We start from the raw sequence: 140,212 nt of genomic DNA on the forward strand, positions 1-140,212 counted from the left end.
TTAATGAGTCTTTACAAACAGCTTCTTTTCAGGAACTCTCATGGGAAAGTATATACCCAAAGAAAAGGAAACAGCAAGCCAAAGAGACAGCTGCAATCCCACGTTTACCACAGTGAAGAAGCTTTGTATTTCTTTGTTACTTAGCTAAATATCTAAAATCTACCACAATGAAAATGTTATTACCTGAAAAATAATGTTATTACTTTTAAAAATTGAGAGAAGGCTGGAAAGATGGCCCAGCTGGCAAAGTCACTTCCCACCAAGCGTGAAGATAGGAGTTTGGTCTCTACACACAGTAGAAGGAGAGAACCAAATCCCTAAAGTCTTCCTCTGACCTCGCACACACACTCTATGGCACTTGTACCACCCCCAACATGCAAAATAGAAAATTAAATATAATAAAAGCTAAAAAATGAGAGTCTGCAAAAAGCTACATGCTGTGTGATTGTGTTTCTATGGCATTCTGGAAAAGGCCAGAGCTACAGAGACAAAACAGGTCATGCTGGCAGACCCATGAGGCCAGGGAGAGGGAGTTAACGTACAAAGGAGCACGGTGGACTGTTCTGGAGAGTTGCAAACCCTCCAGAACACTGGTGACCGTGACATGTCTGCATACACCTTTCAAAACTCCCAGGACTGTGCGTTAGAGAGGATTAACTCCGTCATTTGTCAGCCGCACTTCAATAAGCCAGAGTTTTGTTGTGAATGAGTTTTTCTGCCTCCTATGTCCAGTTTGGCGTAGGAAGATGAGACTTTAGGAGGAGGTGTTCTCGCAAAGCAAGTGAAAAAATCGTTTCGAGAACATCTCATACTCCTGTCAGGCTCTTGAGGTTGGACAGCTAGGACTTGAGTTCTGGTTTTTGTTCTTTGTTTCTTTTTTTCTAAGTCCCTGGAGACCAACGTTTATGTAAAAAACATAGCTCCCCTTGTTATTTAATGAGGTGACTTGAGTATGAATTTAAGAACATGATTTACAACTCAAGTGATATCTTTAGGAAACATTTACATCTGTAATAACACCTCATAAAACTTTTTATTGGAATCATTGCTTATATGGTTAAAACAGACTGTCAAAATATTCCCCCTTGGACTAGAACCAACACTAATTGATAATTTATCATTACTCTTTGACGGTCCTGTATCTGAAGTCAATCTGATGAGGAGAAGGCAAAGGGGAAAACTCATTGTCATTATAGTCTTTACAGATGCTGGAGTTTTCACTTCCAAGAAAAACAGCCTAAAGACTTGTTAGCCTTGGTCTTTTCAGTACCCAGAGTGGACAGGCACTAAGTCTGTTAAAGAAATAAAGGAGGAAGAGAAGGGAGAGACAGAGAGTGCTAATCAAGCCATTGATCGCCTATGAAAGACAGTGAGGTTCGAATCCAGTCACTGCCATCCCTGCTAATAATGGGGCAGGAAGAGTAGAGCTCAAGTGGGTAGAGCATAGTGTAATAACAGAAAATGGATGCTCTCATCATTACACAGAAAAGCCAGTTTTGTCATGGTCTGTAAGCTCTGGCCTACTGTCAACTTGAGGCAGCCATCTTGAAAATGAGATGTGGACGAGCCGAGAATAAAACATGGCTATACCATACTGTGGTAGAGTTCAGGCTCAGGAAGAAAACACTTGAATCTTCTTGATTTCTCATCCTGATAGCCTTTATCAGGTTAGGATTGCTAGCAGTCCAAGAACATCTTGAGTGGAGAGATGGGGAATGGCCCGATTCCTTGGCATCTCTAGAGGATACATATCCAACTGCCATCTATTGGGAAAGGCTAAAGGGAGCCATCAAAGTTATCTTCCTAGGTAAAGGGCTGTGTTTATGAGGTGATGAGTTTATATATAGATCAGAATGACTTTATATATCATACATACATGCTCAACCTAGCAGTCCTCAACTTCACCTGAAGAAATAAAATCTTGCCTAGAAAGGAATGTGATCATGGTTTAACATAGAAGCAATTTGAAGAAGTATCACTCAAGACAAACATTATACATGTGTGTGTGGGGGGGTACATGTATGCATGAACACATGCACACACACACACACACACACACACACCTACCTCTTTGTAGAACATCTTTTCCTCAAGGTAGTTTTAAAGTGAAATTTCCCAACTGCTCTGGAGGCAACAAAGTTTGGAAACATTGGCTGACTGAGCTGGTGACTCACACCTCAGATGAATTAATAAAATCTGAGAAAACAAAAACCAGATGTTTCCTTCATCTTCATATATGCCTCTATGTTTTTTTTTAAATAAGCTATACTGTCGTTTACTGGTTTTCTTCTATTGAGAAACACAAATCAATTTTTAAAGCATTTGAATCCAGGCACGTTCGATGAAATCTCTCCCACCAGTTGCTATTTGGCTCCAACTTCCCTAACATGTCAGCTTCAATTCTGATGACGAAAGCTGATGAATGGCACAGGGTACCAGAGCACAGCACACCCCAGGACTTTGGTCACCCCACCGATGTGCCAGAAACTGTTCCAATAGTCTTCGGGGAAGGTGAAAAAGGAAAAGACTAAGCTTGCGTGTAAATCTCCCCAGAAGCAGAGAGGGTCTGGCCAGCCAGCTGTGGCTTCCACTTCACATCCAATATTCATTCCTTGGCCCTTGACCCTCATGGAAAATACTAAGAACTGCATTCAACGGAGCCCGCCACATATATTTTGTTCTCCCAGCCAAGACCAGTGATGGATGCACTAAGGTCCAGAGTGACACACTTTGAAACATTTCCTAGTAACACCACCCATCGTTCCTGAGAACTGCTGAAGCTCTGTTTCTTCTAAGGAGGAGAAATGACTTTTTCCCTCCATCCATTGTACTTTGGTTAAATCAATTATTTTTCCCAGGCACCACCCAGAGGAAAAGCTCCAGATGTTCCTAGGTTATAATGGAGACGAGCTTACAAATTCTGGTGGTATTCGAGCCTGCATTCTTTCCCAGCCTCATTTGGGGCCCTTGTCCCTTTTTCTTCTTTCATTTATGTTCCTATTTTTATTTTAATTAACATAATAATTGTACATATTTCTGGGGTATTGTGATATTTCAATACATGAAAACAGCATATTGTGATAAAATCAGGGCAAATCATACTGCCATCTCCTTATCATTTTCTGTGTTGGAGCCTTTAACCTCTTCCCTTGTGTATTTGTGAAAAACACATAATGGACTATTATAAATTACAGTCACCCTATTGTGCTGCAGAACACTAAAATGCTTTCTTCCTATTTGTGTTTACTATTAGCCGACTTCCTTCTATGTTCCCTTCTCCCATCCTTCTTTGTTTGGTCTCTAATAATCACTATTCTATTCTATTCTACTTTGAAATTGATGTTTTAAGCCTCCACAATGAGACACAGCATGCAGCATTTGTGTGTGTGCGCGCGCACACGCATGTGACTCAGAAGCAAATTTGGTTTTTTTTTTTGGACACATCTCACAATCTCTTGGCCTACATAATTTTTAAAGATTCTAGTTACTGCCTTGTCTTGCATCCATTGTGCCCAATCTGATTGTTCAGATCATAGGAATATCCCCCCATTTAATCATCACATTTGGAAATTGTCTATTTTTATGTATGCTTTGCCTGAACGTATGTGTGTCATGTGTGTACCCTCAGAGATCAGAGGAAAGCATAAGAAACCCAGGTATTGGACTTATGGACAGTTGTAAGAGCCATGTGGGTACTGGGAACTGAACCAGGGTTCTCTGCAAGAGCAACAAGTGCTCTTAATCACTGACCCATCTCTCCGTAACTACCGACACATCTCTCCAGCCCAACTCTCTTTTGTCTATAACTACTGCCGAGTCTACATACTAAATGATCTCCTCTTTGTCCTCAGTGACATTTCTCTAGTCCAAACTACTATACACTCTCTCCCTAGCCAACCTTTTGAATCATTACTTCTATGTCCATTCTTGCCCCTATCCAAGTAGCCCTAGCTATAAGAAGAGTGATCGTTCTAAAACCAGGTTTTGTTTTGTCTCCTGTGTACCGCCATTTTCAAGGGATACATTGGACATGGTGGCTTAGGGAACTCCCTTACACCAGCCTGTGACATGGACAAGGTAGTGACAGCTAGATTAACGTCCTAGAAATGACAGGCCTTCTCCAGTACACACCCCCATCCTTCCCCAGCCTAGGAGTCCATCGCCTGGACTCTTCTCAATCATGGCCTTATTGTGCTATATCCCAGCTGTCTGTACGGCTCCTAGTCTCCTCTACCCAACTGTCTATGACCAGTTCCGTTCTTTCTGTGCCCTAGTCCCATGCACAATGCCTGGCACGACTTAGCCATTCTGAGCAAGAAGTAACAGAAACAATGTTCCTTCCCTCCCAGGGAGTCTGTTAACTTCCTATTGCTGCCATAAAAAATTCCCACAAGCTTAATGGCTTAAAACAACACCCACTTGTCACCTCACAGCTTGGTAGGTCAACAGTCTGACAAGGCTCTCACTGGGCTAACTCCACTGTGTCAGTAGGCTGCTGCAGGCTCTGGCTTCCAGAGACCCGCTTCCTTGCTCTTCAAAGCCAGCCTGGTGGCGTGTGTCTGAGTTTGTGTCTGCGCTCAGTTCTTCTGCTCTGACCATGGCCAGGAACAGCTCATGAATTTTAAGGACCTGTGTGAGTCAGTTGGCCCCCATTTGTACAGCCCAGAGTTAACCTCCTACCCCACGATCATTCCATTGGCAACCTTAAGCCCTTTGCCATGTGAGACACGTACACACTCACAGCTTCCAGGGATGTTGGTGTGGGCCTTTCTGGTGGGTAATATTCCGCAGCAATGTGAAGGACCACAATCCCACCTCACCACCTCATTCTCATGCTTAGCCCACCACCGTGAAGCGCTTATTTAGTCTGCTGCATTCTCCTTTAGGCTCAAACCATGGCTTAAGCAACTCTGTGTTGTGCTTCCCCTGCCCCTAGCCTGGCTCAAATCTCAGCGCAGATGAGACACTAATGGTCTGTTGACTGCAAGTTAGAATTTAAAACACTGGTTGGCCAAGGTTGTTAAATATCAAACTCCTGCCTCCTCTTAGAAAATGGAACTTTGTTGAGTTTTTCAAAGTGTTAAAAAAAAAAGCCAATTTTGTAGCACCCCCAGGGGGTCTAATTGCCATTATCTTCCCTTCTCACACAAAAACAGCACTGAAATGGGGCGGGGGAGGGCGACTTTCATTAGCTGACTGAAGTCTTTCAGATTTTTCAGATGGAAAAACAGTTCATATAATTTTTGCCTGAGCCACGTGGGAACACAGCTGCATAGGAGAGTCAAGTAAACAACAAAAGCAAGCAGCACAGCCGTGACTCCCAGAGCACCCGAGAATTGACTACCTCTTAAGCGATTTTTGTAGGTTTAGTATCTAAATGCACAGTGAACCGCTTCAGTTCCAACAGAACAGGTGAATTTAAACCTCATTTCCAAGAAGTACTCGTACTGCCTTCAGTATATCTTTTCCCGTCACGACAAAAGAAATGACTTCCACGGTTAAGCTCTGTCCCTGAAGAGGAACCCAGTACCTACTCGACAGCACTGGCAGCTGAACGTGGAGGGCAGGATTTTTTAAGCTACAACCATAATGTGGGTTCATAGTTTAAAAAGACACTATTTGGGTTACCAAAATTAACCAGAAAATAGACTCATGGACTTGAGGCTTCAGCCGTGACAGCAGCGGCTAAGGCAACTGTGGCAGGCACTTGGGACCCTTCCAGTGTGCCGAAGAAAGCAGCCTGGAGGAGGTGCAGTCTATGAAGTGTTTTCCATATCATAATCAAATAGCGCCTCATCAGCAAAACCATACAGAAGGTCCAACCTCAGTCAGCCTTCTTTAACGTACATCACTTCATCTGAGCCTTCTAATAGGGCTGGCGAGTCTCTGCAGCTGAAATCACAGTCCACCACCTACCACAGTGCCTGGCATACGGTAATAGCTCCCCAAATGCTCCGAGCCTCTCAGCTGGCATCATTTTACAAAGAAGCAGGCTCAGAGATTGACGCAGCTTTCTGAAAGTGGCAAGCAGGGCTAGGGCTCTGCCTTCCTATTACTTACTGCTTCTTCTATTGTACTATATCAATCTGCCAGCTGAATCAAGGACAAGAAGACAGTTTTTCCTGTCAACGAACTTGCACTGAGCATGCGCCCTGAAGCAGCCCTCTACCTCACTCTCATTCTCTACCTGCATCAGGGCTTTGCTTGTTGGTCTGAGACAGGAGGGTCTTACATATCCCAAGCTGGCCTTAAAAGTGCTGTGTAGCTAAGGCTGGAGTTTGGTTTATGAACCCACAGACTGCTGACTGTTTCAACTTCTCCCTGCCTCTTCCTCTCTTGCCCCCTCTCCTCACACCGCTTAGCCTCTGTCCCATTTCTTGCTGGCCAGTTCTCCACCCTTTCATTATTTCATGTATGTGCATTTATGGTTTGCTTTCCCTGAAGAGAATGTAGACTTCCCTGGAGCAGGGCGCCTTTGGTCCAGTCTGCCTGCTGATTGTTAGGAGGGGTTGATGCAGCCACAGAAACTAAGCAAGCCAGGGTGGTCTCGGCTGGAGGAAGGATAGTAAGAGAATAGGGTTGTTTAGCCGGGGCACACAAAAGCTCAGAAAAGACATTATCAGTTGTTTTCAAAGGCTCTAAAGGTGACATACAGGAGGGGGTCCTCTTACCCTGGGTGGGAAGGAGGAGGTGGCAGGGGGCACATTTTGGTTCAGGGAACTCATTATGACTAACACTGGAACTAGGATTCTGTCCTCCACGGCGGCTTTGGAAGGGCTGCGAGAGGAGCTCTATTTTGTTCCGTGCTGAATTGTAGAGCACAGTGCCTGTTTTGTCACTCAACAGACACCCGACTAAAGGAATGTCACTTCACTCTGCTTGGAATGGTCCTCATCACGTCACTCAGTTGGCCCTCGACTAACTCTTGAGATCTAAACTTAAACATCCCTTTATCAGAAAAGTCAGCCTCAGCCCCTGTATCACCAGATTACAGGGCCCTGCTAGCACCCCAGGGAGGGTTCTTACATGTCGGTCATGGCTTTCATGACTACTGTGTTTGAAGTTATTACTTGAAATCAATATGCCCCCACTAGAAATCAAGCAGTCCTTCTTCCATGAGTGATTCCCAAGGCCCCCCAAGAGATGATTGACAATGTCTCCCATAGAGTATGTGAAGCAGAGCTGAGACTGCAGTACAGTTGTCTGCTGCTAGCCCCACTGTATGTGGCTCAAAGGATGAGCTCAGATCCCTTGAACAGCAAGGAGAGAGAATGAAAAGGCTCGGTTAAGTCACGTAACTGGTCAACGTCACACTCAGTAGCAGGGCCTGAGATCAAAACTGTATAACCCTAAAGCCTGGGCTTTTAAAACACTAGCCCACCTTCTGTGACTCCAAAGCCATTGTTCACAATCACATACTCTGGCATGAAAGATAGGCCCTTGGAAAAGGCTAAGAGATAGTGGAAAGGAGTGGAAGGCAAAGCTGCTAATCAGCCAGCCTCCCTCACACAGGACAAGACACAGGAGGGGCCCTCGGCGATGGGTGTCAGGATGCTCCCATCACAGAGACTCATGTAAGGCAGCCAACAGGGCAGGAAATGCAGGATGCAGCTGAGACTTCATCTCTTACCCTGGTCTGATGGCCAGCCAGCAGGTGGTGGGCAGCAGGCTTGATGTCTACAACTCCCTGTCTCATCTTCAGGTTGTACTTAGTTTAGTATGGAGTCCGTGCCTAGAGTCAGTAGTGGTTAACAAACTGGACTTTTGATGTTAGGTGTGGTGGTACATGCCTGTAATCACATCTCTCAGGAGGCTGAGATAGGACATTCATTTGTTTCAAAGGCAGCCTGACCTTTACGGTTAGATTTTGTCTCAAAAACAAAACAACAGAATCTGGACCTTTGGAATCAGGCTGAGGATTTGAGTCATAGCTCTATGGGTTACCAGTCATATCAACTTTGCATTTCTGTCTCAACTGAAAAAAGAGGGTATGCTACGTGATAAAATTAAAACAATCAAAATATCTTGTAAACACATTATGTGTACCCAGGAGGGACTCAAAAAACACAACTATTATTAACATTTCCGGTTTATTTACAAGCCTCATCCTGGACCATCTTGATAAGTATTTCCTGTTGAGAATTTTCCAATTAATTCAAGAACATCTATTATACTCTAGCACTAAATGGAACGAAGGTACCTAGTACTCAAATCTAGTAAAGGGTTTTGTGTGGTGAGAAAAACGAATTGATTCAAGGCATGGGCCTTGGGTGTGGGTGTCTCACCTGTGCCTTTAGTGAGTGAGCAATAAGTAAGGAAGCTGGAGTGTAGCAATAGCAATGTAGCTGAACTGAGAGCATGATTTGTACAATTAGCAAGACAGGCAAGCTTGCTGTTAGCAAACTCTGTGATGGCTATTCTTGCTTGTCAACTTGACCATATCTGGTATTAACTAAAACCCAAGAGGGATTTTTTTCTTAAATCATTTGAAGTGATTTCTACTTCAGATTTTTGAGGTGGGAAGATCTACCTTTAACCTGGGCCACACCTTCTGTTGGCAGCCTATATAATGGACATGAAGAAGGAAGCGCTCTCTTCTTGGCTGCTTGTTCTCGCCGGCAAGTCCATTCCTTCAGTGGCAATAGAGCCCACTTCTTCAGGATACCAGTGTATACTGAAGACCAGCTGAACCATCCAGCTTCATGGACTGAACAACTACTGGACTCTTGGACCTTCCACGGGCAGACAGCCATTGTTGGAATAGCTGGACCACAGCCTTACAGCAATCTAATAAATCCCATATACATACACATATATGCATATATATATAAATAAAGCCATTCCAACAAATCTCACATATATTACTATATACATGGGATTTATTAGAATGTATATGTGTGTGTATATATGTATAGTAAAGTTGTTGTCAGATGGCTATTCTTGGTTGCCAACCTGACTACATCTGGAATTAATTGACTAAAACCACAGGCTAAGCATTACCTGTGAAGGGTTTTTTTCTTAATTAAATCGTATGAATTCTCTAAGTTTTGTTTCTCTAGGGAACCCTGACTAATCCAAATGCTAACCCACACAACAACTCCTGTACAAAGAAAGACGTACCTTTCATGTGAAGGACGACTGATGTGGCTGTGCTCTGCTCTGCAGGCAAACTTGGAATTGCCTTTCCGCAACTGCCCCACCTGCAGTACAATGCAACTATTTTCACCACATTCTGCTATTGCACTAACAGCCTACAAATCAATATAATGGAACTTGATGGTTTTGAGCAGTATTTCTTAAATGGTCCGATTGTGACCACGAGCAAACACATTCACCCTTATAGTCTGCCACCTCATAAGTTAGGTACTGTCAAGTTGCTTTTTAAAACTCCAATCCTCCCCCTTTTCCAGTATGTATATAGGTAGAAAAAGAAATGAAGTCAGCATTCCTTATGTCTCTCTAGAATAAGCTGGGACTCAAATAACAGTGAGTGGTTATTTGCAAGGCTATAATTTTTTTAATGACAGATTTTCCTAAAAGAAACCACTATAACATCTTTCCAAGTACTCCAAGGGAAAACAAAAAGCACATAAAGATTAGAAGTCTAGTACTTTAACAGCACACTGCCAAACACAGACCAGGATAAATGCCAAGAGATCTTAAAAAATAACTCTGAAAGATGCAATGTTCAAGTCAATCAAACATGTAGGTTTCACAAACAACAGAAAAACAGGTCCAAGAGAGCAATTCACTCATGCATGATGGTTCCTCAGACTGTACTTCATCAAAGTTCATTCAGGTCTGTAATTCCAACGGGCATCTTAACAGAGGTGCTTTTCTTGTTGCATGGAGATGTGTGCACAGACGAGAGAGGGAAAAATCTTCCAGATGAAGACGGAAGCACAAGCTTGGTTCCCCTTTGATAAAGTACTGAAGGCAGATTTAGTGGACTCGAGCGTTATCAGTTTCCTTAATGAGAAGTCTTATGCATGCGGAAAGAGACAGGTTACATAAGTTTTCATGCTCAGTATTTATAGCCATTTTTATAATGTGAGCTCAGTAACCTGAGAGAATAAAAAGATAGTAGTTAAATTACTGTATACCCTTTTACAACTTGAATAACTGTGTGGGTCAATGATGCTGACATTCAACCCCCCCAAACATACATTAACAAGAAATTATTTACTGCATGGAGAGCCACACACCATATAAAATGTACACGTCACAGGAGTCCTGCATAGCAGGAAAGTCACTACCACTACATAACACATGGCCACGAGTCAAGGCTGCCACGAAGAGTACAGCATTAGAATTCCTTTAAAAGCTCCAGGAGTGTTTACAATGGCACAGAACCCTTATAGGGAGTAAGTGCATGTTTTGTTTGGAAGGGCATTTTTCAGTGGAAAATTTGAATGTCATAGAAGTAATTAATTTTCTAATTGGATTAGATTTAAGGCAATGCTACTCAGACCTGGGGGGGTGGGGATCCACAAAATTTGTATTTTTTTTTTCTCCTGAATCACAAACAGGTCCGAATCAGCATCAAGAAGTATTCCCCTTCCAAGTGTTCAATGTACCTTTAGGTATTTGCAGCATTATAAAATAGAAACCATTTTCATACTATGAATATGAAATAAACAGCTGTTCTGTGCTCTTCCTTGAAAACCATCAAAAAATAACACATGGCAGCTTAGGCATCTAATATTAAAAAGTCACATGACAATGAAGACAACTACACCCACTTTACACAAAGGCACTGCAGAGTACCATGTTCCTCTTACAGCTGCCTCTGGTGTAGTACAGAACATGAATTAACTTCTAACACCAACTACCGACTAACAAGTGACCACTACACATCGTAAGTTTAAAAATTTTTCCATTTTGCTCCTGATTGGCTGCTGAAGAGCAGCGTTTTAAGTTGATATAAAAAACTTGTGATGACAAGGCTTACTATACACACAACATTGAAGCAGCAATTACATTTTCTATTTCGACTTATCTGGTATAGAATATTTACATATTTGGGAAGAGAGACCTCCAACACCATCTTATGCCCCGTGTCCACTTGCTCCAGCGCCCCCAAATCTGAAACAAGTACCCTGAACTATATACACCTATACTTTGGCTAAGCCAGCTGGACGCAATTCCTATGGTCTTGGTGTGAAAGAAAAGAAATAAGGTCTTGGAGGTCATTTGTAGCCTTCTTTCTCAGAGCATCAATGTACTGTAGTGAAGAAATCTGTTCTTTTACATCAATTGGGGAAAAACAGCCCCCACACTTCAGTCCCCAACCTTGAATGGGGTGAGATCAAAATGCCATCAGCTCCTTGCACCACAAAGGGCCACCAGAGAAAAGGGAAAGAAAGAAGTCATGACAAAGGCAGCAGCAATCAACAAAAGTTCTCCAACAAAGGAACCTCTCCTCCTTAGGTTCCCGAGGGAATAAGAGCTCCCCCCTTCCCTCCCCCTCCCCTCCCCCTTCCCTGCCACACACAAATTAATTCACATCACAAGAACTTAGTACTCCAGTTAAGTGTCAGATAAATATAAGAAAGGGTCAATCTGTCACTTTTTATACTTTAACTGAAACATAAAACTAACAGAACACACAACATTACTGTGGAAATAACTTTCTAAAACAGATCCGGCCAATGTAGTGCAGCCAGTAAAACTTAAAGAGAACAGACAATCTGCCTTCTACAGGGTATTTATATTCTTCTATGCCATATAAATAGCATTTATATAGCTTACACATTCGGAGACATGCACTAGGACTTGTAGGTAGTACACATTTCTTCACAATCACATGTGCAAAGTTTATAAACCACTAAGTGAGTATTAGAAAGTTTAGGCTGGACTGTGTCTTGTATCATCTAATGAATTTAACGCAGGTTCAGAATCATCCATCGGAAGAACCAGGCGTGTTCCACGAATGACTAGTTCGTGGTCCCCAAATGTAAGCTCCTGATCCAAGGCATCTTCAGAATTGTTGCCCATAAATCTCCTTGGAGCACTGGCTGTTGCAGAGTCAGTGTTCACAGTAGAATCCCCATATGTCAAACTGATATCACCATCATTGAGAATAAGGTCGGAGTCATCATCTTTCAATTGTTCCTGGTTCTAAATACAAACAATATAAAGTTTAAGAGTAGTTAAACAATGCAAGAATCAAAGCCAGGCAAGGTGGTAAGATAAGCCCGCTCTTCAGAGACTCATTTCCAAAAGGAGACAATCTGACAACCCTCTACCTAAAATGCCTCGGTGGTAGCCCAGCGCACTCTGTATAAAATTCTAAGTCCTACCCTTGACTAAAAGACAATGTTACTTGTTGCTCTCGGCTTCTTCTCCCATAACCAGCTGCGCCCCCACTCCAGCAGCCTCTTGCCATGCAGGGTGGACTGAAGCACTGACAAGCTATCCCACTGTCTTTCTCTTACCTCCCGGCCATCAGGCACGCTGTCCCCTCTGTCCCCTCCGAGTCACCAGTCCCCTCTCCTGACTTTCCCCTGGCAGTCTCCTGTGATTTTTCTGCTCTAGACTAGCTGTCCATCCCATGTGCTCCCACAGTGTCTGGGTCTTGGCCCTTTGTTTGCAAGTAGCACTCGCTTTTGCACATTATCAGCTTGCCCTCATGGATCTTAAAAGTCTGGGACCTGGGAGCAGGGGAAGAGACAAATAAGGCTAGGATACAAGACTAAGCACTTCTTATTCCAGCCACACAACACATTATGGCACATGGGGACACATGGAAACTTGCACTGCATAGCTGTTTTCCGGGTTCATTAGCTTTTGTTCTAATGGAAAAAAAGTTTCCAAAACAGTATACCTAATACAATTCTATAAAATGGGGGAGGTCAATAATATATAGTCCATTTGGCAAAGAAAAGAACATGTATGCAGGTATAGAAACATCTAGAATGTCATTCAACATAAGCACTCCATAATGGAGCTACTGGCAAATTTGTTTCTCTGTGTTTCTGGTTATCAGAAATTTACTATTGCTAGAAATTTCCTTAAATGCTCAGAGATTAAAATAAAAAAGGTCAATTGAAAAAACAAGTCTATAGACACCCATCAGCTGAAATCACTTCCTGTCTAATATTTAACTAGTAACAATAAACCTAACTAGTGTCTGCCATTTGGTTAAAACAGTTTTGTGGCTCCTTTGCAGGTCAGTGGGGGCTCTTTAGCACTTTCTAATCAATGTTTTCTTTGAGTTTGAGGTCTTGAAGAAATGTAAAAGGCACATTCTTTTTGATCTAGTAATATCCCCTTAAATCAATTCTACATACTTAGAATTTATAACATTGAATAAACTTATATGCAAAAGCTTATTGAAAAACACCGTCACCATAAGTGCTGTTTGTAATAGCATAAATAGCACAGGGACACACTCACAGAGAAATGACACCAAGAGGTGATGAAGGCACAGATCAGGGTTAAGCATCTAAACGTCAAGGAATGTCAGAGATTGACAGCAAAGCATCAGATGCCAAGAAAGAGGCCTGCAGGGAAGCAGTCCTGTCTCTATCTTAACCTCAGACTTCTAGCCTCAGAACTGTAAACTACATCACTTTGTCTGTCACAGCAGCCCCAGGAAACTCATACAATCTGTCAAATGTGTTGTATTGGCATATACCACAGGGCACATACTTGTTTCCTTTTTGTTTGTGGGTTTTTAATGGTGGTTGGAGGCAGGTTTTGTTTGTTGACTTATTTGTTATTGTTGAGACGGAGTCTCAATTTAGCCCAAGCTAACGACTAACTTGCTATGTATCTGAGGATGAGCTTGGACTCTTGGTTCTAGAAACTGCCTCCACCTCCCAAGAGATGGGATCATGGATATGTGCCATCACACCTGGGACACCACACACACACGCACACGCACACATACACCACACAGAGTTGTGGACCTTTGGGCTGTAGATAATGTAAGTTATTGAGTCTCTGGAGTCTGAGAGCCAAGCCTCTGCCTGAACCAACACCACTACTATGGAGAGTCATGTGATACAATGGAAAAGACCCATACTTGGGCTGCACAGGAGGGAGTCACAGCAGTATGGAGTGTTCTCCCTACACTACTAGCACTATCTGTCAAATGTACAGTGACTCCAAACAAAGCTACCGGCCCAGGTGCCGCCCTTACACTGCCTACTATTCCTCAACGCCCCATGGAATCTGCTCTGAGAAACACAATCAGCTGCAAGGTCTGTACTGCTGCACGGCAGCTTCCCACTAACGCAGGGTTCTGAGTGTTAACATTAACGCAGCCCAAACTGGTGGGCATTGTAATAGGGAAGACCAGTCAATGTCATTAAGTGTTTACATTTTAGAATCCAGACTAGTTAGCATGACTTTCACTTTCTTCTTGGTTTAAAATTTACCAAATCATCAATCATGTTAGTAGATAAAGGGAAAATATATGGAATCTAGATTCTGTCTAGCTGTGTCTATACCTTCCAGCTACATGGACCAGACAAGGATACACTCCCCTAAAACCCCAAAGTTATAGATACTAAATCACAGAGCATCTTTTGTATTTAACAGATATGAAAACTGTCCAGCAAAGCACAGTGTGGTATGGCATACCATTTCACTACAATTTTCTTTCTGTGGGAGGAAAAGCTCCATATTACATATTTTTTAGTTTAAATAAATGTAATGAAATCTAAAAAAAATTGTTTGAGAATCCTTTCAACTGAACTGTGACGAGCCTAATGAAGACATAGAAACATACACACCCATGGCTGAAGTCAGGCCACATACTGCAAATAAATTAAAATAATGAGAACAGGATGACCTACTAAAATCATCTGCTGTAAGATAAGGAATTAGTCTATTTTCAAAAGGTGTTAGTGCTATTTACACATTTCAGTGTATTTTCTACTTGAAAAAAATATACTTAAATTCCCTCTCATAGATTTTATACCTCAAAGACCAAGAAATCCAACCAAAATAAAATAAAAACCAGAAGTTTAACTCACAGAACGGCCAAACTGAACTTGCTAAAGAATTTGATTAGTGCATAAAAAGCACTTACTCTGGAGCAAGGTAGGGCATGCCTGTAATCCCAGTTTGAGTCCAGCCTGGCCTGTATAGCAAGAACCTGCCTCAAGACAACAGCAGAAAGTAGGTAAGAGAAATGCCACTTACTTCATATGCTTGGGGGCTGGTGAGGCACCTGGCGATGGGTCCACAGCAGGCTGGGAGAGTGGTAGTGAGAGGAGGCCCACTGTGGGTCAGCAGGGGCTTCAGATAGCTGCGCAGGCACGGTTAAGGGATGGGTGCATTCATTTCTTTACGTATTGAAGAGAATGAGGAACTTGTTACAAAGGTGTTGGGGAGCGAACCCAGGGCCTTGCAGGGCTACGCAAGTGCTCTATTTGCTCCTAAACTACACCTCAGCCCCAAACAGTCCCCTTTAAAATGAGCACTGCCACAGCACACCGACCTCTTCAGAGGCCGACAAAGGGCTTTCCACGTGCAAGCTCATCTTACTGCCATACTACAGCAGTGACAGCAAAGCGAGACCTTTTCACTATCTTCATTTCACAGACAGGGACACTGACACAGAAGAGAGCTCACACAATTAAGGAAATGGGGACATATCTGCTAGCTGATACTAGTCTGACTTTTACTCGTGAGCCTGTTGTATGACATCCCATTGCTTTTCTGCTTTTAGGGGCTGAAGAAACAAAAATTCATCCTGAGTTTGGTACTAAAGAAAATTAAAGTGAAAGTAAAGAACGATGGTGTTCAGAGGGAAGAATAAAAACTGCAGCAGCATATACTGATAAACTGGCTTGGATCATTTATTATGGATTCTGATGAATCTGAATGCTCTAGGTTGAACTTCTGTATCATGCTGCTTCGCTTCCTATGAAGCTCAAAGGAGGTGAAAGAGGAAAGAAAACAAAATCCCAAGACTTACAAAACAACAACAAACTATGTGTAATAAACTCCTATAGCATAGATCCTCATTTCATCAGATTTGGTAATTCAAGGTAATTGTTAGAAAAAAGAGGAAAACACAGGGAAAAGAATGGAGAAAGGACATTATCAAGTGAGATCCTGGGGCACGTAGCTTAGAGGTGGAGTACTTGCCTAGCATGCTTTAGGCCCTGGGGGAAATCTTCAGACCACACAAAAGTTATTAGCTATACACAGTGGTGCACACCTGTGATCCCAACGCTTGGAGGAATATGAACTCAAGGACACACACGGCTACACAGCAAGTTCACCTCAAAAACAATTTTAAAGACCAAGGTTTGAAGCTAGCAAGATGGCTCAGAGGGTGAAGGCACTGCGGAGTCTTCAAGCTGAGTCCCAGCCCCAGGCTCCACAGGGTAAGAGAGAACCGACTCCTGCAGTTTGTTCACTATCTCCAGAGAACATTCCTTCTCCTGACAGCCATATACACACGATACATATAAAAATAAATCCTTAAAGGACACCATTCAAACGTGCCTATATTAATAACGTCTGTGTAAAGATTAAAGCTCCCTCTATAAACACACTCTGCCTACACAAAGCCACTAACAACAGAAATGATCTATTATTTGAATGCTGATATAAAAATGACCAAGGCTCTGTTACTTAGTAGTAAGTACTGAACAGGGACTTGTTAAATCAAATTACCAAACAATCTGCCAAAAGAAAATTCCAAAGAGCCCTGTGTCTATTAGAGAAATAAAGAAAAGGCTGGGCATGAGGAAACATGCTTGTATGCCCAGCACTCAGGAGGCAGACACAGGAAGATCATAAATTTGAGGCTAGGCAGGCACAGGAGGATCCTAAGTTTAAGGCTAGCCTGGGATACTAGGGAGGCTTTGACCATAACAACAAAACAAGGACTGAGGCAGAATGCTTCTCTAGTATGCACAATGCCCTTAACCTGAACCCCACCTCACTGAATTATGGTTATGCAGAGCCTTCTGGATAAATTACACAGATGTCAGTGAAGGAACAAAGACACAAAAAGAATAAATGTGATCTATTTCAATAAAAATCAAAACCAGCTATACCTAATTCAAGCTGATGGCACTCGAAATCAGGGTTACTCCCCTGTAGGACATTCTAGGGAAGGTGGCACTGACCCAAGAGAGCACAGGGCACCTTCTACTATGCTATAAACACACAAATATTTACATGGATAGTAGGTACACAGGGATAGATGGCCAAAATTCATTAAACTGTATTCTTAAGATTCACATGTCATTGCATTTAAATTATAACTCTATTGTAACAATTTGGCCAAATAAAGGAACTAAGATCTAGACTGATGGATAATTAATTCTATCAGGGCTCTGGGCATTAAAATGACTAGAGTTTAGTTTTTGGTGTTTACTCCTACAAGATTATACAGGAAACTAAGTTCTTTTTATAAACTGGAATCATTGAAATTATTTTGTGAATGTAGAAAATGTACGTTTTATTCTAGAAAACTAAAAAATGTTAAATAGGAGGAATGAAAAACCCCCAAGAGATATGGGAATGGCATACATCCAAGATGCTGGTAATGGAGCCAAAAGTAATGACATAATCTTTAAGCAATTTAAAAATCCCCGGCCTTCACTCCCTAATGGGAGCCTTAATGCCACAGATATGCTTGGATTTTTGTATGCACATGGTAATTTAATTTCAAGTACTTACAGAAATGGAGGTGAAAATCTAGTAAACAGAATATAGTAAGCAGTGGCTTCTAATCATGAGGGCAAGAATATTTTTCCTAAACATACAAGGTTTTTGATCACAAAGGCATTCTGAAAAGAGAATATTTGGTCTTGAGAAAGGCTGAGGAAGAAAAGACATTCTGCCCTTAACTCAGAGGGGAAAGGCAGCTTCTAGAGAAGTGCAGTATCAAACACATTGCATTTCATCTTGTGCTTTCCCCTAAGGCTTCCTTCCACCCTAGCAAGTACAGTGACAAGCAAGGAATATCTCCCACAGAATTCTCCAAATTATCTCCAGGACACCAAATACTAAAGTTTACTCAATAAATATACCAATATCTAAAAAATTAGCTATGTCATTTAGGCTCTGGATTTCTCTCCGTACAGTCAGTTGTTACTGTAACCAGTGGCTACTGGTTCCCTGGGTTTGCAAAGGAATTCATTGGTGGGAATGTATTTCTACACTTACGGAGAGAGCCAGGTTTTATATTATGCTTCAGGAAGGCAAAACAGCTGTTCCGGGGCTGCAGCTGTAGCTCAGTAGTGAAGTACATGCTTAGCATGTATAAGTTGCTGGGTTTGTCCCTAGCATTTCCCCACTCACAGGTGCACCCACGCACACACTGAATCATTTCACTAAGCTGTGCTTATCCACGCCTGGACCAGCATCTTTTATCATTAAGGATACTTATGATCAAAGTTGTACCACATCCGAAAGAGCCAGGCACTCTCTGCTTTGGTAGTTCTCCTTTCATTTTCAGGAACACCCTGCAGACAGATGATACATAAATCAATACCACAGATGCAGACAGGTTTAGAGCCATTCCTTCGTAGAACCAGAAATAGAGCCTTCACCAAAGATAGGGTCCAACACGGGTAACATTAGCCATTCGGTGGCTTGTATAGGAAACTGCAATGTTTTTCTAAGCATCTCTGACTCAGGCAGCTTACTAATTGATGATTATATTGCCACTTAAAAATCAACATGGAGTCAATTCAAGAAAAGGAGGCCATGAATTTGAAAAGGAGAACAAGGACGGGATATATGGGAGAGGCCGGAGGGAGAATGAAACAGGGAAACAATATGTAATTATAATTTCAAAAAATATAAAAAAATCAATGTGGGGGCCTAAGGAGATGTCTCTGTGACAAAAGTACTTGCCATGTAAGCATGAAGACCCAAGTTCGAATTCTCAAAACCTACATGAGGCCAGGCACAGCAACACTTCTCTGTAACCCCAATGCTAATAGTGAGATAGAATGTGAAGACAGGAAAATTTCTGGAAGCTCATGGACCAGTAAGCCTGGTGTGCATAGCAATCAATGTCAAAGAGATCCTATTTTACTATACCCAAGGCTGGACTCTGACCTCATGTACTGTGGCACGTGCATACATACCCATATGTGAACACACACACAAACATACATACAGCTTAAAGAAAAGTCGGTGCAGACTAATTCCCCTCCTCAATCTGAAAGACTTGCACTGCCGACGCAGTGGTACCTGCAGAAGAAAACATCTCACCCTATATTTGGAGAGCTGTGCCATGGACTTCAAAAATAACTGGCCTTTTCAAGTTGCTACTATGCTCAGAACACAGTGGCAAAATGAAAACAAGGAAATGCTATGGCAGAACTCACTGACTAGGAGGGAGACTAACCCAGCAAAAAGACAGCTTCTAAAACAGCTTACAAAAATATGAAATGCCCTCATTTTAATATGGGATGATCATAGTCAGTTAGGCTATCCAGCTCCAGTCCTGGCTCACTGACATTAATTATTGGGGCAAACCTCCTTCCTTCTCTGGGCCTGAGTTTCTTCACATATAAAACACAAGCAATACAGATTCACTAAGGCCCTTTCCAGAACTAATGTTCCATGGTTCTGTGACTTTTTTTAAGGGCATAGAGTTTAAAGTCTAGGTTTTGTTTCTTTCTTGCCCTTTCAATCTCCAGACAGTTTATTTTGCCCCTCAACTTGAATCCACACATACATAAATACTATAAAAATATCTGAGAATATTGCATGTGCTCACAAGCGGGCAAAAATTTCTGAACTTGCTTTTATATCATTAAGTTTCTCATGACTTCACTTCTTATTTTCTTCTTTAACTTTTGCTGCTGGGGAGGGAATCCAGGACCTTGTGCAAACTAATTACACGTTCGATCAGTGAGTTATACTTCTAATCCATGGAACTGCCTCATTTTCAAAGTTTTGCCTTCACTTCTTTTTAAATTTATTGTTATTACTATTACTACTTTTACTACTACTGTATTATTATTTATTTATTTATTCATTTCTTTGTTCATTTCTTTATTTATTTGGTGTATTAGAGACTGTTGTCTTTCAGCATCTGTTCCAGGGACTGAACTGAGGACTTCCAGACTTGCTCAGCAAGCACTTTCACTCACTGAGTCATCTCGTTGGCCCTGCCTTCATGTCTTGTAAAGCAAATCATCTACAGTTACCATATAACTACTGTGTACCCCTAAGCTTCATACTCACTAGAATGTTCCTCAAGCCTCATAATGGACATAACTAATTACTGGTAAACAATGCAACTGAGATGCCCATGGGGTTTCCATTTCTCAATTATATCTCTTTTCATCTGGGTGGGGGGACGCACACGCACAGTATGCATGCGGAGGTCTGAGAACAGCTTTGTGGAGTCACTTCTTTCATTCCACCTTTACAAGCTCTCCAGGAATCAGTCAGGCTGTCAGGCTTTTCAGCAAGCACCTTTACCCACTGGGCCATCTTGCTAACGTCTGCCCATGGGGTTCTGAAAACAATGGAAAACTATTCTTTCTGTTTGCCACAACTGCTAGTCACCTATCTGGCTCTTTCCCTTCTTTCTCCTTCATGGTGAAGGGTAACAGGGCTGTGCAAATGTAATAATGTTTTATCACTACTGAGTCGCAAGCAGCCCTTGGAACTATCTCAAAAGCCTGGCAGGATGAAAAAGTATATAATCTGGTTTGTCCAGGGAATTCTACTTTAAGATTCTGACCATAAAATTAGCAAGAACTTACTATATCACATGCACGCACGCACACAGTCATCACTCAAAATTAGCACTTGGGAAATGAATCAAGTAAATGCTTTCTTTTAAAGCATACCCTGCAGAAAAACATACCACGGCTTCTTTCAGAAAATAATAGGAATTAAGTTTCAAAAGATATTTTCCATCTTCAAAAACCTCATGTAATGTGTACTAGATAATCACTTACTCAGTGGTGCTCAGAAACCATTACAAAAGAGGGTGGAAAATATCAGAAAGGGTGGTCAGTCTCATGAGGGCAGACAGTTCTGCTGTGTTCGGTCTACAAGTCTGCAGATCATAGGGGCGGCTGAGAAACTGACACACTGAAGGAAGGAAGTGAGGCGTTGTATTGGAAAAGTTGAGGCTTATGCTAAGAGAGTGTAACCCCCAAAACATGCAGCTGGACATTCAGAAGATTCTAGACAGTTCTCAAGGGCAGCTGCTGGTCATCCAATTTGAAAGCTACACAGGAAGAGCAGCTGGAGTGGGGCTGACATCAGAGACAAGCCTTCATGCGCAACCAGAGTGGAAAAAGGCTACCCGTGCCAGAGCAGTCACTGGAACACCCAGGCACACTGAAGAGCCTATTCTCCTCCATGGCAAAGCCCCAGGATGGCCACAGATAGGAAAGCTGGTACCCTTGATAGCCACTTGCTGTCTAAACTATGGTTCTGTTTCATGGAGTAGTGAGAAGTCAGACATGTCAGTTAAGAGCAAACAAAACAGGATCTAAAAAGCGGCATGAAGTCTAAGAGAGACAGTTTTCTTTCCAAACGACTGAACACTGGACAGAAATGCCAGGGACAACACAAGCACATATTTACCAAATGTTCTTGGTCTGAATCAACACCAACCCTAAAGGAAAAACACAAAGAGCAAATGAGATTTTGGAAGCCAACAGAAGATCTACTCACATATGTACACTGTCAGGCAAATATTTTTCTCAACACAGAAGCTCCAAAATGGTTAATGTTCCCTCTTCTCTACAGGTTGTGGGGGACATTTCTGACGGCCTTCCACTTTCTTTAGAAACAGCCCTGGGTCTAAGGCAAGCAGGGCAAATGTTCTATTCCTAAAATCCCACTTACCAGTTTCAGTAAAATAGCATTTCTTCTCTGAATGTCAGTCCACTCTAAGTAGTGAGGGAGAGAAACTGCCCCAATTACTCAGTAAGAATGACTAGAAAGATTCCAACCACAGCTGGAGCACGGCTCTCGTGGAAATATTGTTAAGAGGACAGAAGGGGGTCCAGTCGCAGGGGACTGCAGGGTAATTGATGGACATCAACCTTGGTTCCTCATAATTCCTATGTAGCTACATCAAATTCCTTCTTTGGGCATCCCAGGGAACAACTTCATTGGCCTGTTCTGAGTCTCCTCTCTAGTCTCGGAACTTGCCAACTCTGTTCTTTCTCCTGCCCTGCCTGTCAGCCCTCCTCTCCTTGCCATCCCCGCTGTTTCAGCCCTCATTCTGACTCATGGATTCTGTTGAGTAAGCTTTTCCAGCTGCCAGGCTCTCCCCGAGAGTTAACTCTGGATAGCATGGAACTCTCTAGGTCACTGCTTTCACAGAAGCTTCTGAAAACAACTTACAACCCTGGGTGTTACGTCTAAAGTACTTTGTAGGACATCTGAAACTTTCTCCCCACTAGTGGCCACCCTTTACTCCAACCTACTTTTCCACACCCCCCCCCGCATTGCCAGTCATTTTCTTCCACATGCCCTATCATACCCTAACCCTCCTCTCCCAGACCCTTGTCAGCTCCTAGAGTCAATACTTTTGTTCGCCCATGCCCCTCCTTCCCTCAGTACCCACAGTTTTCTAATCATTTGTCAAGTGCCAAAGTAGCTGCTCTATGAGCTGTTTACACAGAACCACCTCCCCTTTGTGCTTCTGTAGCATGGAGTTCTTATTCTAAACACACTTCACAGCACAGTAGAGTTATTTACCTGTCCGTCTCCCCAAAAAGACTGTGAGCTCCTTGAGGGTAAAGGCCATGTCTCAATTCATCTCTGTATCCCCAGAGTCTAGCATAGTACCTGACATACAATAGGTGCTCAAATGTTTATTAATTCGGTTACCAACTACAGACAGCACAGACAACACAGCAGTACAAGAAGCTGTAGCAACATCTGCAAAGACAACACTCAGAGGAGGAAAATGATACAAAACTCTATCTGGAATGCAAGGGAGTCATGGTCAAGTATTTGAAAACAGATGACCATGACCAGATTGAAAATTCAAACAAAGACTCATTTTTACTTTGTTAAAAATGGCCAGACACTGTTTAACAGCTTCCCAGGCACAGTGGATTCTCACCACATTTATGCATCTCAAGTGACATCTAGTGGTCTAGAGGATAGAACATTTAAACATTCAAATGGCACATTATCCACAACCAATGTAATAAACATTTATAGAGCACTTATTATTTGCCAGGCACTGCGTTAGGCACAGGGCATAGACATGAATCAAACATGGTCCTGTCCTCAAGGAGCTCACAGACTAGTGGGGAAACAGATTCAACTACAGCAGACTCAGAGTTTGCTGTTGAGACAGGATGAGTTCAGGACTAATCCAGGGTAATTTCTAGCTATGTGAGCTCAATCAGGCTAAGTGGCCCTAAGGACTGCAATTATGTCACCCAGAAAATGGAGCTAGTATCACCACCAAGTGTTGCTGCAAGGATTAAATGAGAAAATGTACTGAGAAACTTTTAAAGTGCTTGATGCATCACTAGTGCTAAGTAGTGGGTAGCTCTTCTAGCAATACTGTATCACAAGGATGAATGGGATAATCGCTGTGATAGATGGACCCAATGCTACACAGCAACTCCAAGAAAAAAGAATGGGGGAAGGGGAGGGTGGTTCTGTCAGTTCCTAAGAATGAAAGAGAATCCCAGGCCAAGCAAAGGCTCAGAGACAAAGAAATGCAGAGCATGTGTGCTTGCTAAATGACAGGGTGCCAACTGTGACTGTCAGAAATTAGGTGGAAGGGTACAAGCTGATTCATTCACTGAGGAGCCACTGCTCCTGAAAGAGAGGACATAATCTTTTTACACTGGAAATTAGATCATGTCCCTCCCTTGCTTTAATATCCTCAAGATGTCCACTGTATTTTCAAATCCAAAGTCCTCACTATATACTACAAGACCCTACAGGCCAAACTACAGCCCTCATGTATATCCAGTGGCAAATAAGGTCCTGTTGGAACACAGCCATACTATGTGATTCCTATCACCTGTGGCTGCTTGTGACACCAGATCTGCGTGGCTGAGGCACATCACATGACCTAGGGAGTCTAAAAGCTTTGCTTCTGGCCCTTCACGGGTAGTTTTCAGAATCCTGACCCTTTAGGGTCTTGTCCACCTTTTTTTTCTACTTACCATTTGATCACTCTCTTCATGTAAGCTTTTCTCTGTGTCAAACAGGCCACATCTGTTCCTGCCTTGCGGCCTTTGCTGCTGGACTGCTCTGTCTGGACTGCTCTTCCTGGTCGTCTTGAACTGGCCAGACTGAGCTCAAATATAACCTTCCCAAGAAGCCTTCCCTGGCTTCTTCGTATCATATATACCACATTCCCAGTCACAATCACAACATCTTAATTTCCATCACATTTAGTATCATCTAAAACTGTCACGGTCATTTATTTATTTACTGCATTTTTCTTTTATCACTTTTCTAACAAAATGGAAACATAGGACTTTTCTATCATTTTATTGTCACTGTCCTTTTGAATAAGGTTACTTCATTTTAGCACTACTGATATTTGGGGTCAGATAATTCTTTAATTGCAAATCTAGACAGTAGCCAAGTCTGTGCCCTGTAGGATGCTAAACAGAGTGCTGACCTACTAGATAGCAATGGCAGTCCCTTCTCCTAGTTGTGACTGTTAGCAATGTCTCCAAATATTGTTAGTTATCCTCCAAGGAGAAAAAATAATCTGCTAAGAACTAGTGAGTTGGAAGTTGAAACAAGGAGTGTCCACCAAACTGTGAGTGCTCAGTAAATACTTAGTGAGTGACTGCATAGAAGTCACTTGATATGTTGTGCAGAGCTGTGCAGATTCTAGTTCGCCAAATCCTCAAAACTCCAGGGAATGGGAGTCACACTACAGATGTAGAAACTGAGGCTCTGAACAGTCAAAGGCCTTGCCCAAAATTAAGAAGGAAGGACCAAGAATGCAAAGGTTAAGTTGGTGGGTACACAAATCTTCAACAGTCCCAACTCAGCAACTTCAAAATTATACCACTAAATAGGTGGAAGAGAAGAGGTGCTTAAAACATAGCCTTCACCTTTACTCCCTAATATTGCTGGGAAGGAAAAAACTTTCTAGGCTTTAAATGCTAATAAAAAGATAAACTAATAATAATTACAGAATAGTAAATGCTATAAAAGTACTAACATTTTCTATTTATGCTAATTATTAAGAATTTACTAATAGTTAAAATAGAGAAAATGAAAGATGTGATATAACTATTAAGTAAATGTGATAAATAACATTTTAAGTCAATACATGTTTAAAAATTAAAGCAACAATGTGAATTAAAATATAAAAATTAAGACTGTATGTTTCATAACTACTTGACATGCTAGGGGCTGGAGAGATGGCTCAGTGGTTAAGAGCATTGCCTGCTTTTCCAAAGGTCCTGAGTTCAACTCCCAGCAACCACATGGTGGCTCACAACCATCTGTAATAAGGTCTGGTGCCCTCTTCTGGCCTGCAGGCATACACACAGACAGAACATTGTATGCATAATAAATAAATAAATATTTTTTAAAAAACTACTTGACATGCTAGTCTGATTCACTGCATTCAATAAAGTACCCAGTAAGGACTATAAAAATATATAGCCTCACTTGAGAGTGGAGGCACATGGGAGGGGTTTAAGGAAGGTACCTGAGAGGGATTAGAGGGAGGGAAGTGATATACTTCTATTTCAATTAATTAAAACATTTAAAAATTAACATATGATCTCTGTTCACAAGCAGGCCCAAACACTGTAATAAAACAAGAAACTAAGGAGTAGTCTAAAACTACAGGGCAGTGGATATGATTAAGCCTCCAACTGTGCTGTAGGCAAGATGGGGCCAGGCAAGGAGCTTTCAAATCTAGTGATGGAGGTGGGATTTCTTTTCTCTCTGGAGGAGGATGGTAAGGATGGGGCTTTTGTTTGCTGCGAGTAGAGGGCAGTGAGGGGAACAAACTGACACTCCACTGATGAGTTCTAGTTCTAAGCTAGCTCACATTGGTTTGACTCTCCCAGCAAGAGTCTTCAGTTCCAAGCTTTTGAGAAAAGAAAGCAATTTACTCCTTTCAAAATTTACCACTCATTTCTTGATGAATCATGTCTGAAGGAGCAAGGAACAGAGGTTCCTCTGCCTACCACTTAATTATTTATAGAATATTGGACAATTAACAACCCTTTAAAGCCTGTATTTTTTAGAAAACAGTTACTATGGTTACTAAACACACTTAACAGAATGCCTGGCACATAGTAGGTGCTTAATAAATGTCAAGTCCTCTTACAAGTGGTAAGTAGGATTATAAGAACATTACTGGATGTATAAAAGCATATGCTGTACTATATTATCTACTATACACAGAAATAACACAAAAATTAGAAGGGATTTGAATAGTAAAGAGAGATTAAGACATTAACAACATTTACTGTGTAATTAAGGGTTAGCTTGTCTTTGCATAAAAGGCATAATAGAAAGTAAAAAGAAGCAAATGACAGATTCTCTTATTAGGTGAAACATTGTTTTTTTCAAATGAGGCCCATATATCCTGGAAGCTTGGTAGCTCTTAACATCTCTGACATTTCAGCGAAACACAGACTTCAGACACAAGCTGCTGTATCCATGGAAACAAATGCAGAACTCGAGATACAAAAGAGCTTTCAAACTGAATACATTAAGCAGTACACACTGAAGACCATGACTACAGCACTTTGGCCTTGGCAGGTTTGTGAGGTTAGAAATGGTGCTGATTGGAAAGATAAAAGGAATGATAATGTCTAGTACTGATTAGAGTTTGGTGAACTGGACTCAATGCCGATGGATTGAATTTGGTAATCTGACCAAAAGCCTTAAATATATGTGTATCTTATGGCTTAATCAATCCCCCTTCTGAAAATGCATCCTAAAGAAATAATTAAACAAGAGCACGGTGGCACACTGGCTTCAGAGCATTCATTTGTTAGTAGTAACAGCAAAACCCTCAGATGGAAATAGCTAAAGCCTAAAAACAATATAAAATTATAACAGGAATTTGGTTAAATCAACCAGGATATATTCTATTATTCAAATAATATGATATTTATAAGGGCAAATGCCCATGCTGTAACACATTTTCTTTTGTCATCACATTTCAAAACCAGTTTGAAGAGCACTTCAGTGTTGCCCATTTGCAGAAATGCAGAGCAAAGGTCTGGACTGCTAACCTTCAGAGTAGTAATAATGCTTTTCATGTGTATTTTAATAACTAAAGCTTGCCTGAAGATCAGAAAGTAAAACAGCTGCACTGGTCAGCCTTATAGACCAGGCATTGGTGGCACACACCTTTAACCCCAGTAACCACAGTGGTTTGCCATAGAAACCGGGAGGTTGTGGTGCATGCATTTAATTCCAGCCATAGAGAGGATTACAAGATGGGAGGAGACAGCTCTCAGACAGTCTCATTCCGAGATTCCTGGATACAGCATCTCCATTTCAGACTGAGGTACAGATAAGAGTCAGTGGCTGGCTGTTTCGCTTTTCTGACCTTCAGGTCGAACCCCTTTCTGCCCTGGGTTCTCTATTAAGCATGTTACATTTCTATATAATGCTATGTACTTTTTAAGAAGGAAAAGAAAAGATCTGACAAAGCTTAAAATCTTCTAATGACTAAAAATAAAAGTAAACTGAATTAACATGGAATATGAAAATGAGGTCCTCAGTTCCGACTTACCTTATATGCAAGCATGACAACATGGCAGTAGTGCCACCACCAAATACCCACACAGTAAAAAACACAATCAGAAGTGTGGTGCTGAACATCATTTGGCGTGCATAAGTGGCAGTATCGCGAATGGCCAAGGCAAAGGCCATTGCACCACGAAGGCCTATAGGAAACAACGGAAGAATTTCTTCAATAACTCCTCACCAATGTAGACTATGTAGACTCAAGAGACATAAAACAAAACCTAAAAACTTGAGAGCATATAGACAAATATGAAATATTTAACATATGTAAAGAATGACCGCCAGAGTTAGTATATAATACTGACTTTCATCGATCTTCTGTTTGTTTGACTTTTCAGACAGGGTCTTGTTACTGTAGCTCAGGCTGGTCTCAAATTCACAGTTCTCCTGCATCAATTGCACAAATGCTGGGACTGCATGCATATGCTACCATATCCAGCTTCATCTCTTAACAATTCTTTAAAATTTAGTAACTTATGTATAGTAAATTCAATTTATAATGTTTTGACAATGGGACCACTGCCACAATCAAAGCAGAGCTAAATTTTTACTCTTCCTGTCCAAATTACTTTGTGCTACCCACTAGCCCAGCTTCCTCATCGCCCCGGCCTGCTCGGCATCACTATTATTTTGTCTTTTAAAAATACCACAACAGGCTAGAGAGATGGCTCAGCAGTTAAGAGCATTGGCTGCTCTTCCAGAGGTCCTGAGTTCAATTCCCAGCACCCACGTGGTGACTCACAACCATCTGGCATACATGCAGCTAGAACAGTCATATACATAAAATGAAATAAATAAAATCTTAAAAAATATATCACATTAATAGAATCATACATGTAAATTTTGAGACTGACTTCCTTCATTCAACATAACACTTCAAAGACTCATCCATGCTACTATGTGAATAAACGTTTGTTCTTTTTATTATTTATTAATTTTCCACAGAAGGGCTTTATCAGGTCCTTGCTTCTCTGCCCCATTTGTCCACTGAGAGACAGACAAATGCAGGTCTGGTGGTGGGTCAGCTACACAGAAGGCTGAAGCAGGAGAGTCACAAATAAATTCAAGGCTTGCTTGAACTATACAGTAACTTCACAGTCAGTCTGAACAACTTAGACCCCATCTTCAAAAGCAAAACTTTTCTAGGGGGAGAAGCTGGGGAAATATGGATATAGGTAATATAGCATCTTAATGGTAGAGTGTTTGCTTGGCATGCCTAAGGCACTAGGTTCAATCTTAGAACTGAGCAAAAGAAAAAAAGCAAGCTATTTGTAGATTTTTGGCAGTTATTGGCTAGAACTGATATAAACATCCACTTGCAGGTTTTTCTGCAAAAATTATGCATCTTTAACTTATTTACTTTGTATGATGTATTTTGAAACCAAAGATTTGGAAGCGGAATGTGAAAAGTTCCCACAAAAGAGACAGGGAAACGGTAAGAAGTTTTCTATTTGAGGATTCAGCGTCAATGTTTCCAACACAATACCTCCATCTTCAGCTATCGAAGTTAGCATATGTAGCACGAATGGTAGTTTGGGGGTAGAAAAGAGAAGAAATTGCAACTTACCAGCAAACATCATCATGTGCTGAAAATTTGATCCAATCTTACTTCTTCTGCCCAAATTAAGTAAGAGAGACAAGGGATAAATATTGGCAGCTCTTCCCAAGAAAATAGCAATCTAAAATCATTAAGAGGTTAAGGATCATTTGGTTTACTCCTGGTAATATAAGCTACACATTTGAGATGGCGAGCAAGAACTCTGTCTAACACAGTGCTGTCTGTCACAATGGTCTATATCCACAGAGCAGCTGGAATACAGTCACTATGACTAGGGAACTGCCATTGTAATGGAAATAAGCACATGTGGCTAGTTGTTACCAGACTTGATAGCGTATGTCCATCATGTAGGAGATTCACAAAGTGAAGAAAAAGATGTATAAAAAAGGGCCTTCTTTATGATCAACAGCACAGACACATCATTTCCACTGCAGTGTTGAGAGGAAGAAGAGTCATGCCAGCAAAACTGCCCCGTCCTTTCTAAAAATACAAAAAGGGCAGCTCAGTCACTTCATGCCATTGAAACTCCTGCAAAGCCCTGTTGGGTCTCACGAAATGTACACAGCAACCCGCAAAAAGATCAGATTTCATGTCAAGTCAGATGGGTCTTAAGTAAGAAACAGTTTGGGTGTCTTTTTCTCCATTCACTGTCTCAGAAACCGTGCTTTAGAATTACAAATTGTACTGCAGGGTAAACAATGCCATCCCCACTACATTTCCTAAAAGGACTAGAAAGGGAAATGGAACAGTAAAAGCAAAGCAGCATGGTTGAAACAGTGCTGATGCAAACACCTTTCAAAGAGAGTGCCATGGCTAAGGCCAACGGCAAAAGGGTTCATGTAACAATTATCTACTGATTACCTTGGCATAAGAGGTAGAAGCAGGAGGGCAGGAGTTGAAAGTTGGCCTTGGATAAACAATGGGTTTGAGGCTAACCTGAGATACATGAGACCTCACCTAAAAATCAATGAACAAAAAAGAGAAAATGGAATGTTTGTTGATGGAATTGTTTTCCAGGGAAGTACTAACAATGCTAGCAATGTCATATAGCCAAGAGTACGCACACCACAGCGGTCCCATATAATTATAATGGAGGTGAAAGATTCTTTTTGTCTAATGATAGATTAACATTATTCACATGTCTATGCTGATGCTGGCACAAACAAACCTACTATGCTGCCCCATATACAAGAACAGCAATGCAATTATGTGTAGTACACAATAGCTGGTAAGAAGTGATTGTTATTGGTTTTACATATCTACTATATTATATATATTTATATATCTACTATATACTTTCTGTCATTATTTTAGTGTATTCTTTCTACTTACCAAACAAAAAGTTTGCACCAGTTGGGGAGATGGTTCAGTAAGTAAGGGTATTTGCTGCTAAGCCTGAGAACCTTAGGTCAATTCCTGGGACCCACATAGTGAAGGAGAGAACTGAGTCTTAAAAGTTGTTCTCAGACAACCACACATATCCCATGGCATGAGTAAAAAAAATTTACTGTAAGCGGGTGGTGGTAGCCCCAGCACTTGGGAGGCAGAGACAGGCGGATCTTTGTGAGTTTGAGGCCAGCCTTGTCTAAAAAGAGCTAGTTCCAGGACAGCTAGGGCTGTTACACAGAGAAACCCTGTCTCAAAAAAAAAAAGGAAAAAAGCTTCCTGTGAAATAGCATGCTGTTAAATCAGCAACAGCCCCATATATCTCATATTTATCAACTCTCCTAACTCAATCAAAAAGCTCCTTTGAATAACTTACTTATATCATGTAGGTTTACATAAATATATTGTATGATGCTCACAGTGACCAAACTGCCTGATGACGCATTTCTCCAAACATATCTCCACCTTTAAGCAGCACATGAGCATCTACATATATTGCAACTGAACAACTAAATAACTGAATGGAAGATGTCAAGTCCTTTAAGGTCAGCATGGACATGTACTAACTACAAGGGAAACAGTGCTCTGTTAATGCTAATAGGTTACAGTTGGAGACATCAGTACAAACACATGACAGGAGATGCCAATGGTTACAAACAAATATTTATGGATGGATGTATTATGTACATGACTTACTATATACATGGACAGCACCTTCCTCTGTCCATGGACAGGGTCTAGAACAGTGTTCTCCACTTCCTTAACGCTACAACCCTTTAACACAATTTCTTATGTTGTGGTGACTTCCAAATATAGAATTATTTTTGCTGCTACTTCATAACTGCAGTTTTGGTACTGTTATGAATTGTAACACAAAAATGTGTGTTTTCTGATAGTTTTGAGTAACCCCTGTGAAAGCGTTGTTAGGTCTGCAAAGGGGTCTTGACCCACAGGTAGAGAACAACTGGTCTAGAAGACCAGTGTTCCTAAACACACCCAAACCCAGATCTTGGTTTCCAATACCATTTTTCCCAATAAAAGGAACCAGAATTCCTTGGATAAATGGACGGTTCTTGGTCATAAAGTGCACAAAATGAGCAGAAGCATCTTATACGTCCAGAAAGTAAGGAAGTGCTAAAAAACAAAACCCCAACCCCCAAACCATAATGACATGGGGGGCTACCAAACAAGCTCCTGATGACTAAAGCCGGGACAGTTTGAACAAGTAAACTTTTTAAAATGTAAATAACCTAATATATAAGGCAATGAATACGCATTATTCAAATAAATAATACTAGAAATAAAGAATTGAACAGAACATCAAGTGATGGAGAACAGATGAATCTCTGTGTAAAGAATTACAAACCATTTTGTAAAAATTTAGTCCTCAGGGAGATGAACCCTAACTTCACACTCCCTAAACATGGGCTGCATGGGGTGGCTTCTTTTCCAAGCAGGACAAGATAGAAAAACAGGAGCCACCCTGCAACGGGGAAACCTGGCAGCCACATGACTACACTAATATCAGCACATTAATGTTAGGAAATCGGTGCCGTCTCCATGGTGATGACAACAGCACTTCACTTCCTCAGCATTCCTCCAAGAACATGTGTACCCCAGTGTCATCTTGGGGATACCACGAGACAACTTCAATTGAGAAACACTCTACAAAACACCTGGTCACTATTCCCAAGTTTTTCTGGGCTCACTAAAATCAAGAACAACTGAGAAGCTGTCAGTCAAATGGAACCCAAAGAAATCTACACAGCAAATGCAATGTACTGTCCTGGCTAGGACCTTGATATAGCAACAGTAGGCTGTAGAAAGGCCATGAGACTCAGGATGAGCATGAAGTTGACTTAATGGACCAGTGCAGGCTTCGTTCCTTGTGACGAATGTACTATGCTGATGTGAGGTGCTAACGGGGAACTCAGGCATGATGTATAGGACAGCTTTCTGTGCTGTCTTCATTATTTTTGTCATAAACATAAAAACACTAAAATCTAAGATTTCTTTGAAAGTAATTCCACTAAAAAAGGAAAAAGTAAGAGCAGCAAAAAGGCATGGGAGGTGGTGCGGCAACACTGCTAGCTTTCACAAACACATGCCTAGTCTTTTCTTTTGCGCACAGGACCCTCCTCCCTTTTAGTCCCAATTTTTGACAGGCACCCAGATAGAGTAAGAGTCTTAGCTTCCCGTGCAGGTAGGTGTTGCCAGCGTTGTTATGTGCAAGCGGTATGTACACTTCTGGGCAGTACCCTTAAAGATAAATAGGAGGCAAAGGGTCAGATGCCATGGACCACAAGAATGCAGGCAACTAAACTCCCTGCAGAGAACAGCGCCAAGCCTGCCTGAGTTCATAACAATTCCATAGTCACACAAACTCAAACTTTTACATAAAAAATAAACTTCTGTCTCATTTTACTTATTTAAACCTGGGTCAATTTGAGTCACTGTCACACGAAAGCAAATGTAACCTAGAGATAGGACAGCTTTGACCTTGTTAAAAATCATTTTCATAGATTCTTTATTGATAATCTCAATTTCTAACAAACTCAGAAACCTTGGAACTATTTAACCTTATTTCTAGGCTAACTACTACAGATTAAAGTACTGTGGCTACTCAAAGAAAATTTCAATAGTGACGAGTTCTAGAGCGGCTGAACTCAGCACTTGTCTTCCAGCTAAAACGCTCCTCTTATTGACAGGACTTTGCTGTTTTGCGTAAGATTGTAGAACAGTATTTCAATAAAATCTCACTTTCTAACATAGACTTTGTATGGTTTTAAATTTTTTTAGAAATTTTATTGCTCCCTGTCAGAATCTTGATTCTTAAGTGTTTTTACTGCTTCTTTTGAAAACCACTTATTTAAGCATTCATTTCCTTGACCACACTCTTTCCTTCCACTTTTCCAACTATCTGGCTCTTCAGTCCAAAGACAACGCTAGTCCTGCCTCTGATGGCCAGCCCGCTTCTTCTCACTTCCCTTCTTCTCCATGGGGTACAGACACTCTTCCCACAGCCTACATCTACTTTGTTCTTTTCTGTTTCCACCATATTCACTCGGCAAAACCATAAACCCACTATTTCTTTTTTCCTGTGCTTACCACTAATCTTCCTGGTCAGACTCACATGACATGGAAGATTGGTATCTTACAAATACCTGTTTCTTAGTCAAATTGGTCTCCATTTAATGCTCAGCAGTTATGTTGCAATCTTTTGGTCAACTATCCCGTAAGTCCCCATGTCTACTTCATAAACTTTCTCTCTGCCTTCCCCCAAACTTATCTGTGGGAGCCAGCCTCCAAGATGGTCCCTAATGACCCCTGCCTCCTGTTAGGGAGTATGATTCTCACTCACGCTGTACCACGGTTGGGCTGTATGACCAGCAGATACAGCTGAAGTGATGATGAGATTTCACTTCCAACAACTGCTCTATAAAGGGCACCTTGCCTTCCATCTTGGACTTTCAGCTCACTCACTCTGGGAAACTTCCCCTATGGATACGTCCTACAGAAATATGGTCCTTTCTGCTGACAGCCATATGAGTGAGGTTGGCATGGTTCCTCCAGGCCCAGATAAGTCGTGAGCGCCTTACCAGCAAACCATGTCACTGTAACCTCCTGAGAGGCTATGGAGCCAGAATCACTCAGCTAAGATATTCCAGGATTCCTAGCCCCCAGATACTGTGTGAGGTAAAGAATGGTAAGTTTCCAGCTTATTTCTTACACAACAAAGAACTTGTACACCACTCTACTCTCAGCAGGCACTATCACTTCCTACTTTATAAAACAGAAGTATCAGCTAGGAGCTCCACTTTCTTACCACCTTTCCTTCACTCGCTGGGGAAGCTGCTCTGAGCAGAGGCCAAGGCCTCTCTATATACTTCAGAGTTCACCTGTCCCATCTTGCCATGAGGATAGCTTTCATATTCTCAAATTCTTCTTTCAAGTTGGTCTTACTTTTTAAAAAGAGATTTATCTATTTATTATGCATACAGTGTTCTGTCCGCACGTATGCTTGCAGGTCAGAAAAGGGCACCATGTAAAGATCTCATTACAAATGGTTGTGAGCCACCATGTGGTTTCTGGGAATTGAACTAAGAACCTCTGGAAGAGTAGCCAGTGCTCTTAACCTCTGAGCCTTCTCTCCAGCCCCTGGTTTTACTCTTTATTTATTTTATTACATTTATTTATTCATGTGGAGGTCAGAAGCCAACTTTCACAAGTCAGTTCTCAACTTCTATCACATGGGTCCCAAGGAATGAACTAAGATTGTCAGGCACAGTGACAAGCATTTTTATCCTCAGAGTCACTTTGTCAGCTCCTCAAGTTTGCTCTAAAGATAAAAGTGTTCATTTATATGAAATAGAGAAAAAGATATGACCTTATTCAACCTTCCTCATCTTTGACACGTTGCCTTACAGCACAACTCTAACACTTCCCCATAGTCAAGGTTTCTCTCTCTCCTTTAGTAACAGACAACAGTTTTTGTTCTTTTTATTGTGCTATGCTGGAGATGGAAGTCAGGGTTTTCCTAGGGAAGCAGCTGGTTCTCAAGCTACTCCACTGCTCCATTTTCAAATCGGATTGAGAAATGGGCGTGTCAAGAAGACCTGACATTTCAGGTACTCGCACCTTCACAGGGATTAGTTAGGTACTGCCATGCCTAGCAAGGAACAAATACTTTACCTTTGAGGTCAGCAGGGTAGGAGAGACTCCTGTCACTGCGATCTGTCAACATTTTTGTGCAATAAACTCAAATGGAAATAGAACAGGAAAAATGATTAGAATGGAACTGGGAAAAAACAGTTTATATCCTTGATTTCTCAAGAAAAAAATCACATTTAAGTATTTTATCGACCACGTGCCCGAAACCACATGAAGAACTCGATAAAGGATACAAATGCTCCTACTACAAATGTTGGATTGAAGACATGGTTTTGGAAGGTGAACAGCGTCAGTCCCATGTACGAAAAGATGAAATTCTCCGCTAAGAAATTGAGAAGCTCAAACAACTGAAATGAAATTTAAAAGGTTCCAGTAAGTAAATGTCACACTAAAAACATGAGCAGATATTTTAAATATGTAAAGCTCATATATACACCTAAAATCATGTGACCCGGAGGGGAGTACATGTAGAGACAATATTTCCAAAGCCACAGAAAGAGCCAGAAATGGTGTGCCCTCACGTTCCTATCAGCTCCTGTCACAGGCCTCATCATCGCTCATTCTTCCCCAAAGCCAATGTTTCCTTTTGAACGCCCTAGCCTAGCTTTCGTCATTTCTACACATGACTCTGAAACCTAAGCAGCCAGCCCTTCATGCCCATTTCTCATCCCCACCCAGAGGACCTCACTTAAACTGAGTTTCAAGATACTTTCCCCTACAGGCTACAAAACACAGTTCAACTTCTTTTGCCCTGGCAGAGTGATTAGCTTCTTGTTTTATAGACTAAGACTTCTTAACAACAGGGCTTCTCGATGGAGTATGAACTCAGCAGCCGCCCCTGATGCCTATGAAGGTCCACCCATTCACATCCTCGGACAAGAATTTTCCAGTGAAGTGAAGGTTCTCCCTAAGCTCTACGCTCCCTTGACCTTTCCCAGGAGTCATCTGCCCCACAACAATAGGAAAGATGAGAAACCTGAGCTAAGGAGTCTAACTGCCCGCGCTTAAATCACACCTGCCTTACTTGCTAGCTCTAGGGCTCTGGGCAGATTCCTTGGTGTTTTCACTTTCTGTTGTTGTTTGCAGGGGAGTCTAGGAGCAAAGTTTTACTACGTTGCTTTGGATGACCTTGAATTCCAGAGTATTCTACTTCCTTTTAAGTACAGGTTTGTGTGTATGTGCTGTGTTGTGGGTATAAAGGTACGTGTCACAAAATGTACGTGAAGGTCAGGTGTCAATCTCAGGGGTTAGTTCTTGCCTTCCACTTTGTCTGAGACAGGGTCTCTCTGTTGATTGGTTTTGTTTTTGCTGCAGCTAGCAGGCTAGCTGACTGTCAGGCTTCCGGTGATGTTCTTGTCTCTACTGCCATCTTCTTTTAGGAACACTAGGATTACAGACATTCACATTACGCATTCAACTTTCACAGGCATCCTAGAGATCTGAACTCAGGTCCCACAGTTGCACAGCAAGCACTTTTACCTAGCGAGCCACCTCCCCAGCTCCCACGTGTTTTTATTATAGGCATACATCTCACATCTGGCTTACTTACTCTTTTCAAATCAGAGTTAGAAATATTTTTTAAAGAGGAATTAGAAGGTATGAGGTTATAACTCAATGGTAGAATATTTGCACACCAAATAAGAGACCCTGGGTTCAGTCCCCAAAACTTCACACACACACAAAAAAAAAAACAGAATTGACTTACCAAAAATAAGAACAAACATTAAAATAGGCATATATGTTTCTCTGAATGACAATATACTCTTATTCTTATTTGTGTGTTTGATGGCTGTAAGTACAGTCTCTTTCCTTATCACTATAGGCCTTAGTATTACTTAGTATTACCATACTAAGCAACAATTCCATGTACACTATCACATTTTAATCTCATGACTCGGGCTGAAAGTAGCATTATATCTCCATTTAAGAGGACAAAACAAAAACACGGAAGAATTCTCTAACTTCTTCCTGATCACATAGCTAGAAAACAGTAGAATCAGTGTTCAGAGCCACGGTGCATTGGAGCTTCAGCTCTAATTCTCAACACAGGAGAGGCGCCAGAAAGTAAACATTTTAGGTGTTGCAGGCACGAAGTTTCTATCACAACTCATCTTGAACTGTTTAGTACACAAACTGCATAGGCTATACATACATTAAAAGATGAGTGTGACTCTGGCTTGAGAAAACTTTAGTAAGGGACACTAAAATTGAGTTCCAAATAGCCTTACAGAAAATTCTCCTGAGCTTTTCCTAACCATTTCATATTATAAGAACGGGCTAGTTCACAAAATAGTCAAGGCCAAATTTAACCTATGTTTCCACTAGGCCATTCCAAATCCTTCCCATCTTTTAGATGCACCATTTCTACTATGCTAACATCGATCTCCTCAAGCCTCAAACTGTTTAGTCTCTCTCCAGATGTTCTGTACTATACAGACTCAGGCCCACACTCTATGATTCCTAGTGGTTATGTGTATTTTCTGCGTGCAAGTTGCATATCACCAACAAGGCTCTTAGCTTGCTGTTTTTATGTCTACCTTGCCATCTAAAAACTACCAAACCCCTGGCTATTTTACTGTTCTATATTCAGTGTAACGTCCATGGAAATGTTCCCGAAGGGGAGCGTAATTTCTTTTGCAGTGTTAGGCAAAGCATGGGATGTACGTGCGAGAAAGAGAGAGACTGCTATTTTGCTTTACCACTGTTCCTTTCTAGACTCAACTCACCTTTTCTAGCCTTCTGCAAAACTGCAAGCTCCTAGTTCCTATACATTTTGTTTATTAATTAGTCTTCTGTATCTCCTAAGACCGGAAAATGATACGCCTAATTCCTTCAGAATTCTTTTCAGGTAGACTGTTCACACAGTGCCCAGTCAATGACAGTCCCCCTCAAGGCTCTTGGAAGCAGCAGTACTACAGGATGAAGAGAGCAGGGAGCTTAGTCCCTGTGTGGTTTAGCAGATCCAGACAAGTTAACCTTTGCTACACAGCAGAACTCTGACCAAGTCAGAGTGGGGCTTCAAATCGTTCCTCTTAGCAGCCACTGGATTAGGAAGATATGAAGAGACGGGAAACCAACTGACTAGTTTCCAAAGTCTAGTCCTAACAGTCTCTGGTTACTCTGCTGCCCAACAAGCTGCTATCCTGCACCCTGCCAGTCCCATCCAGTCAGGGGAAGAGAAGCCATCAGTTTGAAATGATCACAGATATTTAAGTTGAAAAATAAAACCTTTTGTTTTGCTCAGAGGAGGGAAATTTTATTCACCAACTCTAAAGTCTCTCTTACCTGCTTTGTTCTATGCTGAGACTCTGTGGACAAATTGTTGTATGTATAATGTGCCTGTGTAATGCCGCAGAACAACACTGCCACCACACCTGCAAAGACAGAGACGTCAGTTCACGGAAGAGGAGGGCTCCTAAATTGTATATTAAGTCTCCTATTTTACAGAAAAAGATTCCATGCATAATGTTGACACTTTCATTTACTTTGACTTATTTTGTTGGGAGGAATCAATTTCTTGCACTGAAAATCTTTTTTACATTTGGACCTCTGGCCTGACTCCCAAGCATAACGAGTATGTTTAAACACTAAAGGAGGCTGGTTCACTTGGGAGAGGAGCTCTCTAAGTCACTCCTCATAGACAGTGACCTACCTGTGAAACCCCAGGCTTCGGCCAAAAGGAAGGTGCTCCAGGACATCAAGAAGAAAAGACCCGTCTCCAGCAACTGGAACTCCCGCAACTTGGTGAACTTTGTCACGTAAGACTGTTAAGCTTGGTAACAAAACCATATAATAAAACACAAATATAACTAGTAAATTAATAGCCAATTCAAGGTCATTATAAAAGTTAGGGAAGGGCTCTTGACCCTCTCTAACACAAAAGGCACAAAGGAAAACGGTAAAGAATTCTTAGAATGGGACCTTATGGAGCTGCCCTCCTATCAGTGAGGAAACCTCACAAATTAGACGTTCCTACGGATTTGCAGGTATGATATACTCTGCCAGAAAAGACATAATAAGAGACAGAGACAAGAGCAGCACACTGAGACACAACCATGCCAAAGTGGCCCAAAGCAAGACAGTTTCCATAACTACAACAATTTGCATTCATAAAAACATGTAACTTCCATGGAATTACACATTTATTTGATCTTTTAACTCATCTGTACTATAAAGCATTCATGCCATGATGAAGAAACTGAAGAACTTCACTCCTTTATGGTAACCAAAAAAAGTGCTTGTCAGGTGACAGTGGAAGAGCCGGCGCCAAGTTGTGATAGGTCTAGGGCTAGAATATAGAGCCGGTTCATGAACCAGCACCGTAACAAATAACACACAAGATACACTTCCTAGCCCTGAGGACCCTGTACCAGAGAAGAGATAAAGCCTATACTGGTTCCCTTCAAAGCCCTTTTACTGCCCTCTATGCCTCAGCTCATCAATTAAAAAGCCATGAATGATAGTCAGGCATGGTGGTGCACAACTTTAATCCCAGCATTTGAGAGGCAGAGGCAGGTGGGTCTCTGTAAATTCGAAGCTAGTCTGGACTACAAAATGAGTTCCAAGACAGCTAGAGCTGTCAACACAGAAAAACCCTGTTGAAACCAAAAAAAAAAAGGTCATGAATGTACTCTCTTCCAGCATAAAACCAAGAGTATTCAAAAAGAATCACACATACAGGACAGTGGTGGCGCACGCCTTTAATCCCAGCACTCGGGAGGCAGAAGCAAGTGGATCTCTGTGAGTTCGAGGCCAGCTTGGTCTACAAGAGCCTGTTTCCAGGACAGGCACCAAAGCTACAGAAAAATCTTGTCTTGAAAAAACAAAAACAAAACAAAAACAAAAAAATAAGAATCACACATGTTTTACATGAGAATGTATTAAAAGACAGAGCTGGATGAAACTGGAGAGGCAGTTCAATGGTTAAGGGTATTCGATGTTCATCTAAACGGCCTCAGCTGGGTTGTGAGGGTGGCTGACAACCATCCGTAACTCAGCTCTAGGGGATTCAACGTCCTCTGCTGGCTTCTGGGGACACCTACACACGTGTCATACACTCATACATACAAATAAATAAAATAAAAAATTTATAGCTAGAAACTTTGGATCTCACCTAGTCCTACTCAATATTTCCTACACTGAGATCCAGGGTTCAAAAGTGAAAACCACTATCATATTTGTGTCTGCAAGGCAGGAGCCATGTTTGTGTTAATTTTGATTCCTAGAATACAGCATCTGGAATATAGCAGGCATCAGCAAATGTCTTCTGAATGAATATAATAATCATTTGCCCTGTATTTCTTGTGAGAGCTCAGGTCCTTTGGACTCCCAGGCCAGGGTGCTGGTGAATAAAGAAAGTTGTAATCAAGAAAGGCAGAATGAACTGGGATTGGTATGTAAAATGAGAAAAGATTGTTTTAAAAAATAAAAGAAAGAAGGAAGGAAGGAAGGAAGGAAGGAAGGAAGGAAGGAAGGAAGGAAGGAAGGAAGGAAGGACGGAAGGAAGGACAGAAGGAAGGAAGGACAGAAGAAAGGAAGGAAGGAAGGAAGGAAGGAAGGAAGGAAGGAAGGAAGGACGGAAGGAAGGACGGACGGAAGGGACGGAAGGACAGAAGGAAGGATGGAAGGAAGGAAGGACAGAAGGAAGGAAGGAAGGACAGAAGGAAGGAAGGAAGGAAGGAAGGAAGGAAGGAAGGAAGGAAGGAAGGAAGGAAGGAAGGACGGACGGAAGGAAGGACAGAAGGAAGGAAGGACGGACAGAAGGAAGGAAGGAAGGACAGAAGGAAGGAAGGACAGAAGAAAGGAAGGAAGGAAGGAAGGAAGGAAGGAAGGAAGGAAGGAAGGAAGGAAGGAAGGAAGGAAGGAAGGAAGGGCGAGCGGAAGAAAGGCAGGATGACACATATATGTGCTCACCCAGGAACCACACATTTTCTGTTTGTTCTATCAAGCAAGGAGACACAGGTGACAAAGATGGTCAGTCATACAGAATACCCAAAGACTTTGGGGAGTCTATTTACTCCAATTTAATCAATAACTTTAAAAATTGTCCTCAAAGGCCGGGCGATGGTGGTGCACGCCTTTAATCCCAGCACTCGGGAGGCAGAGGCAGGCGGATCTCTGTGAGTTCGAGACCAGACTGGTCTACAGAGCTAGTTCCAGGACAGGCTCCAAAGCCACAGAGAAACCCTGTCTCAAAAAAACAAAAAAAAAACAAAAAACAAAAAAAATTATCCTCAAAGGGCTAGCTCTGTGACAGTGACAGTTAAGGGGCATTTTAGCATCGTGGTACATGACAGCAATTCTAGCACCCAGTAGGCTAACACAGGAAGATCATGAATTTGAGGGCAATCTGGGCTACCATAATAAGATCCAGTCTCAAGAAAGGGGTTAGGGGCTAGAGAGATGGCTATCAGGTTAACAAAACTGGATGCACTTGCAGAGGCTCTGGATTCAGTTCCAATCACCTACACCCCCAGTGGCTCCAGTTCCAAGAGACCCAACATCCTCTTCTGGCCTCTGTAGGCATCATGTATGCACATAGGGCACAGACATATATACAGGCAAAAGAGGAGGGGGTGAGGGATGGGGATGTAGTTCAGTTGGCAGAAGGCTTGCCTAAACAATGCATAAACTGGGTATGGTGGTGTATGCCTATACTCCTAGCACTTGGGAGGAAGACACAGGAGGATCAGAACTTCCCAGTCATCTTCCGCTCCATAGTAAATTCAAGACCGGCTTGAATTACATGATACCCTACTCCCCACACACGTTTTAAGACGTTGAGCCTATGTAAACAATGGAATTCAATAAGTGACATATTAACAAAGATTTTTGTTTCATGTTTTCAGAACAACTTCTTAGTTAAAAGATTGGTAACTATAAAAGCAATTCTAGGCATGAACTTGGAAAAAGCATGCCTCATTGAACTACCTCAGTAGGTTAAGAAGAAAAAAATAACTAGAATAAAAGGATATTAAAGCTGTCACCACTCCTGTAGCAGCACCCATTGCAAAAGATCCACTGAAGATCCCAAGGAAGATTCCAATAGATTTGAACATGGCTGTGACATCAAAGGTGTGGCTGTTGTCTCCAGCTGGTTGGTATGCCACTATTGACCTACAAAAAGACAAGATTACTCTCAATTCTAGTAGCAACTTTCACTTTTAAAATATTATCCAAATCTGGATTTAATAGCATACACCTGCAACCTCAGCATTTGAGAGACTAAGGCAGGAGGAGCTCTGGTTCTAGGACAGCCTTGGGTATAAAGTGACAACCTGTATCAACAAAACAAACAAAAAACCAAAAACTGGAAGCATTTAATGACAAAATCAGAAGAACCCCCCCCCAACTCTTTGTATGTGAATTACAAAAGGCTACAAAAAATCCTGCAGCACATACAGCTAGAAGGAAAATATAGCTTTCAAGAGGAAAAAGCTGTGCCAAGCCTCTTCATCCTCAATACTAGGATATCCTCCCTCCCTCCCTCCCTCCCTCCCTCCCTCCCTCCCTCCCTCCCTCCCTCCCTCCCTGTTTCCTGGCCCCTGTGTGTGTGTGTGTGTGTGCGTGTGTGCGAGAGAGAGAGAGAGAGAGAGAGAGAGAGAGAGAGAGAGAGATTATGTTTAAGAATTATGTGTTCTGAGGGCTCCAAAGCCCTAATACACTAATGAAAACAAGCAAACAAACAAACCCTACTTGTTTCCTGAAGAGGCATGAGAACATAAAAATAAAAAAAAATGCTCAATATTCAACTCCATTGCATAGGGTTCCTCTTTTGGGAAAATGGGGGGGGGGGGAATGAAAGATTTTTCCAACTTTTAAAATGCCAGAATGGGTCAAATGCCTAATATGTACTTACTCACTAAAACAGACTTCTTTAAGCAAATGGGCTCAGAGACCTTCCAAGGAATTAGGATCCACTCTAGAGTTCTTTAGACATACCTAGCTGGATCCTCAACCCTCAACTAAGAGTCACTCTGAACCAAGTCAAGCCAGGCAATGAAAATGAACAATCTGTTTTGAACTCAAATTCCAAACATGGTCTGGAAAGAGCTTTTCTAACAGTCACCCCAGGAAATAAAGATAACCAAGAAAACCAGCTTTATCAGTAGGTCTCTGCTAACAGTGTTTACTGTTACTGAATCAATTCTCATCTCAGTTAATTCAGGTACCAGATTCATGAAAAGTGCAGATTCAAAGACATTATACAAGCCACGTTAAGGAAGAGGAAGAAAAACACATTCCTAAGAATATAAAGAATTCACTCTGTGCTTACTATAATTGTTTTCTGGTTCAAGGCTAAAAGTATATTATCTATTCTATGCATAACAAATTCTTTTTGTATCTCCCAGGTTAAACTGTTAAAAACTTAAGACCAGAGTACAATTTCCTAATTAGCATCTATTTGATTAAAGCCCAACATCAATTTCTAGTAACAGCATTAAGAAATTTCAAACTCTCAATCTGAATCAAGTTTTTACAATTTGTGTTTAAATGCTCAAAATACCTAGATTACTTTGGAACTAAAAGTGTATATATTATTTTGATAAACATGGAATGACCTTTAATAGCATGTTATGTTTACATATATACAAAAGGTCACACCATTGTAAGTGTGCTGTGGAACAATCTTTGTACACTGTAAATACATATTTCTCCCATTGATTAATAAAGAGCTGACTGGTCTACAGCTGGGTAGGAGAGATTGGCTGGGGTATCCAGATTCGGAGGATGCTGGGAAGAAGAAGGGCTGAGCCTCAGGAGTTGCCAGCTGACACAGTGGAAACAGAATGTGTACAAAATGAGGTAACAAGCCATGAGCCACGTGGCAGCAAGTAAAGGAATAGAAACGGGCTAATTTAAAATGTAAGGTAGTTAGTAACAAGCCTAAGCTATTGGCCAAGCATTTCTAATTAATAACAAGACTCAGTGTAGTTATTTGGGGACCTGGCTGGCAGGACAGAAAACCTCAGCTACAAATGTGATATAACTATGCTATGTAACACTAAAATACTCTACAGGAAGGAAAACATACTTTTCTATGCAACTTTCATCCTCTTTGATAATTTTTTTCAAAATACTGAATAAATCATAATATGTATGCTTTGTCTCCTGAGATTGTTCTCTTTGGACTAGTCTAAATTCCAGTTTGACACTAATCATTATTTTATTCTTTAACCCCTAAAATGAAGAACACATGGAAAACATGATAGGCTTGTGTCTTCTATTTTAGGGAAATGCTGGCCTCTGGCTTGAAATCTTAACTCATTTTTTTCCATATCCCATCTTGTGGCATAAATATTTATATAAATACTTTTCAAAAAATCCTAATATTTATAGGTGGAGACTGTTTGTTTCCCAGACACCCAGGCCCGAATAATCATACAGAAACTATATTAATTACAACATTGTTCGGCCAATGACTCAGGAGTATTTCTAGTTAGATCTTATATCTTAAATTAACCCATTTCTATTCATCTGAGTATCGTCACAAGGCTATGGCTTACTGGGTAAGGTTCTGACTGGCATCTTTCTCCTTCAGCCACTGCATGGTGTCTTCTTGACTCTGCTTACTCTCTCTATATATATCTCCTTCAGCCTAGCTATATTCTGCTAAGCCATTGGCCGAAACAGCTTTATTCATTAGCCAATAAAAATAACACATACACAGAAGGACATCTCACATCAAATATTAATGTAACATATGGCTCAAGGGAAAATTCACCCCATCATCTACTGCCTTAACAGATACGTCTTATTATCCTTCTGTATTTATTTTCTCTTCTTTTGTTACATGCATAATGTTTTGCATTCTTTGAATCTTGGTTCTATAAGTACTCTAGGCTGGTTCTGAACTTGCTGTGTAGCTGAGGATGACCTTGAATTACTGATCTTTCTGCCTTTACCAGCCAAGTGCTGGCAATACAAATGTGTATCACTATGCCTAGTTTTAATGCAGTATTAGTTTTGAACTCTGCTTCCTTCAATGAACAATGACACAAGAGTTACAAAACAAAGATATTTAAGACTTTAAAATGGTATTAACAGGCATAATTTACTTAACCATTTGCACATAGCTAGACTTTAAAATTTGCTTCTAGGGCCTGGAGATAAAGTTCAGTAACAGAGCACTTGCCTAGCATACAAAAGGAATGTAAAAGGCCCTGTTTACTTTATTCCTGTAAGACAACAGTAAAAATAAAAACATAAATTGAACTTTTCAAGGCTCCTCCTAATATTTGCTTCTACAGCATCATGGAATAGTATCTTTTTGGCTTTTATACTCTGGTCTATTTCTTTGTGCTGTTTTCATGGAAACAGAGTATTACTTCATCTACAACTCTTTATGTGCTGATCAAGAGCTTCCAAAACAGCCTCCATTTCTGGAGAGAAATATGGCAATGTCACTGACTTTTTAAAAGTTTATACCCATTGGCCTAGAAATTTTACTTTAAAACATATCTTTGGGGTCAACAAGATGGCTCAGTGAGTAAAGACACTTGCTGCCAAGCCTAATAACCCAAGTTCAATTCCTGGAACCCACATGATGGAAGGTGAGAATTGGCTTCCACTAAACAGAAACATAAACAAGTTCCAAAATAAATTTTATAAATTTTAACATGTTGCCTTAATTTGTTAATTTCCAAACAATTCTCTCACAAATTATAGAATATAAACAGCAATTATCAAACTAAGGGATTGCAATACAAGTATACTTAACATCCTTTGAAAGGCATCAAAGGTGAATGCAAGATGACTGTCAATATACCACTAAATACCGCCATCTAGTAACTTCCTGTGACGGAGCAACACAACTGCTTTCCCTCTCATTTGGGGGCAGGAACTCATCTGCTCAGCTCCATCAAGACACATAGCTAACAGCTCCCCTGTTATACCTCCCGTGAAGGCTGCAGCAGAGATGGCATGAATTAATTCAGAAAGTTACTACTGATGTATTATCCTTAAGAGGATTAAGAAATAAATCTTTCAAATTGTTTTCTAGAAGGCTTTATTCACTCCAAGAACCCAGTCTGAGAAAGGCTATAATAGGAAAAGTGTGGCCCTTTGTGAAAACATCCATGGGAAAGCTTTCTCTTGTAAACAAATTGCTTCATCACCAAAGCTCAAATGTTTGCTGTGTATTCCTTTTTCTTAACACTGATCATATGCTAAAGTTACAGGAAATGGGTTATTTTATTGATGAAAAATGTAAAATACAGTGAACAGCCATTTAAGATAGGACCAGAACAGAATTAAGATTTTTTGGGGAGGGAGGATTCTTAACTCATTAGAGCAAAAGGAAGGGAATGCTTATCAGTTGATGATTAAATTGTAAAGTTAATTGTCTGGGATAATCACTTAGAAGTGGAGTCACAGGTGTACTTATATACTAGAAGCTTCAGTGATCTTTATCTTTTCATGTTTCTGAACTATATAAATTACAATTACACTGCCCATGTGGTCTTCCTTTTATATAGTATACAACTTTGATTTTGCTCCTATCATCATTGAAGGTACTCACATTCAGCATCAGCATCAATATTAGTCATAGCCATTAGGTTCCATTTCTTGATTTAATTATAAGAAATTCTGGCTGTGTCTAACAGTGCTCTGGGACAATGGTCTGTACCCTGTCACTTGTATTTTAAATAAATGCTGACTGGCCAGTAGCCAGGCAGGAAGTAGAGGCAGGGCAATAAGAATTCTGAGAAGAGGGAAGTTTCAGTATTCAGTCATCATCCAGATACAGAAGAAGCCAAACACAGAGTGAGCAAGATGTGACTGCCTCGCTAAAAAAGGTACCAAGCCACGTGGCTAACACAGACAAGAATTATGGGCTAATATAAGTTATAAGAATTAATAAGAAGCCCGAGCTACTAGACCAACCAGTTTATGATTAATGTAAACCTCTGTGTGTTTATTTGGGACTAAACAACTGTGGGACCAGGGAAGGAAGCAACACACAGAGCATTCACAAAAAGGGATTTGAACTTTAAATACTGCTATCCAGCTCCCTGAAGGGCTTGGTGTTATATATGTGAAAGGGTAATTTCTCACTGCACAGTAAGGCAAGAGTGGCAGTCAGCTTGTGCAAAACAGAGTCCATGACTTAGGACTCTTTTAGAGCTAACAAAATAGAAGTTAAGGAAAGAAATTAAAGTAATGAGAAACTGTGAAGGGTTTTTTCATTTTGCTATGGCAAGTTTTAGTGTAAGGTGAGGGCAGCTGCCCACATGACTGTGTATGCCCTTAGTTAAGAGTGAGTTCGTCCGGGGTGCAGAATACCTTCCACCTACAAATACCTTGTAACAACACATACAGCAATTTCTATAATTAGATAAGAGAAATTACTCATTCAACAATTATTATCAACAAAAGTCAGGCGGTGGTGAGGCACACTTTTAATTTTAGCACCTGGGAGGCAGAGGCAGGTGGATCTTAGTGAGTTCAAGGCCAGTCTGATCGACAAAGCGAGTTCCAGGACAGCCAGGGCTGTTACACAGAGAAACCCTGTCTCCAAAATATATAATAGTTTACTGGGGAGGCTCTGAAGGAAGAGATATTCTCATATCATGGTGGTTGAAGTATAAAATGATACAATACTTTAACTGGCAATTTACCAATATTAAATAAAACTAAAATCACATTAATCCTTTAAAGCGACCACAAATCTCAGTCACTTCTAAGAATTTATCCTACTATATACCTATATTTGCAAAATGAAGAAAGTTGTAGGTTAAACACTATAACTTCCTTTGGGAAAGTAAAGGACTGAAAATTCTTCAACAGCCAGTAGTAAGAGATTGAGAAAGAGAGAAAAGAATTACAGTGTGGATCATAAAGAATACCGCAAAGCTGCAAAGAACAAATTCTTTTGATATGAAAATAAAGCTAGAATACACCTATGTATAAGCTACTTTCTCAAAATAAAAAATGGGTGGCTGGGGATCAGGCATGCGCAAGACTATATCCCCAAAACTGCCAAAAATTAAAAATAAAAAGAGGTAAAAAAAAATCCCTACGATTGGAATTAAAGAAATAGTAAATCATAAAAGAAACTTTTTATTGAACAATTCTAGGAAGCTGCTAGGAAAACAAGGTTTAGAAAGTAAGAACAGAACTTCCCTTTTTTCTTCCCTTTCTATTTTTTTCTTACTTTAGTTTTTCAAGAGAGTTTTCTGTGTACCCACTGCTGTTCTAGAACTAGCACTGTAGACCAGGCTGGCCTTGAACTCACAGAGATCTTCCTGCCTCTACCTCCTAAGTGCTGGGATTAAAGGCGTGCACCACCACTGCGTGGCAAAGAACAGAATTTCTATACAAACCTTTTCATGTAGTTTTTCAAATTCAAAACTTAAGCCTAAGCAAAAAAGTATTTGTGTTTTAATGTTAAACAGATAATAAAATTACAGACATTAAAATGGCTATTATGTAAATACATTACAAGCAGAAAGGAGTAGAAGGAACGTCCCTAAAATTTTTATAGGAATTATTTCTATATGATGGGAATATGTCAATTTTTCTTTCATTTTTTCCATGCATTTTTCCAAATTATCCATAAAACACATGTTCCTGCCAGAGCAAGGTAAAAGGACTCATTGTTCCAAATATTTCTATTCATAATGTACTTTATTCAACAACTGAATTTCAGAAGCTAGTACCCTTGCATGTATTATTCAGAGTATAAAAAGAAAATCAACACTCACGAGGACAGCACTATGGCAACGGCATCATTGAGGACACTTTCACCGAAGAGAAGAGCATAGAGTTCAACATCAACTTGGAGCTCATGGAAGATGGCAAGGACAGTCACTAGTAGACAGAAAGAATCAGAATACTTAGACATCACAAGCCCAGCATCTGTCCCTCAATAGCTGTTAGATATTATTTTGAAATGCATGTTTTCCCTTCTAACGCTCTCTTACTGATTTACAGATTTAGTAATTTTCTGACAATATTTGTTCTTAATTGACTTACATGCAACACTACCGTTCTCAAAAACAACTGAAAATAATCTTGAAGGACTGAGTTGCCCTATAGTCCTCATGCAAATTTGAAATCTGGTTTTGTACACTTATTTTCTATAAAGAATATATTCAGAACTTCTTACAAATTAGCAATTAATCTTTAATAAAGAAGAAAATATGAAAAGTATCTCTTTCTGTAAAAACACCCCTTTTCCCTTGGAGCTTTATGACTTGCTTTTATTTAACCTGAAAATTAAAACCATACCAACTTTAGTAAAGACCTAAGGAAATGAAAATGCAACTTCAGTTTTTTGGTTGGCACAAGATTTATGATCAGAATAGCAACTGCCATATTTAACTGATGAAGAAACCAACATATCAGGATATTACAGGGTAAGGACAGAAAGCATAATACTCGCGTCTTTGGGGAAAGCAATTATATTAGAATCAGATAAGATTGATATCATACATTGCAAACTTTCATTCCTGGGTCACATATTGCTCACCCATTAAATAAATTCAAGCAGATATGAAAAATTAATAAAGCCAGAAACAAGAGAGTATTTTCAAATAGGAAACATAAAAACAAAGTTTGTGTTTTAAAAGATATAATTTTTATTACAAAACACAGGAGTAGACATATCAAAGTGCGGATAAGTCACACATCTACATATACATGCATGAATTTCTGAGAAGCAAAGAAAAACTGGGGGCCAGAGAAGTGACTTGGGGGTTAAGAGCACAGACTCTTCTTCCAGGAAACAAGCTCTGTACCAAGCATCCACATGGAGGCTTAAAACAATCTCTAACACCAGTTCCAGGGGGCCTGACAACCCCTTCTGGTCTCCTCGAACACCAGGCATGCATATGGTGCACAGACATTCATGCATGTAGAACACCCATACATGCAAAATAAAGAAAAAATTAAACCCTTCAAAGAAAAATTTATTTGAGGGAGATTTTATTTTATTGTTTTAAGTGTGTGAGTATCTCGTTTACATATACATCCGTGTACCATGTGAGTTGCTGGTACAAACAAAGGCCAGAAGAGGGCACTGAATACTCTGGAACGGGATAATTGGTGCTGGGACTTGAGCCTGGGTCCTCTAGAAGAGCAACTAATGCTCTTAATTTCTGAGTCATCACTCCATCCCCAAGAATAGGATTTTATAAAGCAAACCAAAAAAAAAAAAAAAAAAAAAAAAAAAAAAAAAAAAAAAAAAAAAAAAAAAGGAGAGTGGAAAAATACTGTTGAATTTTGAATAGAGAACCTATGGCTCAAACTTCTAAAAAGATAATGCAAAATAATACAACTAGAGAAATTACATAATCTAGAAAAGAAATTTGTCAAACTTTATCTAAACAAAAGATTATTACTTGAGATAGTCAGGAAATACTTCAACTAAAACAAAACCAGAAGGTTGAAGTACTGTTGCCTTAGAAAGATCAAGGCACCTGCTTCTATCCGAGGTCACTGGCTTCTTGAAAAATATAAGGGGCCAGGCTCGGTGCAGTCTATAAAGAAACAATATGATACCAGTTTTTAAAAACATTAAGCTAAAGCCGGGCGGTGGTGGCGCACGCCTTTAATCCCAGCACTCGGGAGGCAGAGGCAGGCGGATCTCTGTGAGTTCGAGACCAACCTGGTCTACAGAGCTAGTTCCAGGACAGGCTCCAAAGCCACAGAGAAACCCTGTCTCGAAAAAAACAAACAAACAAAAAAAAAAAACAAAAAAAAAACATTAAGCTACAACTAGGCGTGATGGCTCCTCCCTATAATTTCAGTACTCGGGGGACTGGGGCAGAAGGATTACCATTAGTTGGAGGCTAACTTGGGCTATGAGTATCAGCTCACCTTGAATTACAAACAAAAGAAATCAAAACAAAATATTAAACTAAGGCAACACCAAGTTCAAGGAATGCCTAGGCTAGAGAGTAAATTAAAGGCCAGCCTTAGGGACTTAGTAAGGCTCTGTATCAAAAGTCAAAAATATTAGGGCTAGGGCCAAGGTTTAGTTAGTAAAGTACTTGCCATACAAGCATGAAGACCCGAGTTTAAATCCTCAGTACCCACATGGAAAGGCACATAACAAGTACACCTGTTATCCCAGTGCTGGGGAGGGAGACACAGGAAGACCCTGGAGCTCACTGTCCACCCAGTCTAGACATTGGTCAGCTCCAGGTTCACTGAGAGATCTTGTCTCCAAAATCTAAGGTGGAGAGAGAGAGAGGAAGACACCCACACGCATGCACATACGTATACATATACTCACAGGAACACATGCACCACACATAAATCCAATACAAAATTAATTAATTAATTAGCACCAAAGGGATTGGGGATATAGCTCAGCCACGGACTGCTTGCCTAGTATACTTGAGACCCTACATTCTTCTATCTATCCTTAACACTACAAAAAATAAAAATATTAAACCATACAAATGTCTGTCTGAAATGACCCTCTGGGAACTCTTTTTGTTTATTCATTTGGCTTTTTAAATATTCATTTGAATCAGTCTCACTAGATAGCCCAGGCTGGAGACAAATTCTTGAACTTCCTGCCTCCACTTTCAAGTGTGGAAATTATGAGCATGTACCACTCTACCTAGTGAGCTCTAAGCAATCTTTTAGAATTATCTCTAGCATATGGAACACATTTTCCCCCTTTCTATCATTCCCTGTGTTATTAGAGTTAAGGAAGGAATTCAAAGATAACCTTAGGACACGCGTTTCCATTGTGCTCTGTGACAATTAAAGAAGATGATTAACTCACAAGGGCAAAAGTTGAAACAGAACAAACCTCTACCAAATCCTGACTAATAGTAAAAGAAAACTTTGACCCCAGGTTTTAAATCTTCAGTCTAGGGGATAGAGACATAGGTCAGTGACAAAGCACTTGCTGACCACGAACAAGGCTCCCAACACCAAGCAAAGAAGAGCAAAAAACCTTTAGTCTGCCCCTATGCTGGTCTTTCTTCCAATTTACTTTCATTACTGTCTGTTAATTGTACAAACTAATGGGTTTCACTATGATGTTTTCATATATATATATATATATGTGTGTGTGTGTTTGTATATATTTATCTGTATATAGATATAGATAATGTACATTGGTCAGACTCCTCCCACTACCATTACTTGTCCTTCTAATAAGCTTGTTCCCTTTCTTTCCAAATAACTCCCCTTCTATTTCCATGGTTTTTCTTTTTCTTTCTTTTTTTTTATTATTTTCTTGTTTTTACATCCTAACTAAAGCTTCCTCTCCCTCCTCCGTGGCCCAACACCCCCCCCATGGTTGTTCTTTTTAAATTTTGCTTTACAAGCAAGAGAAAATCTGTGACATTTGTCTTTTTCAGTCTGGCTTATTTCACTTAACATGATTTCTTGTTCCACCCATTTTTCTGAAAATGACATAACTGTATTTTTTATGCAAAATAAGACTCCATGGTGTATATGTATGCATCTATGTGTACATGTCACACGTTCTTTATCATTTATTTGTAGATGGATACCCAGGCTGATTCTACAGCATGCTACTATGAATAGTACCACAATAAACATGGCTGTGCAGGTATCTCTGCAGTATGCTGATTTACATTCCTTAGACCTAAAGGGGAATACATCTGGATCATAAAGTAGTTCCAGCTTTAGGTTGTTTGTTTTGTAGGAACTCCCAAACTGATTTCCATAGTGGTTGAACTAATTTATATTCCTTATAATTAGTTATAATTTATAACTAATAAATTAGTTTATTTATTAAACTAATTTTAATAAATAAAATTAGTTAAACTAAGTATTTAAGGTTCCCTTTTCTTGAGGCTCTTACTCTGTACCCCAAACCATCCTGACACTCATAGCAATCCACCTGCTTTACCTTCTCAAATGCTAGAATTACAGGCATACGTCACCACATCCAGAAAGAGTTCTTCCACCCCATCCCACAGCTTCACCAACATATGTTTTTATTTGTTTCCTCGATGATAGACATCTTGACTGGGGTGAGAGGGAATCTCTGCAGTTTTGATTTCCAGTTTTCCAATGACTAAAAGCATTGAACATTTTTTTTTTTTTTTGGTTTTTCTAGAAAGGTTTCTCTGTGGTTTTGGAGCCTGTCCTGGAACTAGCTCTTGTAGACCAGGCTGGAACATTTTTAAAATGTACTTATTGGCCATTTACACATTTTTTGAGGAATATCTTATCAGTTCATCAAACAGCATAATGATTGGACTACTTATTCCTTTAGTTTTGACCTTACTGAACTCTGTATATATTCTGGATGTTAACCCCAACCATTTCATTCTAAATTTTCTACAGATTCTTCACTTGAATATAGCTGTTAGTTTACCAATACACATTTAATTTTTTTAACTTCATTAGCAATTAAATTTATTAACTAACACAAATTCTTAGAGATTTCACAATGAAATCACAAAGAAGCAAGCTTTGTCAATAACAATTTTATAGCCATGAGGCCAATTTTGTAATACTGAAGACCACTCCTATCAGCATAGCTGCCTTACAGTAGCCACTTTAAAGCTGCAATCACAGCATGTACAGTGCCAATGTAGGAGACTGTCAGGAATTTGAGGCCAGCCTAGGCTACGGTAAGGCCCTGTAGCAAAAGAACAGTAGAGTGCATGCCAAGGATGCACACAGCCCTGTGTTTGATCCCCAGTGCTGCACAAACCAGGCACGGTGGCACACTCCAATCAACCCAGTGCTAAGGAAGGGAAGACAAGTTCAAGGTCAGAAGCTCAAGCTTATCTAAATTATCCTTGGCTACCTAGTGAGTTACTGGCCAGCTTGTCAGTCTGGGCTACCAGACCCTGTCTCGATAAACAAACAAATAAAAGTCCAAATTCTTTTCTACTGTAAAATGCAGACAGTTGGATATAAACAGAAGATTTTCAGAGAAATGGTTGCCTAGAAATGCAAAAGGAAATATATAATCAATTTTAAAAACTATAACCTAGCTTTTCTTTTGTTATATTCAATCACTAGAATATGAAGACCAATTTAAATTTCTGAAGAAAATATTTGATAGCTCTAATAAGAATAGCATCAATTGGTGAACCAGTTATAGCAAATGTAATAAAAAAAGTAAAACAACCAAATATGCGCTTAAACCAAAAGGAATGAAGAAATTTTTATTCCTCCACAATTGGAAAGCATAGTGCTAATCCTTATTCTGCACCCCAAAGGAGCATCCACACGGGCTTTGACTGGAAACAGTGCAAAGTGAAGCATTTCCACTCCATTCCAAAAACATACCTGGGTCTGTGGCTGATACAATGGCACCAAACAGCAAGCAATCTGTAAAGTAAAAATCTCCCGCGAGCTGTCCAGTCACTTTCATCAGGGTTACACAGCCATACATTATGGACCTGACAATAAACACAGTCCTATATTATAAAAATGCCGACTACTAAAGAAGTTAGAATAAAGGAAGGACAAGAAAAGGAATCTACTATAGTACTCTGTCATTAATCCTAGGTTGAATTAACAAGTACCTAAATATGGCTAATACTTTAGGTTTAAGGAAAAGTCAAAAAACTTATTACTAATGAGTACCACAAAAGTTCTCAAAACACATTTGAGATTACAACAACACATAAACACAAGCCAAAGGTATTCTTTTAGGAAATCTGAAGCCTAAAAGGCATTTCAAGCTTCAAATCTTACCCAATAACGAAACAAGAAATCGCTGTTCCAAGAAAGGCATATGCTAAGATAGACCCAAGGTTCCGGAAGAAATGTCTCTGACAAAAAAGAAGTTAAGCTCTGTTAGAATATCTACCAAGTATTGAGAAAGAACATTTTTCTATTGTACTTTGCTATGCTAATATTAAAAGCATCGTTCTCTAGAAGAAGTCAGTCAGAGAAAGCATTCTGGTCCTGGCATAAATTTCAACATTTCAAAAAGACAAGGAGAAAAGGAAGGAGAACTTGGAAGACATGGCCTGTTTCTGAATTGGCAAGTATTAAGAAGTGCATGGGACATTTAAGACCTATCAAAGCATGGGAAAGTTAAGGCTAGTTAAAGCAGAGGAAATGCAAAAAGCACTTACCCTTTTCAGACTGTAACCTGCGTAAAATATGATAGGAGGAAGCAGTATGTTGAAAAAGACTTCCGGGTCAAAAGTAACCTGTTAAAACACAGAATTCTTTGAGATTATTTCCTTCAGAATATCTCACTATCAAACTATCGAAAGGAAAAAGATTCAAGGTTAAAATGGTTAACAGCAGAATGCTTCTGAGTAAGCTTCAAAACATTTCATATAGGTGTTTAAATTTGCAGTTCTCTGCTGCTGAACACTTTATTTATTGACCATTTGCACTTCTTCTTTTGATAACTATTCACTTCATTAGCACATTTATTAACTGGGTAGATTTAGAGGATTTTTATGATTCTTTGCTTATCCTAGATTTTAACATCCTAATTCATGTGCATTTGGCAAAGATTCTTGTCTCATTTAGCAATCTTTCTTTTCACTCCGTGCGTGTGTGTGTGTGTGTGTGTGTGTGTGCGCGCACGCGTGCGCATGTAGAGGGCAATAGGAGAGGGAGACAAATTAGATCCAAGTATAATGACACATACATATGAAAATGACATAATAAAACCCATTATTTTATATGCTAACTTAAAAGTAAATAGGGAATCTAATCCTTCCATGTTTTAGGCACATAAATTTTGTGTTACAGGATAGCTATTGTCCTACGTCTCAATAAAATTTAGGGTGATAATGCTAAAATAATGAGTTATACCATTTCTATGGAAACTGTACAAAAATATTACATTAAAATTCTTAGCAGAACATAAATAATACACACCTGTTAATCCCTAAATGTTGGGAACGGTCTGAGGCAGGAGAATTGCTATGAGTTCAAAGTCAGCCTGAACTACTTAGTAACAGACCAGCAAAAGCCACATAGCATGTCTCTGTCTCAAAACAAAAAAATTTAAATCTTAAAAAGTGGAAAAAGCATAAATATATTTTAGCTTTATATAAAAGAGACCTAAATTCAAAAACAGAACTCAGAGCTATACTTATCATTGACTAAAGGATTACATGGGGAATCTCTATAAATGCTACATAGCATAATACTGTAGTTAGTTAAAACTTTTTATACAACTCAAAATTTTCACTCCTCACAGTCAACTCATTTTAAAACCTACTTGTTTTAACAATGCAGATGGCCCTTTCTGTTCTGAAGGTTACAGAAGAATTTGATATGAATGCAATGCAGCTATCCACTTAACCATACTAGAAATTTCTAAGGACTGGACTTTTCCATAGCTGCTAAGTACTCTGGTTGCAAAGTAAAGTTTGTGGGTTTGTTTTTTTTTAAAAAAAAAAAAAACATTACAGATAGGAACTGTGGTGATTTGAAAGAAAATGGCCCCTATAGGTTTATAGGAAGTAACATTAGGAGGTGTGGCCCTGCTGGAGTAGGTGTGGCTTTGTTAGAGGAAGTGTGTCACTGGGGTGGGTTTTGAGGTCTGAGATGCTCAAGGCAGTCCTGGTGTCTCTCCCTTCCCACAGCCTGCCCATCCTGCTGCAGGACTCTGAGCTCCTTCTCCAGCACCACATCCACCTGCCATGTTTCCCTCATGATGATAATAGACTAAACTTCGGAACTGTAAGCCAGCCCTGAGAAAAATGTTCTCCTTTATCAGCTGCCGAAGTTATGGTGTCTCTTCACAGCAATAGAAACCCTAAGACAAGAACACAATCAAGAGACTATAAAAATCAGGTACTGCTAACAAGAAGACAGGAGACAAAGGGCAGGTGAAAACAGAGCAGTGTGTGAAGTGGTACTGAGCAGCTTCAGAGAAACTGAGCGGAACACAAGCAAGCATTCCCAGGAATCTTGAGCTAGTGAGACTGCAACCCAACCTCCCATAGGAAGCATGGTACAGTAACTGAAGCTCTTACTGGGGCCCCAGAAGTTGAACCCAATGTATTAGTGTACCCTAAAGCAATAGGGCCATCTGCAAATTGAAGAAATGCTTACATATTCTTCTCAAGTCAGGTCCTGACCACTGTCAATTATAAAAACATTATATAGAGAGTATAAATAAAGAGAGTTATAGATTTTGGCCTTAATCATGAAAATAAAACATAGACAGGTCCACCCCAACAGCATGATATTTAGTAACAGGTTTTATTACATTTAAAAGTTAATTATTTTAAATATTAAAAAATTACAGTTAGGTACAGTGGCACAAGCTGAGAGGTAAGTAGTGCATGCACGTATCTCCAAGCAGACAGGGACAGGTGGACTACAAGGTCTAGGGCAGCACGCAAATGAGCACGCAAGTGAAACTGCCTCAAAATAAAAAATTAATAAAATAAAATAAAATGGGTCATCAGTTTTCTTAAGATTCATCTGGTTGCTCATTACACACCTTTTCAAAAACCCAAACATCCCCTTCAACTAAAAACTCACCTTCCTGAGCATCTCGTTATCTTGAACATTGTTGAGCTCATGCGAGCTAATCTCTCCTTTCAGCATATACTCGTAAAATTTTCCACTGACATTGACCAGCAAGGTAGTTGGACTTGATTGCACTTCACAGCTCAGGGTGACATTATTCACGTCACTTGGAACATGAATGCCGTACCGAAGTACCAGCCCCACCAAAACACCTGGAAATGAAAGAACCCCATCAGCTCCTCATACAGACAGAAACTGTTTATTTGTACCTAACACATATCTCTGGATCAAGAACAGAAAATTTCTGATGAGAGTCCATGGAGGATCAGAACTAATTTTTAGACCAAATGCTATTACAGTTTAAAGTACTACTGAATTCACATGTCTAAGAGTCCAATTTTCTCATAATCGAGTAGGCCAGAAGGGAAAATGTGCCCTAGATTAACAGCACAGACCACACTTCTCAGTCACTACATACATAAGCAATACGGGAAGGGACTGAGAGAATATCTTCAAATCGTCTGTAACAGATTGTGCTCGAGTTGACAGCGCACTCACACTGGAAAGGTATACTTTTGGAGCCTGGCAAATTTGGTGCACACCTATAATCCTAGCACTCAAGAGGCTGAGGAAAGACTAGGTTCAAACCTGCCTGGGCTACATAGTGAGTTCCTGGACATGAGACCCTATTTCCAAACAAGGTGTTTCTTTAGTGCTACTCCTTGGGTTTAAGTCCAAGACCACAAAAATGTGTTTTTTTAAAACCCTCAACCATCAATTAACAAAGTTAGGCAGTGTTTTCTTTTTTTTCCCCTTGCTTTTTTTTTTTGAGACAGGGTTTCTCTGTAGCTTTGGAGCCTGTCCTGGAACTAGCTAGCCTCGAATTCACAGAAATCTGCTTCCTCTGCCTCCCAAGTGTTGAGATTAAAGGCGTGCGCTACCACCCGCATCAATTAACAAGGTAAACATATATGTTCCCTGTGTTATTTTCAAAGCACACACACATAGGAGATCAAGTAATATATATTTAATAAATGGCAAAGTAAATCTATTATTTATAAATTGGTTGAATTCTTCTACTATTGAAATGTCAGAATTAAAGTTTCAAATACCCACCTCAAAATCAATATACCAAAGAAAAGTCCTGATTCTGGTCCTATGTGACCAGCATACAGGCTTTACTCCTACACATATTCAGATACACACAATTCTCTGCATTCTATAAAACTGTGCTGATAAACTGCAATGCTTAATGACAGTTTTACTGAGAGAATTCTAATGCTATGAAGCTTAGTCTTTTGAACACAATTCAATGAACTTTAGTATAGTCACAAATTGTATATTCACAAAGTGTAACTCAACCACCACTAATTCCAGAACATTCTCAATTCTGCCAAAATTTTAGAATACTCCTTACTCTCCTATCCCCAAACTCTAGCCTTTTGGGTTTTTTTTACCTTTTAAAAAATTGAATATGTATAGATGTAGACACACATACATACATGCACATATATGGACATCTGTGTAGTAGAGATTAACATTGGGTGTCTTCCTTAGTCAATCTTTTATTATTTGAGACAGGGCCTTTCCCTGAGCCTACACCTTACTGATTTTGGCTAGGCTAGGTGGCCAGTGAGCTCCAGAGGCCTACCTATCTCTGCCCCCTCCCACCATAGAGCTCTACTTGAACACACATGCCACCATGCCTGCTGTTCCTTGGGTAAGGGCCCAAACTCAGGTTCTCATGCTTTTACAGTAGTTTATGACTAATTTATCTCTCTAGACCTATAAGCTCTAGCTCTTAGAAGTCAAAAATCTACTTTTCATCTCTATAGATTTGCCTATAGTGGACATTTCATGTATGACCTCTTGTGTTAGCTTCTTTCACTTAGTACATAATATTTGGACATTCACCTTTGTTGTAGAATATATCAAACTTCATTTGTATGGCAAATTAATATTTATATATGTATATACCTCAACTACACACTGAACCCATACTTCTGGAACTTTTTTTAAGGCCAAGAGTCACAGTGCTAACTACACTTTACCTTCTCACAGTCTTTTATTGTGACTGGTCACCATTCATTTAAGATGCAAACTGCCAACTTAAGCAAGATACATCCCCAGGGTTCACAGATGAAAACAATGTCCATTTCAAAGAGTTCTCAGTCCAGTTAGAAAAAAAAAAAACAATTTTAACAATTGTAATGCAACACATCCATATACAAGATGCCTTAAATTACAGAAAAGAGATGTTTAACCAAGTCTAAGGGAATGGAACATTAGAGGGTTTTCCAGCAATGTCACCTAAGTAACTAATATCATTACCAGGTAGAGGTATAGTAGAATATATATCCACTCAAGGAATAACAGAACCTGACTGATTAGAGTAATTACAAGGTGTTTCAGTGTGGCTCCAATAAGAGCCGACAAGAGATGAAGTCCGGAGATGTGCAGGGACTAAATCATAAACAATAACAGGTGTGCTGAAAAGGGGGGGTGAACTTTAATGCCCTGAAGTAAAAAGAAATCACTGAAGAGTCCTAAGTGTGAGCTTGACATTAGCGTTCTATTTTAAAAGCTTGGTCTAGACTTGAGAGGGTCTAAATGGCTGTCTAGGTGAGAGCTTTGGACCTCATCTAAGAGAGTAATGTCAGAAGTGGGGGTCGTTGGAAGATAGTATGTTTTCGAGAGCTTTGGTGGCTGAGTAGAATAGGCTAGGGAGAATGAGGTGAAAGACTAGAGGAGCTTTAATGGACTTGACAATGAGGTGGTCATGCTGGCCTGTGCATCCAGATGGAAAACAAAGCTATTTAATGAAGTGGGAACACACGGAGAGAATGGATTTGTAGGGGTGAAAGTCCAAGTTCGTTTTTAAAATACTCTTTATTTGTATGTGCACATCTGTCTGTCACATAAGCACAGGTGCCCACAGCAGACCAGAGGAAGGCATCAAGTGCCCTGGAGCCGGAGTGTCAGCAGTTGGGAGAAGCCTGACATGGGTGTTGGGAGCTAAGATCCCTCTGAAGAGGAGCAAGTGCCATTAACTGCTGGGCATCTCTCCCGCCCCCAAGTTTAGTTTCAAACATGTTGAGTTTCATCTGAGGATGTGGAGTCTAGAGCACAAGTAGAGAGCCTCAACTTCGTGATCAGTTAGGAAAGTTTAGGTACATAAATGAGATGACAACTGAGAGCAAAGCGTACGGGAAGAAGACTCCAGCTGTCAGTCCTGCGTTTGCTCCGTTAACAACTACCATGGAGGGGCCAATAGGAACCGACAAACTGATAATGAACCCAAGGACGAAAACCAAAAGAATAGGAAGAAATACATGGTGGCTAAAAATTCAGGAAGAAGCAGAAATTTTCATTTTTTGAGGAAATGATGAAAATTATTAATTGCTACAATAATGTTAAATAATGAAGAAGTGAGAAATCTCCTCTGGGTTTAGCAACCAGGAAGGTATGGGTCCCCCTTTTTTTTTTAAATATTTATTTATTATGTATACAATATTCTGTCTGTGTGTCTGCAGCCAGGAGAGGGCATCAGATCTCATTTCAGATGGTTGTAAGCCACCATGTGGTTGCTGGGAATTGAACTCAGGACCTTTGGAAGAGCAGGCAGTGCTCTTAACCTCTGAGCCATCTCTCCAGCCCTGGGTCCCCTTGATAAGAAGCCAGACCAGAGGAGGGAGGAATGAAACAGAATCAGGGGGATGTACAGAAGATCGTTGTATCACTCAACTCTTCAGAGGCTTTCTTCTGGCATCAGATGGGAATTAACGCTGAGATCCCCAAACAGACAATGTGAAGAGAGTAAGGGACTGTGGAGCACTGAGCACTAAATGGGATGTCTCTATCAAACCTGGCCCTACAGGCTCAGAGACCTATACAGAAAGATTCTAAGAGGGGAGGTGGCAGATGACTCCAGGCAAACAGCATCTTGTATACACACTAACAGCTACTCATATGAACTCACAGAGACCAGGACAGCAGGCACGAGTTCTGCATGAGCTCAAAGCAGACAAAATCCTAACACTGGGAAGGAGAAGTGGACACATAGTCTCACCCAATCAAGAAGCTATTTGCAACTGATCCCTGCTGGGAAGGGGAAATCAGTTTTCTCCAGTGAGTGTCACTGAGCTATCACCCACACTGAGGGCAGGCCCCATGCCCAGGAGTAGTTAACCAACCCAAAATAGACTCCGTGTTTCATTTTTTAGGTGGGGGAGACTGTTTCATTATTTTTTTTTTATCTTACTGGGTTTTTGTGTATTTGTTTTGATTTTTTCTTTGTTCTTCTGAGTGAGTGAGAACACAAAGTAGGGAAGGGGGGAACTCTCAGAGGAGTTCAGGAAAAAGAAATACGATCAAAATATATTACGTGAAAAAATTAAGTAAAAAAAAGAAACAGGGCTGTAAAAGCAGTAGCTGGTAGGGAAAGGGGCAGAGAAAATATCAATCTGAAAAATATTTGCCAATGCTCAGATCTGAAAATGAAGATTCACTTTAAAATCTCCTGCCTCTCCTGGATTGGTGGGGCATATCTTGCAGCAAGAGCAACAGGCAGTGCAAAGCGCTGAGTTTAAAGCCCAGCATATTAATACAAACCAGTGGTACAAAAACAACTGGGCGTGGTGGAGCACACTGTAAGGCACAATCTTGAGTTTAGACAAACCTCTATACGATGAAAGAAAGAAAGCAGGGAAAGGGACTGAGTCACGGGGCAGGGGAGAGTGAAGGAGAAGGGGCCAGAGAAAGGGTCATGAGAGAGGAGGACGAACGTCATGACTGGTTATCAGCAATCCTTGATAGCCATAACCAGGAGGGAAGAAAGGCTGCGTCCATGTAGTTCCTCTGTGTGGGTGACACAGAGACAACCATTCTCTCCTGAGCAGCTCAGTAAAAGTTATCCCTTTGCATTTACATGTTAAAAGATCACCATTTAGCTACTGTAAATATTACCAACAGAAGCATAAATTCTTCCCAATGCAAGGAAGAGTGTCCACTGGCTTCTCTGCATGCCTGAACCCACACTGAAATAGAAGGTGCCCTGATTAAGCACTTGGGCAGATTTAAAACACACACCTTGGACAATAAAACAACAGCATAAAGAACAATTACTTATGCTGGAAACAAGACAGGCATTTCATTATAGCAGATGGAAAACTGGAATTTCTCTGGAAAAAGTTGACAGATCAACTAAATTCGAGTTCTGTAAAAGGTCAAATCCTAATCATGGAATTAAAGTAATTCCCAGTAAAGAGGACAGTCACAAAAGAGTGCTTTGTCTAGAAGATAAGGCAGAAACGGCTAGCATCCTACACATATGGAGGAGTAGAATATATTGCTATTATAAAATTTAAATTAATAACAGGCGACAAGAGCAGTTTTCACAAACAGAAGCCTAGCCTGCCTCTGCATTCATGATCTGCTTGTGCTGAAAATGCTCCTAAGGATAAGGAACTCGGCAGCACCTGAACCACTGTCGGCTTCTCTAGATAATGCAACATGGCTTCCTCAGCAACCCCAGCCCTGTCTCCCTGCCTACTGCACCTGAAAACCCTGCTGCTCAAAAGTATGGGCGTAATATCACTGAAGAATGAAGTATAGTCAGAGCTGACAACACTGTCCACACCTTCAGAAGTGTTTGGGGACAGCAAGATGGCTCAGCTGCTAAAAGAGTTTGCCACAGAAGTCTAATGACCTGAGTTCAAGCACTGGAAAACTGACTCCACAAAGTTAGCCTCTTACCTCCAACATGCACTGTGCCGTATGCGTGCCAGCACTCACCAACACACAATGCGAACATGCACACTCACCAATAATAATAATAATAAAGTCCTGTATTCCCAGCACTCAAGAGACAGAGGAAGAATTACAGCAAGTTTGAGACTAGTCGGGGCTAATCAGTGAGACCTTGTCTCAAAATAAAGAGTAAAAAGAGGATTTTGAAGGTGTAGTTCAATGACAGGATGCTTATTCTCCCATGAGTCGAGTCCTGGGTTCAATGCCCAGGGCCTCCTAGTGAAAGTGAGTATGCGTTCATAAAATCACCAATAACTTGTTTCAAAACTGCTGCTAGAGAAGGCTGGAGAGGTGGCTGTGTGGTTTAAGAGCACTGCTTCTCAGGCAGAGAGCCCAGGATTGATTCCTAGCAGCCACATGGAGGCTCACAACCATGCGGAACTCCAGCTCCAGGGGATCTGATACGATCTTTAGCCTCTGAGGGCAATGCATGCATGTGCTACACAGACACATATGCAGACAAAACACTCATATAATAAAAAAATAAGATCTTTTAAGAGAACATTGTTAATTCTGTGACAATGACTGACTGAATTTCAAGACAGCAAAGAAAGTCAAAGCTTTTACTGACATTCATTGTTATTTACTGGCTAAAAAAGGGAGGGGGCTGTTAAACCAGATAGACTCTTTTAATCCTGACTCAACATATGCTATCAAGCAGATCATTTACCCTCTCTGAGGCCTAATTTCGTCTACTGTAAAATGAGAAAGATAATAGTACCCATAAGACAGAGTTGCTATGAGGTTTAAATGAGATGCTACTTAAACGTGAATAATACAGTCTCACACACTGTAATGCGCAATAAACACTAGCTATTTAGTCACTAGATTGTCTAGGGCAGGGAATGTGGCACCTACCTACCTTTTTCATCATATGCCACCCATCACAGACATTGAAGAAAGGTTTACTGATAGTGCAATAGTTAATCGTAGGACTTAACCAAACAAGATTCCCTAAGGCAAAACAAATATTTTTCTGTCATTTGCTTCTTATTTGTAAGCACATGCAGTGAGTGATCACTTTTCAGACTTAATTAACTAGCTCAACAATGTCTACTAACAGTGACTCACTCTAGAGCTTCCTAAGAAAACTAGCCCAGTGCCGGGCGATGGTGGCGCACGCCTTTAATCCCAGCACTCGGGAGGCAGAGGCAGGCGGATCTCTGTGAGTTCGAGACCAGCCTGGTCTACAAGAGCTAGTTCCAGGACAGGCTCCAAAACCACAGAGAAACCCTGTCTCGAAAAACCAAAAAAAAAAAAAAAAAAAGAAGAAGAAAACTAGCCCAGTGAACAAAACACGTGGAAGCATCGATGCTGTGTTTGCAGGGGATGGGGAAAAGGCTCAGTTGGCAATGTGCTTGCCGTGTAAGCACGGGAATCTGAGTTGGGATCCCAAGAACCCACATAAAAACAGGGTTACAGCAGAGTGCTTCCGTAATCCTGGTGCTACTGACATGGAAACGGGAAGATTCATAGGGGTTTGCTGGCCGGTTATTCTAGACAAATCCATAAACTCTGGGTTCGGTGAGAAGTCCTGTCTCAAAAAATAAGGCAGACAGTGACTGAGGAAGCCACCCAATGTTGAGCTCTGTTTTTCACGACGCACCTCCACATGCACACACAGAGGAGCCTGGGGTGTTTTGCTGTTTTTTTTGTTTTTGTTTGGTTGGTTTTTGAGACAGGATTTCTCCATGTAGCCCTGATTATCCTGGCACTCACTCTGTAGACCAGGCTGGCCTCAAACTCATAGAAATCCACCTGCCTCCTGAGTGCTGGGATTAAAGGTGTGCGCCACCGCCTCGGCTAAGAATCTAGACAGGGTTTCGCTGTAGCTATCAAGTCTTTTCTGGAACTAGCTCTTGTAGAACAGGTTGGCCTTGAACCCACAGAGGTCTGCCTGCCCCTGCCTCCTGAGTGCTGGGATTAAAGACCCATACCACCACTGCCCAGCTACTTACTAGAGCAATTATTAAATATCTATATTATAGTCTAGAAACTGACCACATAATTGACTTAAGTCTACTTTCCGTTTGGCTGTTTTAAGATAGGGTCTCCCTCTGCAGCCCAGAAGGGCTCCAACTTGCTATACTCTTGCCTGTTTCCTGAGTTTAGTGATCACCACACCCAGCTGTGGTTTAAGCTTTTTACTCTTGCTTCTTACAAAGATAAAAGAGGTAGGCATGGTGATGTAAGCCTGTCATCTTGGCACTAGGGAGGCAGATGCGAGACTGCCATGGGTTTAAGACCAGCCTAGGCTACATAGCAAGAACCACCTCTATCAGTCAATCAAAAAAAACAAACAGCATTATTCTGAGAGTAGTTACATAGTGAAACTGATATCACAATTAGATCGCCATCCAGCTGAAGCTTAGATGTACAGAAATTCTCTTTTCACCTAGAAATGAAACTACAGATACACAGTAACACAACAGCTATGATGGTGCAAGAGCTATAGAGGAGGTAAATGCAGCTTCAGAACTTAGTCTGTTTTCCCATGGCCCAAGAGCCGAGAAGACGCTTTTTTTTTCACTTATTTTAAAAACCTAAAGATTTAAATGTTAAAATATAATTATTTATACTTTATGTGTATGCACGCTTTGCCTACATGTATGTTGGTGTAGTATGTGTATGCACTACCCACAGTCCAGAAATATGTATCAAATCCCCTAGAACTGGTGTTACAGATGGCTGTGGGCAACCATGTGGGGACTGGGAATTAAACCAGGGTCCTCTGAAAGAGCAACCAGTACTCTCTTGCCCAGTGATCCTTCTTTCTCTGGCCTCCCCCACCCCCTTTTTTGCATTTTTTTAATTTTGCAAAGAGAAAAAAACAGAAATTAAAATGTAATATGAATGACCCTTAAAATCAATGATCTTTATTATCTAGCCCTTTTAAAAATGCCAATCCCTGGTCTTAAGTCTTGTATCATCAACTGTCAAGTAAAAACATCTCTCTCAATAGGAAAGAGATTATCTGTGATTATTGTAATACTATATGGCTCATTTTTCATTTACCCAAAGTTCAAATGTCATTATATACCTTTTATGATTTGTCTTTACATTCCTTAAAGATCCTACAAGTCTACAGATTCTGTACATACTATATAATAATAAACTAATTAGTAAATGTTTGTTGAAGATAGTAGACGAGTCACACACATTGTCACACAGAGAAATTAGGTAAAATGTACAACTTGTATGACCAATTAGCCTTAAGAGGCACTACAAATGAAATACAATGTTTTGGCTGGGTGGTGGTGGTGTAAGCCTCTAATCCCAGCACTCAGGAGGCAGAGACATGCAGAGTTCTGTGAGTTTGAGGCTAGTCTGATCTACAAAGCAAGTTCCAGGACAGTTACAGCTGTTACACAGAAAAACCCTGTCTTGAGAAACCAAAAGGAAAAAAAAGAAAAAGAAAGAAAAGAAAAAGAAATACATTTTTGACATCCTAGTAAACAAGAATACTCCTCATGCTTAGGATTTATTACCTCACTAACGAAAACCAAGCCTGAGCCCATGCATTTTCAAGGCAGACAACTACCTTTTCTTGCTACCCTTGAGATGCATGCACAACCTAGAAGTCTGGATTTACTGGAAGGGGGTGGGGGCTGCATGGAAAAATACCTTTTAGTGCCAAACCTTCATATACCTATCTTCAAATCTTAGAAACAACCCTCTATAATTCAAGACTCTACCAAATGAAGATAATCTTCACACATTACTGCACAGACAGGACTGTTTGTCTGTCCTCATCTCTTCAGCCATACCCTCCTAGGCAGATATGAGACCATCAGCAATATCTTCTTTCCCCCCTCGCAAGGTTAGAGCATTGCTTAAAATGCTTCTAAGCCCATGGCTTGATTTTCCTTTCTTGCCCCCCTCTGTGTGTGTGTGCGCGTGTGTGCGTGTGTATCATGTGCCCCACCACGCACAGAAAAATAACCTCAAAAGAACGCACACTGAGACTCAAGAACCAAAATCATTTACACAGCAATTGGTCAATAACCTCATGCTAACGGCAAGTCACCCATATACATAACCGTGAAGATTCTTAATTACTATTTGGCTGAACTGTTCTCATCATATCGTATATAACATGCTGCTTGACGAACCTTAACTCTCACTCGTCCTCAGTTTCATAAACCTGACTCCTAAGGATCAACCCTAGGTCTCCCCATCAGGTATCACAGGTAGAATATAATAAATTAGGATGACATTTAAAATGTCCTGAGCCTTCTGTAGCGCACTTCAGGTTTTGATTTTGCGTGGGTTCCACTGGAGTAAGGTTATCGTCTGCATCTGGAAAGGAGGCATAGCAAAAGCTGGGCAATGAGTAAAGGTCGCCTCTGGTTCCAAATGAATGCCAGATGCTGGCAGTACAGCTACTACTGCAGCTTCAATGAACCTTAAACAAACTGACACCCTAGAGACAGACAGACTACAAGGATGTCTTCCCCTCCCCCTGCCCCAAGCCCCATCCTAGCCACCGCACCCGACTCCCTTTCCCATCTTCAACACCCACCCTTACTGGTGCCCAGCTTGGTAGGCAGAGGGGTGCAGAGGAAAAAGGGGGTGGGGTCGGAGGCAAAAACAGCAAGGAGAGCCAGAGAAAATGGGGAGGCGAGGCTGAGAACGAGGTAGGAAAAACGGGGGGCGTAGCAGAAATAAAGAGGGGGGGGATGAGCCAGAGAAACCCAGGACGGCTTAAGACGAGGCAGAAAATGAAATGAGAAGGAGAGCATAAAGTAGGCCGAGCAGGACTAGGACAGGAGGAGAAGCAGTCGGCAGGCAGAGAAAGGGATAGTACCAGTAAGGGGACAGGGGTCCAAGACACTTACCGTAAATCATAGCAAGGCCAGTTTCATGTAGGAAGCGGGCCCGGCGGTGCTTGAAGAGCCAGATCGTCAGAATGGTGAGGGTGAGTAGCAGGATGAAGATGAGCAGGTTGGCGCTGTCCTGCCGGTGGCTCTCCTCCGCCTGCTTCTCGGACACGATCTCCTCGTCCATGGCTCTTGTCGTTCCCCGGGAGCCGTCCGAAGCCCCGGTCCAGCCAAAGAGGCTCACTGCGAAGAGCAACCAGAGGGGCCGCATAAGCGGACGCGCCCTGGGCCGGCAGACGCCATGGCGAACAGGCGCCAGCCGCCAGCTGCGCCGAGGCACAGCCATGTCTTCCCCCCCACCCCCCACCCCCGCCCCACTCCTCACCCGCAGCCGCCCGCGGTGAGACCACTCCCCGAGGGCTCACGGGAAAGGGGCGGGGCTGCAGCTGAGCAGGCGGTGCAGGCACCGCCCCGCACTGCCTTCAGTCTTAAAGGGACCGCCACAGCTCCCGCCTGTGCGTCACCATTCCTTTGCTGCTCTGCCCACCTAAGGGCACAACTAGAGCTCGAGATCTGTCCGAATTTAACCCACGCAGAAAACACTACGTAAGAAACATGGACCCAGTGTAATCAGATGCCGATTGTGCGCTCTTTACTTTGATTCTATTCTGACAGCTGGGAAGGGGACAGGAATCCATCTTCATAACCCATCTGGATATCGTCCCCCAGCGTCTCTTAAAGGATAAGAAGTTGTCCCCTTGGGAGTGGCCTCAATCTCCAGCTCTGTAATTTATCGGAATCCCCTTATTCTGTTATTATTGGGGGGGAAAACACAGTAAGAGTTCGTAAAAGAACTCACACAAAGGCATGGATCATATTATTGAGTTTTCTTTAGCAGTCAAAGCTTGATATATGTCATCTCCTGTGTCAGAAACGAATACAGAGCTTCATCAGCCTTGTAAAAGGATAGTCAACCAAGTTTGTGCTCAGATTTCCCTCCTCCCAGAAGCACCTCCCTCCCTCTGGGGAGAAATCTTTGGTGGTAGAGGCTATTTCCCTCTCCTGTTGTTCTTTTAGATTGCCATTTGAAGGCAAGTGTCACCAGTTCTTTGACTCCCTACCTGTCACCCCCCAACTGCCCCGGAGACATTTCTATGTAGTCCCCTGGACTCACAAGGCAAGATTTTCATAGTTCACCTCCATAGCTGAGCTGTATTTGGGAACCTCTCCAAAAAGTCGCCATACTTGCGGGTGCACTCCTTAGGGGGTTTTGAGCTCTAGACTTTCACTTCTACATAAATCCGCTACAAGTCTCAAGCCCTGGCCTGTCAGCAAGCTTTCAGGCCTCTACCTGTGGAGTATATATTGAGTCTCTCCTGTAAAGGAGCTAATTCTTCCCTTATGAATATGTCTCCTTCCTCAAAGTTTTCAGACATCACTAGAATCACTATCAATCGCAGCCTGGCCATTTTGTGTAAAAGGTCCCATCCTGAAAGGTTTTCATATCAGGACCGGCCACACAGCCCACTAAAAGTGACAAGCAACTGCAGTGTGAATGCCTCGTCACTAACAAACCCTTTAAGCTCTTGTGAGGATAGTGAGGCTTCAGAGAGAGAAAACCAACTCTAGAATGGTGGTTCTGGTTGACAGGCCAGGAATTTTCCCAGCAGTAACTGCCCATCCCTATTAGTAGCTGGGGTGGTCTGTCTTCCCAAGACACCTCAGGACTCATCCTTTCGTCTGACTCCAGTCTAATTTCACTTCCCTGTTCACACCAGGCTAGGCCTGTTACATGGGCAAGAAACCCAGGCCAGGAACCGCTATGCTCTCTGCAGCGCTGGGTGGATGTCCCTGAACACCTGAAAGGCCAGACCTCCTTTGAGCAAATCCACTCACCCCAAGGTGATTCTGCCTGTCCACAAAACCACTTTCTGATGAGCGTCTGGATCTTAAGAACGGAGGAGCCACAGGTTTGTTTGCTTGACCACAGTGAACAAATCTCTTCCAGCCCCGGACCACCACCAGTTTCCATGGTCCCAGCAACTCAACACCCTGTCCATCTGTAGCCTCTAGAGAGCCCAGCTCCAGGAGAGACTACACAGCTCCAACTCGGCCAACAGTCAAAGCCTGGACTTAGGCTTCCCTCAGAATGTGCCTCTCTCTCTCTCTCTCTCTCGCTCTCTCTCTGTCTCTCTCTTTGTCACACACACACACACACATACACACACACACACACACACACACACACACACTGTTCCCACCTCTCATTCCCAGCTCCATTTCTCTTCATTACTGCCACCCCTGACAGTGCGAGTCCACGTCGGGTCAGCGTGTTCTGTACAGTACTTTCCCAGCTCCCCCTGCAAGGGACAGTTCTCGTGGTCCCCTCCATTTCCTTGCTCTGAAGCAGTTTCAAGTGGAGGTGGTTCACTTCCTCACAACCTTCCTGTTCTACATGACAACATGTGTGAGCACACGTGCTCGAGTGCCTGCACCATCACACCATGTATCATGTAGCCTAAGGGAGCTGACACTCTGCTTCCTCCTTACTCTTCAGAGCCCTGACTCCTCCACCCTTCATGGGAAGCTGTCACCTTCTCTTTCCTTGTTTTTGACATCTAACCACTTCCTGGTTACTCCTACACATCCAGCGTACTTGTGAGTCTGGTTTATAGGCTTTTCTGGCTTCCTCTCAGCCCTTCCACCACCCTTGAGGGACTCCAGTAATCACACAGACAACTCAGAATTCAGCCTTGCTTGTTTTCACTGAGAAACTCAAAGCATTCTGGGAAGCTCCTACCCTCCAATTGATGAACTACCACATCCATGTCTTCCCATCCTTCCTCCCCTTCAGCCTCCCGTAAAGGGTGTTTCGTCCTCCTTTAGAAACCTGTTCCCTCGTCTAGCTCATCCCTTCACTTCCTTTCGCCAGAAGCCACTCTAAGCCACCCTCCACCCCCACCTCGTCCCATGACTCCTTTTCTGTCCCCTGCTACTCTGTCAACAGGCCCAAGTATCGTCCTTCAAGCTTCCCCATTAACGATTGCAGATTGCACCACCGTTTCTCCTCTTGCTGGAGAGATAAGCATCTCAAAAGCATTTCTATCCTTTCTGTGATCATATCCCCTAGTGTGGGGTATTAGCAAAGATCAGATGACAGCCTGGGACCCAAAAGAAACCTGTCGTCTGCTTTTATGACTGGAAGCTAAGAACAGTTCTGACATTTTTAAATACTAATTTTAAAAAGCCCCAAGTGAGTATTCTGTGGTGTGACAGCTGCAGAAATCAAGATTTCCGTGTCCCTCCATGGTGGAGCAGTGGAAAAAGTGTCGCCCTTTGTTTGCCTACGGTTTATGGCTGTTTTTCTGCAACAAGGGCAGAGTTGGGTAACTTTGAAAGAGGCTTGGGGGCCGCAAAGCCTAAGGTATTTGTTATCTGCCCCTCTGTTGGAAAAGTTTGCCCTTCTGCCTTCATCCCTGTCAATCATTCCCCCACAGTCCTATGAGACAGCACTTTCTGAAGTTCCACTCTGCTTGTGTAGGTCACACCCTTGCTCCAGATCCTTCCAGTGCCCCCGCTTTAGTTCTGGCCCCTCAACATGGGGACATCTTTGGAGCACTGTGGCTCTAGGCTGTTTCTTCACTGTTATGGCCTGTGCTTCCCTGATAGATTTTATTCCACCTTGTAGTTCCATGAATGTTTCATGCGTTCCTCCTGCTTGAATGGGCCTACAGCCCCTTCTTTCCAAAATTAACTTCTACTTGGCTGGAAAAGCTCGGATTAAAGGTCCCAAAAGTCAAACTGAGTTAGGGGCTCCTCTTCCTAAGGGCTCTGAATCCCCTGGGCAAATCTCTATCCTAGCTCTCCTGATACATTAGCATATTCATTTTCTAAGATCATAAATGCCTCCTGCACCAGCATCTAGCACAAAACTTATCCAAAATAAGTGCCCTGGGGCCAGCAGGGTGACTTGGTGGGTAAAGACATATGCCAATAAGCCTGACTCACATGGCGGGAGGGCAAAACTGACTCCACACATGAACCATGGCACACACCCACACACACATGTACACATATGCATACCGAAGAAAACGTGAAATGTATTCAATAACACATATCATATCAATGCATCGATAGGGCTCTCTTGAATTTCAGTGAGTGCAAGGAAATCCTCAGGTTTACAGATGGCGTTAAATGTCCATGGGAACACAGACTCAATTCAAGGATAAACTGAAAGAGGACTTTGTAATGCCAGGTACACGGTAAGGACTCAGTAAATACTTGATAACAGAAAAGCACCGATAAGTTTTGCCGTGCTCGGCACAATCTTTAGTTCCCTGGACATGCCTGATAAACAGTGGGTTAACTAATTCACGCACTTGGAGAAAGGTGGGGAAGTTTGGTTAGAGTCATGTTACGGAACATCTATAATGCAACTGAAATGTTTAAATCGTCCATTTCCACAATCAAAAGTCTCCCTGGTTTAGGTTTGGCAGAAGAAAAGGAAATAAATTACACGCAATGAGATGAGCACTGGGAGGTCAGCTAAGAGTTTAGGAAAGTAGTTGCCCATGGTGACACACGCCTGCCATACCAGGGCTCAGAAGGCTGAGGAGGGAGCAAGAAACTTTTGAGGCCTGCCTATGTCACACAGGGAGCTTCTGTGCCCTCTCAGAGTCAGTCACTTTTCTGTCATCGAGACAAATGCTGTGAGCAAACACAACTTAAGGGAGAGAGCGTTTCTTTTGACTTATCAGTCCAGAGGGATACCAGCCCACCACGCTGGGGAGGCATAGAAGCAAGCAGCAGACGTGACAGCAACAACGGGGACTAGGAGCGCATCTTCAAAGAGAGGTCATATTGGAAGGAGAGCAGGACTACATAATCTCAATGCCTGACCACCATGACATACTTTTCCCACCAAGGCCGCACCACCTAAACCACTCCAAGCAACACCACCAACTTGGAACCAAATAGTCAAATACCCAAGCCTATGGGGAACACTTCTCACTCAAGAAACCATAGTCTCTTACCAAAAAAGAGGAAAAAATAAAACCGAAGTAGTGCCAAGATGCTACAGGGTCTCAGTGTACCGTATGATGTAGGAATAAAGTGGCATGCTGATACAGTGTAGATGGCTAAGGATCAGGTCAGTGCACATGCTCAGCATACGCAAGGCCCTGGGTTCAATCCCTAGCACTGCCAAAAAGAAAGAAAAAAAAAAACCCTGAAAAAGGACTGCATGGCTTTGAGTCTGCATAACTGGAAAACACAGACCTGTTCGCAGCAATAATAGGAAGTCATAAGGCTGAACCTGGCTACGCATAGGCTTGATGTAAGAAACCAGGCATGGTGACACATAACTATAATCCCAGCACACAGAAGGCTGGGGCAGGAGAACTGTCACAAATCTGAGGCTAACCTGTGTTGTATAACAAGGGCCAGGCCAGACAGGGATAAATGACAATAAGACCCTGTTCCCCCCCCCAAAAAAAAAGGGAGCGGGGTGGGAAATCCACATGCAGATATTGGAGTAGGCAGTTAGAAACGTAGCTTGCTGCTCAGGACCAGTGATAGATTCTGACTTTTCCCAAGAAGAGAGGGAGGACATCATGGGCTGTCCAGAGGCAATAATAAAGCAAATGCTAAAGAAGTCATAGCTACCAGTTTGAATCCAGCATAAACATGCAAAAGTTTTCACACAATTTATTTCCTATCAAAGGGTCAGCACTCAAGAGGCAGAGGCAGGCAGGTCTAGGCCAGCCAGAGCCACACAGTCAACCCCTGTCTCAAAAAAACGTAATCAAATGGGAGAAGCGACTGATACTTTATGAAAGATTTAATGGGATAGGAAACCTCTGTAGTTTGGAAAAATAGAAGGATCAATAATAAATAATAATAATGGGGGTTAAGGAAATGGCACAGTCAGTGGGGAAAATACTTACTGCACAAGCAAGAAGATCTGAGTTCGTATACCCAGGGCATACAAAAGGCTAGATGTGATAACACACATCTGTAATCCCAGTAATCCTCCAGCAAGAGGGGAGGCAGAGACTGGGGAATCCCTGGAAGCTCGTGGGCTAACTAGTCTAGGGTACACAGCAGCAAACAAGGAGGTCCTGTACCAAACAAGGTAGAGAGTGGGGACCAACACCTGGGGTTGTTCTTTGACCTGCACTCACCTGTACTCATACCCATGAACACACAGACACACACATTAAAACAATAATGGGGATTGAGAGATTGTTCAGCAGGTAAAGAAAGCACTTGCTGTATAATCATGAGCATCTGAGTTTGAGCCCCAGAACTGACATAAAGATGGAAGGAGAGAACCATCTCCATGAACATGTGCTCTGATCTCCACATCTGTGCCATGGCACACATGGCACACAAGCTCCACCCTCCCCCAATGTCATACATCCACAGTGATAGTAAAGTAACAATAAATAAACAATTGAGGCCTGGAGACATGGCTTTGTAATTAAGAACACGTATTGTTCTTCCAGAGAACCTGAGTTCAGTTCCCAGCACCCACATCAGGCAGCTCCTCACAACCATCTTGGACTCCAGCTCTGGGGCACCTGTACTCATGTGCACATACCCAGCCACACATCCACACAGGCATAATCTTAAATGCTTTTTAACTAATAAAACAATAGTCAACATTCACCGAGTGCTTACAGTGTGTGAGACTACTCACCCACTCACAGGCAGCAGCACGCTCAGCTCTGACAACAGTCCTATAAATGAGCACTGTGGCTAGCCTCAAGTTACAGGTGACGGAACTGAAGCACAGAGATCAGGCACTCCCCCAATTTCCCAGATGTAGAGAAGAAAAATCCAGGGTCTAAACTCAGCCCAGTCCAGGGTACACGCTCTAGAAAACGATTGTAGTCTAAGTAATTCAGCAAACAAATCTCAAAGCCACGAAATCATGTAAATACAATCTTAAAATTGGATTCTCAAGCTGGGCGTTGGTGGTGTGCACCTTTATTTCCCAGCACTCGGGAGAGGCCCGGACCTCTGTGAGTTCAAAGCCACAGAGTAAGTGTGGGCTACAGAGTAAGTTCCAAGACAGCCAGGAGCTACACAGAGAAACTCTGTCTTGAAAAAACAAACAAAAACAACAACAAAAAGGGAAAAGGTTGGATTCTCAAAATACCAAGGTGCTACTTAATCTTTTGAGAGACGCGTTTTGTTGTTTCTCGTTTAAATTTCTTCCAAGGACACACTATGCCTGTAAAAAGAAAATAAAAGGATGTAATATCAATTTTGAAAATGCTAGTTTCCTGGATTCTAGTTCTGGCCTCTAGGGACCTGGATTCTAGTTCTGGCCTCTAGGGAGCTGCCTAGGGCCACCAGCAGCTGCCTGTAGAAAGGCCTGAGCCCTGATAAGGCTACACATCTGCCTGGCTCAAGGATAAAATGTGTTGAAGGGATTCTGCTTCTCCTGATTTTTGCTACTGTTTTTAAAAATGTGTGAATTCTTCTCTGGCAGATCCTGTACACTCTTCAGGCAACCTGGAGCAGCACTTTTTGCATGATGGATGTGTTAGGGAAAATCTATACGGATCTGTGGCAGAGCTACCTGTCTGAATGATTCAGTTTCTGCTGTTTTATTGATCTGATTCCTTCCCTAAGAAAGATCTATGCAATTCCTTGCTTGCTGATAAGTCCAAGAAGTGGGGAGGATAGGAGGAAGGAAAGGAGAAGGGCAGGCAGTTAGACAGAGCAGGCAAGCAGGTTAGTTTGCCTAGAAGGCTATAGAATCCTAGAATCTATTACCCAGAGATAAAGTTCTATATATAAATGGCTTTAAAAAGTTTTCTTAAAAACTTTAATTCAGGCCGGGTGATGGTAGTACAGCCTTTAATCCCAGCACTCGGGAGGTAGAGGCAGGAGGGTGTCTGTGAGTTCGAGGCCAGCCTGATCTACAAGAGCTAGTTCCAGGACAGGCTCCAAAGCTACAGAGAAACCCTGTCTCAAAAAAAAAAAATTAAATTCAGTGTGTTTATACATTCCCCCATATTCAGCTCTCTCCCCTAACACCATGTGGGTTTGGGGATTAAACTTGAGGTTATTAGACTTGGCAGCACATACTAACCCATCCCATCAGCCATTTCAGTACATATAATATAATTTTATATATTTTTCTTATAGATATCTGTAATAGGAACACATTTGCAAAAACGGTGAATTTTCAAGCTAGGTCAGAGTATGGGAGATAAAGGGGAAAATACAGAGATTAAAATGTTCACAAGTAATATTTGAAGATATTTAAGAACTTGGCTGGCATGAAACACAGGCCCACTGCTGGAACACGTTGCTCTAGTCAACACACTAAACTGGGGAACAGTTCTCTATAAATGCTTTAGCTGTTATTATCCCCACCTCCAATAATACCTGTATCATTAATTAATCCATGGCACATATAGGGAGTGTTTTGGCAGGGGGGATAATTCAGACACTTCTGTGGTTACTTAGGAATGTGTCTGATGCAGTTTGATTGTGTTCTCAGGAAAACAGTGCTGCCACTGGTTGCATCTAGGCAAAAGGTTAAAAAGAGTAGAAAACGCAAGAAAGAGAGTAAGAGCGAGATGGGGAGATATGCAAATGTTTATTAACAGAACGCAAAACTGTTTTTCTAGAATCCAGTCACTTCCCTGAAGACTAGGAAAATACATTGGTGGCTTATACAAATATCAGACTTCTCAGTGGGTGTATTTCTCCATAACCTCTTTTGTCTTTAAAGAAGTGACCCAGAACTCAGACACTTCAGGAAAACTCTTAACTGTTGATAGTGTTACAATCCAAAACCCACAGCATTGGGTAGGAGGATAAGGCACAAATTTTTCAATTATGATTCCAAGGCCAACAGAGACTACAGTCTCCTCCTCTGCCCTCACCACAGGAATCCAATCACAGAGAGGGAGGAGGGAATGTATGAGCAAGGGAGGTCAAGACCATGATGGAGAAATCTACAGAGACAGCTGAACCAAGCTCACGAAAACTCAGAAACTCTAGACCAACAGCTGTGGAGCCTCCATGGGACCAAACTAGGCCCTCCATATGTGGGAGACAGTGGTGAAGCTTGGACTATCTGAGAGGCCCCTGGTATTAGGACCAGGATCTATCCCTGGTGCATGAACTAGTTTATTGGAGCCCATTCCCTATGATGGGATCCTATGCTCAGCCTTAATGCAGTGAGGAGGAGCTTGGTCCTGACCCACCTTAATGTGCCAGATTTGGTTGACTCCTCATGGGAGCCCTTACCTGTTGGGAGGAATGGACTGGAGGGGAGGAGAGGGGACGGGTAGGAGGGAGAACTGTGGCTGGAATGTAAAATAAAAAGATTTAAATTTTTAAAAGATTCATTATGTGAAAAAAAATCTATTTTCAATAAAAGCAAACCCCACCAATTTTTTTTTTTTTTTTTAAAAAAGCAGAGTCAGATATTACGAGGTGAAAGCTGAAAGATCAGAGCAACCAGCCACTAGTTCTTACTTCTACCCAATCCTCAGACAGAATGGGGCATCCTGTCTCTATAAATCCTCAGACCGAATGCCTTGACCTCCTGTCTCCTTCCCACTTTATATTCCTCTCTCCACCCAGCCATATCCCTTCTTGTCTCTACCTTCCTAAAGGTATGTGATTCCCAAGTACTGGGATTAAAGGTGTGAGCCACCACCGCTACTCTGTTTCTCTTTTAGACTGGATCAATTTTATATAGCCCAAGGTGGCCTTGGACTCACAGAGATCTACCTATCTCAGCTTCCTGAGTAGTGGGATTAAAGATGTGTGCCACCACTGCCTGGCCTCTGTCTAACTAGGGATTCACTCCACACTCTGATCCTCGAGCGAGCTTTATTTATTATAACACAAATGAAATATCACCACATTTCTCCTTTTTTTCTAAACTAAAAAAGGTTATAACTAAGAGCCTATAACTCTCCCTCTCAAAACCCTCCAATCATTTAATCATTTACTGCATCAGATAAATTGTTATTAGGTAACCCGGAAAAGTTTTAATGACCATTATATAAGCTAAAACAAAATTTTGGTTTGTTTTAAAACTGGATTTTATATCTTGCAACATCCCAATAAGAAAGGAAAAAGCATTTTCCTGCCAACTAAATACTGATTAGTTAATTGCTTGTTCTGTGACGTTTATTGATAGTTCTGCTTTCCTAAGGACATTATGATTGATGTTGATCTAGCACTGTGCGGAGAAGGCCCAGAGAACAGTAATGATCATGACTTAATGCTTGAGTAATGTGATCCAAATCAAAAATCCTATCATTAAACGTAAGGAAGTATGTTGACTCTTGGATGTCTTAATTTTCAGTTTTTCAGATTTGAAGAAACCCAAGTATATTTTTAAAAAAAAAACACAGCGATTTTTAAAAATCCAATTCAAAATACTACAAGGAATCTTTGTAAAGATCTTTTCAGTGATCAAGTCACTTTTAATTCTTTCCCAACATTTATTCATTCTTCATTCAACAAACGTGCATTCAGTGTCTACTATCTGACAGTCAATGTTCTATGCACAGAGAAAGCTGTCTTCTTGCAGTTCACATTCCAGAGTGGGAGAAGAAGCAGCAAACAACAGCAACATAACAAAGATGGTAAAAAAAAAATGACATGGTTTAGAAGGTGACACAAACTCAGAGTAGATTAAGGAGATCACAAGTGGAGATGTTCAAATTTAAAAGCCATAAATAATATCACCACTGAACAGGTACTGGGGCGCCAATGGGTTCAGATGACAGTTCTTTAGAGGTCGGTGGGAAATAACGATAATTACATTTACTTTGTGATATGCAGTTCACAAAGCTGTAGCACTTAGCAGGGGCGCCGAAGTAACTTACATAGAGTGGAGGGGGTGAGTTACGTTTGGCCATATAAATTTTCCTGTGCCACAGGGTCTACTCACACGCAAATTAATATCCAGCGGCGGGTGGCTGGGAATGCTGACCGGGAGTCAAAGCCTGGTATTTGAGACGCAGTAGTTGACTTGGGATCACCGGAGTATCTATGCTGGTCTGAAGTGCAAACGAATTAATGAGCTTGTCAACAGAGAACAGAGCAAGAAGAGATCAAGGGAAGACCTCGCTTTTGCGTGCCTACATTTTAGGAGAAGAAGACAAAAACAGAGAAAGGAGGTTACATCTGGATCCTGATCAGGCTGTTTTAAACATTCCTTTGTTGTCTTATTTTTTCCTTAATGCATGCTAGCGTTCTTCACGACCAAACAGTTCTGCCACGCTACACTCCTTTTCGCGTGGATCTTTCTTGAAGAAAGGTAAAGTAGAAAAGTTACAAGCTGAATTAATTTTCTGAGCATCTCCGGCAAGCTAAGTGTTCAGGGCTCCACCCACCTCCCAACAAGTTATCGCCCTCCGCATTTTATTTACCTCCTGACATTAATGCTCAAATGCTCTCCTCCTCCCAGTAATCTTCCTCAGCACCACTTCTCCGAGGCCAGAAGCATAGGGAAGACTTAATGAAACAAAAGACTCGTTGAAAACCAAATCACACAAATAGCCAACTCCAAATACCAACCGCTAGGATTCTGAATCCTGCACCCACAGCCTTGGCCACCAGCCCCACCCTCTTCTCCTCTTGGGTTTTTCCGTAAGTCCCGCCCCTTCGCCAAGTCCAGCGCTTATTTGCTGGCGCTCTCCTTCCTCTCCCCATTGGTCTCGCTTAGCCCGTTCTTTCACGCCCTCGACTCAGCTCCGCCCCTCCCGCCGCAGCAGCACTGCGCAGACTCGGAGGAGGCCTGAGGACCCTTTTCCCGTGTCGCTTTCCCCTTCTTCCCAGCATTCCTTTTTCCTTGTTCTCACGGCGCACAGGGTTTTGCGCCAGCCGGCACTTCGCGCCTAGGGCTTTGGTGACGTCATGTTCCTGCGCCGCGTGGACGCCCGCCAGTGAAAGAAGGAATAGCCCTGCCGCCCTTCGCCTCCTTTTGTTGGGCTGCCGCTCCTTCTGAATCATGGCGCCATCGCTGTGGAAAGGGCTTGTAGGCGTTGGCCTCTTTGCCCTAGCCCACGCTGCCTTTTCAGCTGCTCAGCGTAAGTGCCTGAAGGACGAGGACCTCTTGCGTGTGGGACACCTAGGGCTGTGTGGGGGCGCTTCCCTGAGGAACTGTCGGACCCAGTGCCGGCGGAACAGCGGTTGGGGTGACTAAGTAAAGCAGTGTGGGTCCTCGGTGAGGGTTGAGATCGGAGGGCTGTGGTACAGCCGCCACAGAAAGGTTAGACGAACTGGCTGAGACGACAGCGGATTCAGAGCGGAGTCTGTCCCACTGCTCAAGACACGAGATGTCGGATCAGACAAAGTGTGGGATTGAGAACTTTGAATGCTTGTGGCCTCGTGACAGTTAGGTAGACAGCATCCTGGGCGCTCGGCTGTCCAGGCAGAGTCTGAGAAGTTAAGTGACCGTTTGCCTCCGGGAGGCAGTGTGACACGGGCAAAGAGCAGTGGACCGGTAGCATTAAAGGGCTGCTTGTTAAAATTTTGCTTAACTGTTGAGGCTGTGTGACCTTGGGCAGCAGGTAACGTCTGTCGGGTGAATTTTAATTTGTTGTCTCAGAGGACTGCTTGAAGTTGCTTCTGCTTTTAGATGCTAGAGGTTCCGCGGTGCTACAAGGCAATTCTTAACAAGTTAGTGAAGAACTAATTACAAGAAAGCATCACAGTAAGATAATGCGGATATGCTAAAGAGGGAGTGTGTATGTATAGGGGACCCGTGGGAAGTGTCTTAGAGCCTTGCTGCTCGTGGTCACTAGGACAGCATCGTGGACATCACCTGGGAGCTTGTTAGTAGACACTCAGGCTCCACCTCAGACGTAGTGAATGAGAATCTTCGTTTTAATAGATCCCTGGGTGATTTCCATGCACGTTGGTTTGTGAAGCAGTGTCCTGGAGGAGATTAGGATACACTGGAGTACTGGGTTATTTTCGAAGAAGCTTTGGCTCTATTATATAGACAGTCGTAGAGCAAGGAAGGCCCTTACTGAAAGTCCAGTGTCCTCATTTCAACAATGAAGAAATGCCTAGCTAGTGTTAAAGTGCCAGGTTAGATTTCATTCAAGCAAGAAAGCTAGCTAGAAGTGGGACATTAGAAGGTTAATTCAAAACTACTTTTGATGTTGGATTGATTTTTTTTTTTTTTTAACTCCTGTCCTTATAAGTTCTGTAAGCTCACATATACTCTGCCTGAAAGCATACCACATTCGCTCAAAACAGTTTGGGTATTTTAAGCCTAGAGTACATTATCGAGTAGGAGTTGTCCTGCTTAATCTACAATTAATTAAGATTTTGGATTTTATAATTTTCAAGTGAGTACAGTGCATTGTGGATTTGTAACTGCAGCAAGACCCCTGTAATGCCATCGTGAGTTGGCAAAAGACTGGCATCACCTTTGACACTAGTTGTGTCATGTGAAATCATGGCATCAGATAGCATCCTATGGTGGTGTCGCATGCTCATCTCTGCCATAGTGACCTTTAGTATAGCAGTGCAGCGATCATGAACTAAGTAAATCCTGTTTAACTTGCACATCCAATTTTACTGTGGAAGACGTGTAGCTGGATGAGTGGTTCTGTAGCCCTGTGAGTCTAAGAAACACTCTGCCCACTTTCACATTTTATTCTATTTATTTGTTTTGTTTTGTTTTGTTTTTCAAGACAGGGTTTCTCTGTAGCTTTGGAGCCTGTCCTGGAACCCCCTCTGTAGACCAGGCTGGCCTCGAACTCACAGAGATCTGCCTGCATCTGCCTCCCAAGTACTGGGATTAAAGGTGTGCACCACCACCACCTGGCTCACTTTCACATCATTTTAATACTCTACAAATGAAATACATGGGGTTGCCAAGGATGTCTTGAGTAAGGTGCAGTAAATTATAGTAAATAAAAGAGTTGGTGTTGTGTAGGATTCAGGGTTACCAGTTTCCAAATCCTGATCCTTCAATCCCTTGCTGCCTCCTGCAGTTAAGGCAGCAGCAGAATTAAGTAGTAGTGGGGACAGAAATTGGTGTCCTGAAACTCCAGTTACACCACTACACTGAAGAGAAACATTTCTAGTTTTCACTTTGGGTTCACTGTACAATGGCAGGGTCATAGAGCATTGAAGATATTTGTAGTCCTAGTGATCGTTAAATAATTATGACTTCTTTGACCACTTAGTGAAAGGAAGTTTGAGAATGGCTAGATTTTTCTATACTAATGAATGAAAAATTATGCTTAGTTATTTCAGTTTCATACTTGGCCATCTGTCAGTCATTTAAGGTAATAGAGACGGGCCATGGCAAGCATAAGCTAATTCATAAAGGTAAGGCTGCTGACTACATGGGAAGAGGGTTTTGAGGAATTTGGGATTAGCATTACTTTATGTAGCATATAAGTCGGCCAGTTCTTTGGTATATTGATTTTCTTGCATTTTAAGAAAGGAAAATGGGCTATAATTTCCTTAATGGTATGTTTCTGGTTTATAGATCGTTCTTATATGCGACTAACAGAAAAGGAAGATGAATCACTACCAATAGATGTAAGTTGGTCATTTATAGTCCATTAAGTTCATATTTAAAATCAGCCACTTTGCTTATAGTAACTTTTATGTTATTTTATTTTATTATTCTTTTATCATTTTTCAGGCATGATATGACATCTGTTACCTGCTTTTTTTTTTTTTTTTTTTTTTTGACTTAGAGTCTCACTGTGTAACTCTCGCTGGCTTGGAACTTGCTACATAGACCTAGCTGGTCTCAAACTTACAGAGATCTTCCTGCTTCTGCCTCTGCCTCCTGAATGCTAGGACTAAAGGCCAGTGTTACCTTGCCTCAGCTGCACCTGCTTTTATCACTCCATAAAATCTAAAGATCTTGAAATCTTAAAAAAAATTCTATTAGATATTTTTATCAGACATAGTGGCTCACAGCCTAAATCACATCATTTGGGAGATTGAGGCATGAGGATTGTTGTGAATTTGAGGTCAACCTGAACTACAGAGTAAGACCCTTTGTCAAAAAACAAAAACTAAAGAAAGAAATGGGGGCCTTTTTAGAAGTTTCTGTATCCACAGTATAAAATGGCCTTTTAAAATTGTCATTTGGCTCAAGTTTTTATAAAAAATCCTTTTTTAATATTTTCTTATGTGTGTGGCGTTCGTGCCATGACACAAGTGTGTAGGTCAAAAGACAATCATCAGGAGTCAATTCTCTTCTACCATATGGGTCCCAGGGGAAACATTTTCAGGTCGTCAGACTTGGTGGCAAGCATCCTCACCCACTCAACCATTTCACTAGCCCAGTAGTTCCGTTTGAAAATAAAGTTTAAAACAAGCAATGCTGACAGTACATAAAAACTAAAGAAGGTAGTGTTTAACCTGAATTAATGCCTGTTCCCTACTTATAATTTATTAGTAGATTTAAACTTATATAAATAGTGAATTCTTTGTAACAGAATTAAACAATAGGTGTGAAAAATAATAAACTAATCACACAAAATTCAAAGAATAGCAGCAGAACTGATCCCATTCCCTGGTTTTTTCACATTTATTCATAATATTTTAAGGGCTATCAAGAGTTTAGGCTTTTTCTTATATATATACAGTGTTGTCTTAGGTGCATGTACTTTGTTTTACCAATTGAAACAGCTTTGGGGGGCTGGTGAGATGTCTCAGTGGGTAAAAGAGCACTTGCTGCCAAACTTGATGATCTGAATTTAATCCCTGGAATCCATATGGTAAGAAAGAATCAACTTCTGGAAGTTATCTTTGATTTGAACCCTTACACTGTGGCACCTATGTTTCCCCTAAAACAAAATTAGGATTGAAACTACATCCTTTATAAAAACATTATGTATGTGTGTATGTAGTTGAAAAATTGTTTTTAAGCCGGTTGTGGTGGTGCACACCTTTAATCCAGGCACTTGGGACACAGAGGCAGGCAGATCTCTGTGAATTCAAGGACAGCATCATCTACAAAGTGAGTTCCAGGACAGCCAAAAGATTATGCAGAGAAACCCTGTCTCAAAAAAAAAAAAAACAAAAATATGTTTTTGAAATTAAAATATATTTGGATTATTTCCTCTTTCCTCCCTCCAACCCTTCCCATGCACTCACCCCTTGCTCTCACTCAAATTCATGGCCTCTATTTCTTTAATTTTTGTTACATGCATAAGTATATATCTATATATTTGTAAATATATAAATACAACTGCTCAGTTTCTATAATGTTACTTGTATGTATATGATTTAAGAGATGACCATAGGGCCTCAACACTAGACAAAGAAGCACAGACAACTAAGGAATGCTGAGAGTAGGAGAGATGTCTTGTCGGGGAAGAGCCCCCACATTCATTATCCAATACTAAGTGTATATGTCGTCTTGTAGTTAGCTAGCTTTGGTTTTTGCTTTGTTTTGGAGACAGGCTGTGTGGCCTAGGCTAGAACTGAAAATGAATATAGCCAAACCTGGCCTTGAAACTCTTGATTCTGCTGCCTTCATCTCCTGGGTGCTACTGTACCTAATTTATAGTTAGTTTTCCTTGGCCATAATTTTTCTGGGACATATTTTCGTGAAAGTTCATTGATTTACCACATTCTTGCTGTGTTATATGAAACACAATCTCCTTTGGGCTAGGGATGTAACTCAGTACAGTGTTTGCCTGGCATATACAAATCCCTGTGTTTGATCATTTTTACCCAATAAAGTGGGCATGGTGGCACACACCTATAATCCAAGCACTTGGAATGTAGACATGAGGCTCAGAAGTTCAAGATTTTCCTCAGCAACATTGAACTGAGACCCTGTCTTAACAACAACAAAACCAATCTCTTTGGTATAATGGTGATTGGAATGTGAGTAACATTTCAGATGTCACTGGGTTTTAATTTAGACAGTCTTAGCTTGTGGTTTATTATGTCTCTGTTTTTAACTAAAGATGTGGTATATGTGACTGTTAACTTACCCTCCTTTCACTTTTTCTTTTTGGTAGATGTATACAAACATATACATGCACTTTTTAATATCTTTTTAAAGTAACTTTCTTAGAATTCTCAATTAGCAAATTTTAAAATTTTGTGCAATTATAATTAAGAAAACAGACCCATAATGCTGTGTTGGTTAATTTCAAACATGAAATTAAGCATTGTTGCTTGTACAACCTGTTTGGAAAGCGGTTTGGTGTTGTGTAATAAATCTGAACGCACACATGCTCTGTACCAGGAGGCATGTAGGAATATTTCTGTTGACCTTGTAAAAATAACAGCAATAATGAAATAAATCATGATGCTTTCTTATGATAAGCACTAAACACGATGAAAGGACTTAGACTACTGCTGTGGGGGTGAATCTCACAAATAACGTTAAGAGAAGACAGGTAGACTCAGAAGAACGTATTGGGTGCATTTAAATGAGATTCAGAATGAGGAAAAGTAAACATGTTTAGAGGTTCATGAATTGTTCAAAAACAGCAAGGAACTGATTAATACATAATTAAGTACAGTAGTTAACTTTAAGAAAGAAGGAAAGGAAATAATGGGACAGGGACTTGGAAGGTTCTGAGAAGCCGGGTTTGATGGTATGCACCTGTAATTGCTGTATCTGGAAGAGCTGATGCAGGAGGATGGTGAGTTTAATGCCAACTTGGGATATATAATGAGACCCTGTTTCAAAAAGAGAAGGGGAAGAATTGAAAGTTTAGTTGTAGGAAGGAGGCTGCATGTTGGTTCCCGGCCGCCCAGCTAGCTTAGACCTGAAATAATCACACAGAAACTGTATTAATTAAATCACTGCTTGGCTCATTAGCTCTAGCTTATTATTGGCTAACTCTTACATTAATTTAACCCATTTCTATTAATCTGTATATCACCACATGGCTGTGGCTTACTGGGTAAAGTGCCCAGCGTCTGGCTCCAGTAGCTCCAGTGGCTCCAAGGCTTCTCTCTGACTCCGCCCTTCTTTTTTCCAGCATTAAACATAACTTTCCCCGCCTAGTTCTGATCTTCCCTGCCATAGGCTCAAAGCAGTTCTTTATTCATTAACCAATAAAAGCAACCCATAGACAGAAGGACCTCCCACGCCATTTAATTGGTTGGCGGGTACGTGATACCTTTTATTGCTCTTCTTCATACTGTGCTCATATGTTTTGTGCCCTCTATGATATTGACCAGTAATGAAATAACAAAAAAGAGTTTTAGTTGCTCTTGGAAGCAGACACTGTTTGGTACTTGAGTTCTAAGTAACTTGGTACCAGTCAGTATTTGGCACTTTGCTTCTCTGAGCATGTTGCTAAACTCACTTCCTAAGACATCAGAAGTGTTATTGTATTTAAGAAATTTTATCGTGTCTGAGTGCAAATTATTTCAGGAAGTGACTCCTTGCTGAGTAGCAATGGGGAATGCTTGTTAGAACTTGCATCGGAGGGGAAGCGGATTGTCAATTTTCCAAATAGTATTTATATGCTGTTTGTTAATCTGCATCTTTATACTCACAGATAGTTCTTCAGACACTTCTGGCCTTTGCAGTTACCTGTTATGGCATAGTTCATATCGCAGGGGAGTTCAAAGACATGGATGCCACTTCAGAATTAAAGAATAAGTAAGTTCCTTTCCAGAAGCATTTAACTTCTCGAGATTTGTTTTCTGTACATGATTTACAGTGTGATTTTAGCTACACAATAGTTGGTTTCATTTATATCCTTTGATTATGTAGTTTGTAGGAGTAATGAGGCAAAAGTACTAAGTCAGTGTTTGGTGTCATAGGACAAGTAGAAGTTGAAAGCCAGGCATAATGGCACACACCTGTAAGCCCAGTACTCTTGAGGATGAAACAGAAGGATTGTAAATTCCGAGACAGTTTGGGCTACATAAGAAGACCCTGTGTCAAAACAAAACCATAAAAGGAGAAAAGTAAAAACAAGGTGGTAGACTGTGGTTCCTGCTAGTGCCCTAAAATTGCTGGTTGGTTAGAATGTGAAAGACAGAAGAGAACACTTATATAGAAAATAGCTCAGAAACATTATCCAGGTTCCTTCCCTCTCTTCCCTCCTCTCTTTCTGTCTTCCCCCTTCTTATTCTTTATCCTCTTGTCCCAGCTTAGTCTTTGGAAGAATAACTGAATTTTCTGTTTCCTCTGTCATTTGAACCTAAGCTGTGCTCTCGGCCCTTTTTCTGTCTCTAGATTAAAGAACATCATTATTCTGTATGTTTCTCCTGTTTTTTGTTTGCTTGCCTTCTCCATATTTTTACTTCAGTTTGTTCAATTCCATTTCTGGATTTTCCCTACCTTCTTTATTTAGAAACAATAACCCTTTACAGTATTTTCTTAGAAGAATTCACAGTAAACATCTGTACACTGGAGGAAGTTATTCCCCTTCCATTTACCTCATTATTCCTATTTATTTTAACATTATTTTGAAGGGGAGAGAGTGGGAACTGGGATTTATATGTAAAGTGAGAAAACATAGTTTTTTAAAAAATAAATTATTTTTAAAAAGAAATATATGCAGCCGGGCGGTGGTGGCGCACGCCTTTAATCCCAGCACTCGGGAGGCAGAGGCAGGCGGATCTCTGTGAGTTCGAGACCAGCCTGGTCTACAAGAGCTAGTTCCAGGACAGGCTCCAAAACCACAGAGAAACCCTGTCTCGAAAAACCAAAAAAAAATAAATAAAATAAAAAGAAATATATGGTATCAAAAAAGATTTTTTTGTATTTATGTATATGTGGCTACATGGAGTTTTTGTGCACTATGTGCATGCAGGTGCCTGTGGAGGCCAGAGAGAATTGGATTCACCTAGAACTGGAGTTAAAGGCAGTTATGAGCCACCCACCCAGCGTGGATTCTGGGAACTAAACCCTGGAAGGGCATATATTCTAAACCCTTGAGCTACATCTCCAGCCCCCCCCCCATATTTCCATTTGGATGATTAAGTGGGGCTAACTTTGAGATATTTTTCCATAAAGGGAAGATTCTCTGGTTCTTTTTTTAGAAAAATGATATTTAAAAACAAACACTAAGCACTCATATCTCAAGACATTTATGGACTGTTTTAGATGATACAAATCTCACTGGGAGAGTCTTCGAAGGATCTCAGGCACAGGCCAGAAAAGAAAGGAGCCAAACCAAATGGCGTCAAGTAGGGGACAGCAAAATAGTTGAGTTTGGCCAATAGTACGTACAGAAGGCCAGAAAGGATTTTTCATTGTACTTGAAAAACAGATCCTTGAAATGTCTAAGGCTTAGGGCCAAAGGAGAATAATCAGAGGTACATCTGTATGCTAGCATTTGAAATATGATTTATCGCCGGGCGATGGTGGCGCACGCCTTTAATCCCAGCACTCGGGAGGCAGAGGCAGGCGGATCTCCGTGAGTTCGAGACCAACCTGGTCTACAAGAGCTAGTTCCAGGACAGGCTCCAAAACCACAGAGAAACCCTGTCTCAAAAAACAAAAAACAAAAAAAACGAAATATGATTTATCATAATCTACTGGTAGTTTGTAGAGATGACTGAAGTTTATCTAGTATTTCTTATTGTTGACAGGTGTTCTAGAGGGAATCAATGGCTGAAGAAAAAATCTGAGAACTTTATGGTCATTTCCAAATTTCTTACAGTGTTTGTATAGTAAAAATATGCAACACAGTGTGATTACCATTTGTAGTCTAATCTCAGATTTATTATTTAAAAATATAATTCACAGCAAATTCATAATTAATTAGAAGTCTGCTCATTTTTCAAATGTGCTATTATAAAGGTTTATCTAAAATTGGTGCTCTTTTTCTTTTTAAGGACATTTGATACCTTAAGGAATCATCCATCTTTTTATGTGTTTAATCATCGTGGCCGAGTGCTGTTCCGGCCTTCGGATGCACCAAGTTCTTCAAACCTAGATGCATTGTCCTCTAACACATCATTGAAGTTACGAAAGTTTGACTCACTGCGCCGTTAAGCTTTTTACAAATTAAATAATAGGACAGACAGAGTTGAGTATTGGAGTTTGGGGTGTAAAACACTCCCCCCAACATCAGTATTTATATTGCTATTTCGGAGCTAATTAAAATAATCTATGGCCCTTATTTGTACATTGTTGAAATCAAATGGTGTATAAGTTATCTGTGAAATGAATCTTCGAAGTTTCGTATAGAGGTTTTTGTTCATTTGAAACAATTCCCATGTTTTGTAAAAGTCACTGTTTCGAACACATTTCCCAGAAAAATATTGGGGTTTTTGTGATTATTTATTTTCATAGATTTCTTTTCTTTTGCACTACAGGTTTTAGGAATCCTGAAAATACCATGTAACACCTGCATTTTGCAGCACAAGAGTCAAATGGTCTTCAGTTCTTATTAGACCAACTTCTTGAAGAAGACCAAAATGGTGACTTTGCAGGATTTTTTAGGTCCCATAAAGAGTGACTCTGCTTTTACAAATACTTGCCAGTTTTTAGTTTATCAATGGTTTCTCTCTAGACCCCACTCCCAGATTCCTTCTAACATCAGCTGTCTTGTTTCATCACTTCTGAGATTCTGTGTGCAGTGAGCAAATTTTGTGTCAGAAATTCTGTCATACGTATTTAACAAGTTCATCTTGCTGTAAAATTACTCATGTTGTTTTGTTGTAAACTCTTCACTGATCATGTAGTGTAAGACTAGTTGAAAGTAGACCAAAAGGAGAATTTGTGACTTCATTATCTTGCCTATGTAGAATAGTATTGATTGAGGAAAACTGATTGTCATTAGCCAGTTTCACTCATTCAAAGTCTTTTGGCTTATTTATTTCATACTAAATTGATGAATTAGTGAAAATAAAGGAAATGTCTCATTTAATCTAAAGGCACACGCAAAGAAATTGGGCCAAATATGTTCTAATTATTTGGAGCTAGTCTATTTCAATTCTCTTAGAAAATTGAGGTCATTTAAGAAGTTGCTTTGTAGCTTCTGATTGAGAGCTGGCTTGGAGTCTCCATCTTCACTGCCATGCTGAAGGTGAGCAGAAGGACACATCATTGAATGTTTTTCAGAAACAGTAATTTTACTCTTAGGAAAATTGGAGTCACTTTTTTAGCTAGGAAACTAAGAGGCTCAACATTACTTTGCAGAGATTATAGCTTTCCACAAGCATCAACACATTAATTTTGTTAAATTATATAGGCGTAAAGGGAATAACTGCAGATTTTGAAAGGAAACCCACCTGAAGCTTGTTTGTTTGTTTGTTTGTTTGTTTCAGGCAGGGTCTTGAGATCCAGATGTTCTTACACTTGGAGGCATTTTTTTCATTAAGAAAGAACCTCACTCAGCCTTTCTACCCAGTGATGCACAACCTCAGAGGACAAGATTGTGTTGTTGGTTTGTTTCTGTGGTTTTTGTTTTTTGTGTGTAAAGAAGATTTCACATAACCTGAGCTAGCCTCAACCTCACTATGTAGCCAAGGATGATCCTTATGCCTCCACCTCCTCAGTGCTAAGATTATAGGTGCTGCACTACACCTGGTTTTCTGGGTCCTGGGGATTGACCTTATGCATGCTAAGCAAGCACTATACAAACTGAGCTACATCCCTGCTCCTTGGCATTGGATTGTGATTCTTTTGTTTTGCTAAGTCTATGTAGCACTGACTCTGTTCTCTAATGAGAACAACTAAGAAATACTTATCGCTTACAATAATTTAGAAACAGTCTAAAAATGTGAAGTCAAGCCAGGTGTGGTGGCATGTGCATGTAATCCTAGCACTTAGGAGGCTGAAGCAGGATCACAAGTTTGGGGCAAATATGGGCTATCTTAGTGAATCCCTGCCTTACCCCAATCCCCCCCCCCCCAAAAAAAAAGTCAATCCAAGGACTAACGTGATGCTAGTGAAATCAAAATGGCATGCCAGAAGCATGCTGTACATCAGGCCTTTCTGCCATTCTCCTTGACTCTTACTTGATTGAAGAGCCTCGTTTTCTTCTCTTTGGAGACTGTCTTCCCTTAATGTGTTTTCATAACAATGTTCCTGAGAATCTACGCGCTTTGTAATTTCATCCTTTTAAAGGGCATAGTTTCAGATATGGCCCACAGCTGTAATCCTAATACTCAGGAAGCCAAGGCAGGAAAGTTGTCACAAATTCAAGGCCAGATTGAAATAACACATTGAGACCTTATCCTTAAAGAAGTTATATAAACTTAAAAGAGTGCGATTAAGTAACTTTTAATATACTCACAAAATTGTACGACTACATGATAAATCTAGGTCATTTTACTATCCCTAAAGAAGCCATGTATTCTTTAGTAGTCACCTCTGATTTCTTCCCAGTGTATCCCACCTAGGTCCTAGGGACCAATAGTCTATATATGTACAACCTGATCATTTACTAAAATTTAATTATTTAATTTAAAATTTAATTAATGCAATATTTAGTCTTTGTGATCAGTTTCCTATGTGGAGTGAATACTCATCTTGAGAACCCAGAACCAAATACAGTGAGAGGAAGTGGTTGAGGTGCTGGGGTTATAAATCTGATAAAATGCTTGTCTAGCATGTGTAAGGCCTTAGGTTCATCCACAGTATCACAGGAAAAAATAGTTGATAAATAATGGATTTAAAGAGAGAAAGCCAGTTCCTGACAAACTCCTCAGTTAACCTTGTTACATAGAATAGTTTTCCTTCTAGCCAAACATCCATACTACTTCTAACATTTATTGAGTTTCTACAATAGATATTACAATCTATTCTTGCCTACACAGCCAAGAAAATACTGCTAAATATAATGCTAAAATTTTTGGCAAATAATTGACATAGCAAATCTTAGATGTGTCCACCTTTGCGGACAGCTTGTATACCTCAGACCAGGTAAACATCCCAAATTTTCTTTTAAATCAACTTCATTGAATTTCTGCTATCTTCTTGAACTATGGTACTATAAAATAAATAAGATTTGGGTGCATTGTAACAGTGCTAAGTGTGTTCAGTACAGAGTTTTATTTACAATACTGTGTGAGAGTCCATTACTACCTAGGGTAGTTCACAAACAGCGATGTGAGCTAGTGCTAGGTAAGCCTATACTGACGTGCTTTCAGTGACATTAAAAAGTTCTCCAGAATGCAGGAACACACTTCATAACCAGGGAACTAGCCAAATCCTATGGGCTAATAGCTCAGCTGCAGGGAGTAAAGAGTGTGAATTGGTGACAAGTATGCACAGTGACTCCCTAATGATTGCTTCCCAAGCACTTGTGGCATACTTTTGAGTGACATGACAGCATCTTCCTGGCTGTACGTGACCTGTTTCCACGATGTATCGAATACTGTTTGTGAGCCTTGATGCCTGTAACACCAATAAACCCATTTTTGGATATGTTTCCTCTCTTTAAATGACCTTGCCCTGTCCAATAAATAAGTGATTGTCTCACCTCGTTTTTAGTAGTGTTTTTGTTAGTTTTTAACGTTTAATCTCATTTCTTCAGCTTCTCTGTCTCCAGAAAAATGTGAGCTAATAGTATGATGCCTTTTTCCCAAATGCATACTCTAATGTCAAGCCTTCCTTTAAAAATATTTTTTAGTTTTTGAGATTATAATTACATAATTTCTCACTGCTCCAACCCATATACCATATAGCCCTTCTTACTATCTTTCAAATTCATGGCTTCTTTTTCTTTATTTATTGTCACATACATATTTGAGATGATGATTCATTTATTTAGCCCTTACTAGCCTCAAACTCCCTATATAATCAAGGCTGGACTTGAGTTCCTACATGTTCTGCATCTGCCTCCCACGTACTGAGGTTACACGTGTGCACCACCACACCCCACTGTGTATGTAAAGTCTCAATGTGCTTTTGGTTTTGCACTCACTGCATAATGTCACTTCTAATTGTCAAGTTCCCTGCAGGGTACAGGAGTTGGTCCTTGAGCAGCAACATGTAATCACTGCCTCACAAATACAGCATGCAGTTAAAATGACAGTCAAAAAACCCGATTGAGCTGGGTATGGTGGCACACATCTTTGACTGATCTACAAAGTGAGTCCCAAACTAGCCAGAGATGTGTTTGAGATCCTACCCCCAACCCCACAAAAAGGGAAAAAAAAATGATTGGAATATCGGGAAAATCAAAAGTTTAATGAAAATCTAAGGGCAAGTACCATATATAAATCTTGCAAGTATCAAAATCCATGTAGGATATTTCAGAATAACGTGATAAAGTGTTTCTCATTTAGGAAGGAAAGGGAAATGTACTATATGCACATGGAATAAATGGTAATACAGAAAATCAAAACATTTAGGAGGGGCTGGAGAGATGGCTCAGTGGTTAAGAGCACTGCCTGCTCCTCCAAAGGTTCTGAGTTCAATTCCCAGCAACCACATGGTGGCTCACAACCATCTGTAATGAGGTCTGGTGCCCTCTTCTGGCCTGCAGACATACACACAGGCAGAATATTGTATACATAATAAATAAATAAATATTTAAAAAAAAATTTAGGAACGTGACCAAAATATATTGTGTGAAAATAATTTTAAATTAAAAAAATTAACTCCTGATTAGAGAAACCAGCTTTAGAATGATCAAAAACAATATTGTTAGATAATAAGGAATATTCTCAAAAATAGCTAGAAAAGTGCATATGTTACATTTGTGTGGTACTTGTTTCTTGTGTAGTTTATAAATAAGTAGACTTTCCTCCGTGTTTTTGGGGAAAAAAAAACCCTTTTCTTCCCTCTCTAATATGTATTATTCCAGAGGTAACCAGCTTTAGTTGCCACCCAACATATACTTCATTATTTTACATTAATGGAATCAATTTATGTCTTTGTTCATTTAATTTCTTGTGTTTTATAAGATCTCTTTATCAAAATATACAGAAACACATTATTTTTTAACTAATATTCCAAACATTGGCGGATTTAGATTGTTTCCAATATTTTACTGAGTAATAATGGAGTAAATATACATACACACGCATTTAAGAAGATTTTGCCCACAGGGTTAATTGCTACCCTAGAATTCTGAATCGAAGGGTGTTTTTCATTTTCAGTTCAGTAGCTACTATCAAAGTGACCTTCAGACATCTTGGCCCAGTATCCTTCTACATAAAAAGTATGAAAGGAACTGTTTACCAGTTCCATGCCAGTACTGGGTATGAAGCAGTTTTTGGTTTGATCATCTGAAAGTAAATTATTGGAATCTTACATCTTAATGAAGGTTTAATGCATTTATTTTTGTTTTATATTTGATTCTTCAAGACAGGGTTTCTCTGTGAAACGGCACTGGCTGTCCTAGAACTCAGTAGACCAAACTGGCCTAGAACTCACTGAGATCTGCCTGCCTCTACCTCCCTAGTTCTGGGATTCAAGGTGTGCACCTTCACCACCAAGCTGGTTTAATGCATTTTAATGGAAGACATGGCGCACATCTTCATCTCTTGGTTTTCAGTGAACTGTGTGGTCGTGTTCATTTTTCAGTTGAGCTTGTTGCAAGTTAAGAAAATTGTTTATGTTTTTCTGAATTTTTTTTCAAGACAGGGTTTCTCCGTAGCTTTGGATCCTGTCCCGGAACTAGCTCTTGTAGACCAGGCTGGCCTCGAACTCACAGAGATCCACCTGCCTCTGCCTCCCGAGTGCTGGGATTAAAGGCCTGTGCTACCACCGCCCGCCCCAAACTTTGTTTTATTTGTGTGGTTAAAGTTACCAGTATTTGTGGCTATGGGGAAATTGCTTTGCCTAGAAAGGCTTTTACATTTATGAATTGAATATACTTTATTCTAGCACTTTAAAGGGGTTTTGTTTATTTGTCTGGTTTTTCTTTTTCTTTCTTTCTTTTTTTTTAATATTTATTTATTTATTATGTATACAATATTCTGTCTGTGTGTATACCTGCTGGCCAGAAGAGGGCACCAGACCCCATTACAGATGGTTGTGAGCCACCATGTGGTTGCTGGGAATTGAACTCAGGACCTTTGGTAGAGCAGGCAATGCTCTTAACCTCTGAGCCATCTCTCCAGCCCTCTTTTTTTTTTTTTTTTTTTTTTTTAGATAAAATCCTTTTCTGTTATATTGGCTGATTTAGACTTACTGTGTAGCCCAGGCTGGCCTAGAACTAACCACAATCCTGCCTCAGCTTCCAAAGTGCTGAGATTACAGATATGTGCCACCAATACTGGCTCAAGGATTTTTGTTTGCTTGCTTTTATACTTTAAATCTTTCATTCATTTGGAATTTATAATAGGAATACTTTTTATCCAAGTAGCTAACTGGTTATCCCAACCCCATTTGTTATTTTCTTCCACATTGATTGGAAGAGCCATCTTCATACATTGAATGATCCCACATCTGTTCCTGGACTTTGCAGTCTATAGAGGGGGGAAACCACACAAAAATTCCAATTGCTTAAAATTGCTATTTCCTTCCTTCCTTCCTTCCTTCCTTCCTTCCTTCCCTCCCTCCCTCCCTCCCTCCCTCCCTCCCTCCCTCCCTCCTTCCTTCCTTCCTTTCTTTCTTCCATGCTTATTTTTCCAGATAACCTCCAGTTAGCATTTTGCCCATATCTAAATGTGAAATGTGAAAGAAACAGCAGTGTGATGCGCCTGAGGGTCCCCATTTAGGGCCTTCATCCCTAACTTTCTTGCCAGTGTTCTTTATTTCGCCCATGTCCTTTTCCCTTCCTTCCTTAATCATATCAACCAGGTTGTAGACACTCACGGGTCACACTTCACAACATTCCTAAACATGCCAGTATGCCTGTCCTACAAGAGCGAGAACATTCTCCCACGTGATCACAATGCCACTCTCATAACTAAACAAGCACGAGCCATTTTACCTTCAAATTTCTCCATTCTCTCAAAAAGCTTTTATACCTGCTTCCCCGAGGCTCACGGATTATCACTGATTAGTGTCCCTTTAGTCTGTCTTTTTAAAAAGTGGTGTTTTTCTTCGCTGGGCAGTGGTAGCACACACCTTTAATCCCAGCACTCAGGAGGCAGAGGCGAGGGCTAGTTTCCAGGACAAGCACCAAAACTACACAGAGAAGCTCTGTCTTGAAAAACAGAAAAAGTTCTGTTTTTCTTTTCTTTTTTCTTTTTTTTTTTTTTTTTTTTTTTTGGTTTTTCGAGACAGGGTTTCTCTGTGGTTTTGGAGCCTGTCCTGGAACTAGCTCTTGTAGACCAGGCTGGTCTCGAACTCACAGAGATCCGCCTACCTCTGCCTCCCAAGTGCTGGGATTAAAGGCGTGCGCCACCACCGCCTGGCAAAAGTGATGTTTTTCTAAACTAAAATTGGTTCTTTGAACTTTTTTTGACAGTTGATGACAATGTTATTAGTTTAAAGGGAAGAACAATGGGACAGGCAAGCTGCCAGGAAGAGGGGTAGTCTTTAAAGAAAGCAGGGGGTTTCAGTGATGGCGGTCAGCCAGCAGCCACAGGACCGGCAAGCAGCTGCCAGGCAGAAGGGGAGGAGGCTCCATAGAGAAGTGGGGGGGGGGGCAGAGTGTCAGGAAAGCCTGCACAAGCTTCAGCTAGTATCCAAAATAAAGACACCGAAAGGTAGAAAAAAGCAAAACTGCCTGAAGGCGATAGTACACACCTTTGATCCCAGCACTTGGGAGCTAGAAGCAGGTGGATCTCTGTGAGTTCGAGGCCAGCCTTGTCTACAGAGTGAGTGCCAGGACAGGCAGGACTGAAACCCTGTCTTGAAAAACAAAAAAAGTTACGCTTTTCTTTCTCAGACAAAAACCTGTAGACCTCCGTGTTACATAATCAAAGATTTGCAAGAGACTGAACGGAGGGGATAATTACTGCCTCCAGATCCTTGTATGCCATTAGGTGAATTTCCTTCAGAAAACATGGAAAGATAGCACAGAGTCCTCGTGTGTCCTATTACTGGTTTCTTTTTTTTTTTTTTTTACTTAAAATTTCCACCTGCTCCCCGTTTCCCATTTCCCTCCCCTCCTCCCAAATATTGCCCCCTCCCCCCAGTCCCCTCCCCCTATCCCCACTCCTCTTCTCCTCCCCCCACACCATTCCCCCTCCCTCTCGATACTGGAGAGCAGTCCAAATTCTCTGCCCTGCGGGAAGACGAAGGTCTTCTATCTATGTCCAGGAAGGTGAGCGTCTAAACAGGCTAAGCTCCCACAAAGCCAGTTCATGTATTAGGATCGAAACCTAGTGCCATTGTCCTTGGCTTCTCATCAGCCTTCATTGTCCGCCATGCTCAGAGAGTCCAGTTTCAACCCATGCTTATTCAGTCCCAGACCAGCTGGCCTTGGTGGGCTCCCAATAAATCAGTTCCACTGTCACAGTGGGTGGGTGCATCCCTCGTGGTCCTGATTTCCTTGCTCATGTTCTCCCTCCTTCTGCTCCTCATTTGGACCTTAAGAGCTCAGACCATTGCTCCAAATTGAGTCTCTGTCTCTACCTCGATCCATCGCCAGATGAAGGTTCTAAGGTGATATGTAAGATATTCATCAGTATAGGATAGGATCATTTCAGGTTCCCTCTCCTTAGTTGCCCAAGGTACCAGCTGGGGACATCTCCCTGGACACCTGCGAACCCCTCTAGAGTCAAGTCTCTTGCCAACCCTAAGATGGCTCCCTTAGTTAGGATATATACTTCGCTGCTCCCGTAACCTCCCTTCCTATATCCCAACCATCCCAATCCCCCAAGCTCCTCCCATCCTCCCCTATTACTGGTTTCTTTTGTTACTAACACATTAGACATTTGGTACAATCAATGAACCAATATTAGTGCAAAATATCAACTGAAGTCCATATTTTATTCAGATGTCTTGGGTTTTGCCTAGTATGTGCTTTGTGTTTCAGAAATCTCTCCACAGGACCATCTTGCATTCAGATAGCATGGCCTGGCTTCTCTTGGCTGTGACAGCTTCATAGACCTTTTTTGATGTTTTGCTACAGGTATTTGTCTGATGTTATTAGACTGTAATTATATGTTAGGGTGTGGAGATAAAGACAGCCAAGGTACACCGTCCCCCCAACATCTCGTAGGAAGACCCTGTATACAGCCCACACTTAGGGAGTGAGAACTTATGCCATCCTACCTTAAGGATGAGTACTTATACAACTGATCCAGATTTCTCCTATGGAAATAACTTCTGAAATATGTCCAATCCCACATGCTAATTTATTTAGTCATTTATTCACGTTTGGACTCACAGATAGGAATACTACTTTATTTTGTAGCTACGGTTGTTTGCGTTGTAAATGCTGGGAGTTTCTTCTGGGAGCTCCTGTGTCCCTTTGACCTGCCCCCATTGTTGCAAATGTTTATTTTAGGCATTCCTTTGCCTTCTGGAATGCCAATACATTCTAAGTTCACATTGTCTAGTTCCTTCTCCAGCCCTAGAATTAACCAGTTTTCTAGAAACAGCCTGGTTTCATGGAGTGAAGAATTGTATTAGAAACCAACACCAAACCCCGGCCCCCTGGATTTGCTCATTCTCACCGGAATCTCACTGCTTCTACATCTTTTCATTTGGATATAACAAGGAAAATGTCTGTGTGCATACTAACCCGTGCACTTACATGTAAGCATGACTATTTCTACATATAACATCTACATATATGCTTAGCGAGTTCATGCTGATATTCAGTACATCACCCATGGACCATTCTAACTTCTCTGCTTATCTGTAAACTCACTCCAACTGAAACCTGACTCCCAGCAGCTGCTATTCAGTTAACTGGGTTGTTTAATTTCTACTTGTTTAAGTTATTGGACATGTAAAGTCATTGCAGAATTGCTAACTCACTGGCCCAGGGAATCAACTTTACCAAGCAGAGCACAGAAGATACAAGTTGGTTGTTTGCCATTAGTGTTATAAAGTCTGCTCATGTGCAAAGAGATGTCTTACTTCCCTCTCTTTGGGACTCTTATTTATTTTTTAGTTTCTTTTGGGAGGTAGACAGAGTGTCACTGTATAGACCCAGGCTAGCATCAAACTCCCAGCTCTGACCCCGTGTCAGCCACTGCATAAATCTATAATATAATCAGATTGTTTTATCACAGTGTACATTCTGTTTGGGGAAATCTCTGGCCTCCTAAATAATTGTTTGATTTGTACATACTAGTGTTCACTCTCTTCTCGTTTTATGTGGTTTTTTTTTTTTTTCTTTTTTTTCGAGACAGGGTTTCTCTGTGGTTTTGGAGCCTGTCCTGGAACTAGCTCTTGTAGACCAGGCTGGTCTCGAACTCACAGAGATCCGCCTGCCTCTGCCTCCCAAGTGCTGGGATTAAAGGCGTGCGCCACCACCGCCCGGCTATGTGTTTGTTTTTTTGTGTATTGTTTCCAGTAGTTGAGATTGAACCTGGCCCTTAACGCGGGCAAGGGAAGCCCTCTATCCTTTTGATGTTGAGATAGTATCTCACTAAGTACCTCCCCCCAAGACTCTGAACTTGAGATCTCCCAGCTTCAACTTCCCAAGTATACTTGGGATTAGGAGCTTGTGAGTCCAAGTCCAACAGTATTCATTTCCTGTGTTCCCACCTTTAATGAGTTTGGCAGGTACACAATGGTATATAAGCACAATTGTGTTATCAAATCATTTCACAGTCTTGAAAAGCCCGTGCCTCTCCTTCCTTGCCCCTTTCCTCTCCCAAAGCCGCTAGATACTCATTTTTACCACCATATGGTTGAAATCCTACACTATGTCGCCTTTTTTTTTCACCTGACTTCTTTCAGGAATATGCACCCAGCAGTCCTCTCTGTGTCATGATAACATGCTTCTTTTTCTCTCCCAATAATAGATGGTTCCAGCTCGTTTACTTAGTTTAACACCGCAGGGGTTTGACTGCTCCTGAATCAAGTTGCTGTAAGCATTTACATGTAGGCTTTTTTTGTGTGTGGACATAAAATTTCAAATTAGTTGGGTAAATACCAAGGAGCACAGTTGCTGGATCATATGTTAAGATTATGTTTAGCTTTATAAGATATTGCCAAACTGTCTTTCAAAACGGATGCACGGTTTTGCGATCTCTGCAGCAATGAATGCGTTCCTGCAGCTTGGCACCCTTGTCTGTTATTGGTATTGTCTGCTTTTGAATCTTAGCTGCCACACTAAGTGTGTAGTGACATCTCATCATTGCAGTTTTCAGTTCCTCTATGTGTCCATGTGTTATTGGCCATCTCCACTTTTCCTTTGCCCAGTTTCTCATTTTATGTGCATTGGTGTTTTGCCTGCATGTGTGTCTGTGTGAGGGTGTCGGGTCCCCTGGAACTGGAGCTACAGACAATTATAAGCGGCCATGTGGGTGGTGGGAATTGAACGTGGGTCCTCTGGAACAGCAGCCAATGTTCTTAACCACTGAGCCATTGTTCCAGCCCTATCCTTTGCCCATCTTCAAATGGAATTGTTTTCATATTGATCAATGTGAAGGCTTCTGTGTTGCATTGAGTGTCCTTTATAGATGCGTATTTTGCAAATACTGTTTTTATACCCAGTGGCCTATCTTTTCATTCTCATAATATTATCTGTTCCAGAGAAGTTGTTGATTTTAGTACTCTCTAAATTACCAACTTTCTCTTTCATGGGTCAGGTTCTTGGTAATGAGTTTTAAAGCTTACCAAAATTTTCTCGTGTTTGTGTTACAGTGTTACTTATTTTTAAAAAGTATTACTGTATATGAATTGCATGAAGTGATATAATTCTGATATTTTCACAGCTATGTTATATGTTCTGTTCATATTCAACCCTCCATTGCCCTCTCCCTTCACCAAATAGTCCCTTTCTTCTTCGCAAAAGGTCTTCCTTCTAGCTTTGTATCACACACACATACACACACTAGCAAACAAACAAACAAACAAAGGCGATGAAAGTTCTATCACTTTCTGTCATTTGCAGAATCTAGATTTTTGTGAAGGTCAGAGAACAACTCAGGAGAGTGAGCTCTTTCCTTCCACCATGGGATCCGAACTCGGGTCGTCAGGCTTGCATGTCAAGCAGCTGCACCCACCGAGCTGTCTTGCCAGGCTAGTCCTGCTTTTATGCTACTTTCTTTAAAGCACAGCTCACAAATAAGCATAGAGTTCTGAAAAACTTTGGGTTTAATTTTTTCCCTGATTATTGAAAGTACTGACTTTTCTGCTCTGATTAGTATGCATTTCTTTGTATAGTTAAATGTGTTACCATGCAATATTTGGCCAGTATGAAATAAGAGCATATAAAATGAAACTGAATAAAAGGGACATGTGTTTATAGACGCTTTGTGTTACGTTCAGCATTTTCTGTGCCCTCCTCTGGAAATATTTTCCTATTTTGAAGTCTTAACGTTATATGGTACTTTCTTCTACCATCTAGTAATTGTTTTCCTTAAGTATATAATGTGTTTGGAAGTTAAAACATTTGGTGTGAGGGTGCCAGGGAGATGGTTGAGTAAGCAAACATGCTGATCTCAATTCAATCTGTAGACCCTCCCCAAAGCCAAATGCAGTAGCAGAAATCCGTAACCCGTCTGTAACTCCTACAGCTAAGCATGAGACAGAGACCAAAGTCTCTGGAAGCCTGTGGCCTGGCTAGCATGGTGTACGCAGTGGCAAACAACAAAGAGACCCTGTTTAAAACACGGTAGGAAGTCAAGGACGAATACCCAAAGAATTCCTCTGGCCTCCACACATATGCTGTGGCATGCTTAAGCCTATACTACAGAGAGAGAGAGAGAGAGAGAGAGAGACAGAGACAGAGACAGAGACAGAGAGGCAGAGAGAGATGGGAGACGAGAAAATATTTAAAAACCAATCATTTACCCAGCTTAGTTTTGTGGTTTTGAGACAAGGTCTCACCTCATAGCCCAGGCTGGCTTTGAATTCTTGACGCTTCTAGCTCCAGAGTTCTATGATTATAGGCAGGTCCCACTATGGCCTGACATTTGCAATATTTCGCAGAAATTGCTTACTGTCCCAGGACCATATGTTGCCTGCTGGATTTGCCCGCAGTCATCTGCGCGCCACCTCTGGAGCACATGGGATTTCTACCCGGGAGATGGATCCCGCTGGACCTTGCTGTCCTAAGCTGTTGCTCTGGTCTTCCGCTCTGTGGCACACTGTGGATTAATAAAGGTTAACAGAAGGTCCTGAGAAGTGTAAGCCAGATCTGCCTCATTTGTGCCTTTTGTGTTTGCGAACGTAGCTCCATGTAAATTTTAAAATCAGCTTGTCAAGTTTCAGTTAAAAACAAAAAACTTTTTTGGATTTTTATTGTAATTTTTAAAAATATATACATGAACTCAGGGATGAAAAACCACCAAGTCTTCTCACCCCCTTCATGTGGCCCCTCTCTCATGTCTTTCAGTAAAATGTTATAATTCCTTGCATACTGACTAGTTTGATATATATTTATTATATAGTCACATATATATTCTTTATATATTCTACACGTGAAAAATATTTGTTTCTGATTCTGATCTGGTCTTATTGTAGCATATAATGTCCTGCTTGGTTGATTCCTTGGAAGGTCTGCTCTTTTCGGAGAGGAAAAAGAGGTTGGGTGGACCGAGGGGAGACGGGGGAGGAGAGGACGGGGAAACTGATTGGGATGTAATATATGAGAGAAGAATAAAGAAAAAATATGTATATTTTTATATATGTTTACATATTTATTTCTCACACGGTTTTGCCAATGTTATCTTAAAAGCTTGTATTTCCTACATTTCTTAGGACATTTTTTTAGAAATTCAGTTAATTTTCATCTGATGAATTTATACTTAATAAGCTACTTGACCTTTTGCTTCGTTAAATAATTTATATTCTGGTGCTGTACTGTTGAATAGAATTGGTGACAAGGAGCACATTCCATCTCGTCCCTTATCTTTGGAAGATTCAAATTGTTTTCTGAGACGAAGTTTACTGTGCTGCCCTAGCTGACCTTGAACTTGCTTACGTAGGCCAGCTAGCCTCAAACTCAGAGACTGGCCTACCTCTGCTCCTCAAAGGCATTGCCACCATGCCTGGCCTACGATTCTGATTTTTGACTCCTGGGAATGATGCGTGCTGTGGGTTTTTGATAGATTTACTTCTAAGTGTGTGTATGTATTTACTGAAAAGTAAATCGTGGTTGGTGAGATGGCTCGGAGGTGCTCGTTGTGCAAGTTTGGTGACCTGAGTTCAATTCCCAGAAGCCATGGTGGAAGGAAAGAACTGGCTTCTGAAAGTTGGTCACTAACTTCTTTATTTTTCCTTCTTTTTTTTTTAAAAAAAATATTTATTTATTTATTTAGTATGTATACAATATTCTGTCTGTGTATATGCCTGCAGGCCAGAAGAGGGCACCAGACCCCATTACAGATGACTGTGAGCCACCATGTAGTTGCTGGGAATTGAACTCAGGACCTTTGGAAGAGCAGGCAATGCTCTTAACCTCTGAGCCATCTCTCCAGCCCCTGGCCACTGACTTCTACCATAGCATGCACATCCACGTTCCAAGGTGCACATCCGGAATATGCACGCATGAACACATGCACAAAGAGAGATTTTAAAAATAATAAAGATTTTTAAAAAGTGTTGTGAGGGACAATCCTGTACAGCACGTAGGGGCAAACTGCCGTCCTCGGGAATTACATCGGGTCTGTTGACGAAAGAGCTGACTGACGGGGGTGGGGGAGGCGGGGTTGTCGACAGCTGATAGCAGAAGGCAGGGACGGGACGGAACTGTCACGGAACCCTCACCGGAGTACCCAAATACTCCTCCCAGTCAGTTTTGTCCTAAGGGTCTCAGGGAGGGGCTAGAGTATAGACGCAGGAAGGGCTCAGGGAGGGGCCCTATCTATGCAGCCCCGAGGACGCCTCCCAGCGTCACTTTAGGGGTCTTTCATGCCCCTGCCTATAACATGGCACCCACGCTGTGTACAGGTAGACTCTTCCTCTCACAGCTTCTCTCAGCTCATCCCCGCACCAGAACTGCTGTGTGTGGTTTCACTGTGCTCTTCCTCTCTTGCGGCTTCGGGACAGGGGTGCAGTTCCTATCCCTGTCTCTTTTGTCTCAGGATCTCAAATTCTCTTTGCTCCCCATCTGTCACTTCGGCTATTTCCTCATCTTCTGAGTGGCCAGGCACAAGCTAGGAGCTGAGGATCAGCAGTGAACAAGAAACACAGGAACCAGGGCCAGGCATGGTGGCATGTGCCTTTAATCCCAGCACTTAGGAGACAGAAGTGTGTGTGTGTGTGTGGGGGGGGACCTCTGTGAGTTCAAGGCCAGCTTGGTCTAATCTACACTGCGACTCCAGAACAAGCCAGGGCTACAAGGAGAAACAATGTCTCAAAGAAAAATAAAGGGACAGGAACTTACTGTCACTCATTTTGTCCTCAAGAAGATAAGGAAAATTTCCAGGCGGTGGTGGTGCCTTTAGTCCCAGTGCACAGGAGGCAGAGGCGATCAGACCTCTCTATGAGTTCAAGGCTAGCCTGGTCTACAAAGTGAGTTCCAGGACAGCCAGGGCTACACAGAGAAACCCTGTATTGAAAAACAAACAAAGAAAGGAAAAAAGAGAAAAAATAGAGAAAAGTGAACAAAAATCACCTGATGACCCCTCATCAAAATTGGCTCGGCTGTCCTTTGTACATATATATGGCAGGAAATGTCATTCCGCCCATCCACTTGGATTCTCTGTCTGGGGACATAGCTAGTGTCAGCAAAGACGAGCTGACTCAAAGCACTGCAAGTGAGGGACTGGAAGATGAATGTGTTATCAGCAAAGTCTCAATAGCTGAAAAATGAATCAAAAGAAATATCTATTTTTAGAACTGTGCCAACTACATCCCCAAAAGTCAAAAGAAAATCAATTCCACTATCAATCAGTAAAACAATGCAGAAGTTTGATGAATGTAAATAGTGGAAACACATTTATCATTAAAAACAGGGAATCGCTCTTGCTCTTTTTCAAGGCACAAGGTACTTCCTGGAGCACAGCTTTTTAAAAAGGCATGTTATTGGGCCAGAGAGACGGCTCAGCAGCGAAGAATGCATGCTAGCAGAGAATCCAAGTTCATGTCTCAGCACCCACAGCTGCTTGTAACTGCAGCCTCAGAGGATCTGACACTCTCTTCTAGCTGCCGAGGGCTCCCGCACACTCTGTGGCGCGCACGCGTGCGCGCACACACACACACAGAGAAAAATAAATCTTAAAACTGCTATTAGTATTTAAGATCTACATGTCATGAGAAACAGAGTCAGCTGCCTACTGAAGGGAAGTGAACTAGCATCTCGTGTGTGGCAGATTTGCCCTTTTCCTATTCATGTGTGTCAAGAGTAGTCTGGGGCTATCTGTGAAAGAAACGCTCCCATGACTTATGCTGACTTCTCTTTACCGTGGGCCAGAAGACGTGCACCTTTGCTCTTCTGCCTTGGGTTGCCTTCACATCTGTTTCCTTACACGCAAGGGGTGGTCTCATTTTCATGTCAAAATACAAACCTTCCGCAACCGAACTTGTGAGGAACGGTTACAAACGGTGGATGCACTGATCGGTGTCTCCTTCCTCTTCATATTCCCAATGGGAATCATTCACTTGTTCTATCTGAGCCCCTTGAGTACCCCACCTAGAGATGAGCGATGGAAGTAGCCTACATATTGCCAAATCTTTACCACCCAGGAAAAGTCTACCCAAACTTGTCATACCTGACTAAGCCATTCCTGGTGGGCCCATTAATGGAGCTGCCATAGGACAATGAAGGACAGGCTGAATTAGTTCCAAATTCGTCATTTGCCTCAACAATAGTGGTAGAAATGATCCAAACCCTTGGAAGCTACCAGAGAGTCCTCTAGTCCACCCGGCCCACAATGACCCAGGAACAACTTACTTTTCAAAACATTACTGATGTTGTCACAGGCCCTAATCCAACCTCAGCTACCCCCACCATATGCACCATTCTCTTCCTGGCAGGTCAGCAGAGAAAGCTGAGTGGCTAAGGCTGAGTTTATTTCAGGCCGGAAGTGGAGCAGGTTGAGGCTCGAAGTGCGTCCTTCAGTCGCCACACTTGCAAAATGGACTCAACTGATTTTTTTAAAATTTTGTACATATATTCATTTATGTTGTATGTGTGCGTGCATGCATATGTGTGTGTATGCATAAGCGTGAGAGAGAGAGAGAGAGAGAGAGAGAGAGAGAGAGAGAGAGATGCACATGAAGGGGCAAGTGTGTCTACCTGTGTTTCGGTACATGAAGGCCACATGAGGCACGCTTACAGGTGTCAGAGTTCTCCTTCCATCGCCTGGGGATCAAACTCAGGTAGCCAGACTTGGCAGCTTGTGCTTTACCCCCTGAGCCAGTTCATCAACCCTCAGCAAATTCTTCTATATTAATTTGCACCTCAACTTTCCCCGAAAATTCACTTTGTAATCTTATGTGCATTTTAAGCTTCATACTACAGGTGTTTTAGATATCTAGGGAAAATGGAATGTCTTCATGTTGAGGTTTAAAAGAAAACTCTTAATTTGGGATATTTGTGCAGATAACACAAAGATTAAAGTTTTGCAATCTAGACAGTGAAGTCAAGGGCAGCATAGTCAGTCTCTAAAGTTGTCTCAACTGTTCTTGTGATATGGCAGGGCTTTGTTTTTGTTGTTGTTGCAGAATGGAGCTGATATTGGGGAAGTTTCCTAGAATATTGCGGTTTTTTAAAATGCCTTCCAGAAGCTAAGAAAAAGTAGTGAAATATTTCAGTGTTGGAGTCTCTGTCAGTAAAATCTGGGCTTCTTCTAACAATTGTCTTTTACAATGAGGTACATTTCTACAATTTATTACTCAGCGAAGAAAAAAAATGGCATCATGAAATTTGCAGGCATATGGATGGAACTAGAAAAAAAAATCATCGTGTGTGAGGTAACCCAGAGTCAGAACAATAAACACTGTATGTACTCACTCAGAAGTGCATATCAGATGTAAAGCAAAGGATAACCAGGCAGCCATCCTCAGCCCCAGAGAAGCCAGGCAACAAGGAAGACACTAAGAGGGACGCATGGATACCTCTGGGAAGAGGAAACAGATGCGATGTCCTGGGTAAACTGGCGAGGGGTGGGGCATGGGGTTATGGGAACTGAGGGATCAGGATGGTCGAGTTGGGGGCAGGACCGAGGGGGAGAGTAAAGAAAGAGATATTTTGATAGAGGGGGGCATTATGAGGTTAGGGAGAAACCTGGTGCCACGGAGACTCCCAGAACCCACAAGGATGAGCCCAGCTAAGACTCCCAGCAATAGTGCAGAGGGTGCCTGAACTGGCTTTCCTCTGTAATCAGATTAGTGACTACCCTAATTGTCATCAGAGAGCCTTCATCCAGCAACTGATGGAAGTAGAAGCAGAGATCCACAGCTAAGCACTGGGCCAAACTACCAGAGTCCAGTTGAAGAGAGGGAGGAGGAATCACATGAGCAAGGGGGCTCAAGATCATGATGGGGAAATCCAGAGACAGGTGACCCCAGCTAGTGGGAGTTCACGGACTCTGGACCGACAGCTAGGGAGTTGACATGGGACTGACCTAGGCCCTGTGCATGTGGGTGACAGTTGTGTAGCTTGGTCTTTTTTTTTTTTTATTGAAAAAAAAAATTTTCCGCTTCCTCCCCGCCTCCCATTTCCCTCCCCCTCCTCCCGCCCCTCTCCCCCTCCCGCCACTCCTCTTCTCCTCCCTCTCCAGCCCCAAGAGCAGTCAGGGTTCCCTGCCCTGTGGAAAGTCCAAGGTCCTCCCCCCTCCATCCAGATCTAGGAAGGTGAACATCCAAACTGTCTAGGCTCCCACAAAGCCAGAACATGAAGTAGGATCAAAACCCCGTGCCATTGTCCTTGGCCTCTCGTCAGCTCTCATTGTCCGCCATGTTCAGAGAGTCCGGTTTTATCCCATGCTTTTTCAGTCACAGTCCAGCTGGCCTTGGTGAGCTCCCAATAGATCGGCCCCACTGTCTCAGTGGGTGGGTGCACCCCTCGTGGTCCTGACTTCGTTGTTCATGTTCTCCCTCCTTCTGCTACTCATTAGGACCTTGGGAGCTCAGTCCGGTGCTCCAGTGTGGGTCTCTTTTGTGGCGCCCCTAACAGTGGGACCAGGACTTATCCCTGATGGCTCTTTGGAACCTATTCCCTATGGTGGGATGCCTTGCAAACCTTGATGCAGTGGGGAGGAGCTTGGTCCTGCCTCAACTTGATATGCCATGCTTTGTTGACTCCCTTTGGGAGGCCTTACCCCTCCTCAATGGAGCCGGAGTTGGAGTGGATGTGGGGCATGGGGATACAAAGGAGGTGGGGGGAGGAAATGGGAGGAGAGAAGGGAGGAGGAACTGTGGTGCGTATGTCAAATAAATTTTAAAAACGGTAATGGAGAATAAAAATGAGGTTTTCCAAAAAAAGCCTTAAAAATTGTCTTTAAATATACAGTTGTTTTTCTTGTTTAGCTGCTTGAGATGAGTCCATTATCAATTTATCAGGCCAAAGACATTACGGTCTTTATGGTCTTTGTTTCTGTAGATCATAATGTTACAGCTGCTCCTCCCTGCCTGTGCCCTCACCCAGCACCTTATCTGTTCCTGGCTCTTGACCAGAGGGAGTGACTCAAACATGCATCCCTCAAAGCTTTGGCCACTAGATGTCTGCTTCAACTAGGTTCTTTTGATTTCTTGTTGCCCTAAATCACAGAACATAGGAGTACTAAGAAGAGATGTAGCCTTATCATGTATACCCCCTGGAACTTGCTTTGACATGTTTTCCCTGACCAAATAATTTCTCTAATTGAAATGAAAATCTCTAATGCGGAAGAGCATAGCATCACGAGAGTTCACTAAACTGTGACCTTACCCATGAATTAAACCATTGATAGAATTTGTGTTCTCGTGGGCCAATCACCTCTACATAATGCCACACACACACATACACACACACACACACACACACACAAAAGACCAGGCCTTTACCGCATGTGCCTTTATATCCAAACATAACATGGCTTTCCTCCGGACTCCGTATTAGAAACTTTTAATTGTGTATTCTGAAAGTTTCTGACGAGTCAAGCAATGGCTGAGACACAGCCTGCGCAGATAGGTCACTGCTCCTCCTGTCCCCTTCTCCTTCCAGCCTGCTGCACTGCCAGGAGTGCGCTTCACCCAGAGGCCTTGCCTTTGCCGCCGCCTGCAGAACTGGCCCAGCTGGAACTATAGTGACCTCCCTGTCCACGTTGGGCCTGCATGGTGGGTAATATTTGAGTTGTATCCCTCCATGATTCTTGGCTTCTGGTTATTCAACCATCTGAATTATCTTCTGAATGCTTCTTCTGTGCTAAGATTTTTTTCTAAATGCAGAAATGAGTTCTCTCTTTTGGTAGCACTAAAAGAAAAACTAAACAAAACAACTGTGCTCCTGTTGAAAACAATATTTACACTTTGGGATCGTTCGAGTAGATTACAAAAAAAAGGATGTCTTGGGAGTTGTTCTAAAATATGTGTGAATCTTAGCCTGGTAGTCTATGAATCTCTTACAAGAAAAAGGGTCCTTCTGACAATGTGATGAAGAAATACAACTTTTGGGGCCTGGGGAGATTGCTCAGTGGATAAGGACTCTTGCTGTACCACCATGAGGATCTGAGTTCAAGTCCCCAGCATACACATAAGAATCAGGCCCTAGGGCTGGAGAAATGACTCAGTGTTAAGAGCACTGCCTGTTCTTCCAGAGGTCCTGAGTTCAATTCCCAGCACCCACATCGTGGCTCACAACCATCTGTAATGAGACCTGGTGCCCTCTCCTTCACAGTAGGCATACAAGCAGACAGAATACTGTATACATAATAAATAAATTTTAAAAAAAGAATCAGGGCCTTTCCAGCCATGTAACTCAAGCACTCTGGGGATAGGAGGTGCAAGGAGACGAGAGGACCACTCGGGCTTTCTGGCTGTCCGCCTAGCCCCAGGTTGAACGAGAGAGCCTGTCTCTCGGGAATAAGGTGGGATGTGAGAGGGCAAGGCCGCGGGAGTTTCCTTCTGGCCACTGTGCACAAATGCGTGCACCCCTCACACTCATCTGGGATAGCCTGAGTGAGAAATGTTCCTCAACATCTTGGGCATTTGAATGCTTGGACTCTGATTGGTGGTGCTGTTTGGGAAAGCTTAGGAGATGTGGCCTTGTTGAAGGAAGTGTGTCTCTGAGGCCAGCCTTTGAGTCTTAAAAGACTGGAGCTATTTCAAGTTTGCGCTCTCTGCTTCCTGATTTTGGTTTGAGATATGAGCTCAAAACTCTTCCTACAACCTCTAGCCTCATAATTACATAACATGGTGGATAATTATCCCTCTGGAAATAGACACGAGTTGAAAACTTCAGTTTTTAAAACTTTAAAAAAGATGCATTGATTTTTATGTGTGGATGTTTTGCCCGCATGGTGCAGTACCCAAGAAGGCCAGAAGAGGGCATCATATCCCCTAGAATTGGAGATAAGGGTGGTGGTGAGTTGCCATGAGTTTTGTGAGCCACCACATATAGATTGAAAACCGAACCTGGATCCTCTCCAAAAGCAATCGGTACTTTAACCACGGAAACGTCTATCTATCCCCCGACGTTCTTATAAAAGACGTTCAGCCTGCGTTCTTATAAAACCCAGGACCACCAGTCAAGGGACGGCACCACATACAATGGGCTGGGCCCTCCCACATCAATTACTAACTTAGAAAATGCCTTACAGGCTGGCTCATAACCTGATCTTATGGGGGTATTTTCTCAATTGAAGCTCCTCCCTCTCAGATGACTACAGTTTGACAAATTTGCCTAAATCTGTCCAGCACAGAGTTGAAACTAGAAAAAAAAAACTCCTTTCCCTCCCCTTTTATGACTCAGGTATCCTTTTGCCTACATTCAGGTCTTCCTTGTCACCTACTATTATCTCAAACTGTTTTCTTTCTATAATATTTGTACTTTTAAAGACATGGTAAAGGGAGAATAATGTTCCAAAGTTTAGCCAAAGTAGTCTGTTTCCAGCAGGCCGCCCGTATATCATTCTGTGTTCTAAAGTCCACAACCTGACAATGTTTACAGAGACTTCCAACATCTTCAGTAAGGGAAGGCCAGACTACACCCAAACGTAGAGGTCCACTGCGGGTCTTGTTTGCTTCTGCCCTCTCCCCAGCGTTGTCTAAGCTTAGAACTGTCAGTGGGGAGGCAGGCAATTCTTCTCTGCTTCCCTAGGAAACTAACACGGCGGCTGTCACCTGAACAGGGACTCCAGCACACAGATCCGAAATGAGGCAGGGTGGAGCCCCTGCAGGGGACATGCCAGCGAATAGATGTCATCCTCCAGACAGTCCTGGGATAGAGGGCCTCCTTGATGAGTGTGCTCTGCTGTGCGCGCTTAGGGGAAGAGGGAATGGACAGATAGGCCTGGCCACAGCATGCGTGGCACTGTCGGAGAGCCGCCACTACAGTCCCACGGCCCCTTTTGTAGGAAATACGATTTGCTCAGCCTCTGTGTCACTAGCTTACAGGGGATCCCCTAGCAACATGCGAGGCAAGGCGTGTCCTCCACATTCACCTGAGCGGACAAGAGAATGAGATAAAAATGCAGGGTGAAATGGAGATGTTGAAGTGTCGCTCGTGACTATGGAACACGAGTGAAAAAGACAAAACCAAACAAAGCCTTTGTCCCTGGGACCAAACCCTAAGGTGCACGGAAAGAACTGGATAGTAAGGCGAAAACGGTGAGGTAAAAGGTGTGGATGCTATCTGTCCCCGCACACCAAATCCAACTCTTGGAACAGAAGAAGAGAAAAGCTCACAATTTAGCATGGAGACAAAGAAACTGACAGTGGCCCTAGTTAAGAAACCGTGGTCATTAGGGAATATGCGGATTCCGAGCTGTTTGAATTGAGAAAAGGTTTTCAGCAGGCCTAGGAAGGAAGTCATTAGTAATTGGTTCGCGAGGCTCTGGCATATGGACGTGAATATGAATCAGCCTTCAGCACATTACCGGCAACGGGACTAAGCAGCATAACGAGCCCTCCTCCTTTCCCTGTCCATGTCTGCAGAACCTCCCACTGTATGAAAGAAATCACTCGCTCCTTGAGGACTGGCTCACGTGGGCCATTAGCAAGACTTGAATGCTGCCTGCCAACGTATCAATAAATTATAGCGATTAGAAAGCCATTGGAGGATCAGGTGATGTTATGAGAGCTGCGGATGTAGGAGGCAGCTTTTGATGCCAATTTACCAGGCCAGATAGAACTGTGATTACTAAGACCCCCTCCCAATATTTAACGCAATGGGACCTCAGAGGAGGTTTTGGTCCCTAGTGGCTTTATTAGGTTCCATATTAAAGAGAACACAAGATCTTTGGGGTGGGGGAAGTTCTCTCCGACCCAAATGACATGAATGAAAATGAATGAAATTTATGCGCTGGTGATGTTGAAGTCTGCATGGGCAGCCCGTATATTGCACTTCTGTTGAATTTGTCCATATCAGGACAACTGACCAGGTCTCTTCCTCCAAACGAACCACTGCACAAACCAAAGCTGCAGTCTGAAGGCGGCCAAAAGGACACGAAAAGCAGGAAACAACCAAGAGCTACCCATTCTAGCGAGCAGGAAGGGCACACAGTGGGACCTGTGCCATGCTGGTGTGCTCAGGAAGCACTGGTAGAAAACCCAATGCTGTCTTAGTAAGTCTCCCCAAGGCAGGAAAGATTCGAAGGTGCATATCCTTCCGATGGCGTCCTTCTTGTGCTGGAATCAAGTGATCTTATACAGGGGGACTCCCCCAACAATTCCTCACATGGTAGCCACACAGGGCAACGGGAGGTGCCACAGGGAGCCACAAGCATGTTGGCCTTCGAATAACGTAAAGGCCACGTGGGATTTGGTAGCCACTGGGATGGAGTGCATATCAATCTGTGGGTATTTCGTCTAAGCCAATAGGAAGTTGACAATAGATATGGAGATCAAAGAGCACAAGAAATCTAAGTCCATCGGAACTAGGGGCGGGACCCCCCCCATGCTTTTTTGTGAGTATACTGCTTATCTTTTCCCTCTCGGAAAACTCCTAGGATTAAAAGTGGTTCTGAGGAACAGTCTACACCCCAAAGTCAGAAAATTTATCCTGAAGACACAAACAATAAAGATAGTAACTTGCGGAGGGGCATAATGGTAACTGGTAAAGCTACCATCCAGCTCCTGGACAATGGCTATGGATTAGAGGGAGCTAAACACAGTGCTACCCACTGTCGACTGTGCCAACATGGCTCTTTGGATGGAACAGCTAAAGCAAGTGATGGGATCCTGTGCTCCTTTTTATCTTGTTGATGTTTTATTTTTAATATTCCTGTAACCCCTGCACCCCACGGCCAGCGCAACTTGGCCGGCTCATAGCTTGCCCCATGGCTGCACACAAGTTCTGCTACTTGCCGTGTGATAGCGAACCTCACTTTATTATCCTTCCCACTCTTGGGAAAAATAATGCACTGTATAAACAGTGTTATAACCTCTTTACAGATTTAGAAAAACATCTGGAGGTCATACAAGTACATCTGTAAGAGCAATAATGGTATATTAATCTATATAAGGTCCAAGGGCCTGGCACAGCTGTAAATTTGGGGGAATTCTGTGGTTTGGCAAGATATACATTAATACCTGTGAGAGAAAGTCATTAAATTTATTTTTTAAATTTTATTTTTATTTTATGTGAATAGTTGTTTTCCTGTGTGGTTGTTTGAATAAGAATGCCCATCCCCATAGGCTCTTTTTATTTTTTTTATTTTCGAGACAGGGTTTCTCCGTGGCTTTGAGTCCTGTCCTGGAACTAGCTCTTGTAGACCAGGCTGGCCTCGAACTCACAGAGCTCTGCCTGTCTCTGCCTCCCGAATGCTGGGATTAAAGGTGTGCACCACCACTGCCTGGCTCCGCCATAGGCTCTTAAGTTTGACTATTTGATTCTGAGTTTGAAGAACTGTTTGGGAAAGATTACAAGGTGTGGCCTTGGAGGAGGTGTGTCACTGGGAGCTGGTTTTGAGGTTTCAAAAGCCAGTGCAGTTCCTGCTCTCTCCCTCTCTCTCTCTCCCTCTCTCTCTCTGCCTCATGCCTATGGATTGAAATGAGAGCCCCAGCCCCAGTTACTACTTCTGCACCATCCCCACCTTCCTGCTCCCATGCTCCCCTGATCATAGCCCTCTGGAACGACGATGCCAAAATCAAGCTTGTCCTCCATAAATTGTTTTGGTCATGGTGTTTGGTCACAGCAACTGAAAATGACTAAGACTGCCTGTGTGTACATCTGTTGACCGTGTGTGTGCCTGGTGCTTATGGAGGCTGAAAGAGGCCATTGGGTCCCCTGGAACTGAAATTCCATGTGCCGTGAGTCACCATCTGGGTGTTGACAATCAAGATCAGGTCTTCTGGAATGGCAACCAGTGCTCACAACTGCTGAGCCATCTCTCTTGCTTGTTTCTCAAAACATTAAGGGGAAGCAAATACATGTATTGTAACAGGAGGGCCCGCTTAATGGGGTTTCTAGGAGCCCTGAACATGCCAACTGTCTTAGTCGGAGCTTCTATTGCTGCAATAAAACACCGTTGCCAAAGCAACTTGGGGAGGAAAGGGTTTATTCCAAACTTAGAGTTCCACATCACAGTCCATTATCAAAGGAGTTCAGAATAGGAACGCAAACGGGGCAGAAACCTGGAGGCAGAAGCTGTGAAGGGGTGTTGTTTACTGGCTTGCTTTTCATGCTCAGCCTGATTTCTTAGAGCCCTCGGAACCACTAGCCCAGGAAGCAACCCCGAATTAAGAAAATGCAATATAGTCCTGCCCACAGGGCAGTACGGTGGGATCATTGTTGTGTGATAAGATTTTTCCTGGGGAGACACTCACCCCAGAGAGGGAGCCGCTGACAGACCAACGTTAAGATATCACCAAAGACCAACTCGCTAATTGAATGAGTTTTAATGACGTTACAGGAATATGGATGAGAGGTGACTTATAGGAGCAGAACTGACTCAAAGACAGCTGCATCACCAAAGCCCACCCCAGCATGGGTGACAGCTCACAGAGCTGGGAACCTGGAGCACACTGCACAGCCTGCAGGCATCTCAACAGGCTGCAGAGTGTCCTTTCCAGGTGACTCAGTTGTTTTAAACTAGTCTTCCAGGCAGCTCGGCTGGTTTCTGCTTCCGGGCAGCTGGTCTGCTCTCAGAGTCTTCTTTGCAGCTCGGCTTCTCTCAGAGGGACTCTCAGCAGCTTGTTTCCTCTTGCATCGGAGGGGGCCTAGTCAATCAGGTCAGTTTGGGGGTCTTCCTGGAGTTATTTTGAGTTGTTTACCTGCTGTTAAGGAGGTTCCTGCTAGAATGTTTCACTATCAGAAGAAACTGCTACATGACAGTAATTTTCTTAGTTGAGGTTCCCCTTCCCAAAGCACCCCAGCTTGTGTCAACTTAGTATGGACACTCGCCATCGTGGGCACATTTTTGCCCACCATCTTGTTCAGGTTGCCTGTTTTTTATATAATCTGATAGAAGAGGGATCATGTGGGATTGGACCAAAAAGGTTCAAGAGGCTTTTGAGTCAGATAAGATTCTGGTGGCACAGGCTGAATAGTTATATGTTCCTGGGTCCCAGGGCCCATTTGTTTGCAGTCCAGAGGGCTACAGCTGGGGGTGACGGCAGAAACAAGTTCTTCTTATAGGGTTTGGGTTCCATTATTGCTTTGTTTTGTTTTGCTTTTTCGGGGGTCTTCCATTCTTGGAAAGGGGGTGGGACATGCATAGGCATACAGAAGCAGAAATTGCTTGTTATATATAAAACCCGGCAGCAGGTGGGCTGCATCACTGGACCTGCTTCAGTAGCAAAATAACAAACACCATAAACATCTTCCGGGTGGGGGCAGGGCTGGAGAGGTGGCTCAGAGGTTAAGAACACAGGCTGCTCTTCCAAAGGTCCTGAGTTCAATGTTTTATTTTCACATGGTGGCTCACAACCATCTCTCATGAGATCTGGTGCCCTCTTCTGGCCTGCAGGCAGTACACTGTACACAGAATAACTAAATAGCAAAGGAGGAAGTCTTCTGGCCAAGTCCCTTCTGGGAATGGCAACTTTTCAGACTCTGTGGAAGTGACACTCACTTACAGCAGTATGGAGTCTTATCTGCTGATCCTGACAGATACCAAACATGCCATGGTGGCACTGGTGTCCTTCCAAGCTACTGGACCACTTCCAGTGACTAAACCACATAGCCCTGGCAGATAAGGCACTAGAACAGATACCAGGCATCTTTAAAGATGTTTGACACATCAGTGGCACTGGTGAGCTGGGGTACAAAAGAGGAACAGGCAATGGTAGCGATACAAATTCATTTAGACCGTCTGGGTAAAGAAAGAAAAGGACCCGTCAATGGGATCACTGTGCGAGCCTTGAGGGTGGAGCTGGAGAGAGAATTCTGAGGTTAAGAGTACTGGCTGTTCTTCTCAAGGACTTGAGTTAAATTCCCAGAATGCACGTGATGGCTGACGACCATATGTAACTCCACTTCCAGTGGATCCAACAACGTTTTCTGGCCTTTGCAGGCAACAGATGTATACATGGTACACAGACATACATGAAGGCAAAACACCCATACACACAGAAAAAAAAAATACTGTCTTCCAGGACAAGCTCCAAAGCTACAGAGAAACCTGGTCTCAAAAAAAAAAAAAAAAAAAAAAAAAAAAACCTGTGGTGGAATTGAAACCTGGGGGGGGGGGATGGGTGTGATTGGTAAAAACAGTGCCGACTCACAAGGAATGGCCATGAGCTTTTCCACAGACAGTTGCTCTGGCTTTGGGAGTGTGACTTTGTGGCTGGCACAGGAGCAGAGAGCACTTGCAACTGCTTGCCGGGCCAACAGATACAAAAGCGTGGGAAGTACAGAATTAACCAGACCCTAACAATCTTCCTACGGCTTTCATGAGACACAAAGTCAGGCCCTCCTGCTGTCAGTCAAAGCTGATGCCTTCACAAATGTGGGAGCCGTTTGCTCATTGAACTATGAAGAAGAAGTTATCCACTGAGTTCCTGGGAAATCAGGGTACAAATGGAGCAGGGCACAGGCAACACAGATTGGAAAACAGCAACATTTACAAGCATGGCCCTGAAGTGCTCCGATATGTTCCGTGTAGTGCGTCACGCCTGAATCGTTACATTAGTCTAACAGTATACATAGAAGTCAATGTGCCTTGTTAAGTGATTGGTGGGTGAATCGCACAGGGCTCAGGCATATGGAAGAGGAAAACAGATGTGCCTTTATGTGTGTGTATTGTCACAGGATTTCTGTAATTGTTCTTGTATAAACAGGCCTCACCCAGCTCAGTGTTATCAGTAGGTGTCTATAGGAGATTAACTATAATAAGGACAGACCCATCTCATAAACACTGCTGTACAAACCTGGAAAATCAATGAAAATATTACATATATACATATAATATATATATAAAACAATTTTGGATACCCAAATATGGTGATATTTTTTGACAGGGACAGACAGGGGCTCTTTACTATTCTATATTATGTGATACATTTGGATTCCATATTATAGAAAGAAATCTGAACATCCATTTGATTAACAGTTTGGTATGCCCTAACTGCTTATTTGTGCTGACCTAACCCCACCCCCAGTTCAGCTGCCCTGGAGGAGAGAGGACAAGGCCGGTACCAGCAGATACTAACTAGATTCACTGTTCCGATAAGCACCTGAGCCAGCCACCCAGAGTTAGAGGGGAGAGTGCAGGGGCTGATAAGGAGCAGCGCAGATGCCGCACGTCTCCAAGATGGGGCTGATTAGCTGACCAGAGGCAAAAATCTGGACTCTGAAGCAATTGTTTTTCCATCCTTTCTTCCTCTAAAGTCTACGGACTGGAGATGAGAATCTTTAAAAGATAGTCATTCCCAGGCCAGCAAGATGGCTCCAAATGAGTAATGGCTCTGGCAGCTGAGTCTGGTGACTTGATTTCCGGCTCCAGAACCCACGTGGTAGAAGCAGAGCCATGGTTCAGGCGCGCCATTTTCTGATACCCGTATGCTCACCATGGCGAACAAATTCTCCCACATATCATACACGCCACACTCCTACACACACACACACACACACACACATACAATGCAAAAATAAAATAAAACCTCTGTCTTCCTAGCTGTCCAGCTCTCAGAATAAAATGTGACTTAGAGGTTAAATTTCTCCTTGTTTGTTAGCATTTGCAGTAAGAGCCCCCCAAATTCTGGTGCTCCAATGATATCTTCACTTGCCTTATAATTCCACAGAGGTTATTTTGATGGTTTTATAAAAGGATTGTTAAAATAGTAGCAAAAGAATTTAAATAAAAGGCCCCCTATGCAGGTAAATAAAGATGCTTTCCAAACCAAACTCATAAGGTTATTGAAGAAAACGTCAGTTCATGGGCCAGGTAAGCAGTCACGATACCTCCCACACTATGAAGACAATTGTTTCTTCAGCCAGCTGCATGACCAAACTTGGCAGGAAGTTGCTAGTGTCAAAGAGAGAACATGCTCTGGATATGGGCTATGTGGGGAAAAAGCTTGGGGCCTGGGTTCAATCCCCAGTACAGATACAAAGCAAAACCCAGCAAAAACATGCGTACCAAAGTATAGGGCAAAGTTACCTCTAAGAGGGCTCAGTATGGATAGCTATATACATACAGTTCTTTTTGTCTTGAAAAACCTAAATAGCTGAAGGACTTAATAATAGCATAGACATTTAGAAGTCTATGATGCTTCTGCATGTTGACTGGGCTTTCTTTTCGGCAACCTAGGCCATGACTCTTGATTGGTATTTGTGATGCCCTGGGAGTAAGCGTTCATTGTTGCAGTTTGTGCTGTTGCTGGGTTCCAGTGTCCCGGGGTTTAGCTTTAACACACAAAACAAAAGGAATCGATCACAAATCCCTCTCCAGTGATCAAAAGAAAAGTGGGCTAAACAAAAGTAAAAGCCAAAAGCCCCACAAAATTGGGGGGGGGTGAAGTGCAGGGAGTCTAGTTCTCCAAATTCTAGCCAAAGGAACAGCATTCTGCAGAGGTTACCATGTAGTTGTTTTATGCACCAAGGCTACGGCCCACATTGCAACAAAACAGTCTTCCCATGGGCTGACAGCGTTCGCCGTGACCCTCAACATTTCTGATAAGGACAAGGATGGAGTTCATTCTTATCAAGGTCCAGTTTGCACTTGTCCTGTTCCGGATACCACACAAACTCCCTAAAACAGGACTTAGGGTACATGATAGGGAAGCAGGTAGGGACAGTGAGTAAATGGCCCAACATTGTAAATAATCTCTAACGAACTCATGGATCTTTCAAGCTGGACTTCTAAGGTGGGGGGGGGGCATTCCAGTTCAGAATCCGACAATTCTTCTCTATTTCCCTGGGAAAATCACAAACATGTGGTAAAATTCTCAGGCTGAGCAGAGACCCTCCTTTGACAAGAATGTAAATGCCCTCCTGAAGTAGTTTGATATTTTCCTATACCAAGTGCAACCCCCAGGTTGGTTGCTCTAAGATGGCCTCTTGAACATCTGAAAGAGCAGCTTTCTTTGCCTCCAGAGACTTCATCTACAAAGGCCCTTTGTTCTCCAGGTCTATAGGGCCACCTCTGGGGTCACTGCACCCAAACTGGAAAGTTACTTTTGCCTTCTGTCCGTAGTTGTCTTTCCCCTAATCTTTCAATGGACTATCCTTTTGACCTAGAATTCTAAACTCTGAAGTCTCTTTAACACCCCTCTCCTCTCCTAGGCTCATAGGATTAAACTTGTAGAAAAGTAATGGGCTTGTATGTAAAGAAAATGCAGGTGCTGGCCCCGGGAGGTCAGCAGTTCTCAATGGACTTTTGAAAACGACTAGAAAGAAACTGTGCTGTGGAGACAAAGACCCCTCCAAGCTCGTGGGTTTCATGCCAATTGGCTCATTTTAACCTGCTGAATTTCATGGAAGTCCTTTGCATCCTTCAACCCCCTTGTTGCAAGGTGGTAATTTGAGAAGGAAACTTCCCTCAGGGCCAGCCTCCTTCTGTCTCCAGGCTTGAGCAGGGACCAGCAGGAACTTTTAGAGTCCAGGAACTGGGGGGTGCCACCAGGGCTCAGAGATGTCCAGCATGACTGTGGCACATTTTTTAACTTGGTTGACATGCCTTGGGCAGCCGCCCTGACGCCTAATGGTCTCTGTCCCTTGTTCATATCCTGACCTTCAGATGTCCTCCCTGGGGTGTCACAGAGACACAGTCTTAGCACCTCCTTTGCACTTCAGGTCTCTGCCACAGGTAGAGACCTGCCAAGTTCCAACAACACCCACGGCCTCCATGAGCTCCAGTGTCAAATCTGAGACAGACTCTTCTAGGTGGTGAAATCTCACCCTTGGTTTTTCCTGTCACTCAAATGGATACTTTACAAGCAAATTTCTCCGTCCAAGAAGAGAAAAGGATATTCCAGAGGACAAAAAGATTTTTCCACTGCTTTACTCTTTTGCCAAAGTAGGGGCCCTGGGAAAAAATAGGAATGCCAGAAAAACTTAGGAGTTCAGAATTTAGGAGTCCTGGCCAACACCAGAAAGAAAGACTTTCAACACACAAATAGGCACCTGCCTTCATAGCCACTGAGGAAATAAAAATCAAAAGCACAATGAGATAGCCTTTCCCATCACTGGGGTCAACAAGTATTGCAGATGGTCTGAAGAAATCAGAGTCCTCAGACATGGCTTGTAGGAATTTGAAGTAGTGTAGCAGCGTTAGGAAAGAGTGGTGTTTGAGGAAGAATAGACCTAAAGTTACCAAATGGCCCATCAGTTCAACTTTTAAATATATATCCAAGAGAAAGGGGGACAATATAGCCACATAAAGACTTGCATATAAACACATTGACAGGGTCACGGAGCAGCCAGATAGCTCTTGTCGCCAAGCCTGATGAGCTGAGTTTGACCTCAGGACCCATGGGGTGGAAGGAGAGAATCAACTCTCAAAAGTTGTCCTCTGACCTTCACATGTGTGTTGTGACATGTCCCTAACAAATGAGTAAATATAAAAATAAGATGGAATAAAATCAAAAAACTTTTTTGGTTTCCACTTTCATACTCCAGTGTGTGTGTGTGTGTGTGTGTGTGTGTGTGTGTGTGTGTGTTTGGAGAGATGGCTTAGCAATTAAAATCACTTGTTGCTCTTCCAGAGTTCCTCAGCTCAGTTCCCAGCTTTCACATCAGGTGGCTAAATGAAAATATTTAATCGGGTGACTTACAGTATCAGAGGGGTAGACAGAAGTTGCTGTTCTGCCCAGTCCCACAGCCATTCAGTCCCAAAGAAACACACAGAAGATTATATTAATTATCATTTGTTTGCTCTATTAACTCAGGCTTATTATTAACTAACTCTTTTTTATTTATTTATGCAGTATCCTGCCTGTAGGCCAGAAGAGGGCACCAGATCTCGTTATAGGTGGTTATGAGCCACCACGTGGTTCCTGGGAATTGAACTCAGGACCTCTGGAAGAGCAGTTGGTGCTCTTAACCACTGAGCCATCTCTCCAGCCCCTTAACTAACTCTTACAACTTAAATTAACCTATAATTCTTGTCTATGTTTAGCCACATGGCTTGGTACCTTTTGTCAGTGGGGCATTCTTATCTTGTTTGCTCTGCATCTAGCTAGTGACTGCAGACTGAGTCTTTCTTCTTCCCAGAATTCTCCTAGTCTGGTCACCCCACCTATATTTCCTGCCTGGCTACTGGCCAATCAGTGTTTCATTAAACCAATAAAAGTGACAAATCTTTATAGGCTATAAGAGCAGTTTCCCACAGCACAGAGGTTTAGTCCTTTATCATCATGGCAGGACGTGGTAGCATGCAGGCAGACATGGTGCTGGAGAAGAAGTTGAGAGTGAAGGATAAGGAGCTTTATCTTGATCCTGCAGGCAACAGGAAGTGAACTGAGACACGGGTAGTATCTTGAGCATAGGAGACCTCAAAGCTGACCTCCACAGTGACACACTTCCTCCAGGTCATTGGGCTTGCAAGACATGTGCCTTTACCTCCAGGAGTCATCTTGCTGTTCCTCTAATATCTTTAAGAACCATTCTCACATGTTTCTCCCAGGTATATATGTATGTGAATAAATTATCTATACATATTTCAGATGTGAAAAACACAGTTTGAGGGATGATTACCATACTTTTTAATTCAAATTTTGCCTATGAGAAATTGAGTCTAGATACAGGTTAAGAATGGTCCATGATGGTAATAGCTCTAGCAAAGGATCAGTAGCATCCTGTAAGATAACTATCTAAGGCCTTTGTAGACTATTCAGGCAAAGGAGAAAGGAGTTCCTCAGGTAAGTGTGGAAGGGTTGATACTTTTACTGACAAAAACATCTTGCAGTATTTAGGACTGTGCAGTGAACTGAATGGGTCCCTCTCAAGTTTATTTGTTGAAATCTTACCCCCATTGTGATACAATTAGGAATTAAGACCATTGGGAAATGATTAGGTCATGACTGTGAGGCCTTCATGAATTGTTTAAGTACCCTTGTAAAAGGAACCTCAGAGAGCTCTGTCATCCACATTCTGTCACATGAGGATAGCACAGGGAACTAGTAGTCTGAAACCTGGGAGAGAGCCCCCAGCAAAACCTGATCATGTTGGCATCCTGATTTTGGATTTCCAGCCTCCAACACTGGGAAAATCCTAACTCACTCAATCTATTTTAAATTTTGCTTTATTTTGGCAATCTTCTCTAACACAGGGGTCATTGTGTTCAAATTCCCTGAATGCAACTGTAGATTCCTATTTTAATTTTCAGTATCCCATTTCTTCCAGTAACATGATATTAAGAATTTCCATAAGCCTGTAAATTTAATTTGCATTTTTATTCAGTCACTCACAGGATTAGACTCTGTGTATATTGTTATTGTTGGTTTGTTGTTGTTTTTTCGTGGAGGATAGAGGACCTTAGGGTTGGAGATGCTGCTGTTCAGTCTGATGAATGAAATACAGTGGATTTAATTGGGCCCCAAAGTAGCAGGGGCCAGGAGACAGCGCGAAAGTGCTAAATTATATTTACATATTAGACAGCCGTGCCCATATGGCTGACCCACAATGGGCAGCACAGGCAAACTGAATTTTATGGTGGCATCACAAGTATACACTTTTGGTACTAGAAAATCAATCATGGTATTTCCAGGCATGAAATAGATAAGAAGTCTGCTGAATTTTTGCTCATCTCTATAAACAGAAAAATTCTCAAACAAATGAAAGAAAAGCTCCATTGAACCATTGCAAAAGGGCATCTCAGCCTATGAACGAACTTCCAGACTTGAGCCAGTTTGCAGACCCAGAACCCTTTGAATAAAGGGATGACCATGTTTCCCCAAGGAAGAACTTTGATAAAAACAAAATACCCACGAGTTTTGCTGTTAATCTTTTTCCAGTACTTCTCCAGCTGGAATTAACAAATATATTTATATGTATTTAGCATAGAATTAAGAAGACAAGTTTCATAACGATTTTTCATCTACAACTTTGAAGAATTATTCAGCTTTCTGTTACTATGTCAATGTCTATAATCTTTTTCCTTTTTATTGATTTTATTGAGCTCTACATTTTTCTTTGCTCCTCTCCCTTCCTTTCACCTCCCCTTCTACCCTCTCCCATGGTCCCCATGATTCCAATTTACTCATGAGATCTTGTCTTTTTCTACTTCCCATGTAGATTAGATCCATGTATATCTCTCTTAGAGTCCTCATTGTTGTCTAGGTTCTCTCTGGGATTGATTTGTGGGCTGGTTTTCTTTTCTTTATGTTTAAAAACCACTTATGAGTGAGTACATATAATAATTGTCTTTCTGAGTCTGAGTTACCTCACTCAAAATGATGTTTTCTAGCTCCATCCATTTTCCTGCAAAATTCAAGATGTCATTATTTTTCTCTACTGTGTAATACTCCATTGTGTAAATGTACCACATTTTCCTTATCCATTCTTCAATGAGAGGCATTTAGGTTGTTCCCAGGGTCTGGTTATGACAAACAAAGCTGCTATGAAAATAGTTGAGCACTTGTCCTTGTGGTAAAATTGAGCATCCTTTGAATATATACACAAAAGTGGTATTACTGGGTCTTGAGGAAGGTTGTATCCTAATTTTCTGAGAAATCGCCACGCTGACATTCAAAGGGGCTGTACCAGCTTGCATTCCCACCAGCAATGCAGAAGTGTTCCCGTTTCGCCACAACCTCTCCAGCATAAGTTGTCATCAGTGTTTTTGATCTTGGCCATTCTTACAGGTGTAAGATGGAATCTCAGGGTTGTTTTGATTTGCATTTCTCTGATGACTAGGATGTTGAGCATTTCCTTAAGTGTCTTTCAGCCATTTTAGATTCCTCTGTTGAGTGTTCTCTGTTTAGGTCTGTACTCCATTTTTACTGGATCATTTGTTCTTTTGACTACCAATTTCTTGAGCTCTTTGTATGTTTTGTAGATCAGCCCTCTGTTTGATGTGGGGTTGGTGAAGATCTTTTCCCATTCTGTAGGTTGCTGTTTTGTCTTATTGAATGTGTCCTTTGCTTTACAGAAGCTTTTCAGTTTCAGGAAGTCCCATTTATCAATTGTTTCTCTCAGTGTCTGTGCTACTGGGGTTATATTTAGGAAGTGGTCTCCTGTGCCAATACGTTCCTAGAGATCATTCTTGTGATATTTTGGCAAAGAACATGACTGTTCTTGGCCCTTGTTCCAAAAATATGCCTGAGACCAAATTGAGGGGTTTTGGATGAATGGCAATGGCAGAGGAGATTCCAAGAAATTGACTGTGTCACATGGAGGCCATCAGTGGTCACTCTTATGCATATCTATAATGGAAAGGAGTAAGGTGCACAAACAAAATACAAAAAACATACAGCTTGAGGAAAAAGGAGCACCAGGAGAGAGAGAGAGAGAGAGAGAGAGAGAGAGAGAGAGAGAGAGAGAAAGAGACAGACACACAGATAGGACCTGGCATGGGCTTTTAAAACCTCCAAGACAATCCCCAATGGCATACTTCCCTCAACAAGGCTACACCCACTCTAACACGGCCCCACCTCCTAATCCTCCTCATCCTTCCCAAACAGTTCCACTCCCTGGTGACCAAGCATTAAAATATATGACCCTATGGGAACCATTCTTATTTAAACCACCACAGAGGACAACTTGGGGGCACCAGTTCTCTCTTTCCACCATGTCAGGACTTAGTTCATGTTCTCAGGCTTGACAACAAGTACCCTTCCTCACTGAGGCATCTTGCCTGCCATGATAATTTTTTCTGCATCCATTCTTATGGATCTTTTAGTAACAATTTCCTATTTCCTTTGTACTCATCAAGGTGACTGTCCAGTGCTTTTTTTCCTGGTGGGCTGACCCAAACTTTCATTTTCAGTCATTAAAAATCTCAAAAGAATATCTGGAACTGGCATTCTGGACATATATGGTGTTCTATGGAAAGTCCATCACCACAGCCAGCAATTCCAGTGCAGTAGAGACCCCTCTGGTGTGTGCTCATCAAACCTGGGTGGCAGCAGAACTTCTCAGTACCCTAGAGGATGGGACCCTTCCTTTATTCTTTGCTTTCACATGCATGGGGGTTCTTTGGAGTCAGCTAGTCCAAGTCTCCTCTGCTGTTTTTCAAGATGGAGAGCATGCTTTCAAACTTAAGTATCTACGTCAAAGTTGGGTTCTTTCTTGATTAATCCTTCCCAGACCCAGATGACCATGAATCCTTAGTGACGTTCCTCAGCTACCCAGAGGCAATTGCGCAAAGCATATCCTTTGGGGGGAGCTGAAAAGAGGTGGCAGAATGTAGGACATTTGAGTGCTTTTCTGATCTCTGCTTATGGGTCTGGGTCACATGTGTGGTGGAGAGGGGAGGATGATAGTGGGAGGGGAATAGGGAGATCTGATGGATACAGGACCTGAGTTCGAATCTCCAGGACACACATAAAAAGCTGACACAGTTACAGGTGCCTGTAACCCCAAAATTACAAGGCTTGGGAGCAGGAGGAAGGAGGGAGATGTGAGAATATAAGGGGAAGGAGGTGCGAAGGAAGGAGTGCGACAGAAGGGGAGGGGACAAGGCAAAAGTGAGGAGGGAAAGAGAAAAGGAGGTGGAGGATGGGGGGAAGGAATAGTAAAAGACATCTCAAGCCCTCCCTGTACCTCACATTAGTATGGAGATGTGTGTGTGTAAGATTATAATCCAAACTGGGAAAGGAAGTTGAGGCAGGAGGATTGCAAGTTCAAGGCCCATCTAGGCTACATAGCAAATTCACGCCTGCCTAGTGAGACCTGTCACAGAAGAACAACAAATGTAGGCGGTACCGGAAGGCCTGAACTTTCCCGTGTTTACAGCTGGGCCTGACTTTCGGTTTCGTAAAAGGACTATAAGGGAGGTAGCCCATACTAGGCCTGAGCCAGTCTCCACAGTACCCAAGGCAGTGACCAAAAAAGACAGTTCCTGTAATCTCCCTAAAACATAATCTGCATTGTTCAAATGTGTCCCCCGAATGGTAAAACTATAATGACAGTCAATTAAAACTGTACTAATGTAGCAACAGCCTGCTTAACCAATCATGTTTGTGATGACCTATCTGTTCCTAAAATCCCCCCAGCTGAGCTTAAAAGGGGCCTGTGTGCTCCTTTCGGGGTTGCCATTTTGTACATGTGCTGGCCCCACTTGCTAGAACAAAGACTCTTTGTCTTTGCATAGTGTTGGCGTCTGGGGCCTTCCTTCAGTGATTCTTGGACCCAAGATGGAAGAAGAGGACTGGGTCTAGAAAGTTGTTCTCTGGCCTCCACAAGCATCCCGTGGCCCACGAGCACCCAGAGTGTCTCTCTGATTCTGTCTCGGTCTCTCTCCCACAATACAAAGAACAATATAGGTGTTATTTTACATCTCCCACGAAGCAGGAGTCAAGGGCAAATTTTTCCTCCTCTGTGAAATAGATAACTCCACAAAAAGATTAGCTTTCCACGCTGGCTTCCAGACTCTGTTCTGTCTCAGTGCTGTTTGTTCATGCTCCAGTGTTTACTCGCTTTGCTTTGGACACTGCACCCACTATCCCTCAGTGTGTCTTCTGATTTACTTGAGGACTGTTTAGACGGTGCAGACTTCATATCCGTACTCATTTTATTATCAGGTCTCCATTTTTCAAAACAAATGAACATAGGATTTTGAATGAGATTGTCACCTTTCTAGAAGGAAATTCCGATAAGAAAGTGGTTTCTGCTTTGTTGTTTGTTTTCAAGATGGGATTTCACAGTGTATGCCACACCAGCTCAGCCTGGATGCTGAGACTGGCAGGGGTGGGGTGGGGGGTGAGGTGGGGGGTAAAGTGGTGAGGGTGTGGGGGGTGCCAGGATTGAGACACGGAAGCTTCTTTTCAGGTGAAGAACAGCTTTAGCTCGGGGCAAAATAAAGGTTGCTGTTCTTCCACCTGAAAAGAAGCCTTCGTGTCTCAACCCTAGCACCCTCCACCAGTTTTGGTATCCAAGCTGCGCTGGCCTGGCAGTTGGGTATTCATTCATTCGTCCTTGATTTGTTTAAAGATTTTAGGCAGAAAATGCTTATTATTTTTGAGTGAATTTTGACATTGTCACAGAGTAGGGGTTTTTGTTTGTTTCATAGACACACTGTATTTTTTATTTATTTCGTAGGTTAGTTTTTTTTTTTCAGGCAGGGAGAGGTTTGAGATCATTTCTCTATCCAGTTCTGGTTGTCCTGGAGTCCACTGTAAAATTCAGGCTGGTCTCAAACTCATAGAGATCCTCTTATGTCTGCCTCCCAAGCATGGGGATTAAAGGCAGACACCACCATACCCTGCCTACATTTTATTATTTATTAATTGTTATGCTGACCTGCATCATAATAATGGGTGTCATTCAGATCTCATCTTCATGTGCTCATGGTCACCTGGCCGTCCCCCTCCCCTCTCCCTTTCCCCCCTCTGCTTCTGCACTGAGCCTGCTGCTGCTTCCTATTGTGTATATATAGTTCCAAATCTAGACTGTCATATGAGAGAAATCACAGGCTATTTTGTCTTCTGTCGAAACACTTCAATAGCTTACCACAATTATTTTGTATTCTCAGTTGCTGATCCTTTCAAATAACAAAGAGAATTTGAACTTAAAATGACCAGCTAGTTCCCTGACCGTTCCCTGTGCTTAATGTTGATTGAGGTTCAAGCAGTTTTGCCTTTCTTCATTGAACTGTTCCGTGACATGCCGTATGGCTTGGTTTTTTTTCTTGATAATCTTTTTTTTTTTTTTTTTTTTTTGGTTTTTTGAGACAGGGTTTCTCTGTAGCTTTGGTGCCCGTCCCAGAACTAGCTCTTGTAGACCAGGCTGGCCTCGAACTCCCAGAGATCCGCCTGCCTCTGCCTCCCGAGTGCTGGGATTAAAGGCATGCGCCACCACCGCCCGGCTCTTGATACTCTTTATTTAAGGTATTTGTCTCAGGGCCAACAAGATGGTTCAAGGAGTAAAGGCTCCTTCCACCAAGCCTTTGGTACCCGTGTGGTGGAACCCACAAGTTGTCCTCTGACCTTCACCCTTGCACCATGGCACATGTGCGTGTGCATCCACAAACACACAGACACACACTTTAAAACAGATCTTTGTTTCTGTTCTCAGGAGAGCCTTCCTCGTACTTGTCCTCTCTTCTAACGTACATCTTGTAGGTTGGCATCACCTTCTGTTGACTTCACAAAATGAGCAAGAAACTTGTCTGCTTTGTTCTGTTTTATGAAATTATTTGTGTAACACATTTTTTTTTCCACCCAAATGTTTAGAAGACTCCGTACCAGAAGCCTGTGGATACAAAGGTTTCAGTTTTTGTTCTGATGAATCTTTCCAGATACAAAACATTCAGATTCTCTGTTCATGGGAATTTTCTTGCATTCTATTTTATCTGGGTTTTAAACCTAAGTGAAGTTTTTCATAAGCTTTTGCTCCTCCCACTTCAGCACTTTTGTGCCCATGGTATATATCCGTTCACTTCATTTTGCTTTGCTTTGCTTTGGAGTCTGGGTGTCACTCCATAGCCTCGACTGACTTCAGTCTTGGAGCAATCCTCCGTTGGAGCTCCGATCCCTGGGTTCCACGCATCATCCGTGACACCAGCTTGGGTCCCATCTCTTCTGTCTGGTAATTGTTGGATGCAGCACCATCTGCCATTTCTTCTTTTTTTGTCCCTGGCCTTAGTGAGATCATTTTTGAAAGGTCCTTGCCTTTGTACATGTCTTAAGGGGTTCTTCCTGTTTGCCTGTAGCAGTTACAGTGTTTCAAGTCAGAGTTTAATCCATTCTGAGTTTCTGTTTTTCTGTCTAGTTTGAGTCTTGTACGTGTCAAGCAGCACTTGGTGAGGAAGCTTCCATTTCTCCATTTATGTATCTTGGAACCTTTGTTGAGAAATAGTTGTTTATTTGTCTTATTTCTTGGGTTCTCTGTTCTGTTTCATTGTGTCTCTCTTCCCCTCCTCTCTTCTCCCTTTTTCTGTCTGTCTCTGGTTTCTTTCTCCTCTCCTATCTTGCCTCCCCTCCTTCTCTCTCTCCTCTCTCTCTCCTCTCTCTCTCTCTCTCCTCTCTCTCTCCTCTCTCTCTCTCTCTCTCTCTCTCTCTCTCTCTCTCTCTCTCTCTCTCTCCCCTCTCTCTCCCCTCTCTCTCCCCTCTCTCTCTCTCTCCTCTCTCTCTCCTCTCTCTCTCTCCCCTCTCTCTCCTCTCTCTCTCTCTCTCTCTCTCTCTCTCTCTCTCTCTCTCCATCTGGATGTCAATACAGGCTGTAGTATAATTTCAATTTAGGGACTGTGATGCCTCCAGCATTGTGCTTGTTTCATCAGGATTGATATTATTATTTGTTGGTGATTTTTGTGCTTCCATCTAGATTTTTTTATAGTTCTTTTTAGTTTTGTGAATGATGTCACTGAAATTTTGGTGGGGATAGCATTGGACCTATACATCATTTTAGGTAACATGGCAAATTCACAAACACACCCATGGGCTTGAGAAGTCTTCGCATCTTCTAGCCTTTCCTTAAATTTATTTTTCAGTCTTTTACAGCTTTCATGGTAGAGCTCTGTTATTTATTTGGTGAGGTTTATTTCCAGGTGTATATGGAGGCCATTGAAGCGGAATTGTTCCCTTGACTTCAATTTCACTCTGTTATCGGTGTGTAGCAGAGCTACTGATTCTGAATTTGGATTTCGTGCATTGCTACTTCCTTAAAGTCACATTGGATGTGTGAAGTTAGAGGACAGCTTGTGGGAGTTGGTTCTCTCCTTTCGCCACAACGACCTTGTATTAGTTGAGTCATGCTACAGTTCTAGAGAGAACCCAGCGTGAGCATGGCTTATAGTCATTTTAATGTGTCGTCAGCTTAGGCTTACAGATGTTGAGTTTGGTTCCTCTGATGTTTTCTTACTCTGTGTGGCTATCCAGATGATACTGGATCTCAGAACACGTTGGCATGGGTGCTTTCCTTTCTAGTTTATGGAGCAATTTAAGGAGCTCTGATGTTAGTTCTCCCAAGATCTGGGAGAATTCAACCATGGGTGCAGTGAGTCTTGGCTTTTCTTTGCTGAGAGACTTTTTGTTATCACTTTACTCTCGTTGCTTGCTATTTATCTGTTTAGGTTGTTTAAAGTGCCCATTGTGTGTCCACAAATTTATCCATTCTTTGTAGATTTTCTAATTTATTGGTATATAAATTAGATCCATTGACTGAATTCTACTGTGAGACACAATCTGTCCTGAAATTCGAAATAAACATCTTTTTAAGCATTTGTTTGTGAGTGTGTGTACACACGCACGTGTACATATGCAATGGAGCAAGTGTGAAGGTCAGAGGACAACTGCGGGTTCTGCCAGGAGATTGAAATGAGGTCGTCAGACTTGGGGGCAAGCATCTTTACCCCTTGGCCATCTTGCTGGCCCTAAGACAAACATCTTATGGGGTTTGGGTTTTGCTACTTTGTTTTTGTTGTTGTTGTTTGTCTTGGTTTGTTTGTTTTTTTTTTTAAGACAAGTTTCTCTGTGTAGCTCTGGCTGTCTCGGAACTCATTTTGTAGACCAGGCTGGCCTTGAAATCATGGAGATTCCCCTGCTTCTGCCTCCCGAATCCTGGGATTAGTTTCTGCCACCACCAGCCTGCTGATAAGCATCTTAAATAAGCGATTAGCAAGCAAAATCCAAACGTGGGCGGTAAGCCCGCAGCATGTCACGGTACAGTTCCGTGCACAGGGGCGAGGCTGCTTTAACCTCAATCAACTTCAAGCGCAGGAAAGGGTTAGGGAAGTAGCTGCTCATTTAAAAGATGCCTTAACCTTCAAATCCTCTTCACGACTTGAAAGCAACTGAGAATACAGAACAACTTCTGTAACCCACTGAAGTGTTTCGACAGGAGACAGAATAGCCTGCTTTCTCTCATGTGACAGTCTAGACTTAGCAGTTTGTGTACACAATATGGGATCTGTGGTCGAATTCTATCAGATCAGCCACTGAACTAGCATCAGTGTTCCTTGAACTGTCGCATAAACTCCTCCGAATTTCACTCTCATTTCTAGCCATGGCCTTTTTAAATCCTCTAGTTTATTCATTTAGATCTCTTTCATTTGGTTATCTTGGCTCATGGTTTGTTCGTCTTATCTTTTCATAAAACTGTTTATTTCATTCATCTTTGCATTTTTTCAGTCATTAATCTCTGCTTTGTTGTTATTTCTATGCTTCTGTTTTCATGTTTGGCTTTTTTATAATTTGTCTAAGACTGAGGACCATCATTAGGTTTATTGAAATCTCTCTGGGTTTCATTTTGTGGGGACTCAGGCCTGTATGCTTTTCTCTTTAGAACTGCCTCCACTGCATCCTGAACACTGTGTTTTCATCATCACTGAACCGTAGGGATTAAAAAAATCCACTTCCTGCTTTCTTTGCTGATCTGATAAATCATCAGAAATCTAGTGTCTGATCTCTGTTGGCTTGTCTGTGCTTTCCTGAGTTTATACCATTATCATCTAATAAGATGCAAGTTTTTAGATCTGGTAAGACTTAGTTTATGAGATAAAATGTCATCCATTTTGCAAATGGTTCCCCAGGCTGAGGAGGAAAGTGTGTACTCGTAGCTGTTGGCTATTTGGTAGAGTCTGGTGAAAGGAGCAGTTTTCCTCTGATGTGTGGCGATTTCCTTGCCTGGATGATCTATCAGTGGATGAGAATGTGGTGTTGAAATCATTCCTTCTTCTTGTATCCAGATCTCCCCGATCCTTCCCGTCCAGTACCTCTTGATCTATGAAACTGATTGCACCCATGTAGGAATAGCTTTTACAGAAAACACCTCTTGTCTCAAGAAACGGAACTTTTTCCAGATCTTGGAACCAAGTTAATACTACATCTTGAGATTATTTAAAACTACATGTGTAACCTGCTGTTCTAGTGTGAAGTCAGGCTGCTTAACTTGATTTTAAGAAAGCAATGTAACCAATATTACTAAGCCCTGGTTTTCCTATGCAATCAGATTTTACTACCTAAGCTAAATGCCTAGTTTTAATATTAAAGTATGTATGCGTCCATGCCACCGACCGAGGATGTATGTGTGTGTGTTGTGGGAATCGTGTGCTGAAAGCAGCTCACTGGTTAAAAGCAAGCTTACATGACAAGTGTCCCATAAACGTGGGAAGCAGCATGAAGATCCGGCTGATAACATCTCTCTGCAGTGTTGAATGCTATTACGGGTCAGTTAGTGTCAGTAAAGTAACTTCTTCCCTTGCAAAACTCGGTTAAAGATTACTGTAGAAAAGAATTCCTCATTCCTTCCCCATACCGTGTTTTCTGTGCTATTCAGTAAGTACAGAGCAAAGCTCTTTGTTAGGGACAGTCAAACTCCATACATATGGCAGACAAACAACAGACAAGCCCCACGTCAGAAGCTACAGACAGATAAAAGACACGGGGAGAGAAGTGGGGAACTCCAATCTGGGCTCACTATTGGTCTAAGCTACTCCAAGAAGTCTCTTGTTTAATAGCCCAATGCAGTACTGACAAACTCCGCCATTTGCTGTGCGTCTTTACAGTTGTTACATTTTTTGACGGATTGTTCTTTTTATAAAGGGGCAGTGGCCGTCCTCATACCTCCTTACAGTTTTCGTCTTGAAGTCAGCTTTTTCAGCTGAGAGTATAGCCGCTCTTGTTTGTACATAGATTCTGTTTGCCTGGGAATACAATATTCCATACTTTGACTTTTCGTCTTTTAATCTTTGACGACAGTGAGGTGCGTTTCTTGGAGACAGGACACAGTTGAATCTTGGTTTGTTTGTTTTTAAACATTTCTCAATTCTACATATTTTTTGGTGTTTGCACATTTTCATGCGGGTGTATTCACTTATGCATGCCTGTGCTTGTAACGGCCAGGGAATGACATCAGGTGTCTTCCTCCAGTGCCTTCCACCCTAGTTTTAAAAGACAGTCTCTCAGTGGACGTGGAACTCACTGGTCAGGCTAGCCCAACCAGCAGCAAGCCCCAGGGACTGTCCTGTTTCTGCCATTCTGACTTCCGGTGCTGGCTTACAGATAAGTGCCTTTGTGTCTGACGGTTCCTAAGGTGCGCCTGCAGGTTGAGCAGGCGCTTTACAGTCAAGTCGACTCCCCACCCCTCAGGCTGCGTATTTTCTACGTAGTTAACGATTATATTTAGAGCGCTCACTGCAAGGTAAGTGCCGCTTTCTTCCTTGTTCACTTTAAAGCTTCGTGGGCTTGCTAAGGTAAAAATGTTTGCCTCTTTTCCAATTGCTGTTTGTCTTTCTACCCTTGTAGTGATATTTTTCTTCCCCACGCTCTCACACTGCTGTGGATCTTCGTCTTCTGTGTGTAATATTCTTCCTTTAGTGTCTTTTTTCAGGATGGCTGAGTGGCGGTGGATTGTTTTAGTTCAAGCTGCTCCTGGAAGGACTTCATTTCTCTTCGAATTTCAAAGGAGAAATCTATCCACTGAACGTAGTAACCTGGGTTGAAAACTACTGACTTTCAGAGTTTAAGATGTATCAGCCTGTGGTAATCGTCCATTCGAATCGTGCAAAGAAAGTCTCCCTTAAGCCCGCGGCTTTGCCTTTCGACCTAACTCGGCACTTCTGTCCTGAGACTTCTAGTATTTATTCTTTGTTCTGCTCCCTCCGCATTAGAGCCATCAGGTGACACGGAGAGGTGCTTCTCTGGTCATGTTTACTTGCAATTCCTCCTTTACTTGCATATATCTTTCCCTAGGTTCGGGGAATTTTCTGCTGGATTTCCATGACTTTATGCGGTTAGACTGTAACTTGGTTCCTTCTTTTAAGCTGAAATTTTAGAGAATTGGTCTCTTCAACATGTCCCAGTGTTCCTGGAAGTTGTGGTCATGATTGCTGTGGGTTTTTTTTCCCATGTAGTTTGTTTTCCTCAATCTTGTCTTTAATTCCTGAACTTTTTTTTTGCTTAGTCCACAGCAGTGGTTCTCAACCTTCCTAACTCTGTGACCCTTTAATACAGTTCCTCATGTGTGGTGACCCCCAACAATAAAATTATCTTTATTGCTACTTCATAACTGTTAATTTGCTACTGATAAGGATCATAATGCAAATATCTGTGTTTTCCAGTAGTCTTAGGAGACTCCTGTGGAAGAGTGGTTCCGGGTCGTGATTCACAGCTTGAGAAACACTGCTCTAGACGCTTCCTCTTAAATGTTTTGTGTGATGCATTTTTTCAGTGTTTCTGCCCGATATGGTCTCCCCGGGATCTCTATTTTAATTGCCTTTTTTTCCCCCATCTACTTCATGAATCTACTTCTTTCTTCAGCTTCTTATTTGTTTTTTTAAGCTTAAGAATAATTTCTAAAACTGTTGTCATTTCCAACATTTTGGTATTTTCAGATTTGGCCATTTGCTTTTTCACAATTCTCGGATTTCTTTGTTTTCCTGACTCTTCTTATTGTGGAATTACCTGGAGAAAACTTTTTAGCCCACCTTATCCCAGAAGCTTTTTTATATCCTATGTTTTTAATGTTGTGGTGGCTACAATTTGTTATATATAATATTCATATATTATATAAATATAATGAAATGTTTATATAATGTATATATATTATATACTCCTTCCTTTTCTTTTTTCGTTTTTTCTTTTCTTTTTCCTTCCTTCCTTCCTTTCTTTCTTTCTTTCTTTCTTTCTTTCTTTCTTTCTTTCTTTCTTTCTTTCTTTTTCTTTCTTTCTTTCTTGATGTAGACCAGGCTGTCCTGGAACTCACAAAGATCCTCCTGCTTTTGCTGAGCTCTGGGATTAAAGGCATGTGCCGCCACACTCGGGAAATATTATATCTTCACTGCTGTTTTCTAGGGCAAGGAGCCTGACAAAAAGGAGCATCACACAATGCTTAAACAGAAATTTAGCCCTATTGGAGAAGGAGAAGCCATGGGTCCATCACCAAAGAAAAGGAACACTGCGGACATGGCGACAAATCAAGCTCTTGAAGCTTCCGCCAATGTGAAGGGAGAAGGTAAATATATCAAAGTTGGATGGGCAGATATGAGCATACTTACAACTCGAAGGAAACATGTGGAATGATGAACGTGATGGGAGTTGCCGCAGAGAGAGCAACAGGTCCAAACAGCTCCTTGCACCCAGCGTAGGACAAGGTCTCAGAGAGGACAGATGCCCTTCCCACCTGGCTGGGCTTCTTCCTCACCTGCCTTCTCCTTTTCTCCACATTACAATGCCAGGGGGATTGACACCACAAAAACTGTTGTGGGCATCAATAGTCTGCGACGACACTGGCATTCATTCTTAGCAGCTTCTGGTAGAAGCAGCCACCCCTTTATTACTGATAACTTTCTGGGATTTCTTATTTTATTTTATGTGTGGGGGTGTTTTGCCTGCATGTGTATCTATGCTCAACTTGTGTACCTGTTATCCAAAAAAGCTAGAAGAGGGCATGGGATCCCCTGGGACTGGACTTGCAAATGGTGGGGAGTGACCACGTGAGCACTGGGACTCAAATCTGGGTCCTCTGGAAGGATAGCCTTCTCCTGGGCCCCAACTTCCTAAGGCGTCTTGTTCTCCATAATCCGTTTCTTACTGGTGAAGCCTTATCGCTGGCTTTTCTTCCCTTTATTTTCTTCTCTTGATTGATCATGTGATATTTCCTAACTCGGGCCGTGTAAGTCTTCATTCTAGCTCACACTGTCACAGAGCAGACAGGTATTTTCTGCTCGGTCTCCATCCCATCTCTACCACTTCCTGACAATGGCTCTCAACCCTGCAGCCAGGGTAAGGATGTCAGTAGGTAAATATAGTAGGCCACATTCATGCTAAGACAAAAAAAAATTTCCGTGTTCCCAATCATGCAAGATACAACCTGACTCCTGTCCCTCACCCACCAGGCTCTGCATCCCCCATTCCCACCATCTTACAGTTATCTGGATCCCAGCAGTCACCCTCAGAGTCTTTGTCTATTGCTTACTACACAATGCCTACATCCCCTTCCCCGGCTCACATTACACACCACACCTTTTCTCCACATCTCCACAGGCTACCTCTGTCTCCTCTGTTCTGCTCAGAGGACCCCTCGCATGGAGAGCACCAACCTGGTCGCCCCGTAAGCACCCTCGGCTGCTTTCTCTCACATTTCTTTCGGCTTCTTCTCCAACATGAGAACAGCCGAGTGTGTCGCTCCTTTAAGTGTCTCCATGACACTGAGAATTCCACAGAAGCAGGCGATGCTCCTGTCTTCCACGTTCGCTGATGACCCCAGAAGGTGCTGGACATATCAGAACATGAGTAAACGACACAGAAGTGACAGAGGGAGAGGGAGAGGAATTCACCTTGGCACGAAAGGGAAAAGTCACCTTCAGATGTGGATTTTTAGTGAAGGTGTACACTTAACATTTTGACATCTATGACCTCTTTAGCTTTTCAACTTGTAAAGTATATCAATGTGACACGAAGCCTGGAGTACCAGGGATCTACATTGTTTCTTCCCTGTCCTGACCAGCTAGTTTGTACATATGTTCTTGGAGCTACAGGGTATGAGGTGGTGTTCTTCTATGCTGTATCCTGGGGTCAGTTTGTCATGGCGGAGATTTTTCTCTGGTGTACCCACCTCCTCTGAACTAATTTTAGACCCTGAGGAGCACAGAGATGCCTGTGTGCAGCCACTGAGGTCACTTAGGTCACAGCTTGTTTCGCCACTTTGCTTTCCAGGAGCTCCTGTCAACCAGGATGCCCAAGAGGGGGTGATGAAGGGTGATTCCAAGTCCCCTGAAGTCTACCCGCAGGAGCGTAATGAAGCGCAGTTTAAGCCTGCGGCGGGAGATGCCACTCTCCCCGCTCTGGAAGATTCTCTGCCTGATGACATTCTTCATGACGAAGATGGTGGTGACGAAGCAGGTGCAGGGGCAAGTGCCAGCCATGACAACTCTGAAAGCACCGAAGATGACACAGAAATAACTTCTGTGGAAATTTCCCACTTCATTGTGAACCCGGTGGATCCAGAAGTCATCAATTATGGAATAAAACATGCCCTGATGTCAGAAATCCGTCGCTATGGACGACGTAAGTACTCAAAGAATGGCTAGTAACAGAGACAAGGTACACATCTCCATTTGTGTGATTAGAATAACCCGAAACTGCCCCACGAGAGAGAGCCTTGGCCACAACCGAGGTGTTCTATATAATTGAGTACAGTCACCCTTTACTTCGACTAAAATAGCTCAATAGACTCCATCTTGCATTTGTAGTGTTGCTTAGTTAGTGCTCGTAACAACTGCATCCGTATCTGTGCACAGGCATTTAGAACACACACACACCACTGAACATCTGTGACCATGAAGCTTGTTACTGAGGTACACACAGATCCACCGAGACCCATTCTCTTCATTTCTGTGAAATACTGAAGTCTTCTTGTATTCTCTCCAGAATATGGAAGGATTTTCAAGCTGCTTGATGAAGTGCGGGGACCCCTGGAGATCCGCCTGCATTTCGTTAAGTTTGCCATCAAGGAAGCAGCAAGGTGGGTGCCCAGAGGGACCACAAGTCTCCAAGCTGTTGACCCACTGCAGTGGTTGGCTGAGGGGTGGAGAACAGCGCCTACTGGGAGTTGCTCAGTCCCTGCCCCCCACTTTATAGTTCAGGCTGATGACATAGATATTTAGGTTGATGTCACCTGTGTTCTGCACATCCTTCCAGGCCTACTCAACCTTCCTTTGTCACAGTAGTCTTGATCTGGGCACTGATCCTCAGTAGACACCTTTCCTATTGGCTAGAGCACACGGTACCCGGGATGTACTGACTATGCCCACAGATCCCTGCTTTGGATCACACAGCACTTCCTACTGCGCAGGTTCTTTGGGTATCTCTTTTTACATGATATGTTTGTTTATTTTCAGGTTTAAAAGATACCACCTAATATATTATCTCGAGAAGTTACTGGAAAAAATGATGTCAGACAGTACCATCAGGAACATCGATCTAAACTCAAGCACCTGATGCTGTTTGTACAATGATCAACGATATGCAGCAAACAGTTTAGCCCTGAATATAGTAGGGGAATGCTGAAGCTGCCTTGCATCTGTTATCTAAGAGAATTAAAGAAAGCTGTTTTAAACTACTCTTAATAAAAGATGAGCTTTCTGTCTATGCATTTTGTTGAAAGCGTAACTTCTTGCTGGTTTGCGGCTTTTTTCCCTCCCCTCTGCTGGTTGGTGTTATTGTCTCATCAGGTAAATATCATGGCAAGTCTGCATTCTCAGGCAGGTCACCAGTGTCACCTCTGGTATTTAGAACTCTCTTCTTTGCCAAGTATTGCTTTGGGGATTTTTAATTTATTTTTGTTTTTTTGATTGTTTTGTTGTTGTTTGGTTTTCTGAGACAGGGTCTCACCATATAACTCTGTCTGTCCTGAAACTTGCTATGTAGAACTCACAGAGCTCCACCTGCCTCTGCCTCCTGAGTACTGGGTTTAAAAGTATGTGCTGCTATGCCTGGCATCCCAACCATCTCTTTTTCCCGTTGTCCTGAGATAGCCCCTCAACAGGTTTTGGGGTTTGACTTGGTGAGCTGTCTCCAGGCCTTTTTACTTAACCATTTGGGCTGGACCATTCCCTGGCCTGTGTGAACCAAGCTGCTGGAAATGTACAGCATCTCTAATGACAAAGCACAGGAGTACTAAGAAGGACTCCACGTCTTTCACCCCATCCTCCTTAGTCCTTGTAGCACATTCAAGTATCACGTGATATCAAGTATTATTCCAGAAATTACAGAATCCTCCCCCACATGGTTGTCTATTGAAAAAGATGCAGTTTCCATAGTGATGAGCTTTTTACTTCCACTTCCATGTCCACGGATTAATTTTGGGATCTCCTTGCAAAGATGGTTCGGCAGGGTCTAAAACTGTCAGGATGGGCAAAAGGAGTTTGGTGGTTTATCCCTAGGAGCAGCAGGTAGACCTGGATCTTCCCATCACTCCTTTTGTCACCAAAGACAGAAATGAGGCTGTGGCCGGGCGGTGGTGGCGCACGCCTTTAATCCCAGCACTTGGGAGGCAGAGGCAGGCGGATCTCTGTGAGTTCGAGACCAGCCTGGTCTACAGAGCTAGTTCCAGGACAGTCTCCAAAGCCACAGAGAAACCCTGTCTCGAAAAACCAAAAAAAAAAAAAAAAAAAAAAAAAAAAAAAAGAAATGAGGCTGTGATACACACTGCTCCATACACTTGGTAGTAAAAGACAGGCTTGCTACCTCCTAGGTCCTGCCTATTGAACTCCACAGGCAATGGTGCGAGTTAGAAACACAGGCAACTCTTCAAACATGATCATTTTAGCTAGGAATGTTGGCACAACCTGTCATCCCGGAGTTTGGGAGGCAGAGGCAGAGGCAGGAGGATCAAGTGTTGGGGGTTATCCTTGGCTACAATGCAAGTTT

General features: G+C 42.1%; 2 protein-coding genes across 4 annotated transcripts; one reads left to right on the top strand and one right to left on the bottom strand.

The window, feature by feature from the left end:
• Nucleotides 1-9,494: 9,494 nt before the first annotated feature.
• On the bottom strand, nt 9,495-68,680 carry Slc9a6 (solute carrier family 9 member A6). 2 transcript variants are annotated; one of them, XM_057759335.1, is made up of 17 exons: nt 68,350-68,680; nt 57,716-57,915; nt 55,333-55,410; nt 54,947-55,023; nt 54,536-54,648; nt 49,003-49,108; nt 42,271-42,412; nt 38,949-39,054; nt 38,582-38,670; nt 35,530-35,643; nt 29,249-29,360; nt 27,668-27,821; nt 22,666-22,755; nt 21,541-21,571; nt 18,361-18,440; nt 15,154-15,259; nt 9,495-12,120 (listed from the first exon to the last, which is right to left on the bottom strand). In XM_057759335.1, exons 1-17 carry the CDS (start codon nt 68,675-68,677, stop codon nt 11,848-11,850), a joined length of 2,199 nt encoding a protein of 732 aa, XP_057615318.1. In that variant the 5' UTR covers nt 68,678-68,680; the 3' UTR covers nt 9,495-11,847. The 2 variants fall into 2 exon arrangements, with proteins under 2 accessions (XP_057615318.1, XP_057615317.1); XM_057759334.1 differs by lacking the exon at nt 22,666-22,755.
• Nucleotides 68,681-80,122: 11,442 nt separating this feature from the next.
• On the top strand, nt 80,123-138,869 carry Mmgt1 (membrane magnesium transporter 1). 2 transcript variants are annotated; one of them, XM_057760394.1, is made up of 6 exons: nt 80,123-80,408; nt 82,832-82,884; nt 135,635-135,794; nt 137,498-137,848; nt 138,212-138,305; nt 138,682-138,869. In XM_057760394.1, the coding sequence occupies exons 1-6, from the start codon at nt 80,330-80,332 to the stop codon at nt 138,779-138,781; spliced, it is 837 nt and encodes a 278-aa protein (XP_057616377.1). In that variant the 5' UTR covers nt 80,123-80,329; the 3' UTR covers nt 138,782-138,869. The 2 variants fall into 2 exon arrangements, with proteins under 2 accessions (XP_057616377.1, XP_057616378.1); XM_057760395.1 differs by lacking the exons at nt 135,635-135,794; nt 137,498-137,848; nt 138,212-138,305; nt 138,682-138,869 and adding exons at nt 86,835-86,938; nt 89,128-92,715 and having other exon boundaries at nt 80,131-80,408.
• The last annotated feature ends 1,343 nt before the right edge of the window (nt 138,870-140,212 follow it).

Source organism: Chionomys nivalis, chromosome X (genome assembly GCF_950005125.1).
Source record: "Chionomys nivalis chromosome X, mChiNiv1.1, whole genome shotgun sequence".
Lineage (NCBI taxonomy): Eukaryota > Metazoa > Chordata > Mammalia > Rodentia > Cricetidae > Chionomys > Chionomys nivalis.

Coding starts and splice junctions, on each gene's coding strand:
- Slc9a6 (XM_057759335.1), bottom strand. CDS start 68,677: ATGGCTGTGCCTCGGCGCAGCTGGCGGCTGGCGCCTGTTCGCCATGGC. Junction 39,055..42,270: donor CAGGAGTGGTGACAGCTTTA/ATATCCTTTTAT, acceptor TAACAGTCTTAC/GTGACAAAGTTCACCAAGTT. Junction 27,822..29,248: donor GCACATGATGATGTTTGCTG/GTAAGTTGCAAT, acceptor TGTTTCCTATAG/GCCTTCGTGGTGCAATGGCC.
- Mmgt1 (XM_057760394.1), top strand. CDS start 80,330: ATGGCGCCATCGCTGTGGAAAGGGCTTGTAGGCGTTGGCCTCTTTGCC. Junction 135,795..137,497: donor CGCCAATGTGAAGGGAGAAG/GTAAATATATCA, acceptor TTTGCTTTCCAG/GAGCTCCTGTCAACCAGGAT. Junction 138,306..138,681: donor GCCATCAAGGAAGCAGCAAG/GTGGGTGCCCAG, acceptor GTTTATTTTCAG/GTTTAAAAGATACCACCTAA.